This window comes from Bidens hawaiensis, unplaced genomic scaffold (genome assembly GCF_021521415.1).
Source record: "Bidens hawaiensis isolate Kalapana, Puna unplaced genomic scaffold, B.hawaiensis_p1.1 tig00025788_1, whole genome shotgun sequence".
NCBI classification, from domain to species: domain Eukaryota; kingdom Viridiplantae; phylum Streptophyta; class Magnoliopsida; order Asterales; family Asteraceae; genus Bidens; species Bidens hawaiensis.
In genome coordinates, this window is record NW_027494132.1 from 11,866 (window position 1) to 156,044 (window position 144,179).

The following is a 144,179-nucleotide window of genomic DNA, read 5'->3' on the forward strand; positions in this document are numbered from 1 at the left end:
ACAGGGAGAGAATATTCCACATGACGAGGCAACTGGAGTTGATGAGGAGATTGTGGATACAGGGGGTAAAAACAGTTGACACTGATGGTTTGGCATGTATCTTGAATGCATATGATGAGAGTGATGATCAGGAAAATGGTGCAAGGATGATATTTGAAGAAGATTATGAAGCTGATAGATCTGGGGTTGAAGAACAAGATTATGATGTGAATAATGAAGTATTAAACACTGTTGAAAGAGATGATGATGATGTGTTGAGAAAGGAGAAGGATGTGGAGGACTAAGTGGAGAATTTGAATAATAATAATGTAGCTACTGACATATAGACTGATGTCATGATAGATACAATGACAGCCACTGACATTCAAACTGATATTGCAATGGATGAGGGAGCTACTATTGAGGAACTTGTACTAACAGAACCAGAATCAGATCAAGTAATTCCAAGAGGGTAGAGAAGGATGCTGAGATGGCTGATTTAGAGAATGACATTGATGACTTTCCACCAGAAACAGAGGAAGAAATTAAAAGAAGATTGGACAAAGGTAAAGCTGTGGTTGACAGTGATGATAAGGAAGAAGAGCCTTAAGTATTAAAAGAAACAAGGGAGAGGGAGTACATTGCCTAAACCCTATTAGCTGAAGAACTGGCAAAGCAGGAAACTTAATTGAGCAGCCCAACATTTCTAAAGTCTTTGCTGAAGAAGAGGTTGATGATCAGGTGGTTATTGAGACCCTGATTAATTTGAAAATGGCTGAAGAAATTGATAATTCATTGGCTATGGTTGTAAGCATGTTCAGTCAAACACAAAAACAACCAGAAAAGGAAAATGAGAAAGTTGAACAACCTGCCGAAACCTCAAAGAAGGGAGAAACTAGAGAAACAATTGATGAAATGAAAGAAAAACTCTCCAAGATACATGAAGAATTTGCAGCAAAAGTGAATAGATTTGAAAAGATTTATACAAGAAAGAGGAAAGTAGAGGAACAAGCTGAAAAGGAAAAATCTGTAAAAATGGGTAAATGGGATGAGAAGAATGAATATAATGTTGAAGAGATGGAAAGCCCCTTAAAGCCTATTCCGCTTCAAACTCAAAGGCCTGAAGATGTACCAAATCTAAAAGAATCAAAATGGAATGATGAGTATGAATATTTTGTTGAAAGCCCTGAAGAACAGCTAAGTCCAATAAGGCCTGTTCCGATATAGACTGTTAGGCCAGAGGACTTACTCAATCCTGAGGAAGACAAAATTGAGGATGTCAATGAGTCAACAGAAAAGGATGATACATCTGAAGATGACAATGGTGATGATAACCAGGGTGATACAGCTGAAAATGTTAATATTGTGTCCCCACAAGTAGAAATGATAGAAGAACAAAGGACAAATATTCAACAAAGCTTGAATGAGGCTAAAAGGAAAAATCCTTTGGTAATAAAGCTAATCAGTCATGGATTCAAATTTGAGGATCTTGCCTCTTTAACTGATGATGAGTTACAAAGAAAACTGGACAGAGAGAGGGATACTATAAAGAGAATGATGGAGAAGAAGAGCAGGGACAGTCTAAAATTCAGATTATATCTAAGAAAACACAACTTTTCTGAAAAAGACCTAACCCATTTCAAATTTGAAGATCTTGAAAAAGCCTACAATGCAACAAGAGAAGCTGTTGAGAGAGAAGAAAAAGAAAAATTTGCAAAAGAAGCAGTTTTGGCTGAGAAGATTGAGGCTTTGAGAAATAAACTTGCTTGTAAATGTGGTTATCTGATGGATAGGGGCATGGAACCAGAAATGGTGAACAACTTGTCTAAAGCTGCTGTTGAATCTCACTATAAAAGACTACAAAAGAAAGATAAGTCAAAGAGAGATCAACCTGAACCATCTGTTAAACAAGCAAGGGAAGTTCAACCTGAACCTGAAACCCCTATCAAGAAAAGAAGGCTCATGACTCTGAGAGAGAAACAAAAGGCTGAAAATGAATCAAAGAGAGATCAAACTGAAGATACTTCTTTCCAAGTGGAAATTAAGTCAGAACAGGATGAACCCACTGATCCATAGGAGAATGAGGAAATGATTCAGATTTTGAAAAATGTGATGGTAAAGCAAAAAGGAATGAATGATAAAGTCTTTGACAATTTGGGTCAAGCACAGCTGAAACAATTATTCTTTGAGCAGAAAGCAGAATGGGAGAGTATTGTTGGAAGGTGTAAACCAAGAAGCTTTATTGGTGGAAGATTTGTACTAGCTGGAAGACTGGGTGATGAGAGAGTTTTAGAAATGATTGGAAGATTTCACAGAGATGTAGGAGAAAACCTAGCTGAGCTCGTTAAATTGCCTGCTGAGTTGATTGAAGGGATGTATAGAAAGACATATGCAGTAACAGGGCCTACCAAACCTATGAAGTCAATTCCAAATACGCCCTCTGCTTCAAGAAAACATACTTCAACTAGCTGGGGTGAGTCAAGAAGAGGAGGAATTCAAAGGGGAGAAAGAGTCCAAACTGGCATAGATCTACTAATGATACTATATTATGACTTAGTCTCTCAAAATTTAAAGGTAATTATGCAAAGCAGACAATTAAGGAAAATCATTTTCAAAGATGACTTTGCTGAATTCAAAAGAGAGCAGTTGGAGAAAATGGCTAGCCTTGAATTGTATGACTATCTGATGCCAGAAAGTTGGCTGGGAGACAACAAAATGAGTTGTCTAAATATTTGAAAAGTGAAGCTAAGCAGGGATTTCCTTTGTTGGATCAAAGAAAGAAGTGGAAACTGACAGAAAATGAAAAGACAAGGACAGAAAAGAGATTGAGCAACATAAGACATGTTGAGTTTGGCTATCCCTCCAAGGTAAAAAACAATAATCCACTCTCACACTTGAATACGAGCATTAGTATGAGAAGGCGAATGACAAGACCCAATTATGAGGTGCAGAAAAGTGGTAGAATCACTTAAGTGGACTACAACAGTAGAGAAGACCACTACATTATTCGCAACTCATATGGACATATTTTGGGGATTATAAGAAATGACGAAGACCTAACCTTTTTGCACAGAGAAGATCTGAGGGATGTAGTAGAGTTGACAATTCTTGAGAATCACACTCAGTATCAAATTCTATCCATATTTCAGCAAAGGGCTGGATCGGTAATAGTTGGAAGAAGACAAGCAGCCCACAATGCAAAAAGAAGATGATTATTAGAATAGGGTTTGCTTTGCAATGTCTACATGACAAATTTTCAACTATGTAATCTTTTGAGTTTGATATGTAAATTGGATTTTGATTTGATCTGTATTTTGACTAAGTGTAAGCAACATTAGAGATATTTTGGGACAGCTGAGGTATTCCAATCTAAGGGGAGATTGTTGAGTCAAGTATTTGACTTGAAATGACCTAAGAAAGTTTAAGGGAGATTGGAATCTTCTCAACACTCCTTTGAAACGGCTAAGTATGGAAACCGAGCACACTTGGACATCCGTGCAGGGTTTTACTTGTCCTATCAAGGTATTTTGCCTATTGGGCAAGGTTATCTTCTTGAAGTCTTCTTAAGTGTTAGTCCGAGCAGGGTTCACTTCCTCTAGAAAAGGTGTTCTTCAAGTCGAGCACAGTTTGCTTACTAGCAAACCCTTGACTAAACCAAGCTTCTGAAGCCAAGTATTTGGAAGATCTAGCAAGGATTGATTAATAAACAGTAGCCCGAGCATGCCTGTTGAAAGTGATCAAGAAATATTCTAAGTACTTTCTCCAGCAAGGTTCAACTCCGAGCAAGCTACAGTGCTACCAGCATATTTCAAACAGTGTTACCAGCACACTATGGTTTGCTTAATAAGTTATCGTCTAACAAAGGGTTAAAGGGATTCATGAAGAACAGTTTGCTCGTAGGACCATATCGAGCAAAGTTTGCTATGGTCAAGAAGATTGAAGTCTACTTGGTGAGTATTTTCTTAGGAAAATACTCTAAGTAAAGTCTACCCGGAGAACTGTTCTCTAGCACACTTCAAGGTTACCAGGTTTTCTCGGAACAGACAAAGGAGCAGAGCCTACTCGAAGAAAACAATTGGCATAAAGTCTACCCGGAAGACCTGTTTTTACACTTAGTAAATTTTTTAATATGTAATTTGATTATGTACCAATCATTAGGGTTTCTTGAAGGAATGACAGCTGTCAAGTGGTGGGAGGCCTTTAAATAGAATAATTTAGGTCACGCCTCCATAGACGAGAGACAAGAACAGACGTGCTACACTTTTTAGACCTAAAGGAATATTCCTGATTGAGTGTGACGGCTGTCATAGGATTGTGCAGACAATACATTCCTTACAAAAAACCCTAATCGATTAACATTTGTATGTATCTTTTCTATAAATGAAAATCTTTTGAGTGATTGTTTGTGTTTGTTACATTTATTAATCCTTAAGCAACAACTCTGTTTATTTCTGATTCCATCGTTAACAAACATTGTTCTTACCTAAAATAGCAACCTTCATTAACCCTCTTGTCGACACATTTATTGTGTGGGTTATGACTTTATTGTGAGTGTGAGCAATCAATATTCGGGACCAACAACGTTAGACAGTTATAACAACCTCAGCCACGTGGCACGAATCTGTTCAGCAAGAGGTAACGAACTAGGACACGTGTATGACGAATTAACTGTAACGAATTAGTATCATCTTCAAATCTTCATATCTTCAAATCTTCAAGTAATATTTCCAGATATCTGGAAAATTTCCAAATTCACAAACACACCAAAACAAACTCATATTCGTAATACTAACTCAAATCAAAACCAAATCGGCCAATTAATAGCCCAAAATACTCGTAAACCAATTGCGAACCCAACACTCACAAACCCGTAACCTTAATCGATCAAACAACCATCAATTACTCCAAATCGCATCCCCTGTTCCGTACACGATACAAATCAAACCAAAACCAGCCCAAACCAATACACATTCAGAATTCAATCTCCACACAATTACCTTAAACCAATCCGAACACAATACAACCAAAATCAGGCCATAATTATCATATTCACAATCGGAATTTAATGGAATTTCAATTAAATTTAATAGAAGCGAAAACTAATTGATTAACCTCCAATTACAGTCAATATTAATTAATCAAGAGCAATCGAACTACCGAAAGCTCTTATACCACTTGTTAAACATCGATCAGATCTAAACGATATCGAATACCGATTGTAGATCTAATACCTTAGAAGGATCTAGTTCATGATATACTCTTAATTGATTATCTATATATATAATATTAGTGATTATATATGTGTAGTAGTAATAGATTAGTGAAGAATTGAGAGAGAGAGAGAGAGAGAGGTTGGACAGAGGTTAGTTACTTTAATCTCCAAAACTTTAATTATCAGGGGTATGAACACCCCTATATTTAGACGATGGAACCAATTCATTACACATCCCGTAACGAATTGGTATCCAGTTCGTTAACTAATAGACTTAAAAGGAAAGCATAACGAATCTCTGATTCGTTATGCCCCCATTCGTCAACATCCCATGACAAATGGGAACATACATAACGAACTAATAGTCCATTCGGTCTGTATGCGGTTTTCCATCTAGGAATTCACAAATGTAAATATTATTTTGCTCAAAGACGAACTCGCAGTTTACTACCCATTATAAGTCATTAAAGTTGATCACAATTGTATTTTGTACAAATATTTACTACTGACTTAATACCAGTAAGAAACAGACCACAAGGGATACAGTGTATGTTAGCCATACATATTCATCCGTAGAAAAGGAACTAGAAGTATTGCTTGATAACGTTGGTATATCTTGTAGTGGAGATTATTTTCTAGATTTCTAAAACTATAAATCATATATTTTGATCAACGGGTTTAATGGCTTAAGTCAAGTTGGGATGCCATGGTAAAAATCAAATTAAGCCTGAATCAAGATTAGAGGCTGATAGTTTCTAATATCTTGTTCTCTAATTGAAAATTAATAATAAAACATAAATTCCTGAAACATTTCTAATAAGATATAAGTAGATAACAATATCAATTATCGACATAACACCAGTCATAATAAAGCCGAAAGATAAACATGTTATCGATGAATTTCTTGATCAATATGATTCCCTTCTCAACTAACAAAAAATGTATTGATTTCGTAGATTACATTTTATTTTTGTGTTTATTTTTTTATTTTTTATTTATGTTTTATTTTGAAAATATTAAAAATAATTAAAAGATTTTTTAGATTCTTTCAATTACCGAGATATGTGGATAAAAGATTCGAAAAGAAAAAAGATTTTCCCATGTTTTAAGTTAAGTTTGTTAGCGTAAGTGTTTTTAATGTAATATTTTTACCTTTTGGGTAAAATATTTAATGTATTTTTAAGGTAAAATTTATCAAAACATTGGTTTTGATAGTTAATTTATTGGTTTTAAATGGTAAAATTCCATTTTTTAGATAATTTCAACATTCGTTACGTTAATGAAAACAACGAATGAATGATCATTCGTTAAAGTATGACAACGAATGTATTGCATTTGTTACCCATGCAGATTCGCCTCCACTATCTGATAACGAATGGGTATTGACTCGTTCAAACAGTTTAACGAATAAGAAGCTATTCGTTATGGTTTAACGTATGTGTTTATTCATAACTAAGTTAACGAATGAGCATACACATGAACTGTCATTCGTTTCCTAGGGTTCTATACCAAGCGTACGACATATTTAAATACATGGTTAAACGAATGGATCTTCATTCCATCAAAAATTTTACCTAGAAAATCGAGAATACTAATGGACACTCTGACAAAATTTTCAAAAATCATAAACCGTGATTAATCGATCTTTGAGTGATATTAGTAGATTTTACGGGTAAAGACGGGTGCAATGAGTGCTTAATTTCATATATTGAACCATGTTTGCTTGGTTAATTGGTCAAATAATATATCAGATATAAAAGTGATCAATTAATAATCCAAATAATTCAGTTTAACAATAAAATTGATCCGGGTTTGTTAGTGATGGTCTAACGAGTCTATTGATATCAATTTCAATGTATAAATCTGATGTTTGAACTGAATTGTAATTTCAAATTGCATTGTTGACTATCCGTGTTCTTGATAATTTTGGCTTTGACCAATATCAGTCAATCTGATCATTCGTTTACTCTTATTCGTTATTTGTAATGAATGAGATGGTCATTCGTGATTTGGATAACGAATGTCAATTCATTCGTTATATAATGTAACGAATTCGCATCATTCGTTAATCATGTCTAGCGAATGAGAATTATTCTTAACGAATGTACTCATTTGTATAATCTGATTAAACGAATGTGTTCATTCATCAATTTTTAATTAACGAATGTGTAACGAATAAGGGAATGATTGATTTTGATCTGAATAAAAATTTTACCATGTGTTGGTAAAATTTATGATTTTTAAAGTATGAAACGAATATTAATTGTTCAAATTTTTACATATATGGTCGGGGAATTAAATATTGGTGCTCCAGCTTAAGAGCAACATGCTGTTCCAGTAGAGGATGTCCAGATCATTGACCTACCTTATGACAAGAAGCACAATATTTGTGCGTTTTTGGTCGAAAACTTCTTTGAAAGACCAATGTTTGGAGATGTTTTATCGTTCCTCAGGCGTTCGAGGATACACTATGCTATCTCTGCTGACACTCCTATTTATTTTTACATCATTCGAGGCTTCTGGAATACTGCAAAGTATGTCCAAGAAGAGAATCATATCGAGGCCACCGTGGAAAACAAGAAGATTATTATTGTTGTGCCATTAATTCGAAACGTGTTGCAGTTTCAGGACACTATAGATGATTAATGTGAGTTCAATAAGGAATTGGTACGTGGTTTGTTTGGGCGTCCCAAGTACAAAGGTGATCTTACCAAGTCCCAATAAAACAAGGCGTTTCTATGTGAGCATTATAAGTATCTTCTACATGTACTTATACATTGTCTCGGTGTATGAAAAGGCGGTTTTGACGAATGTCGTATCATGTTGCAGTCTGCATTCGTGGTGTTGGTTTTGAATAAGCTATTCAACTTCTTTGAACTCATGTTTTATTATTTAAAGGAGAATTACACAACACACCATGTGATAAACAAGTTCCTCATGTATCAGAGGTTCTTGCGGCTGATGATAAACCATCTTGAGCCGAATGTGGTGAAAGATCCATATATTCAGCTGATTTGTTGGTTTTGGAACACGTGAACGAAGATACAATGAGGCGTTTTCGAACTTATTGTAATCAGACTACTAAGAATAGGCCTAAGTTCAAAAGGCTTATTGGTCATCTTACTCGGGTTAATTATGAATGTCAACCTAATAATCGCTAGATTCATGACGATTCGGATTCTAAACATGAAGGTGAAGAATATGGGAATGATGGTGATGATGGTGGGAATGATGGATATGGGGGAGATGGTGGTGATGCAGTTAAATGTCGAACCCGTAGAGATTCTGGTGTGGAGATTGTTGATTGCATACCACCACAGACTGTTAATGTAGCTTCTCAGCAAACACCGGTGGCTACAACTCCTACTAGTACCCCGGTTGTTACATTATCCACAGTAGTTTTGTCTTATCTGAGGTTCGAATGGATTCCTCAAAGTGTATTATCTCTGATGCCGACTCCTCAACAAATAGTTGCTACTACTAGTCCCATTCAACTACCCATGCAACGACCAGACTTCTCATTTATGTCATTTAATCGTCCGACGGGTCCTATGTAGCTAACTCCTCCTTCTTTCCACAACATGCCAGTTCAACAACAGATGTTTCAGTTGTTGAATTTGATTAACTTGCAAGTAAACCAAATGGATGTTGATCGTCTTTTCAAGAGCGGTTACGTATAGATCAATGAAATATGGTAAGTCACATCTCGTACGTTCAACGTGAAAATCATGGAGTTACGTGTGTTGGTTACTGCTCAGGGGTAGAAGTTAAAGAAACAAGATGAGTTATTCTACAATTAACATGTAAAGACGATATGTTAAAGAAGCTAAAGGGAAATGATGATGAAAAAGACCCAGAGGCAGTTGCAAATGGTGGTCATCAGCAACCAAGTCTTGGTACATCTGGTGGTGGTAGTGTTAGTGGTGAAGGCTCGAATAAGGAATTAGTAGTGTACACTAATACTACTAATGTGCAGCCAATAGAGTCTGTAAAGGCGAACATGATCCTATTCATGTAAAATGAGAAGGAGATAGTTATGAGCATGGTGAATGCAAATGAAATCGAAGTAGGTGAGTTTGTTGATTGTTCATTATCGAAAGAACAATCGTCTTGCTTCTAGGTTTGAACGAGGAAGAAGTTGATGAATTGAAGAAAGAGGACGGTGTGGAGGTCATGGATGACGAGGTCGTACGTTTTGATACAAGTATTCCAACTGGCAATACGTCGTTTGATTATGAAGAAGTGGAGGTAGAAAACGTGACAAACGAGGAATACCCTGATCTGTATACTACACTAACACAGATGAGGGAATTCCAATCTTCACAACAGAGCATTATCAAGCGGCTGAAGAACATTTGGAAAAGAAGAAAAAAGACTAAAGTATGTGAAGCGGGTTCTGGATCGAAGGATTTGGAGGTTAATGTATTCAAAGGGATGTTTGGACACAATAAGGCTCGGATGAACAAGCTTATTGATGTTTTAAGGTATGCAGAATGATAATATGAAAAGCAGCTGAAAGCTCGTGCCATTGCTTATCAAATGAAGAAGTTCAAAGCCTCGAAGACAGTGAAGGGTGATGTGATCTCATGGTTATATGATTCTGAGCTGAAAGTCTATATCGTCAGAAGGGAGCACGACATCTAATACTTTCAACGTATTGGCTATGTTCTTACACTACCGAGGTGGGATGTGCGTACGCTGGCCAACAGAACTTTCATGAATCGTGGTGAAAACCAGATGGCGGATTGGTTCTACCGGCATCTATTACATGAGGTTAAACATGGTTTTAAGTTTTTCAAGCCAACGGTTCCAATGCGTAAGTACATCGATGAAATAGATCTGAGAACTGGCTGGAGGAAACTGATTCTTAAAGTAAAGTCGTCGCACACATTGAAGAAAGATCATGTTAAGACTTTTCCTCAATGTCTTTACAAGAAGTTTAATATGTGGTATTATGATAACCGTACTGGTGAAGCCGTGATCGTGCTGCGGGGCTGAAGATGGAGTCTATATGTGTTATTCATTATGTAAATCAAGCATTCGTTATATTAGTTTATAACGAATGTGCTCATTCGTATCTATTTTGGTAAATTCGTTAGGATTGTTAACAAATGAGGACAACGAATGGTTTATTCGTTAGTCTTAAAGTATTAGATTAACGTATGATGACGAATGAAGCTCATTTCTTATGCAATGTATAACGAATGACTTCATCGTCTACATATACCTATAAGGTATTTGAGAATTTAAGCAGTTGTTATTATTAATCGTAAACATCTCGTTATGCTGCCAAAATTGTCTCTCACATTATAGCCTAAAGTAATTCAAGTATACCTAACTATATAATCAAATCAAGAGACTCGTAATAGTAATCGTAATCAATTTGATATGTTTTCTCAAGTGGTATCAGAGCCACTGTCCAATTAGTTACTGATTAGATCATTCGTATGAACAGTGATAACCGTTTTGCCAGCTGTCATTATGTTACAACAACTCATTCTTCAACTCAATCGTATTAACAGTGCCACATTCGTTACCATTTAAACCACATTCGTGATATACTTCATTCGTGATCATTCGTCTGAACATTATCAGTAGTTATTCATCATTTGTGTATCCTAACCATTCGTTACCAAAACACAAGATCATTCGTTACCCAAACACAAGCCCATTTGTTACCAAAACACAAGCTCACTCGTTAAAGTATTTTCCTTATTCGTTACATAGAAACTTCATCTTTTGACAGTTTACACCCAAAACTTTACTATCAGTTTGAACCATGCAATTTTCAAAAATGGCTCATTTCTATGCATTGGCGTCTCTAAACATGATAATACCTCAGAAGTTACATTTGGATGCTAAAATGGGGTCTCATTCAAAATGTCCAAGTTTGATGAAACCGAGTGATTTTTCTAAATGGGAACCGAGGTTTAGAGCTCATTTAGGATCCGTACATCCTGACTGTACTCGTAGTCTCGATTATGTATATAGTCCTCCAATGCTTGGTGACCCCACTACGAACTATGAAGAGAAACCTTTTGATACTTATTCAGTGGAAGAGAATAAAGATTTCGAGATCGAGACAAGAGTTCGACCTTAACGATGGCATTACCCGATCACATATTTCATCAAGTTGTTAGTATCAAAAATTGTGCTTCTTTGTTTCAGCACTTGAGGAGAAGTATGGGTAATACTTAGGAGAGTAAGAAAGTGATGTTAAAGTTTCCGTTGAGAAACTTTTGTATATTAAAAGGGGAAACCGTCGAGGAAATGTTGACTAGATTTCTCATCCTATTGCTGAAATGACAAAGTTGAATATGGAACCTACTCAATTGACACTGTTATGAATTCGTTGCCAATTTCATATTCTACTTTCTTGTTGGTATTGAAAGAGAATAATTTCTTCTAGATAATAATCTTACTGCATTGGAGTTTATGCAGAAGTTTGAAAAGAGAGAGTATGACTTGAAGTGTCAGAATTCATCCAAAGATAATCAAGATCCAACTCTTTATGTTGGTTCTCTTCCTATGAAAAGCAATTCAGTTCCTATTTCTACTTTCTATTCAAAGAACAATCAAGAAGTTCCACAAACTAGTGATTCCATGCCTAATGTATGTTATATGGCTTCCGGTTCAATCTGCTGGTATAAGTATTCCTTTTGCTGGTTCAAGTAATTATTTTGTTTCTCAACCACCACAAGTTAATATGAAATAAGCAGAACAACATTTTGCTTTCTTAAGAGTTCATGAAGTCTTATGAACAATTGGTGGGTGGAAAGATTGCTACTAGTGAGTTACCTGATGAAGATTATGACCAGATTGACCTGGATGATTTGGAACTGATGGATTTAAAGTGGAATATGGCAATGATAGTGAGGAAAGTAAAGAAGTTTATACAGAAAACAGGGAAATATCTGTGTACTTTGAACAAAAGAGTTGGGTTTGATAAGCTAAAGGTTCGTTGTTATAACTGTCATGGATATGGTCACTTTGCTAAAGAATGTGACAAACCGAAGAAAGAGTATTTGCGACCCTACAATCAAGAGAAAAGTTCTTGTAAGAAGTATTCTAAATCAAATGAGAAGACTTTTGGGGTGAACCAGTGAAAACTAGTGGGTCACTAGCTTTGGTTACTAGTATTGGTATCAACTGGAATCAAAAACTATTAAAATGTTAATCATGTGAACCTGGCCATGTTTGAGATAGTTGAACAGTTTCAAGATGCAAGTGGGGATGGATTAACTGAAGAAAGCGATGATTCAGAAGCTGAGACTGATTCTGATGTTTCTTACCAAGAGACTCAAAATTCTTTCACTTGTATGGCTAAGATCGAGGAGGTTAATCCTAATCCTACTTTTGTTGAACCTGTTAATTTAAATCTTGATTTTATCGATGAAGTTGTGAAGTCACAATGCTCTTAGTGTGATGAGAACATGTCTAAACTTTAATTAATTCGTCATCACAATGAGACTTTGGTTAACGACTTAGCTATAGTTCGTGATAACTATAGGCAAGCCACTGACCTTGAAAATAGATCTAAAGTAAAAATTGAGGCTTTGTCGAACTTTCATTGTCTAAAAGCCGAGGTTTCAGGAAAATTATTAATCATTGATCGGTATATTCAATAAATATTGAAATCAAGAGCCAAGATTACTAAACTTGAAAATGAGATACTTGAGTTGTAAAACAAACTTGGAAAGTTTAGAAATATTTCATTTCTATTAAATTATATAATTGAAGTATATGGTAAATAGAAAAGATTTAAAAATGATCTAGGATGTGTTGAGGTTCCTCCACCGTTTCACAATGAATATTCAAACAATCCATTTTCGGGAGAAAGAGAAAAATTTGATATTGACTGTCCTTTGATTGTTGATCCTTCCAAAATGATTGAGCCTATAATCAAAATAAAGAAACCAAAACAAATGAAACAAGCAAAACCAGTTTCTCAAGTATCAACTCATGAAACTCATGTTCATAGTGACAAGGTTTTTGCTAAAACTGTTGACGGTGTGGTAATTGAAGATGTGTCTGAACCCTAGGTGGTACATAAAGAACTGCATCCCTCATTCTAACCACATTCTTTGTGAACCACATTAATATGAAGAAGTTGTGTACGAGTTAAACATGTTTAATGTAAGAAAAAAAGAAATTAGAAAAGCCAAGTATTTCTGATGAGGATTTAATGAAATTCATTAATCCAACTGTGAATAAAGTAAAACTGGAAGAGTTTTTAAGTTAAAAGGTGTTAATAAGGTTTTGATGAAAAATACATTACATTTCACTAATCCTGTGTCTAATCCTGAATCCACTCCTTTGTTTGATGATGATGGTGAGGCACATGAATATGTCATTGAATCACTTATTCAAGCAGCTACTCCGAGGTCTAGTGAAATGGATGTTGAAGAAAATGTTTCTAATCTTCAACTAGATGTGATTGTATCTACTGATGGTGTTCCTTGAACCGTGTCATACCATCCGGAAAACAATATAATTGGTGATTTGAACATTGGGGTTCAAACTAGAAGTCAAATTGATCAAAGCCTCAGGTGTTTCTATACAAAGGTTTCTTCGTTGCAAAATCGGTTCTCTTTTAAATGTTTTATATCTCAAATCGAGCCAAATGCTTACAAAAAGGCATTGACCGAGGGGAGTTGGGTCAATGCGATGCAAGAGAAATTGCAATTTGAGAATCTAGGAATTTGGAAGCTTGTTAATTTATCCGAAGACAAAGGCGTACCAACACAAAATTGGTATTCGAATGCAAGCGAGATGAGAATGGTATAATTGTCAAAAACAAAGCTCGGTTGGTCGTTCTTGGCTTTAACCAACGCTAGGTAAATGATTATAATGAGGTCTACGCACCGGTTTCTAGACTCGAAGCTATCTAAATCTTTCTAGGATTCGCTTCCTGGAAGGGCTTTAAAGTGTATCAGTTGGATGCCAAGTCTGCTTTTTTTAACAGGAAACTTGGTGAAGAAGTCTATGTGGGACAACCACCAGGGTTTGTCGATCCAATCCTCAAAGACAAAGTGTCCTTACTTGGTAAAGCCTTTTACGGACTTCATCAAGCCCCGAAAGCTTGGTATAAATCTTTTCCCAACATATGTTGGATAATGGCTTTATTAGAGGAATCGCCGATTGTACATTTTTCACCAAAGAAGTGGCTGGGCATTTGCTGATCGTTCAAGTATATGTGGATGATATTATATTTGGGTCTACAAACGATGATTTGTGCAAAGAGTTTGAAGCGGTCATGAAGTCAAAGTTCGAGACAGGTGCAATGGGGGAGATGATTTTTTTCCTAGGGTTTCAGGTCGATCAGTTATCTAATGGTGCCTCTATACATCAAACGAAGTATGTTAACGACATTCTAGCGAAGTTCAACATGGATAATTCAACGACAATCAAGACTCCGTTACCATTGAATCATGGAATCGGTCCTGATCTCGTGTGGGAGAAAGTTTGTTAGTGCATTGTTTCATGAAATTACCTGTATAAAGACACATGTGACGATCAAGTGAAAGAATAACTGAAAGCGACAAAGACTATAGCGTAACAAACTCCAACAATTGTCAAAGGGGAGTGTGTTAGTACATGAAATGTGACAAGTGCTGAGAGTTGAACCAACAAGTCGCTTATTGTTTGTAATTAGGTCTTGATATGTTGTTTAGATGATCATTCGTTAGTGTTTGCATGATGTGGCGAATGAGAGGTGATTGGAATGCATTGGTTAACGATTGGGATGCATTGGTTGACATATGTTAGCGAATGAAGATACAAAGCGAATGAACTAGAATAAGTATATATAGTTCACATAGTGTTTCTTCAATCACATATCAATCAATCAATCATACCCAGTGGAATCCCACCAATAGCTCAATCACATATGTACTAATATATTTAAATTTTGTGAACATATTATAGCAAACAATATTTTGTAAAACTAGCTACTACCTTTGCATCATGTACAAGTAACCGCTCATCGATGTTAACATGACAAATAGGGCATCTTCTACACTTTTCAGAACACTTACTACACAAATATAGGTAAAAAATAAATCATGATAGAGGTTTGAAAAAATATTAACAAAATTTAAATTTGATGAAATTTAGGAGTACCTGCAAAAGACCCAATGCCGACACGGAGGTAGCTGCTACGCTTAATTCTCTTTCAAAGCAAACCCGACACATGACGTTTTCCTGACATATTTTCTTTGAATCAAGCTCAAAATACAATAATATCAATATTTCAAAGATAATTATATCAATATGTTTTACATTTTGAAGTCTTTCATGTAACAACTCGGGTTTTCGAACTTATATTTTTACCCAACACGGTTCGATGTTTGGGTTATTTTATTAATTATATTGCGTTTATAGAGTTTAAATGGATTAATTATTAATATATTATCATTATTTAATTATTTGTAATAATATCTTTCTTGATTTGGCATTTTTTAACCCAAAACGTAAAGATTTGCCTCTTTCGTACCCTCCTTCTAAACTCTAAGGTTCTTCTTGTGACTTAGTTATAACCCATTTCCCAACATGGATACCCATGAACCAAACCCAAACCCGTTAACCTAATTCGCAAACCCATATGCATTTTGGTTGTCTTAGACCTAAATTCTCGTCATGCTTATGGAAATTGGACCTTTACTCGCGTCATACTTATCATTTGCGACCAAACCTACACTCCTATTATGTTAAACGAATCAATCAAGATCTGCAAATTCATAATATGCTTAACCGACCTATCGCGAACTTGTTTTACAAGTAAACGTGTATATAAATCAAACTAAGCTTGCAGTTTTGTTTAGGATACCATTGCCTTCCAAAGCCCCCTAATTGATTGTGTTATAGCAACTGTTTGTTTGTCTGATAGTTGTCCTCATCGTCGGCCCTGTTTGGATCAATTAATCTTCGTATATTGATCGTGTAAGGCCTTAGCATTCGCGTGTGATTTCCCGCATTCTTATTATCTCAATCACTTTGTTCGTCATTAAAGTGAGTACCACATTCCCCTATTTTACTCGTTTTCTCATGTTTTGGGGACATGTGCGTAAATGGTATTTCTCATATATATACTTATACACAAAACTGCAACTTGTCATATGTGTTAACAAATTATATTTTACTTGTTTATGTACTTATATGCATTCGGAGAGGTCCAACATAATTTCAGTCTAGTATGATCATACGACAGTCGTTATAGATTTGTGCTGCTCGACATCTCAGTTATACTTGCTCATCTGGTTAATTTTTTATTCTCATATGACTTGTTGCAAATACTTATTTTTTAATGAACATTTAAACTAGTGTGTTGCTCACGCAAACTTGTGTTGACAAAACTACTTTATTTTCAACGCATATGCAAGTTATCGTGTGATGTGGTTCTCAAACTTGTATTTGAAGAAAACTTAGGTTGCATGCTAGGGAAGAAGACACAAGAATTAGAATATTAAACTTTTATTTGATTTAATTTTTATATATGTACTTTGGTTAATTTGATGTAAATGATTACTTAATTTAATTAATAGATATTGTCATTTTAATAATTCATGATAGTGACCTTTGAAAAGCTGTGAGCAATCAGTTACGCCCCGGCATTTCCGCCGTAGGTTGGGATTGGTATCAGAGCCGAAGGTTTTAGATAGGTCGTTAGAAATTGCCTTAGACACATGTTTAGTAGCCCTATACGTGCCTATCTGTTTATCTTTATGTGTTCAATTTTAAATTGTTTACAGCTTTCTTATATAATTATTTATTTATTATCTATTGTATTGTTATGCACACACATACACAAACTCCGAGGCTATGCCTCAACATTCAAAGTAAACTTTTCTAAAATTAGATTGCTTTTATTTTCGATAAATTCCTTTAGAATTCCCACCTGTTGTTTTCACTCGTTCACCTTAGGGTCTGGTTATGTGGCATGTCCCTATCACAAATAAAAAGGGGAGAGAAACTGTGAGTTGGGCACTGGCAAAACGGTTCCAAGTACCAAAGGTAAGACGTTATTCCTTACATGGGTGACAACCTTACCACAGTACTCAACCCAATAGACCCGAGCGAGACCCAAAAATGCCATATGACCGACACCCTAAGCTGTCCACCGTGACCACATTAGTGGCTGCATCCTTATAATATTTTTAAACCGAATTCACGGTGGTTCATGGCTAAACTCGGTTTTGCCGATTATTGTGTTCCGTTATTTAAATGGTTAGTTGGATAAAAAATCCATGGAACCCATGGGAACTCCTACTTTCCATTTCGTAACTTGTTTTCGTATTTTTGTTAGAGTAATCAAACGTGGTGATTCACAAGATACTCCGACTACCAATATTTATTTAGATAGTTCATTATTTAATTTGGTCGGTTAAAACGCCGTGTAACGCTCATTGGGCCGACAAATTTCATTGCATTGTTAATTCGTTAATTAGTTGGGACAATCAAATTTCCATGTAACGCTCATGGGCTGTCCAACTCATTTGTTTTTCGTTAGTTCATTGGGCCATTCAAATTGCCATGGAAAGTTCATGGGAGGCCAACATCCACAATTTATATTTCGTTAGTTTATTGTAACTTAATAATCTAAATTTTAAACTGACTTAACTCCTCATGTAGTCATCACACATTAATCTTATCGAATACATCATTTAACAGCTATTTACGCAATGTACCCCCTCATCTTATAATCTTTTATATTTAGTCTTTGTGGTGAAAATCCCCTACTTCTTAAGACAACATTATTATTTCCACACAATTAAACATTTTTTTATTTTTATAATTTCCCCAATTTATCATTCATTTTATTAATCATCATTTTTTATCCCTATAGAATGTCGTCTCGAAAAAACCATCGTCATCATCAACGTTCCTCTGGTTATCATGATCGCCGCTTGGCTTGGCTGCTAGAATCACGAAGGACTTTGCTGCATCTATGCCCATAATCATCACTCAAATCCAAAGCCTCAACTCGAATGGATCTGCTACTTCGGCCGCACCGAACAATTCTGACTTCCGTGACTTTTTGAGCTCCAAACGTCCATCTTTCATTGGTGAGGAAAATGCCATAGCCTTGCTCATATGGTTTGAAGAAATGGAAAACATATTTATCCACTGTGAATGTCCGGATGCCAAACGGACCATGTTTGCTTCTAGCCGTTTTGTGGGTCGAGCTGTTATTTGGTGGAATGCCTTGAGGAACGACCAAGGGTCAGATTTGGTTGTGTCTATGCCTCGGGAGGAACTTAAGGAGATAATGAAGAAGGAATTTTGCCTGGAACATGAGCTGTAGAGACTTGAAGCCAAATTCTGGGAACTTAAGAAGATTGGTGGGGATAACTCCGCATACTCTAACCGGTTCCGCGAGCATAGCCGTATTAGTGCCCCATTTGGTAATCCCCGAGACTGGCGGTATTCAAAAGTACATTCGCGGTCTTCCGATCATTTTCCGTGGTGCCATAATGAGTCGTGACTCGTTAACCATTGGTCAGGCGATGGACCTAGCTGCCTCTCTCACCGATAGTCATGTTAAGGATGGAACCTTGTCTCGCAAGGATTCCAAGCCTACTCCCGACAAGACTAAGACCGACTCCTCTACTGATGCTGAAGTTGAGACTAAGCCTTCCTACAACAACAATCACCGCAACAACAACAACAACCACAACAACAAGCGTAAAGCCTATGTCGTTAACCAACCCCCTCCTAACCAAAACCAAACTGCCCCGAACAAAAAGACTTACCTTGGTCCTCATCCCATATGTGCCAAGTGTAACTTTCATCGCTCTCCCCAAACCCCTTGTCGACTATGCACCCAATGCAACCTTTATGGCCACCTTGCTAACACTTGTCGTATCCCGCCAAATGCACAAGCCACCTCACATGCTCAACACGGTACTCCTAGTATTCGTGCTTGCTATCATTGTGGAGACCCAAACCACATTCGTAATGTGTGCCCTCAACGTATCCATGCCCATCAAGCCCAAACCATGACTACACCCGGCTACTTGACCCATGCTCACCAAGTTCAAACTCAACCACCTCATGTCCTGCAAGCTCCTCCTATCAATTCAAGTCAACCTTACTTTAACCCAACTCTATCAAGCTCCGAACCCCCAAGCTCAAGTGTACCAAGCCTACTCCACTCAAGCCCCGATTATGCAATCTCAACCTATTCAAGATGTTCCAAGCCAGTCAACCTCAACTGCTCCTACTCATGCAACTCCTCTTGTTGCTTTAAGTCAAGTCAATTAAGCTACTCAACGACCGTGAAGACTTTTTCCGTTCTCTTTATCTATCTTGATTAATTTATCTTTTTTTGTTGTAACGCCGCTTTATGGCCTTGGATTATTTCTCATTTAAACTATTTATCTTTTATAATCTATCTCATGAATAAAGTTCCTTTTTGGTTCAATAGATTGTTTATTAGAGTTTACTCTTATTTTATTATTTACCTTCATAAGTGATGACTTCTTCAAATACTTATATTTTTTGCGATGTCTTCATAAAATCCTACTACAACTTTTGGAATCATTTTGTACATTGATGTTTTATAATTTAAAACTCCTTAAAAACTTTGTTCCCTTAAAAAAAATTCATGTTTTACTTAAACATTTTGTAACCTACACAATGGGACGAGTCATGTGGACCATCCGACGATCTAAGTAATTATGGATGCATACGTAATTACCAAAGTACTCGCCTGGAAATCATGATCCGAATAATTGTGTATCATAATCTAGAACTTTAAGTAGTTGAGATAACGGTACGAATGCAAAGATGATAAGGACATGGTGGATACGCCGCTGGTACATCCTATATATAGGTGCCCTTATCGGATTTTCATTTGGAGCATTACTTCAACTATCTAAAGTTCTGTATTATGTATTTTTATTTAATGGTGTTGTTATGGTATTCCTTAATTTCGAGACAAAATTTCCTAAAGTAGGGGAGACTGTAACAACTCGGGTTTTAAAACTTATATTTTTACCAGACTCGGTTCGATGTTCGGGTTATTTTATTAATTATATTGCGTTTATCGAGTTTAAATGGATTAATTATTAATATATTATCATTATTTAATTATTTATAATAATATCTTTCTTGTTTTGGCATTCTTTAACCCAAAACGTAAAGATTTGCCTCTTTCGTACCCTCCTTCTAATCTCTACGGTTCTTCTTGTGAATATAGTTATAACCCATTTCCCAACCTAGATACCCATGAACCAAACCCGAACCAGTTAACCCAATTCGCAAACCCATATGCATTTGGGTTGTCTTGGACCTAAATTCTAGTCATGTTTAAGGAAATTGGACCTTCACTCGCATCATACTTACCATTTGCGATCAAACCGACACTCCTATTATGTTAAACGAATCAATCAAGATCTGCAAATTCATAGTATGCTTAGCCGACCTATCGCGAACTTGTTCTACAAGTAAAAGTGTATATAAATCAAACTAATCTTGCAGCTTTGTTCAGGATATCATTGCCGTCCAAAGCCCTCTAATTGATCGTGTTATAGCAACTGTTTGTTTGGCTGATAGCCGTCCCCATCGCCAGCCCTGTTTGTATCAATTAATCTTCGTATATTGATCATGTAAGGCCTTAGCATTCGCGCGTGATTTCCCGCATTCTTATTATCTCAATCACTTTGTTCGTCATTAAGGTGAGTACCACATTCCCCTATTTTACTCATTTTCTCACGTTTTGGGGACATATGCATAAATGGTATTTCTCATATGTATACTTATACACAAAACTGCAACTTGTCTTATGTGTTAACAACTTATATTTTACTTGTTTATGTGCTTATATGCTTTCGCATTCAAAGAGGTCCAACATAATCTCAGTCTAGTATGATCATACAACAGTCGTTATAGCTTTGTGCTTCTCGACATCTCAGTTATACTTGCTCGTCTGGTTAATTTGTTATTCTCATATGACTTGTTGCAAATACTTATTTTTTTTATTAACATTTAAACTGATGTGTTGCTCACTCAAGCTTGTGTTGACAAAACTAATTTATTTTCAACGCGTATGCAGATTATCGTGTGATGTGGTTCTCAAGCTTGTATTTGAAGAAAACTTAGGTTGCATGCTAGGGAAGAAGACACAAGAATTAGAATATTAAACTTTTATTTGATTTAATTTTTATATATGTACTTTGGTTAATTTGATGTAAATGATTACTTAATTTAATTAATAGATATTGTCTTTTTAATAATACATGATAGTGACCTTTGAAAAGTTGTGAGAAATCAGTTACGCCCCGGCATTTTCGCCGTAGGTTGGGGTGTGACATTTCTTTCTCTTGTTGGCTGATGATTGTGACTTTCGTTTGCTCATAAAGTGCAGCCTGAAGTCTACAAACCTGAAACAATGATTCGAATTTGATCGGTATCAGTTAGGTTCAATACGTTAACGACACTCAACCCAAAAAATAAATTAGTAACTCGTAGAATGGTATTTATATTGTAACTTATGACACAAGATAAACATATTTATAACGTGTACTCGGTTGGTAAAACCCGCTCGTTACAGCTTTGAGTCTACGCAAATTCGGTTAGTATTGGTTAGATTAGTGACAGGTTTGGAAGTAAGTCCAAGAAATAAATTCATGAACCCCCTAATACCAAAAATTAAGATATGCAAAAAAAATATAATATCTTGATGATGTGGCATTGGTGAAACTCCCTCGTTTGCGACTGTGAGTTGACGCAGTTGGTATCGCTCAGATTCATGACGATACTGAAAACGAAACCAAAACTAAACCCAATAAATTTGGAAACGTCCAAATACCAAAAATTAACATAATTATAAAAATAAATATCTTGATGACATACCATTGGTATCGGTTAGGTTCGTGACTGTATTGAGAACTAAACCGAACTGTATATAATAAAAAGAACCAAATAAAAATTTTAAAAATATAAAAACCATATATAAAATAAGAAAATAAATCACATAACCAAATAAAAATTCAAAAAATAAAAAACAAAAAAAAAATCAAAACATAACTTGCACCGACCCTTCCTATATTATATATATATATATATGTATTGGATCATTTCAGAAGTTTTTTTTATAGTGAGAAGTGCGAGAAGTGAAGGTGTAACTCCATTAATCCCTAATTTTACTCCCTTTCTTATGTGTAGGTGCATATGTATGTGTGTAGGTACGTATGTTTGTATATGTGTACATATGTTTGCATGTGTGTATGTACATAGGTTTGAATGTGGTTCGGTACATTTATATGTTTGTAGGTAGGTTTGAATGTGTAATTAAGACATAAATACAACCAACCTACATATATGTATGTAACATTATATGAAAGGAGTGAAATTAGGGAATGAAGTTAAACCTTCACTTCGCAAGATCCATCTCATATATATATATACATATATATATATATAGTTGTAGTAAAATAATACTAAAAACTTGTGCAGATAAATAAAGAGAATAAAAATTGGTTCTTGCCTCTTCAGTGAGATCCTTTTTAGGCATTTTCTTGACTACTTCATCCGAATATCCACAGAAAGTGTTATAGCGGTTAAGATTAAAAATAAACAATAAAAATAATGCATCACAATATATATATATATATACTAGTTTAATGCTTCCGTGTTTCGAGGGTTTATTTAAGTTTTTGTTTTAATCGTTTTGATATTCTGATGATATATTTTATTTAACGTAGTTTTGTTTTAATTTAATACATATATATTAGTTTGTTATTATATTTTTTAGCGTTTAAGCTTTCTCAATTGAGATGTGTAGTTTTTTAGATTTATAACGAACAAACATAAACGGACACGAGCATGTTGATTTTTTTAAATGAACAAACATGAATACAAATATTTGTCTAATGAAAAAGGGGGCTTTAATGTTGTTGACAATGGTGGGTAGTATCGGAAGTTAGCCGGCGATGAAGATGAACAGCAACAGAGAACATGTAAAAGAGATAGATTAAATTAGGGTTTAATGATGAAAGTGTTTACCAATAAATGAGATCTTATAACCCATTTGAGGGTTATTAGGGTTTGGTAAGACCCATAACCCATGGAAATTATTCTTTAATGGTTAAGATGTTATTTCACAAATAAATGAGATGTTATAACCCGTTTTGGAGTTATCTGGGTTTGGTGAGACCCATGACCCGCAAAAATTATTGTTCGATTATGAAACAGTTTCATAAATATATGAGATGTTATAACCCATTTAAATATACTATCCGGGTTTGGTGAGACCCATACCCACGAATTCGGGTTAAATGCATGAGAAGACTCTATTTAGAAATCAAGCAATCTGGTGGCTTTAGATAATGGGGGGAACAACCTGAGAGTGACACGTAGGATTTTATGGTAGGCAATTATATAGATAGTTAGATATATATAGGGGAGGGTTATCCTAAAATAAGTAGTTTCCTAGGAAGACTAAGAATAAATCATAGTCATTGGATCATGTTAATCAATGGTTGAGATTTAAAATTACCAATAACCGACATAGTTTCCTAGAATTACTCTTTCATCATTATAACCGACATAGTTTCCTAGAATTGTTCTTTCACCGTCATTTGTAATGTCAAGTGTCAAAAATTTGTTGGTTCTTACTATTCATAGAAAACTCCTTATTCTTATTTAAACCATTTTCCATATAAATATATATATATATATATATATATATATATATATATATATATATATATGTCATAACTGTGATTGGTTTTATATCAACTTTTATTTCTATCGGTCCCAAGTCAAAAAAATTAGTTAAAAGGAGGAACGGATAAAAAAGGTCAACTAACCAAACATCCCAATTATTATTCCACACAAAACGGATAAAAATTTCAAAAGTGTCAAAAATCTGATTAATACTATTGAATCAATATTGTTTCGGTAATCATAAATTCATAATTAATGCACTAGTTCTTTCAAAAAAAATTACATCTAGAAAAAGCGTAGGCATGTGAACCCGACTCAGTACCACATTTTTTGTATTGATTCATCTCATAACAAAAGCCCGTTTTAACATGTTACCCAACCATTTGTGTTTTTTTTAATAAATTGTGCTAACCCTGATGCACCGTCATGGTAAAGTCCTGCTTGTTCTTCTCGGCTTTCTTCATCAATGGACCACCAACCAAGCAACCTGTGCATAAAATTTAATAAAAACAAACATTATAAATAATGGTCAACACTCGGATCAATTATTTTAATGGCACGCCGTTTACCTGGATCCACCAAACAAAAACCCAAAGCAAGTCATGAGTTCCAGCAGAAACATCTAAAGATCGTCTCGTGTGGGGCCCACTTTGTAGTAAAATATATTCTTCCACCAACTTAAATGCAGAAAATACAACTCTGTTTGATATGATCGTAAATATTAATCAAATATAATTTATTAATTAAGTTCACCTTTTATTTAGTTTTTTTATTATATTATAATTAGGTTTCTTTATTGTTTATCTTTTCTTATTTTATGTCTTTTTTTTCCTATAAATTGTAATCGTCTCAATAAGAAAAAAAATAATAAGAAAATTTGTCTCAAGTTTGGTTTTTCTTCTTATCTCTTGTTCTTGTAGCCTAACCCACTCTACGAGTCTATTGGGAGATTGACCGCTCTCAATGAAAGCACCAAATTGATAGAGACCGATTCGAGATGGTCAATCTCCCAATAGACCCGTAGAATGGGTTAGGCTCCAAGAACAAGAGAGAATAAGAGAAACCAAACTTGAGACAATTTTGCGTATTATTTTTCTTATTGAAACGATTACAATTTATAGGAAAAGAAAACACATATAATAGAAAAAGATAAACAATAAAAAAAACCTAATTATAATACAATAAGGAAACTAAATAAAAGATAAACTTAATTAATAAATTATATTTGAATATTATTTATGATTATATCACTTTTTGCTTGCAGTACAAGTATAGGAGAGAAGACAACGGGTAGAGGGATGAAACCAGCATCACCAGGTTTTGTCTGAAATTCAAAATGATCAGAAAAATAAAACATTTTCAAATCGTAACACGTGAAAACAAATAAAGGTGGCAAATTAAATAATCTGGTAGTGAACTTTGGTCACATTTCTGTTTTTGGTAACACAATTTATTTCTGAAACTTACTCAAAACATTTTGCATAATTCACATAATAAAGATTACCCTAAGGAAAACCTTTTTAAAGTTTAAGCCTACTTTTGGATGTGGATTAAACTAATTTTATCCAAAACAGAACTTAGACCAAAGTTTGTTACTTTTCTATTAAATTTAAAAATTAATACCCAAAATTTATGAACAAGTCCCACCAGCCTAAAGCGCCTATATCACCTGCTAAATAGAAGTTAATTAAATCAACATTACGTATAAGTGCTTATGCCATGCTCTATTTAATATTATTTTTATATTGAATGTGCCTTTTTACAGATTAGGGATAAATTAGTCATTTAAGAATATTACCACATAGCTTCAGAAGAGTAAACAAGGTAGCAGCAATGAAGAAGATCATGGAAATAGAAATCCAAAAGTGCTAGAAACAATATCAGAACGACAGTAAGTATTAGTAGGTAAAATTAAAATACAAAGTACAATAAAAATGAGAAGAATGAAAAGGAATTTAATCCATTGATCTTAAATTTGGATGGTGAGATTAATTTAACAATAAAAATTGATGAGAAGAGCATTAAGTGAATAACAAAAAATATACGACGTGCATGAACAGAGACGGTTTTCCTGGAATGCTTGGTAGTCTTGATTACACACATTGGGATTGGGAAGCATGCCCAGTTACTTGGCAACTTGGCAAGGTCAATATCATCGGGGGTGATCATGATGGACCAACAATTATCTTTGAGGCTGTTGTATCATTTGATATTTGCTTATGCCATGCTCTATTTAATATTATTTTTATATTGAATGTGCCTTTTTACAGATTAGGGATAAATTAGTCATTTAAGAATATTACCACATAGCTTCAGAAGAGTAAACAAGGTAGCAGCAATGAAGAAGATCATGGAAATAGAAATCCAAAAGTGCTAGAAACAATATCAGAACGACAGTAAGTATTAGTAGGTAAAATTAAAATACAAAGTACAATAAAAATGAGAAGAATGAAAAGGAATTTAATCCATTGATCTTAAATTTGGATGGTGAGATTAATTTAACAATAAAAATTGATGAGAAGAGCATTAAGTGAATAACAAAAAATATACGAGGTGCATGAACAGAGACGGTTTTCCTGGAATGCTTGGTAGTCTTGATTACAAACATTGGGATTGGGAAGCATGCCCAGTTACTTGGCAACATGGCAAGGTCAATATCATCGGGGGTGATCATGATGGACCAACAATTATCCTTGAGGCTGTTGTATCATTTGATATTTGGATATGGCATGCATTTTTTGGGATGCCCGGTGTAAACAATGATATAAATGTGATAAACGCGTCTCCTATTTTTAACCGTCTCGTAAACGGAGTTGGACCCGACACCTCAATTTATACGAATGGTGTCAACTACGAATACGGATATTATTTAGTCGACGACATTTATCCAGATTGGACCACGTTGGTTCATAGCTTTACGTGCCCGACTGATGATAAACGAAAATATTACAAGAAAAAATACGAGTCGGCCAGAAAGGACATCGAAAGGGCATTCGGGGTACTAAAGAAACGTTGGTCTATAGTTAGACATCCGGGTCGTATTCAACAAATGGTTAAGTTAAGAAATGTAATGACACTTGTATTATCTTGCATAATATGATACTGGAGGACTCGAGTAGAGCAATTTGTCAATACGAGTACAATAATGCGCCGGATCCGATGACAACACTAAACGAAGATGAGAAATTTGCTAATTTATTAAGAACACGGAAAAATGAAACGACTTTCAATCTTTGATCGGATTTGGTTGAACTTATTTGGAGAAACAAACAAGAAAACGGCGGCGGCGACGACGACTAAAAATAGTTGCTTTTTTTATGTATATGTTTTTTAGTTAAATTTAGTTTGTATTTTATTATTATTGTATTTAATAAATTTGTTGGTTTATTAAATTTATAAAAAAAAAAAATTAAAGTGGCTTCGAAGCCCCTCACCATAGAGATAGTCTTATGCCTTCACCTTGTTTCACACTTGATTTCCTCCCTAAATTAATCTCAACGATCCATGTCAAGAATCAATGAACTAAATTACTTTCTTATCTTTCCTACAAATACCATACTTCATATTATAACCTAGCCAATATTATCTTTACATACTATTAAAGCAAACAACAATTTCCACATGACATCATTCTAGGGTGTCCACATAGGATACCACCTCATTGCCATGTCACCCATTACCTGTAACACCCCGTAACCGCAGCGGAAACGTAAACGGGATGCAACAGACACGTCTGATATCAACAGCATTGCTTATAAAGAAAAAACACCACTACATTAATTCACATCATATTACAATGTTCCAAGTTTAGTTATCGTCTAGGCGATAGCACATAAGTTTTACCAACAGTACATTAACATAATTAATACAAAAAAAATCATTAAGCTTCCACAAAAGGCACGCATCATCAAGCATGTAGCAATTATTCCAGTTTGGGAGTACCTAGAAAGCATGTAAAGGAAAACGGGTCAACTACGAATAGTTGGTGAGTTTCACTAATTTAAATAACAGTGAAAAATCATTATAATAATCTTATATTAGCGATGTAATTATGCTGAGCCCACAAGTGAAACCTCTGACTATCCACATACAACCCCGTGGCATACTCAGCCCACGGACCTGCCCCAAACCGCTATGCCTAACATTACATAGCAAAAATATATAACAACAAAATAGACATGTGCAACTGGCTGGGAAACATCAGCAAATCCATGCCGGACCAGTTGGGTTTGTCAGACCAATAGTACTATTCACACTCTACCGGCTTTTAGCTAATCACTCGTGTTGCGGGGCCTTACAATGTTAGCAACTCAGACAATTACCATCTTAGTACATTTCCGTACGATTCCCGTACAATAAAATATATATAAATACACGCAAATCCATGCGTTCAGTATGTACTTAAACATTTCAATAGTAACATGCTTTCCGCCCCGGGAAAATATTTAAAAACAATTCAGAAAAAGGGGCTCGTGAAACTCACCTTAGCACATGCAAGCAGGTAACAACAGTCATTATCAGTTAACACGTCCAATCTGTAATATGATCCCTACGATCGTTACTATACAATCACTATTAATATAACTTTAACCGTGTTAACCGGTACATCTGGGGACACTGTTAACCCAGTACTGTACCCGTTTCGGGGGCAATGTTAACCCAGAAACACTTCTAGGGACATCTGGGGACACTGTTAACCCGGTACTGTACCCATTCCGAGGGCAATGTTAACCCAGAAACACTTCTCCGGACTAAGATTGTGATATCGTTTAGAGTTCAATAATCAAAATACTATTAGTTTGTTTTCCCCGTTTCGCGTGCCTAACACGGTTATCCGTTTTTACGTTTCAAAAATGAGTTTGGTCACACACGACCTGAAAATAGTTGTTGACTGATAATTTTATTAAAGTTGTGAAATTAGAGCTCGGTTTAAACGCCGCGATTGGCCGCGGGACCCGTTTCCGTCTTTAGCGTACCGGAAACTGTTAAAGCGGTTAAAATTACTCAAATCATCCGAATTATTTTCGGATGATTTACATTTAACTCAGTTATATGAAAATAGTTCATTTTTAGGGTTTTTATACACCAGTCAGCTCGTTTAGGCGAACTTTGCCGGTTTACACGTTTTAAGCCTTAAAAGTTTGTTTTTATTTTCTTTTTAGCACAAATAATTATCCGTTTAATCTCGGATCTTTAAATTTTGCACAAATCACTTTTTGACAGTGGGGAATTTATAAAAATATTTCCAGAATTAATTTTTATATTTAAAATTTATTTATCTATTTTTAAACACCATTTAAACACTAAATATGTCGTAAATACCAAACGACCTTAGAAAAATCCCAAACTTTTCCTGGAAGTCCCCTGCCATCTACATAGTCCCCTGTAATTTTTCCAGAACCAAAATCTCTTTTTACATGCCATTTTCACTAAAACCGAGCTAGAAAACTCTAGAACTCGTTTAACCGAAAAGCCTACTTTGACTTCTCCAACGGACCTAAAATTTTGTGTGTAACTTTTACATGTTATAAAAAGCTTATCTGGAATTTTCCTGAATTTTTCATGATATTTAACTATTTTTCACCATTTTTAGCCAAAACCGAGCATTAAATTCAACAAATATTCATCCTTTGTCCAAAAATTACCAAAATTTCACAGATCTCATATTTTCATGTGTAGATCATCTCTGTAAAATTTCATGACCTAACTCTAAACGTATCACAATCTGTCCAAAACACAAACATCATACAAAAACCGAACTACCTTGTGTTTCTAGCTTCAAATCGCAAGGATCTCGCTTCCTAGCCTTTGCTAACAACTAGATACAACACCTACAAGCACAATAACACCACACCAAGCAAGTTACCCCCACAATCAAGCCATTTCTTTCATGGTTTCGGTTATGATTTAAAAACAAAGATTTAACCGTAAAAATTCGTTTTTGGTTCGTTTAACTCCTTTCTTGGACCAAGATCCCTTGTATAACCCGTATACATCACTTGATCATGCAAGAATCGGTTTCATCTCGGGTTTTCACCCTTTTCACTTGAAACCTCATTTCCTTGCAAATAAACTCAAGAAACGAAAATGAACACGTAAATAACTCGATCTTTACCTCGGTTTTCTTGCCAAAATCTCGGGTTTTAGTTCATACTTTGGAGAGGAGATGAAGATTGTTGAATGTGTTTGTGTAAAAAAAGAATAACAAGATAAGGGGTGTTACCCCCTTATCCGATCGGCACAAAGAGAGGGGTGGGGTGGGACCCACTTCTCCATTTCTAGCCACACATTTGGATTGTGGCAATCTGGATAATGTTTTGGATAATCTGGTTTAGTTTGTTTTTCGGTTAAATGTTTAATTCGGCTTAAAACGAGGCTAAAACGGTCGTTTTCGGCAAAAAAATGAAATTTATTTAAAACCGATTTAAAAACTTTAAAAACTTAAACCATGACATTTATTATCTTAAAACATCATATCATTAATAATTGCGCATCTTTTTCGGCTTGATCGATCGTCTCTTGCTTGGTTTGGTATTAAAGGTTTCGTTTAACGTACCGACATACCATTAAATCGAAATTCTTTTTCTGTGCTTTAATTCACTTATCCCGAAGCTTTAACACTTCGTAAACATCACTAAATATTATATATCTCGTCTATAATGTAATCCTCGATTCGTTCGTGCTTCAATAACCTTTAATCGGTTAATCGTATTTCCAATACGATTAACTGTATAATCGAGTATAATCCGTAATGTGAATCATACATACTCGTATAAACGCATTATAATTCATATATTCATTATTAAATAACACATAAATAGTATATACCGGCTAGGGTATACCTGAAATTGCCGGAATAGTTACATTCTCCCCCCGTAACAAAAATTTCGTCCTCGAAATTTTACGCGTCGACTACTTCTTTTTGGGGAAATAGGTAGGGGTATTTATTCCGAAATTCGTCCTTTCGTTCCCATGTATATTCTGGGCCTCGTTGCGAATTCCATCTAACTTTGACCAACGAAATCTTATTGTGTCTAAGTTGCTTGATTTTCCCGTCTACTATTTCTATGGGTTCCTCTACGAAATTGAGCTTATCACTTATTTGGACACCCTCTAAAGGTAACACCGATGTCTCATCCGCCAGACATCTTTTCAAGTTCGATACGTGAAACACGTTGTGAACTGCACTTAGTTCATCGGGTAGTTCTAATCGGTATGCTACGGGACCGATTTTTGCAGTAATATTGAATGGTCCAATATATCTCGGGGCTAACTTCCCCGCCTTTCCAAATCTGACTACACCCTTCTAAGGTGATCATTTCAAATACACTTTATCATCTTTCTCAAATTTCAATGGTTTTCTACGGGTATCGGCATAACTCTTCTGCCGATCCCGCGCGGCCTTCAGATTGTTCCTAATTTCAAGGATTTTGCTGTTCGTTTCCTGGACCAGGTCTGATCTAATAAACTGAGTGTCGCCCACTTCAGTCCAGCAGAGTGGTGATCGGCACTTCCGACCATACAATGCTTCGTAAGGCGCTGCCTTTATACTGCTAAGGTAACTGTTATTAAAGGAAAATTCAACGAGTGGGAGATGTTGATCCCAATTTCCCTTAAAATCCAGTACGCATGCACGAAGCAAATCCTCCAGGGTTTGGATGGTCCTCTCAGACTGACCATCGGTCTGAGGGTGATAAGCTGTGCTTAGATCAATACGCGTTCCCAGCGCTTCTTGCACAGCTTGCCAAAGATTGGAGGTGAAATGGCTATCCCGATCGGAGATGATTGAGATGGGTATCCCATGACGAGACACAATTTCATTTATATAAATCTGCGCAAGTATCTTAGTGTTATAATTATTCCTGATCGGGATAAAATGTGCCGATTTGGTTAATCGATCCACGATTACCCAAATTGCATCATGTCCTCGGGACATCTTAGGGAGATGTGTCACAAAATCCATCGTGATTTGCTCCCACTTCCATTCGGGAATTTCCGGTTGTTGTAACATCCCCGAGGGTTTCTGGTGCTCCGCCTTAACTCTCGCACAAGTCGTACATTTACCGACATACGTTGCTATATCCTTTTTCATACCCGGCCACCAGTAGAACTCCTTCACATCCTTGTACATCTTATCCGATCCCGGATGTATGGAATATTTCGATCTATGCGCTTCGTCCATGATTAAATCACGAAGGTCATGGAGGGTCGGGATCCAAGCCCGATTTTTGAAATAGAGAATTTCGTCCACGCGCTGTTCGAATTCCTTCTCATTGCCGTAAAGTCCCTCCTTTTCCAATTGTTCCTCTTTCAAAGCCTCACGTTGAGCGACTCGAATTAGGTCCGAAAGGTTCGACTGGACTATCATCCCCAGCGCTCGCACTCGCAATGGCTTAACCCGATCTTTCCTACTCAAGGCATCGGCTACGACGTTAGCCTTGCCGGGGTGATAACGGATGTCACAGTCATAATCGCTTAACAACTCGACCCATCTTCGTTGCCTCATATTCAGTTCTTTCTGATCGAATATGTGCTGCAAACTTTTATGATCTGTGAAGATGGTGCACTTCGTACCGTAGAGATAATGTCACCAGATTTTAAGTGCGAAGATAACCGCTCCCAGTTCTAAGTCGTGAGTAGTGTAATTTTTCTCGTGTACTTTTAACTGTCGGGAAGCATAGGCTATAACCTTATTATTCTGCATCAACACGCATCCTAACCCTCTACGCGATGCGTCACAATACGCGACAAAACCATCGTCTCCATCGGGGAGACTTAAAATTGGCGCTTGGCACAATTTTTGCTTTAACGTTTGAAACGCCGTTTCTTGCTCTTCTCCCCATTCATACTTTCGATCCTTTTGAGTCAGGAGAGTTAAAGGTTGGGCGATGCTGGAAAAGTTCTCTATAAATTGACGATAATATCCAGCTAAGCCTAAGAATTGGCGGATTTCCTTTGGCGATTTATGCGCTTGCCAATTCTTAATTGCTACAACCTTACTCGGATCAACGTGTATTCCTTGATGGTTTACAACGTGACCGAGGAATTGCACTTCTTGTAACCAGAAGTTACACTTGGAGAATTTTGCATACAACTTCTCCTGATTCAGAAGCTCTAAAATTATTCTTAAGTGTTGCTCGTGCTCTTCTCTACTCTTCGAGTAGATCAAAATATCGTCAATAAACACAATGACGAATTTGTCGAGGTAAGGTTTACAGACTCGATTCATGAGGTCCATGAACACTGCCGGCGCATTTGTTAGCCCGAAAGGCATAACTAAGAACTCGTAATGGCCGTAGCGAGTCCGGAATGCGGTTTTTGGGATATCTTCTTCCTGAATTCTAACCTGATGGTATCCCGATCTAAGATCGATTTTTGAGAAATAGCTCGCACCTTGCAGCTGGTCAAACAGGTCATCAATTCGGGGAAGAGGGTACCTATTTTTGATTGTTAACTTGTTCAACTCCCTGTAATCAATGCACATTCTAAGGCTCCCATCCTTCTTTTTCACGAATAATACAGGTGCACCCCATGGGGAATGACTAGGACGTATAAATCCTTTATCCAACAGTTCTTGCAACTGATTGGATAATTCTTGCATCTCGGACGGTGCAAGTCGGTAGGGTGCTTTAGCAACGGGGCCAGCTTGAGGTATTAAATCGATTCTGAATTCGACCTGTCGGGTTGGCAGTAATCCAGGAAGTTCTTCTGGGAAAACTTGTGGAAATTCGCGTACCACCGGGATATCATCCACCCGTTTCTCCTCAGAATCTGTGGCCGTCAAGCTCGCTAGATACGCCACGCATCCCTGGCGTATATATTTTAACACCTTGAGGTGGGATATAAATGGTATCATTGTGCCCGACTTCTCTCCTTGCACTAACACCTCTTCGTCATCCGACACCCAGATCTTGACGATTTTCTTTTCACGGTTTATTTCCACTTTGTTACGTGCTAACCAATCCATTCCCACTATCACGTCAAAACTACCTAATTCTACCGGTAATAAGTCAATCAGGAAGGATTGATCGTTCAGAATAAAAGGGCAATTCCGAACTATCTGATTAACTATCATGGTTTTACCTTTAGCGAATTCTACGGTATAAGGTTCTATGGGTTCACTAATCGGTATCTTTCCAAATGGTACGAGGTTAATAGGAACTAGCTTCTATCGGCGACCGTAAAAATATCACTGAAGCATATTGATTTAAAACTACAACATACTTAATACCAACTTTGGATCATGACGTGCTTTATTCGAATTACTCACAAAAGCACGGCTCCTTGCTTGATCAGAGGTTGATGCTTGTCATGAGGTTCGTCTTCCAACGACACCTTAGTTCAACTTTGGGCAATTTCTCTTGAAACGTTCTGTACTGCCACATTCATAGCAAGTACAACTGTTTGGCATAATTTGATTTCTTTGGATGGATTGTTATTGAAGCTGTTGGGTTCGGAGTGGTTGTACACGAATGGGTTGGGGTCGCCGGTTCACACGGCTTCAATTGGTTCTACAATTGGGGCATTACGTCCATCTTTACCACACCTGTGGCCTACTATCACTCGACATTCTTCTTCCTGCCGATAACCATATTTTCCACATTTAGGGAAGGACCCTTCATGCGGTTCATGTTTTCACACCAAAAGTAGTCTTAGTATAATTCTGGGTTGTAGGACATACCTACTTATTCAAAAGCCTATCTTGCACTATACCTTTATCATTTCTCTTCTTTAACACTCGACGTCTTACCTAACGTCCTTCCAGTCCGCTTCCCATAGAGTCAAATATATCAATGCTGGCTTATGACACAACTCTTCCAAAGGTTGTATATTTTACAGGATTGACTATACTCCTTATCGATGGAGTTAGTCCCCAATATAGCGCTCACTTCGCTTAGTTTCAGGAGTAATTAGCCATGTTACCAGGCATGACAATTCCTTCAAACGATTAGCGTGTTCTAAGTGATCAGCACACAATATTTCTATCTTCCATAGCTCAGTTTCCAATCTCTGAACTTAATTACTCGAATAAAAGTGCTCTAGCACAAGAATTTTAAATTCTGACCATATCATCTGAGTAATAATTTTCTAACTATAATTTTGTACCATCGTGTTCCATCACGATACAACATAATCTACCAACATATTTGTAGCGTATTTCACTACACAATGTTCTAGGCTCTTACCAATATCCTTAACCATTTCGATCTTTTCTATCCACTCGCTAATCTATTCCTCCCTTTACCCTCAGTAAACTATTAATAATTTCCTTAACACAACCAACAAACATATCCTTCATATCGGATCTAATTCATTACGACTACTATTCATGTTTAGTTTATAACTAATACTTGTAGTCATAATAGTATTCGGTGGGACATTATCACTCTTAGTAATAACACTAAGAATTGAAATATTCATATTCATGTGATTGCTCGATCTATAATTCTGCGTTCACATTTGCATCAACACTAGCAGTGATCTGTGATACGACATTCGGTATCATCATCTGCTATCTTTGAGCAGTCAACTGAATCATATCAATCTCCATCATTGGAGTTACTCTTTTTATGTCATTCTGCCGTACTCATCCCGTACGCAGTAATCAATACTAATCTCACCGTATAACTCGTTACCAGTTCAATCATAACAGCAGGTACACTTACACACCAAATATTATCATACATATATTACACATACCAGTATCTAGTATATATGTCCCACAATTATAATAACGTATGGACTTAACCTGACGTCGGTTAACGTTTAAATATGTTTCGTAACCCTTGTCACCAACTGACATATAGATCTTTCTCAACAAAGATTAATGTTTAATATGCTTGATTTCAATATCCTTCCGCTTGTCAGCATAACCGATACATGCTCACCGTGAGCACCAAACGATTACGTACCACAGAGTTATAATATCCGTGTCTATTTGTATATCCGGCATACACGGTATACCACCTACGAACGAACAACCAACTATGCTATAATGATTCCAACACTTCTTTGTGTATGGGTAATCATTCTATTCGAGTATACATGGGTATAGGCATCTAACGGATGTAAGGATAACATAGGGAGTTGCAAGGTTCAAGGTAATCGCGCAACTCATGTTGCCCTCAAATATTATCAATTACTATTATGGGAAACTCTATCACTTGCTCAGTCATTGTCCTCAGGCGTTCTAGGTTCGCTAAAATCGGTAATTCTCGATCTGGAGGTGGTATGTCTCATATGTTTGAGAGTGAGAAATACACATATATATTTCTATATATTATTTTTATCTGCTCATTTATTATCAAATTTATTTTATTTATTTATTTTTTATTTTTTATTTTTTTTTAACCTTAACGGAATAAGAATGGGTTCAAGTACAGGTCCGTCCGTACGTGAGGGTCGGCGGTTCGGGTGAACATATGGGGTTATTAGGATATATGGTACCGGTGTTGGTAGGGTAAGGGATTTATCAATTTTGGTTGGGAGTGACGGTTACTAGATATTTCTGGTTAATGTCAAACGGGATATCTAACTTGGTACTATCATAACTATGGCCCGATAAGTCAGACTTATCATCAACCGATGCTCTAGAAATTTCAGCATCCTCGGTACTTTTATTATTTCATCCCCCGGTTCCTTATCCGGGTCCTATTTCTCAATACACGTACCCACAATATATGTACATATATATATATATACACATTAGCACGCATAAATAATATTATATACTTTACACATATGTTGCAATTTTTACCTATTAATGTACCCAGTGACTTCCCCTGAATTCCCTCGTGCAGACAAGTCTGTCATTATGTTCCGGACCATAATAACTCACTTGTCCGACCGAGTTCATCCCGATACTCGTCACCATATATTATTAGTTGATATTCAGTTTCAATAATACTTGAGCTACTGGTTATATTTTAGGTATCTTTTAAAGACATCCTAATTCTTTATAACCAATGGCTCTGATACCAAGTTCTGTAACACCCCGTAACCGCAGCGGAAATGTAAACGGGATGCAACAAACACGTCTGATATCAACAGCATTGCTTATAAAGAAAACACCACTACATTAATTCACATCATATTACAATGTTCCAAGTTTAGTTATCGTCTAGGCGATAGCACATAAGTTTTACCAACAGTACATTAACATAATTAATACAAAAAAAATCATTAAGCTTCCACAAAAGGCACGCATCATCAAGCATGTAGCAATTATTCCAGTTTGGGAGTACCTAGAAAGCATGTAAAGGAAAACGGGTCAACTACGAATAGTTGGTGAGTTTCACTAATTTAAATAACAGTGAAAAATCATTATAATAATCTTATATTAGCGATGTAATTATGCTGAGCCCACAAGTGAAACCTCTGACTATCCACATACAACCCCGTGGCATACTCCGCCCACGGACCTGCCCCAAACCGCTATGCCTAACATTACATAGCAAAAATATATAACAACAAAATAGACATGTGCAACTGGCTGGGAAACATCAGCAAATCCATGCCGGACCAGTTGGGTTTGTCAGACCAATAGTACTATTCACACTCTACCGGCTTTTAGCTAATCACTCGTGTTGCGGGGCCTTACAATGTTAGCAACTCAGACAATTACCATCTTAGTACATTTCCGTACGATTCCCGTACAATAAAATATATATAAATACACGCAAATCCATGCGTTCAGTATGTACTTAAACATTTCAATAGTAACATGCTTTCCGCCCCGGGAAAATATTTAAAAACAATTCAGAAAAAGGGGCTCGTGAAACTCACCTTAGCACATGCAAGCAGGTAACAACAGTCATTATCAGTTAACACGTCCAATCTGTAATATGATCCCTACGATCGTTACTATACAATCACTATTAATATAACTTTAACCGTGTTAACCGGTACATCTAGGGACACTGTTAACCCAGTACTGTACCCGTTCCGGGGGCAATGTTAACCCAGAAACACTTCTAGGGACATCTGGGGACACTGTTAACCCGGTACTGTACCCATTCCGGGGGCAATGTTAACCCAGAAACACTTCTCCGGACTCAGATTGTGATATCGTTTAGAGTTCAATAATCAAAATACTATTAGTTTGTTTTCCCCGTTTCGCGTGCCTAGCACGGTTATCCGTTTTTACGCTTCAAAAATGAGTTTGGTCACACACGACCCGAAAATAGTTGTTGACTGATAATTTTATTAAAGTTGTGAAATTAGAGCTCGGTTTAAACGGCCCGATTGGCCGCGGGACCCGTTTCCGTCTTTAGCGTACCGGAAACTGTTAAATCGGTTAAAATTACTCAAATCATCCGAATTGTTTTCGGATGATTTACATTTAACTCAGTTATATGAAAATAGTTCATTTTTAGGGTTTTTATACACCAGTCAGCTCGTTTAGGCGAACTTTACCGGTTTACACGTTTTAAGCCTTAAAAGTTTGTTTTTATTTTCTTTTTAGCACAAATAATTATCCGTTTAATCTCGGATCTTGAAATTTTGCACAAATCACTTTTTGACAGTGGGGAATTTTATAAAAATATTTCCAGAATTAATTTTTATATTTAAAATTTATTTATCTATTTTTAAACACCATTTAAACACTAAATATGTCGTAAATACCAAACGACCTTAGAAAAATCCCAAATTTTTCCTGGAAGTCCCCTGCCATCTACATAGTCCCCTGTAATTTTTCCAGAACCAAAATCTCTTTTTACATGCCATTTTCACTAAAACCGAGCTAGAAAACTCTAGAACTCGTTTAACCGAAAAGCCTACTTAGACTTCTCCAACGGACCTAAAATTTTGTGTGTGACTTTTACATGTTAAAAAAAGCTTATCTGGAATTTTCCTGAATTTGTCATGATATTTAACTATTTTTCACCATTTTTAGCCAAAACCGAGCATTAAATTCACCAAATATTCATCCTTTGTCCAAAAATTACCAAAATTTCACAGATCTCATATTTTCATGTGTAGATCATCTCTTTAAAATTTCATGACCTAACTCTAAACGTATCACAATCTGTCCAAAACACAAACATCATACAAAAACCGAACTACCTTGTGTTTCTAGCTTCAAATCGCAAGGATCTCGCTTCCTAGCCTTTGCTAACAACTAGATACAACACCTACAAGCACAATAACACTACACCAAGCAAGTTACCCCCACAATCAAGCCATTTCTTTCATGGTTTAGGTTATGATTTAAAAACAAAGATTTAACCGTAAAAATTCGTTTTTGGTTCGTTTAACTCCTTTCTTGAACCAAGATCCCTTGTATAACCCGTATACATCACTTGATCATGCAAGAATCGGTTTCATCTCGGGTTTTCACCCTTTTCACTTGAAACCTCATTTCCTTGCAAATAAACTCAAGAAACGAAGATGAACACGTAAATAACTCGATCTTTACCTCGGTTTTCTTGCCAAAATCTCAGGTTTTAGTTCATACTTTGGAGAGGAGATGAAGATTGTTGAATGTGTTTGTGTAAAAAAAGAATAACAAGATAAGGGGTGTTACCCCCTTATCCGATCGGCACAAAGAGAGGGGTGGGGTGGGACCCACTTCTCCATTTCTAGCCACACATTTGGATTGTGGCAATCTGGATAATGTTTTGGATAATCTGGTTCAGTTCGTTTTTTGGTTAAATGTTTAATTCGGCTTAAAACGAGGCTAAAACGGTCGTTTTCGGCCTAAAAAATGAAATTTATTTAAAACCGATTTAAAAACTATAAAAACTTAAGCCATGACATTTATTATCTTAAAACTTCATATCATTAATAATTGTGCATCTTTTTCGGCTTGATCGATCGTCTCTTGCTTGGTTTGGTATAGAAGGTTTCGTTTAACGTACCGACGTACCATTAAATCGAAATTCTTTTTCTGTGCTTTAATTCACTTATCCCGAAGCTTTAACACTTCGTAAACATCACTAAATATTATATATCTCGTCTATAATGTAATCCTCGATTTGTTCGGGCTTCAATAACCGTTAATCGGTTAATCGTATTTCCAATACGATTAACTGTATAATCGAGTATAATCCGTAATGTGAATCATACATACTCGTATAAACGCATTATAATTCATATATTCATTATTAAATAACACATAAATAGTATATACCGGCTAGGGTATACCTGAAATTGCCGGAATCGTTACATTACCTTTCTTAATCATGCCAACTCATCAACTAACCTATATTTAAACCAACCGACCCATTTAAGCTTATTTTCTCGTGGGTCTTGGATATCCATTTAACCCATTAACTTGAAACTTCAAATACTATAGTTTAGTTTTATTTCGTCTGCTGCCACTATTCAGAAACCCTAATTGCCACTCTAAGCCTATTATTTCCGGTTATTCTTTCAGATGCAAGGTAAACTTATATAAATTAATTTCCAACAACCTTATTATTTTTTCCGGTTATTCTTTCTTCTAAGATTTTTATGTTTATTTTCATTGTTAACTGATTTTATTAAAATCAGTTTAGGTTGTATATCATAGACGGGTATGAAGGTGATATGTGGACATTTTACATTTTTCAGGTAAGTATTTCCGGTAAGATTTTCCGTTAGTTTTCTTCCGGCTATGTGTTATACCTATAACAATTGTTGCTTTACATTATTTCAGGTTATTTACCCGTTTAATTTGCTGAAGATTTCATTTTAGTTTGTTAGTCAAATTCTTATATTCCATTATTACGTTTTTCCAGTAAGAATTTTGCATATATCAATATTAATGTTTTTTTTACTATTTCAGGTAACATTATTTGGTAACATTTTCCGGTAACATTTTCCAGTGAGTGTCACGGCTTATACAATCTTTTTTCCGGTAACATTTTTAAATTTCTTTTTTTCGTTAACACCTTTAAAATTGTCCGGTTATTAGTTATAATTAAAATAATCTATAATATCAATATTAATATTCCTTTTTATTATTTCAGGTATTTGCTGACTCATATATTATAATTTAACGGAATGATTATGAGTTTATAGTATGTATAGATTTTAATTTTAATGTTGATGTATATTTTATTTTGTTAATTGTAAATATTCATGTATATTCTTCTTCTTGTGTTTATAAAAAATAAAATACCATTGTATACCGGAGATCCGAGATAAGTTTGATGTATATTTATTTCCCAGCGTTGCGATATTCTATTTGATATGAATTATATCATTAATACCATTTATTTGGTTTGACTTTCCTTATTGTTTTAAATAACTTCATTAACATAAATATCCTAATTTAATTATCCCATTAAAACATTTTATATTCTTTGACTTTCCTTAATTTATAACGAAACCGATTTTAAAGTTAATTTGAATTATTTGAAATTAAATATTGTATAGTGATTTTATAGTCAACGTTAATATTAATTAATTATTTCTATAATGACAATAAATTAATTAAAATGTTAATCATTAGAGGATTTTAGATAATTCGTTTGAATATTAAAGTTAATTACAAAATAAGTATCCATATATTTTTGGTATATAACCAAACATATACTAAAATATTTTTGGTATACTATATATCATAAAAAAAGTATCTATATATTTTTGGTATATAACCATACTTCGTGGTAAAAATGTTATATCATTACTTCAAATATTAAACTTAATAAAACATTATTATTAAAGAAAATAAGTAAATTTAGATAAGTCGTTTGAAAATTTTTAAATATGTAAATAATTAAACAAAATAATGTAAGTCGTTTTAAAATATTAAATTTAATTAGAAAAATAAGTATCCATATATAACTATCCATATATTTTTGGTATATGTTGACTAAAATAATTTAAAAACAATTTACTTATTTACTTTAATTTATTTTAAAATAATTTATGTTTATGTTTGGTATAAGTTAATTTATATTCTTTCATCGTAAATTTAGGTAATAATAATATATCAAAAATTTCTTAAAAAGCGTATATTAAAAAACATATGATTTTAAACTTAAAATCAAATGATTTCTATTTATATTATAATATTTTTATTGGTTTTATTATGTCAAATAATAAATTTACATATTCATAGTTATTTTTGACTAAAAACCGACATGATTTCTATTTTTATTGTAATAAGTTTTATTTACAAACCGACATGATTTCTCAAAGCAACTATTTATTTACAATTATTTTTATCGACTTTCTATATTATAATTTACAATAATTGCAAATCCTTTCTGTTTATATTATCTTTACATATATAAGTAACTAAATTATAGTATATAATCGTTGTTTTCTTAATCCTTTTTTCATATCATTTGAATATTCCAACTCCATTGCTTTGATGTCTTCCAAGTTCATTTCAATTTTTCTTTTATTATTTATTTGTACACTATACGAAGTTATACATTTATTATAACTTATTTAATTTTGTGTTTGTTTCTTAAGGTCAATGGAGGTTCAGAAGTTTACTAAGTTAGACGAGATTGATGTACTTAGATATACTCCATCTACAATCAAAGTAAAAGTGTTGAAGGTTTGGAGTCTCAAGGATAACAATAATGCTAATCAGGATTTCCTGATTGAAATGGTTTTTATGGACGAATCGGTAATCATTTTTTGTACCATTTATGTTTAGTATTATATCCATTTATGTTTGACACTGTTTTCTTTTTAATTTCAAGGTAACCGAATGCAATCAACAGTTTTTAAACAACATATATTCCGTTTCAAACGTTTTTTAAACGACAATGCTACATTAACTATAGTAAACCCTAGCCTTGGATCTAATTCGTCTAATTACAAGGTTATCGACTGCCCGAATAAGTTAGTGCTGAATTCCAGTACCCATGTGAATCCTTGTGACAAGTTTGATGGTCCTACCTTCGGTTTTAAGTTTTACTCATTCAAGTCCGTGATTGATAAAGAAATCCCGTTGAAAGCTACTATAGGTTTTAATTTTATAGATTTTTGCTTTTATAAAATTTTAATCTGTTATGTTTTTCTTATTCTTTAAACGGAATTTTTTCAGATATAATTGGGCATGTTGTTCATGTTTTTAAAGATAACAATTCTAATCTGTGAGATGTGAAAAAAAGTACAAGATTAACTATGGAGTTTTCTGACTTGAGGTAAATGTTTATTCATAATTTTATACTACTTTATGTTAGATTCTTTATTAATATTTGATCACTATAAAATTTAGTTTTAATAATAGTTAATGTATTTTTTTTAGTGGTGCCTGTGTCTACATCACACTTTGGGGCGATTACGCATCATAGTTCTCTAAGTATGTTGTTGAGCATTTTGATGAATCATATATGATTATCCTCATGCAATTTGGTAGAGTTAAATATCATAAAGGTTAGTCTTAATATTTTGTATATTTAATTCGGTTTTTTTATAAGTCTTTATTTTTTTAATATCATAATGACTTTCTTTTATTATTTTATTAGAGAAACCATATGTGTCTAATTCCTATGGCTCTGATGTTACTCGTGCGTTCATCAATGATGCTATTTTTGAGATTGAAGATTATAAGGCACGGTAATATTATTATTAAATGTCCTAATTGTTTCTTCAATTATTATTTTCCTTACATTTCTCAACTTTTAAACGTTTAAATTTGTTTTGCAGTTTGTTTGACTTTTGGACTTCAACGTTGATGGTCCTGTTCGTAGGCCTATCCCTGTAAAATTGATGTCTACTCTTGATGAAGAGATTCTGAAGGCTACATCATTTTACAGCATTTGTGAAATTTGCACATTATTGCAGGTAATTATTAATAATTCCAGGTAATTATAATTTATCTGCCAGTATATGTTAATTATTTAATTCATTATTTTTAGCCAAAGAGTATTATAGTACTTGGCACCATTAAGGCGCTTTGTCCTGAATCTGAATGGTACTATCTCAGTTGCAATAATTGTAATCGTAAGTTGAGCGTGACTGTCGTAGAAGGCGATGATGTTTATGAATGCAAGAATCAGAGATGTAACACTTTGGGTGTTACACCTACTCCTAGGTATAGTGTATAAATAAATATTTTTACATTGACATGTTGTCAATTAAAAAAAATTACTTTAGGTATAAGATTAAGCTAAGAGTTCAAGACGTCACCGGTGTTGTTTCGTTAACACTTTTTGATCGTGATGCCAAACTTATTATCAACAAAACTGCATCTGAACTGCTTGATATTAAAGATCAGTTAATGTAATTATTTATTGTTATTCAAATTCATACTCTCTTATTTATATGAAACACTATTTATGTAACACAAGTTTTTCTAAACAATATTATAGGCTGAATATGCTGCTGATACTGGATTTTCCATTGAGTTGAACTGTTTGTTGGAAAAAAAGTCTGCTTTTAAAGTTGAGGTTACCGATTTCAATTTTAGGAATATTGTTGAGGTATACGGTATATCAAAGCTAACAGATGATCAACCAATTATTTCTGAGATTGAGAAAAGACTACTTCCTGCGTTTATTGTAAGGCCCCGTTCCCGGTAGGCCTACTTTAGCGTCGGATTTACTCATAAACACAGTTCTACAAATAAGAGTTTATTAAAACTTTACGCGGAATATAAAACATCAATCATTTATTACAAAACATTCAATCTTTCCTTTAAATCCATAACATAAAACCTCATATTTAAAACATCATTTTTCTATCTTCAGATGTTATCCGTTCAATCCATGACATGTGTCATCCTCATGCCATCTCAATAAACATATATACCTGCGTGCATACTAAAAGTCAGCTACGCTGAGTGAGTTCTAGTTAATCAGGTAGCATACAATACATACACATATCATACATACTTACGTATCCGAAGATACATATCCATACTTAACCAGTTACCATTCTGTCCTACAAACGTACTTACTACTATCTACCTCAATCCACCGAGAGTATGTTCATAGTCCGCCATTTATACCTATACTCAAGGTCGTGAATACGTAAAAGGTCCGCAGTCCTTACCTATGCTCACCATTTATGGTACGTGCAAGGTCCGCCGTCCTTCCCTATACCATCCTACATTAACAAGACGTACAAGGTCCACAGTCCTTCCCTATGTTGCAAACTAATTCATAGCACGTACGAGGTTCGCAGTCCTCACCTATGCCACCACAATACAATTACAGCACGTATAAGGTCCGCAGTCCTTTCCTATGCTGGCACCTATCTAAAGTACGTATAAGGTCCACAGTCCTTAACTACGCCATTACATGCCAAGTCTAAGTCCAACGGAAGTTAGAGGGATTTGTCATCCTAACTCACTATGTCAGACGTAGAACTCATTCACCATTCCTGACCTGCATACATTTACTTTGCGTATACAATAATTACATCGTAACATAAGAACACACTAGGCGTTCTTCACATCATTCATTTAACAATCATACTCCTTGTCGATACGTGCAATATCCGAAGATCGTTCACGCCCCGACAAGCATTCGTTCTTAACGCTCACACATCACCCATACATTACCTATAACATTCATATCTTTATTTATAACCTGACAGTACGCGCAATATCCAAAGATCGTTCGCGTACCGACAAGCAATCATTCTTACCTTTCACATATATCACATATGGCATACACTTATCACTTAGGATAAGTGTATTAACAATTCACATTGAGTATGCACACAACCCTGAAATCATAACAAGGAAGTGGGGCTAGAAACTCACCTGAACTCGGTTACTTGTTCTGCTAATGGTTATTCCTCTCTTGAGCTGTGTGCGACTAACTGTTTAATAGTTGAGATGTTAAACACTACTCTAGCCATTCTCATTGCTACTTAATTAATCTTACACGTCTAAGCCGATTTTACTTCATTGAATCATTGCCGGTTTGTTAATCGTTACTTGCTAACCTTTAAAGGTATCTTTCACCATTTATAAAAGTCCAAGGGCTATTATGTATTTATATCATTCTTTTCTAAGTCCAGGGACCACTTTTGTAATTCTGCCAATCTTCTAGTTCGTTATCCAGCCCTTAACGAATGGGTTCTTAACGAATGAACTCATTCATTATAACGAACTGACTATTATAACGAACTGGTCCTTGCACAAATTGGACCTTATAACGAACTGGTATTTAACGAACTGAACCCTTAACGAACTGGGGGTTCGTTCGTCATTTCTCCCTTAACGAACTGCTTAACGAACTGGTTTAGTTCGTCATTCATTCCTTAACGAATTAACATAACGAATTGAGATTAGTTCGTTAAGCTTCTGTTAACGAATCAATTTAACGAATTGCCTCTAGTTTGTTATCTCTGTTTAACGAAAGGTCATAACGAATTACTTGCTAATTCGTTATATCTCCGTTAACAAACTAAGGTTGGTTCGTTACGTTCCTGCTAACGAACTAGGGTTAGGTCAGAACATTCCCTGACAAGATCTAAACCTCATACCACATTCTCCGGCGCCGCCTTTCCGGCACCGACATTGCCGGGATAACGGGATCTCGCCGGAAAAGCGAGATCTCGCTTGTTTCACCATCATTTTCATCATTTTACATTCGTTATCAACCCATCATCAAGACTCAACCAATTTCTAGCATAAAGCTTGAACCTTTTATGGCTAAAACGTTCAAAACTAGATCTAGGGTTTATTTAAACAAGCCGTTCATAACCATGAGCTCGTTAAGTCCATTTTAATCTTCAAGTTTGCAACTTTACGATTTTTCTAGACCCGATCTATCATCCTACCAATTTTCATGTAAATCCGTTCATGAAAAGTAAGTTTTTTTAACAAAAACGTACCTTTGAGGTTTTTGTATGAAATCACTCGAGATGCTCAAAACCATATCAAACGAACTCCGATTTGAGTGATTCAAGTGGCCACTGAACCGTCTCTTCCCGATCTACAAACCCACCAGCTCACCTTCGCCAGAAACTGCCGCTACAGTCTCCGGAACACCTGAACAGTTGCTGGAATCTTCACTTTTGAGCTGCTATGGTTTTGCAGATAAAAATCAGACTTCCCAACCTCTGATCGAAGATCTAATCAGTGGAAATCTTCATTTATATACCATGAACACTCAGTTAAAATTTGAGAGCGACCCGACGGATAGATCTCCGGGAATCTTTGTGTCTTTGTGGGTGGTTTTCTCAAAAACGGGAATTGGGTTAAGTGTGTGTTTTGATGGTGTAGGCTATGGTGTGGAGATGTATGAAAATGGAAAGGATTAGGATTTTAAGGGGTATTTATACTCCCTTATGCCCATGGACCTAAGGTCCATCTTTCCTTCTTGGTCCATAATTCATTCCATCTAATTAGTCTACTTGAACCATCTTTGTTATTTAGTTATTTCTTTAACCACTTAAGTAAACTTTGTCTACTATACGAAATAATATATAAAATATTATTATTAAATTTTGGGATGTTACATTTATTGTGGTAAATTCTTCTGCATTTAAGTTGTAACAAATACATCATATCCCTGTATTCTATTTTTTTTTTATTTTTTATTATATCTGTAGCCTTCGGAATCCGGATCTTTAACATTTTTAAATTCTTTACCTGACTATCAATCTACAAGCTCTGCTTCTTTAAAGGTTTCTTACACTACTATATATTTCACATTATTTTATTTTTTTGATTTATTTTTATATATGTTTTTCAACTTTTTTGTTTATTACAGATTTCTGAAAATGGTGATAACAAAACTCCAATTTCTGATCGTTTGGGTGATGATGAAGTGAGTGAGATCAAGTTGTCAAGTAGTGATTCCGATGGCAAACTCAAGCGTAAACTTGTGGATGTTTTTTATGGTGATCGTCAATTTGGATTTTCTTCTACTAAGTCCAAGACAAGTGATCTCCAATATGGTTATGAGTTGGTTAGTGTGACACTCGTCAATTTCAGGTTAACTCCGTTAATTCAAACTCCGTTAATTCAAACTTAAGATCACACGAACCACAACGCATATCTCATTACATTTAAACTAGGGTTTAGATGACGCATGACAATCACTACACAAGTAGTCTTTCGGAATTTCACCGAAACACACGAGTCGACTCAAACCATTGGTGAACAAACGATGAATATTATAAACAAGTACTTGATATAATTATGTGTTACGTTTATATGTATAAATGTGTACTTGTATGCATGTCATTATGAGGTGATTTATGTTTTATGCTAGAATTATACAAAATAGAAGTTGAGGGTGCTAGTTGTAACTTGTCATTTATTTAATTAATATATAAACAACCTTAACCATAAACCCTAACCCTCTTCTCCCTCTCCCTCTACCACCTGCGACGGCAGCCCCCCTCCCCCTTGGATCGACTGATTACCACACACACACATACACATACAAGTTGTTTACAAGGTTGTTGAAGGATCCAAGGTGATAACAAGGTAAATAAGCTTCATATCTAATTTATTCTATCATTAATTGTATGATTAAACCTGTAAACATAAACACTAAGTGTTAACTATGTTGTTTGTTGATGATTTAGGGTTACATGCATGATTGTTAGTTCATAGGTTAATTGTTTATTGAGTTTTGATGAAAACTGATGATGGACAGATTATTGAATTCGTGTTTGGACGACTGTAACTCGATGTTAATGTAATGTTTTGATACGATTGTTGATTCTAAGGTATACTAGGTCGGGTCTAGTTTCTGAAAAGTCTGAGTTTGTAGTTTTTGGACGTATAAAGGTCTGTTTTTATTATTTTACAAAACTGTTGTGCAAGGCTGATTTGGGAGACCTGCTGTTAGGCTGTTTTGCGACTAAGATATCTCATAAACTACAAGACCAAATGGGTTGGTTCCACTTCTGGAAGAAAATACATTGAGTTAGGAACCTAACCCAATTGGTCTTGCATTAATTGGATTCTTCATTTAACAGGAATAACAAATAACATTCTGTTGCGCATGATTTTCACTGCTGTGAGTTTATTGTAATGTTTTGATCATTGTGAGAAAACTATGTTGAATAAAAATACAATAGTTCTGGAAACCTAACTCATGTGTGCTTTTGTGACGATTTTTGGTGAATTAATTGATATGTTATGATCTGTTGAATAGAGTAATCTTTCAAGTAGAAATCTGTCTTGATAGAACTAGCTGCTGAACTATATGAAAATACATGAAACGTGCTTGTTGTTAGATAATTGCTATGTTTTTGACCAAATTGCCCCTGTGGGGAATAATTGCTAGTAATGTACAATACTAATACTTGACACGTAAATAGTTGTTCATACATGTAACGTATCACCAATGTGTTTGTTGAGTCACACACAATTCACAAACGAAACACGAAACGTATCTTATGCATAGGTATTATGTGCCGAGTCTAGAGACTCAATAATAGTTCCAACACTTAGAAAATCTCATTCTTGTTTTAGAACGCTAATGAGGATTTTCTGTGACGCGCATCTCTTGGTTGACTTGTTTTTGAGTTCTTCGCAAACAGTGAGTTTCACGTTCCCCTTTTAACTCTTTTAAACGCTTTTCACTTGGGGGAGAATACATACTCCGAAACGCTTTAGATTTTGTTATTAGATTATATATCACTTGTAAAGGCTAAGTGGCAAACGAAACAACTGAAGTCCTTCACACTTCGATCCGTTTAGTATCGGATAATAGCGAGTCACTGTTGAGTAGTACTACTGGGTTTGACAAACCCCACCCAACGCTAAGCTCGACTGGAGGTCGAGTGGGTGTAATTTTGGCTAACACATTACCATGGTCGGGATAGACCTGGTGGCAAGGCATATGATAAACAGTCAGCTTCGGTGTCGAACACTTAGTAATACTTGCTTTATAGGCTAGCTACCTATAGATATATAATTGATTTAACACTATCTGGTAACGCAAAACGCAAAACGCAAACGTAAACGCTTTATTGATATAAACTTGCGAACTCACCAACCCCGTGTTGACACTTTTAGTATGTTATTCTCAGGTAGCCTAGGCGGGCGCGCGGTATAGGATCATGCATTACCTTGAACTCTATCGTTTTTGCAAACTTGTTTTTAAACTGTTACCAATTGGGTTTTAAGTCGTCCTGCGTGACGCAACACTTGGTTTATGATTTTACACTTCCGCACTTATTTACACTTAAATGTTTTCGTGGTTTGAAAACTTTACTTATGATGTTTGATTATAACTAATGATTCCGATCCTGTTAGTTCACACCCTCTGACGGTAAAACTCCGTTAGTGGATTTTGAGGGTGTGACAGATTGGTATCAGAGCCATTTGTTATAGCGAACTAGAAATTGCATGCATACTAGACAATAACCGCAACGACCCATTAGTTATGATCTTACGCATTGCATATAAGTATATAGATATGATATATATTTAGTTACTCATTTTCTTTATCTCTTAACCTCATTCACTCGTACGCGCGTAACCCATACACGACTTATCCTGTAAGGATGTCGACGCCATCGTCATCATCATCCGACCCGATGTCTCACGCCCTTGGAATGGAACCGCAGCTACCTACCTCATCGCCACCCCGAGTAGTCCCGGAACTAGAAGCCCCTGCACCGAAGAGGTATCGTCTGTCTGGAGGCATGTAGGACGACGACGTTACCTGGGATTGGTACCCGAGTCTGATTAGGCATATGGTTTACCGTGAGCAAGTTCCCCCATTACCTCACCCGGGCTGTCCTATGTCCTTCAACAAACTACCACCCATAACCGAACCAATGGAGCGTGCTTTCGCAGCTCTCGCCTCATGTTTAGAGCGTGAAGTTGACATTATGTACTCGACGAGAGTGAATGTTACTAGATTGATATGGGATGGAGCAAAGGCTAGGAAGAGAATTTCCCACCTGACTGAAGCCATGAAGGAAGTTCAGGATGCTCATGTACAGCAAATGGAGATACTGAACAAAATGCAAGCAGAGATGATAGATTTGCGTGACCAAATTTTTAGTGCAAGAGCCCTTGCAGCGACAACCCTAGCCCGCTGCGACACACTAGGGGCGCAGATTGCCCCGGATACAGAAGAACCTGAGGAAGAACCCGAGGAAGATACTGAGGAGGATAAACACTCGGACGTGTTCTCAGGCGACGACATCTCAGGATGATAACACCTAGATGTCTAGAAGAAACGCTGGTCATGGTCGCGGTAACATCAACCTAACCGCAGCAGAACTCCAAACCCTATTGAATGACCATGCGGCGGCAGCTCTAGCCGCACATGTTCAGAATCAAGCCGGAGGTCCAATTGGAGCGTGTACTTTCAAGAACTACCTGGATTGCAAGCCCAATTCGTTTAAGGGCACTGAGGGAGCCATAGGTTTCCTGCGTTGGGCTGAGACGGCCGAATCAGCTTTCGAGATGTATAACTGTCTACCCGCCAGTAGGGTCAAATTTGCTGCTGGAACACTAGAAGATTCTGCTCTCACTTGGTGGAACTCCAATGTGCAAATTCTTGGATTGGAATTGGCGAACGCTATGAACTGGGAACAGTTCAAGAATATGATGCGGGAAGAGTATTGTCCTAGAGAGGAAATCGCGAAGTTGGAATCTGAGTTTTGGTCGTTGAAAATGTTGGTTCCGAGATTGAAGCCTACACCACCCGTTCCCACGAGCTAGCAGTAATGTGTCCACGGATGGTAGACCCGTCGAGTAAGAGAATCAAGATGTATATCGATGGGTTGGTACCACAAATTCAGGGTATGGTGACGTCTTCCAAACCGGCTACAATTCAACAAGCGATCTGGTTAGCTCACAAACTGACGGATTAGGCAGTGACACAAGGTGCGTTACCACCTAGAGGTTCAACCTCTAAAACCGGTGACAACCCAGCACTAACAACAGCAACAACAACCCGAGTAATGGAAAGAGGAAATTTGACAACGCTAGGTCCTCATCATCGAACCCCCCACAGCAACAACACTACCGTAAGCCCGAACTCGTTCTGAACTTCAACAATCAGGGTTCCAACAATATCAACAACGGTGGCGGACAGGGTTCGAGTGGCTATGCTGGGAAACACCCGAAATGCAACAAATGCAACTATCACCATGCGGGGCCATGCGACCGTATCAAGTGTCTGAGATGCGGAAAAATGGGTCATCAGGCCAAGGAATGTAGGGGAGACCTAGCGGAAAAGGGTGCTCCTAAACAGCCTACGACGACTAAAGGGTGTTTCGAGTGTGGTCAAGAGGGTCATTTCAAGAAGGATTGCCCCAAACTAAAGTAGAATGAGAACAATGGAGGCAGCAGCGGTGGCGGAAGCAGTGGTAATGGTAGAGCTTTCGTCATTGGGTCGAGCCAGGCCCGCAACGATCCAAATATGGTTACTGGTAATTTTCCTGTGAATGACTGTTTTGCTTCTGTTTTGTTTGACACTGGAGCTGATAGGAGTTTTGTATCGAAAGCCTTTAGTAAACTCTAAGACTTAACTCCAACCCCGTTAGATGCTAAGTTTCCTGTTGAATTAGCTGACGGTAAGTCTATAGAAACAACTCATGTACTTGCGGGATGTAAGTTGAAACTGTCGGGTCATACTTTTGATATCGACCTCATACCTTTTACACTTGGTAGTTTCGATGTCGTTATCGGCATGGACCGGCTATCCGAGAACCGAGCGGAGATTATATGTCACGACAAGATAGTCCACATCACTACCCCTTCCGGCGAGATCATTTCGATCCAAGGCGAGAAGAGCGGCATGACCACCAGCGTCATCACCCTCATGAAGGCGCAGAAATATCTATGAAAGGGTCATCCAGCAATTTTAGCCCATATTGTCGAGAAACCCGCGGAGGAGAAGCGAATCGAAGACATACCGATTGTGCGAGATTTTCCGGAAGTCTTTCCGGAGGATTTGCCTAGACTCCCACCTATTCGGCAAGTCGAATTCCAAATCGAATTGACCCCCGGTGCAGCACCCATAGCACGAGCCCCGTATCTGCTCGCGCCGGCAGAGCTTCAGGAGTTGTCTACTCAATTGCAAGATTTGTTGGATAAAGGTTTTATCCGACCTAACTCATCACCATGGGGAGCCCCTGTCTTATTTTTCCGAAAGAAGGACGGGACTTTCCGCATGTGCATCGACTACCGAGAGCTGAACAAGGTGACAATCAAGAACCGTTATCCCTTACCCCGAATTGATGATCTGTTCGACCAACTCCAAGGATCGAGTTACTACTCGAAGATCGATCTGAGATCTGGTTACCATCAATTAAGAGTGTGCGGAGAAGATATTTCAAAGACAGCCTTCAGAACTCGGTACGGTCATTACGAGTTTTCGGTTATGCCTTTTGGCTTAACCAACGCACCAGCCGTGTTTATGGATCTTATGAATCGAGTATGCAAGGCGTACCTAGACAAGTTTGTGATTGTTTTTATTGTTGATATCCTAGTCTACTCCAAGAACAAGACCGACCACGAAGAACACCTGGAGTTGATCCTAGAATTGCTGAAGAAGGAACAACTGTACGCTAAACTCTCAAAATGCGAATTTTGGCTTCGCGAGATTCACTTCTTAGGACATGTGATCAATGAGAATGGTATCCATGTCGATCCCGGCAAGGTAGAGGCCATCAAAAACTGGGAAGCACCTAAGACTCCGACTGAGGTGTGACAATTCCTAGGACTGGCTGGCTACTACCGACGTTTCATCGAAGGATTTTCAAAGATTGCTCAACCCCTCACCGCTTTGACTCACAAGGGTACTAAGTACAATTGGGGTGACGCGCATGAATCCGCTTTCCAACTGTTGAAAACCAAACTCTGTAGCGCCCTATCCTAGCCCTTCCCGAGGAACAGAAAATTTTGAGGTACATTTTGACGCATCGATACAAGGTCTCGGTTGCGTGCTAATGCAACTCAAAAAAGTTATAGCCTATGCCTCTCGACAACTACGGATTCACGAGAAAAACTACACGACCCATGACTTGGAGCTCGGAGCTGTGGTGTTTGCTCTTAAGATATGGATGCATTACTTGTACGGTACCAAGTTTACCATTTACACCGACCACAAGAGTCTCCAACATATCTACGATCATAAGGAGCTGAACATGCGACAGCGTCGTTGGGTCGAGCTGCTTAAGGATTATGATTGTGCCATCAAGTACCACCCTGGCAAGGCCAATGTAGTGGCCGATGCTCTCAGCAGAAAAGAAACCGATAAACCTAGGCGAGTGCGAGCATTACAACTCACGATTCACGCCAACTTACCCGATCAGATCCGCGATGCGCAACTCGAAGCATTGAAAGACGATAATCTCCCATCAGAACTCATGCGAGGCATGAACAAGCAACTTGAAACCAAATCGGACGGGGTCCGATATTTCGAAAACCGGATTTGGGTCCCTCGATACGGAGAGCTGAGAACTCTAGTAATGGACGAAGCACACAAGTCCCAATATTCCATCCACCCTGGCTCAGATAAAATGTGCCATGACCTAAAGGCACTTTACTGGTGGCCAAACATGAAAGCCGACATTGCCACCTACGTGAGTAAATGCTTGACTTGTGCAAGAGTCAAAATAGAATATCAGAAACCATCTGGTCTGCTACAGCAACCGGAACTTCCAACGTGGAAATGGGAACACATTTCAATGGATTTCATCACGGGATTACCCAAAACACCGACGGGATGCGATACCATCTGGGTGATCGTTGACCGATTGACTAAGTCTGCACACTTCTTAGCAATCAAAGAATCGGACAAAATGGAAAGACTGACTCGCGTCTACATGAAAGAAGTAGTATCTAGACACGGAGTGCCTGTCTTAATCATATCTGATCGAGATTCCCGTTTCACTTCGCACTTCTGGAAGTCACTACAGAGCGCACTAGGCACCCGCCTTGATATGAGCACAGCATACCATCCTCAGACGGATGGGCAAAGTGAGCGCACCATTCAGACCTTGGAAGACATGTTGCGTGCATACGTGTTGGATTTCGGAAAAAGTTGGGAACCTCACTTACCTTTGGTAGAGTTTTCGTATAATAACAGCTACCACGCAAGCATTAAAGCAGCGCCGTTTGAAGCGTCGTATGGACGGAAGTGTCGATCACCTCTCTGCTCGGCAGAGGTGGGTGATAGCCAAATCACTGGTTGATGTGTAGTGAAACACACTTACTTTCCTTAAGATTTTATTATGGTTTTTATGTTTATTTGTTTATTTTATGAAAGTATTGGGGGCTAAGTGCAATAATTTACAAAGTTTAAATGTTATTTGATAGTTTATGAAAGATGGTGAAAAAAGAGTCAATTTGGAAGATTCTAGAGGACTTGTTGGTCAAGTTTTGAAGATATAACTCAAGGCCCAACCCAAGCCCACAAGTTAGAAGCCTTTTATAATATTATATGAAGATAATTAATAGAGTTTTCAGTCATAATTAAGCCAAGAACCCGAAAATAACATAAACCCTAACTCCATTCCAAGTTCCTATCGGAACTCAGCAGCCAAAAGGGAAAGAAAAAAAGGAAGAAAGGCGGCGGCTGAGGTGTTTGTGACGGCTGGAGAGGAAGAGGAACATCAAGGAGGATCTTGTGCAGCTACTAGGAGTCTTATACGTCCATTAATTCAGCCATAAACCCTAAGTAATCATCTCTAATCTTTGGTTATTGTTCAAGAACCCTAACTTTGTTGAATTAGTCTTTTACTTTGGATTGTTTTGCAAGTGATTAATAGTTTGACTTGCTATTGATTGTGATTGAATCTTGAATAAGTTTGATTATGTTTATGATGATGTTTATGATGTTTTTCTTAAGTATACATGGCTGTCCAAAAGTTATGTTAAGCTAAGCTTGCTTGTTCTACCTAGGATAGATGATTGTTGAATAGTTTAGACTTGTATAATGGATTGTTAATGTTCAAGACTTGAATTATTGATGTAAAGTTTAACTAAACCATAAATTAGATTGTGTGTGACGGCTGTGTTTTATGTTTTATTACTTATAATCCTCTTGCATTAGTTAATTGAATTGGTTTTGATTAATTGATTGCTTGTTAGACTCTTGACTTGGTGTTTAGGGTTTATTTGCGGGGTGTACAACCGTAGGGATAAGTGGGTGTTATAAATCATCTAAAATCAGTTAAAATACACCTTCTTTGAGACCGAGAGGTGATAAGAAGTAATATTGTCTCGTTGCTTTTACTTGTTAGAATTAAGACCGTGCGAGAGCGAGTTTTTGTCTTGTCAAGTTTGAGTGTTTATGTGCAATTAATTGGTTTAATTTGGGTTAAGTTAAATTGTTCCTCTATCCTTGGTGACATAGTATTTGTCTCCATTAGGATAGTGTGTCGATGAGACCGAGAGGTGATTCGACATTTGAACACGTTAATAATTGTTTTTGCGGTTTATTCTTTAAAATCAACTAAGATAAGTTAGAGATTGTTAGAGAGACTGAGAGGTAATTTGACTTTCTTAAACAAGTTTTAGTTGTGTCATCTTTTATAACCGGCGTCATGAATATTTTCAATCCGTTGTCTTGTTATTTCTATCAACATGATTCATTCCTAGGTAGACGTCTTTATTCATTGAATTTAAACCAAAGTTTTCAAAGTTTTGTCAAAAGTTTTCATTTAGTTAAGTTAAGTAGTTAAATAAATTCTAAAATAGATTAATTAAATATTTTGGTGAGTCTTGGTTAGAGTTTCGTAATTATGAACGTTTTCACATGTCTTCGAGTTCGATATCCGGACTTTCTTCATCTGTGCTATACGCGACCGGTACACTTGCCGTTTGTGTGAACTAGGATAGATTTTTTGGTTTTTAAAGCTTAGTTGCGACTTGTGTTTTATTTATTTATATATATATTTTCGCACATCATGTTTTTGGCGCCGTTGCTGGGGACACGGTTTGAGGCGTATTAAGAACGGCTCGAGTTAGGACTTGCCTTGTTTTCTACTTGTCTTTCTTATTTGTTTTGTTTGTTAGTTTAAAATAGTTTAGCTAATTATAATTTCTTTTATTTATTTTAATAGTTGTATGCGACGTACTCGATCTCTAGGACCACCAGAAGTTGAAGGATTTCCCGAACCAGAGAGAGCTTCTTGAGAGACGTCGTACAAAACCGTCTTCCAGTTCATCTACATCCGTCGGTAATACGTTCTCTTCTCCTACTTTTTCTGAACCCGTCATTAGGGATAGGATTATGGGCGACGCGAATCCACCACAGAGGAGGACAGTTGCAGACCGGGCCCGTCCGGTCGATGCTGGCGTGAGATCCAGCATTGCTCCACCAGCTATAGGAGTTCAAACGACTTGGCAGATCCCATCTAATGTTCTGAACACGATTGCTCATTCTGCTCAATTTCACGGGTTGCTCCACGAGAACCCGCATTCTCATCTCACTCGTATTGCACGTATCTGTGACACGTTTCATCTTGCCGGCGTATCCGAAGACGCCATCAAACTCCGAATCTTTCCGTTCTCACTCGTTGATCATGCGAGTCTGTGGCTTGAGTCCCTCCCACAGGGATCCATTGCTACTTGGGCTGCCATGCAGACCCAATTTCTTGAAAAATACGATCCTCCGGCTAAGGCCGCTCGTTTGCGTAACCAAATTCATTCTTTCCAGATGGAGGACACCGAGAGCTTCTACGAGGCGTGGGAAAGGTTCAAAAATCTACTTGCTTTATGTCCGAACCACGGCCTACAAGACTGGGCAGTTGTCGAGAAGTTCTACAATGGAGTGACGTACGCAACTCAGAGTATGCTCGAAACAGCTGCAGGAGGTAACCTACTAAAGACGAAAGATACGGATGAGTACATTGCCTTGTTTAACGGTTTAGCCATGAGTGGATACCAGCGACCACCAGTTAAGAGCACCAAAACCGTCGATTCCCTATCACGCGGCATGCATTCGGTTGACACGAGCACCGCACTTGCGGCACAAGTTGAAGCGTTAGCAAAGATCATGAAGGACTTGCAGGTGAAAAGTAAGTTATGCGAGATCTATAGAGGGGGACATGATACTGTTCAGTGCCCCGTAGGTTTCTAGGAGGAGGCAGTCGACTTCGTTAATAATCCAAACCGAAATCAACATTCTTTCAATTCTTATAATTCGGGGTGGAGAGGTAACCAAAACTCAAACTGGAGGAACGGAAATCAGTCCGGCTTCCAGCAACGTCAGAGCCTATTCCAGGATTCCGGTGAGGGACCGAGTAGTGGGGAGAAGAAGCCCACGTTAGAGGAGATGATGGCACAGCAGACACAGATGCTGTCGCAACTCATGACTCGAGAGGACTCCCGTCACAAAGAAACTCAAGAGAAATTCCGGGAGCACAGGTCATTCATGAGAAATCAAGGAGCTTCAATTCAAAATCTTGAGCGTCAGATGGGAGAGATAGCAAGTCGTCTAAATGAGAGGTCGCCAGGTACACTTCCAAGTAACACTGAACAAAATCCGAAGGCGTTCGCGAAGGCTGTGACGACAAGGAGCGGTGCGGGGGCACGTAGCGAGCCCGTGATTCAAGAGGCGACGAGAGGAGTCGTTAACAAGCCTGCAGAAGATGTAGAGGAGCAGGTAGACGAGGAGATTCAGTTGGAATCTCTATCGGCCAAGGTGCATCAGAGGCACATTCCCGGAAGTTCAGCACAGGCCGAGAACCAACCACTACCCAGCACACCACCGAGAGTCTACAAACCTAGACTCCCATTTCCCGGGAGAGTCCGTAGGGATAGAGACGAGGAGTAGAACTCCAAATTTCTTGATCTTCTGAAGCAACTTCATCTTAATATTCCTTTCCTTGAGGCACTTACACAAATGCCCAAATACGCAAAGTTTCTTAAGGATATTCTTTCGAACAAAGAGAAGTTAGCCGAAGTCTCTTCCATTCCTCTGAGTGCTGGTTGCTCTGCAGTCTTTTTTTTTTGGGTAAAGGGTTTTACCCGGTTAAATTCATTCCCACAACCAACAAAGAACAAGTAATATGACAAAGTGCCATATTAGTTCTCATGTATGACATGCCATACAGGACTAAACAAAACCAAAACCACCAAACAAAGGTAAACACTGCTAAAGCCTACACAAGAACCAAAGAAACAAACATAACAAAAACAGATCAACCATTATCATCAATTTGGTGTGAAACTCCCCTCGGAAAGTGCCAATCTTCGAGAACCCGATTGACCCGATCAGAATTCTTGAACTTTAGAGTCATAAGCTTTAGGCGAGTACCCTTAATGATTTCATCAGCAACAATCTTTGGAGTCTTCAAAGAGTTCCTGAAAAGCCGGTTATTTCGTTCCTTCCAAATTACGTAAACCGATGCCCCAAGTAACAGCCGATTAATAACATTATCAATAGAGTTGGACATTCCAAATTGAGACACATATTGAAGAATATTCGCCCAACCATTCATGCACCCCTGAAACTTACCTTTCAATTTGACAATACTCCAAACCTCAGAAGAGAACTTACACTTAAAGAAGAGATGATTACGAGAATCCGGCTCTCCATTACATAAAAGGCAGCAATACAGGTTATGATTTGGATACCCACCAATATTCCACCCCATTATACGATTCTGCGTGCTCAATCTATCATGAAGCACAATCCACAACATAAAGAGTGTTTTGCTCTGCAGTCTTGCAAAGAAAGTTACCAGAAAAGATGTCCGATCCTGGGAGTTTCACAATTCCCTGCATCTTGAGTGATAATACGGTCGTCCATGCGCTGGCAGATCTTGGTGCCAGTATTAATCTCATGCCGTATTCCGTGTATCGCAAGTTGGGACTAAGCGAACCAAGGCCTACCCGGATGAGTATCCAGCTTGCTGATCGTTCTGTGAAATACCCCCGAGGGGTGGTCGAGAACATGCTTGTTCGTGTCGACAAGTTCATCTTCCCGGTGGACTTTGTCATCCTGGACATGAACGATGACGATAGTGTCCCACTCATCTTGGGCCGACCATTACTAGCCATTGCACAGGCATTGATCGATGTCTGCGAGGGTAAATTAATCTTAAGAGTTGGGGATGAGAACGTCACCTTTGACTTTCGACAGTCACTGAAACACCCCAAGTCTGCTGATGACTCCTTATACTTCATTGATACCATCATGGAGCATGTCGGGGAGTTCTTCAGCGAAATTTGTGGAGGATCTGCCTCCGATACCCAGATTCTCGATAGGGAGATTCCGGAGATTGAAATGGTTGCCGTAACCAATCAGTCCTTAAATGACGACACCGAGTCGCATACCCCTGAATGTGGCATGTCTGCTGAGATCGTACAAGACGATCCGATGGACCGACCTTCGGTCGAGAGTCCTCCTCTTTCCTTAGAGCTTAAGGATTTACCTTCCCACCTTGAGTATGCTTTTTTAGATGAAGAGAGGAAGCTTCCGGTTATCATTGCATCTGCGTTGACCGAGGTCGAGAAGGAGAAGTTATTGAGGGTGCTACGAGAGCACAAGGAGGCTATTGCTTGGAAGATTATCGACATCAAGGGTATCAACCCTTCGTTCTGCACTCATAAAATCCTCATGGAGGAAAATTTCAAAACTGTCGTCCAGCCGCAACGGCGGCTTAATCCGAAAATGCAAGAGGTCATAAAGAAGGAGATCATTAAACTCCTTGATACGGGGATCATTTTCCCCATTTCTGATAGTGCTGGGTGAGTCCAGTCCAAGTGGTTCCTAAAAAGGGTGGCATGACTGTCGTCACCAACGAGAGGAACGAGCTTATTCCCACGAGGACTGTGACGGGATGGCGAGTCTGCATCGACTATCGCCGAATGAATGATGCCACCAGGAAAGACCACTTTCCTCTCCCATTCATTGATCAGATGTTAGAGCGATTAGCAGGTCAGCAGTACTACTGCTTCCTAGATGTTTTCTCCGGGTACTTCCAGGTTCCGATAGCTCCCGACGACCAGGAGAAAACCACTTTCACCTGCCCTTACGGAACGTTAGCTTACAAACGTATGCCGTTCGGATTTTGTAACGCTCCGGCCACATTCTAGAGGTGTATGGTGGCCATTTTCCATGATATGATCGAGGACTCCATGGAGGTGTTCATGGACGATTTTTCCGTATTTGGGAGTTCCTTCGATCATTGTTTATCAAATCTCGAGAGGATGATGTCCCGCTGCGTTGACACCAACCTAGTCCTTAACTGGGAAAAATGTCATTTCATGGTTCGCGAGGGTATTGTTCTAGGTCATCGAATCTCAAGTGCGGGGATAGAGGTTGACCGGGCAAAGGTCGAGAACATTTCTAATCTTCCCCCGCCTACTTCTGCGAGATCAATTCGTAGCTTTTTAGGTCATGCTGGGTTCTACCGCCGGTTCATCAAAGATTTTTCTAAAATCGCGAGACCCATGACCAAACTTTTGGAGAAGGATGCCCCATTTGTTTTTTCTGAGCAGTGTATCGAGGCGTTTGATCTTCTAAAAGACAAACTAGTTAACGTCCCAATCATGGTTGCTCCCGACTGGTCGTTACCATTCGAGTTGATGTGTGACGCGAGCGACTTCGCAGTCGGAGCGGTTCTTGGACAACGGAAGGATAAACATTTCCATCCGATCTATTATGCAAGCCGGACCTTAAATGGAACACAGGAAAGCTATACCACCACCGAAAAAGAGCTTTTTGCTGTGGTGTTCGCTTTTGACAAATTTAGGTCCTATCTGGTTTTGTCCAAAACGATTGTTTATACGGATCATGCCGCTATTAGATATCTTTTCAGCAAGCAGGATGCTAAGCCTCGTCTTATCCGATGGATCCTGTTGCTTCAAGAGTTCGATATAGAGATCCGTGATAAAAAGGGGGCCGAGAATGTGGCGGCTGATCATCGTTCACGACTAGAGGGAGTTGATTCAGGAGATTCGGGAGTTAGGATCGACGATCGTTTTCCAACGGAGAGTCTGATGTTCGTTACTGCACAAGAGGAAGGTTTTCCATGGTTTGCTGATTTCGCGAATTATCTCGCTGACGGATACCTCCCAAAGATGCCTTACCAGCAAAAGAAGAAATTCTTTGCTGACATCAAATTTTACCTTTGGGACGATCCATATCTTTTCCGCATTGGTGCTGATCAGCTTATTAGAAGGTGTGTAGATGTCAAGGAAGGATGGCAAATTTTGAGCCATTGTCATGTGGGACCGACTGGAGGTCACCACGGTGTGAATTCTACGGCAAAGAAAGTCTTTGATTCTGGTTTTTACTGGCCGTCTATCTTTAAGGATGCTCATCTGTTCGTTAAGAGTTGTGATCGTTGCCAGCATGTGGGCAACATTTCTTCGCGAAACGAAATGCCCCAGAATGCCATTCAAGTTTGTGAGGTTTTTGATATTTGGGGTATTGATTTCATGGGACCGTTTCCATCTTCGCGTGGAAACAAATACATACTCGTGGCCGTCGATTACGTATCTAAGTGGGTTGAGGCCAAAGCTCTACCCACCAATGATGCCCGAGTGGTAGTCCGTTTTCTGAAAAGTTTATTTGCTCGTTTTGGAGTCCCGAAAGCCTTGATCAGTGATCGAGGTACTCACTCTTGCAACTCGCAGATGGATAAGGCGTTGAAGCGTTATGGGGTCACCCATCGGCTTGCGACCGCCTACCACCCACAGACTAGTGGGCAAGTGGAAGTGAGTAATCGGGGAATCAAACGTATTCTCGAGAAAACGGTTGGTTCAAATCGTCGGGATTGGTCCGACAAATTAGATGACGCTCTGTGGGCCTTCCGTACAGCCTACAAGACTCCGACTGGTTCCACACCATTTCGAATTATTTATGGGAAGGCATGTCATCTTCCTGTTGAATTGGAACACCGCGCTTCATGGGCCCTTCAAAGGGTTAATCTTGATTTACCCTCCGCAGAGGGTAATCGTTTCCATCAATTACATGAATTAGAGGAGCTCCGGGATCGCGCATATGCACAATCATTTCGGTATAAGGAGCATACGAAGGAACTGCATGACAGGAAATTGAAGGGTAATAAGCAGTTCAAGTGTGGGGATAAGGTTTTATTGTATAACTCACGATTGAGGTTATTCCCGGGAAAGTTGAAATCCCGATGGTCGGGACCGTTCACAGTCACTGAGGTTTTCCCGTATGGCACGATTGAGATACAAGATCGAAGCGGGAAGTTTAAGGTGAACGGCCATAGATTGAAGCACTACATTGGAGAGCCGATAACTGATCAGACAGTCGAGGTGTTCTACCTTGACTCATTCACCGAGGAATAGTCATGATGGATGCATCTCTCGGGAGACAGCCCGAGTTGTAGAGTTTGTATTATGCTTCTCTTTATTATCTGTTTTTGTTTGTTTTATTTTTATTTATATTTATAAAAACATAAAAATACAAAAAAATAAATATTTAATAAAAATCAAAATAAAAATTAAAAAATTCAAAAACACAAAAATATGTTTATTTCTTATGTTTTTGTTTTCTGTTTCGTACGCCGCAACATGCAAGCGAGTTTGAGTTGTTACAGGTATTATTATGCGCATGGTAGCTCTGATGGCATTTTGGAACTGGTTCACCCGAGGTTGCGGCCGCGAATGAAATGCTATACGGTCGTTCGTTCGAATCATACACGGCTGATGAAGAATCTGCATCTAAACCAGGGGAGTAACCCGTTCTCTATTTTAATTTTTGTTCTTTCAAGTTTTAGTTTTATGCTTTACGTTTTATTTTTATTTTATTTCTTTTCCTTGTTCTCATCGAGGACGATTTCGTTCTAAGTGTGGGGATGAGAATTTATTTTAATTAGTTGTAGAAAAAATTTAAAAAAATAAAAATTAAAAAAATAAAAAATAAAAAGTTTTCACTTGTTTTTCGTTTTCGTACGTTGTTCAAGTTTGATAAAAAAAATTAAAATTAAAAAAAAATGTCCCTTGTTTTTTAGCTTCTGTTGCATTAAAGTGGGAGATGATGATATTTATCGGAAATCGGTTTTTCAAACTACTAATAATATGAGATAAATAAAAGAAAACGCACTTAACTTGGGATGTGTCGGTAGGCTCAACCTTGAAAATGAAAGGGCAAATTTGATAAAACGGTTAAACGGAAATCTTTTGTGGGTAAAGCGTTTTGTCCGTGGAAAATAAGCAATGAAAGGTCGGGCCATACTCAAGCCTCAAATTTTGGTATGAAAAAGTGGAAGTATCATGAGTTTTTACAAAATTTGAATACGTTATCATATGATGCTTGGGTAGGTTTAACGTTAGAGTATGCCGTGTAGCCTGTGATATAAATCTTAAAATGCTAGTTTAGTGTTTTACACCTCATTGGCGTATGGTTTTATAACCTTAAATCCTGTATTGATGGGATGCTTCGGGTCCGGAGACCATGGGTCTGTATGCAATCTATTTAGCTGGGTATTCACAATTCCTAAGTGGGGTTGTGTATATTTAAAATAAAGCCAAAGAGCAAACCCTTATAAGTCTATAAACATGATCACAAAAAGTACAAAAGTACAAATACACTACAGACTTGATCATCCACGCTGTTAGCCATGTGGGGTCCCCTTGCTCGCGTCTCATTACCATTAAGAAACGTATCACAAGGGACACGCTACATGTAAGCCCTACAGATGAAATTTTGCATACTCACCTATGGTTATGGATTTGGGGTATTGCTTGATAACGGGGGTATGTCCTGTTGTAGGGAGCACTAGCTATAAATTAATTGAACCTTAATCATATCTAATGGCTGCTTGGTAGACTTTGATGCTTAAGATTAAGTGGATAAACAATACCCTTGATCGTCTTAACTATTCATAAATATTGAGCAACAAAGTTTTAATTCTGCTAATTTTGAGGTTTAAGTCAAGTTGGGGTGGTCTGGTCCGGTAAAAGCAGAAAATAAGCGGGTCTTAATTGTGTAAACCACTAAGTAATATTATTGTTGGATCTTATTTGTCCCGGTAAAGATCAAGGCATGGGTTTAGGTGGACAACAATATCGATGATCGCGGTTTTTGCGTTTTTCTGAGCTTTAAAATATAACCTATATGTTTGATTTAACTTTGATTTTCCGATTCTGATCCAACTGCAGTCAAATCTTTTTCAGGGACGAAAAAGTCTTTAGTGTGGGGATGTTTGATGTGTAGTGAAACACACTTACTTTCCTTATGATTTTATTATGGTTTTTATGTTTATTTGTTTATTTTATGAAAGTATTGGGGGCTAAGTGCAATAATTTACAAAGTTTAAATGTTATTTGATAGTTTATGAAAGATGGTGAAAAAAGAGTCAATTTGGAAGATTCTAGAGGACTTGTTGGTCAAGTTTTGAAGATATAACTCAAGGCCCAACCCAAGCCCACAAGTTAGAAGCCTTTTAAAATATTATATGAAGATAATTAATTGAGTTTTCAGCCATAATTAAGCCAAGAACCCGAAAATAACATAAACCCTAACTCCATTCCAAGTTCCTATCGGAACTCAGCAGCCAAAAGGGAAAGAAAAAAAGGAAGAAAGGCGGCGGCTGAGGTGTTTGTGACGGCTGGAGAGGAAGAGGAACATCAAGGAGGATCTTGTGCAGCTACTAGGAGTCTTATACGTCCATTAATTCAGCCATAAACCCTAAGTAATCATCTCTAATCTTTGGTTATTGTTCAAGAACCCTAACTTTGTTGAATTAGTCTTTTACTTTGGATTGTTTTGCAAGTGATTAATAGTTTGACTTGTTATTGATTGTGTTTGAATCTTGAATGAGTTTGATTATGTTTATGATGATGTTTATGATGTTTTTCATAAGTATACATGGCTGTCCAAAAGTTATGTTAAGCTAAACTTGCTTGTTCTACCTAGGATAGATGATTGTTGAATAGTTTAGACTTGTATAATGGATTGTTAATGTTCAAGACTTGAATTATTGATGTAAAGTTTAACTAAACCATAAATTAGATTGTGTGTGATGGCTGTGTTTTATGTTTTATTACTTATAATCCTCTTGCATTAGTTAATTAAATTGGTTTTGATTAATTGATTGCTTGTTAGACTCTTGACTTGGTGTTTAGGGTTTATTTGCGGGGTATACAACCGTTGGGATAAGTGGGTAATATAAATCATCTAAAATCAGTTAAAATACACCTTCTTTGAGACCGAGAGGTAATAAGAAGTAATATTGTCTCGTTGCTTTTACTTGTTAGAATTAAGACCGCGCGAGATCGGGTTTTTGTCTTGTCAAGTTTGAGTGTTTATGTGCAATTAGTTGGTTTAATTTGGGTTAAGTTAAATTGTTCCTCTATCCTTGGTGACATAGTATTTGTCTCCATTAGGATAGTGTTTCGATGAGACCGAGAGGTGAGTCGACATTTGAACACGTTAATAATTGTTTTTGCGGTTTATTCTTTAAAATCAACTAAGATAAGTTAGAGATTGTTAGAGAGACTGAGAGGTAATTTGACTTTCTTAAACAAGTTTTAGTTGTGTCATCTTTTATAACCGGCATCATGAATATTTTCAATCCGTTGTCTTGTTATTTCTATCAACATGATTCATTCATAGGTAGACGTCTTTATTCATTGAATTTAAACCAAAGTTTTCAAAGTTTTGTCAAAAGTTTTCATTTAGTTAAGTTAAGTTAAATAAATTCTAAAATAGATTAATTAAATATTTTGGTGAGTCTTTGTTAGAGTTTCGTAATTATAAACGTTTTCACGTGTCTTCGAGTTCGATATCCGGACTTTCTTCATCTGTGCTATACGCGACCGGTACACTTGCCGTTTGTGTGAACTAGGATAGATTGTTTGGTTTTGAAAGCTTAGTTGCCACTTGTGTTTTATTTATTTATATATATTTTTTCGCACATCACTGGTCCAGAACTAGTACTTGAAACCTCTGAAAAGTTTGTCCAAATCTGAAACCGTATGGCAGCAGCACGAGATCGCCAAAAGAGTTACGCTGACAAGCGCCGAAAGCCTCTTGAATTTCAAGTGAACGACCAAGTATTACTCAAAGTCTCACCTTGGAAAGGTGTGGTTCGCTTCGGAAAGCGAAACAAACTCAATCCACGATACGTTGGCCCCTACCGGATAACTGAGCGCATTGGTCCGGTAGCGTACCGACTGGATCTACCAACGGAACTCAGTGGCGTACACAATGTATTCCATGCATCCAATTTGAAGAAATGCCTTTCCGATGAAACCCAAACAGTCCCTTTGGACAAGTTGCAAGTTGATGAACAGCTATGCTTCATTGAACAACCAGTCGAAGTTTTGGATTGAGAAACCAAAACACTCAAGCACAGCAAAATTTCAATCGTTAAAGTTCGTTGGAACTCGAGACGTGGACCGGAGTTCACGTGGGAACGCGAGGACCAAATGATGAAAAAGTATCCTCACCTTTTTGAAGGGTTGACTAAACACCGAAAACCGCGAAAGCCGTCAAACCGTCAGAAATCACCGGAGGTATGAATTAAATTTCGGGACGAAATTTCTTTCTACTAGGGGATGATATGACAAACTGAAAATTTTTCTTGCTTTTTCAGACTCCCATCGCGACTTAACTCAAATTTTCGGGACGAAAATTCTTTCAACATGGGAATGATGTGACACTCGTCAATTTCAGGTTAACTCCGTTAATTCGAACTCCGTTAATTCAAACTTAAGATCACACGAACCAAAACGCATATCTCATTAAATTTAAACTAGGGTTTAGATGACGCATGACAATCACTACACAAGTAGTCTTTCGGAATTTCACCGAAACACACGAGTTGACTCAAACCATTGGTGAACAAACGATGAATATTATAAACAAGTACTTGATATATTTATGTGTTACGTTTATATGTATAAATGTGTACTTGTATGCATGTCATTATATTATGGAGGTGATTTATGTTTTATGCTAGAATTATACAAAATAGAAGTTGAGGGTGCGAGTTGTAACTTTTCATTTATTTAATTAATATATAAACAACCTTAACTATAAACCCTAACCCTCTTCTCCCTCTCCCTCTACCACCTGCGACGGCAGCCCCACTCCCCCTTGGATCGACCGATTACCAAACACACACATACACATACAAGTTGTTTACAAGGTTGTTGAAGGATCCAAGGTGATAACTAGGTAAATAAGCTTCATATCTAATTTATTCTATCATTTAATTATATGATTAAACCTGTAAACATAAACACTAAGTGTTAAATATGTTGTTTGTTGATGATTTAGGGTTACATGCATGATTGTTAGTTCATAGGTTAATTGTTTATTGAGTTTTGATGAAAACTGATACTGGACAGATTATTGAATTCGTGTTTGGACGACTGTAACTCGATGTTAATGTTATGTTTTGATACGATTGTTGATTCTAAGGTATACTAGGTCGGGTCTAGTTTCTGAAAAGTCCGAGTTTGTAGTTTTTGGACGTATAAAAGTCTGTTTTTATTATTTTACAAAACTGTTGTGCAAGGCTGATTTGGGAGACCTGCTGTTAGGCTGTTTTGCGACTAAGATATCTCATAAACTACAAGACCAAATGGGTTGGTTCCACTTCTGGAAGAAAATACATTGAGTTAGGAACCTAACCCAATTGGTCTTGCATTAATTGGATTTTTCATTTAACGGGAATAACAAATAACATTCTGTTGCGCATGATTTTCACTGCTGTGAGTTTACTGTAATGTTTTGATCATTGTGAGAAAACTATGTTGAATAAAAATACAATAGTTCTGGAAACCTAACTCATGTGTGCTTTTGTGACGATTTTTGGTGAATTAATTGATATGTTATGATCTGTTGAATAGAGTAATCTTTCAAGTAGAAATCTGTCTTGATAGAACTAGCTGCTGAACTATATGAAAATACATGAAACGTGCTTGTTGTTAGATAATTGCTATGTTTTTGACCAAATTGCCCTTGTGGGGAATAATTGCTAGTAATGTACAATACTAATACTTGACACGTAAATAGTTGTTCATACATGTAACGTATCACCAATGTGTTTGTTGAGTCACACACAATTCACAAACGAAACACGAAACGTATCTTATGCATAGGTATTATGTGCCGAGTCTAGAGACTCAATAATAGTTCCAACACTTAGAAAATCTCATTCTTGTTTTAGAACGCTAGTGAGGATTTTCTGTGACGCGCATCTCTTGGTTGACTTGTTTTTGAGTTCTTCGCAAACAGTGAGTTTCACGTTCCCCTTTTAACTCTTTTAAACGCTTTTCACTTGGGGGAGAATACATACTCCGAAACGCTTTAGATTTTGTTATTAGATTATATATCACTTGTAAAGGCTAAGTGGCAAACGAAACAACTGAAGTCCTTCACACTTCAAACCGTTTAGTATTGGATAATAGCGAGTCACTGTTGAGTAGTACTACTGGGTTTGACAAACCCCACCCAACGCTAAGCTCGACTCTAGGTCGAGTGGGTGTAATTTTGGCTAACACATTACCATGGTCGGGATAGACCTGGTGGCAAGGCATATGATAAACAGTCAGCTTCGGTGTCGAACACTTTGTAATACTTGCTTTATAGGCTAGCTACCTATAGATATATAATTGATTTAACACTATCTGGTAACGCAAAACGCAAACGTAAACGCTTTATTGATATAAACTTGCGAACTCACCAACCTGTGTTGACACTTTTAGTATGTTATTCTCAGGTAGCCTAGGCGGGCGCGCGGTATAGGATCATGCATTACCTTGAACTCTATCGTTTTTGCAAACTTGTTTTTAAACTGTTACCAATTGGGTTTTAAGTCGTCCTGCGTGACGCAACACTTGGTTTATGATTTTACGCTTCCGCACTTATTTACACTTAAATGTTTTCGTAGTTCGAAAACTTTACTTATGATGTTTGATTATAACTAATAATTCCGATCCGTTAGTTCACACCCTCTGACGGTAAAACTCCGTTAGTGGATTTTGAGGGTGTAACAGTTAGCTTTGTTGGAACAAGCTAGGATGGTGTTAAACTTCTTACTCCTAAGGTCGAGAAGTGATTTCTATATTTCTTTCAAACTTTAATAATAAAGACACCTGAGAATGTTCGGTGTCATTTTTATTTCAAGACATAATTTTTGTGGTTTTTTTGTTGACATGATGTTTGGTTTTTTATTTTCTTCGGATACATTTCTTTTTGATAATGATAGTTTTTAATTTCTTTATATTATAAATAGCCTTGGTTGTTTCTATTATTATTTAGTTTATTTTTTAAATTTTAGTTTTATTCGTTTATGTTATCTTTTTTAGAATGTGATCATAAAAAAAGTTTTTACCGTAATTAAATATTATGTGTAAAAATTTGTTTTACCTTCTGCCAATTATGTAAAAATAACACCATCATTATCATAGCATAGATATGCTATTTAGGTTCTATTATTTTAGATTATATTTGATTAAAATAATATCTTGGTTATATTATCAAGATGCCCATTTACCACATCATGACCCGGGTAAAAACCGACTCTTTGTATCATTTATATCCAATTATAATTTTTTTAATCTATTTCTACCATCCGATCAAAATCATCTTCAGTCTTCCATTCTTCTTCAACGTTTTGAAGGTAAGTTATTCTTTTAAACCCTAATTAGTGCTTGATTAAATAACAATCAATCCATATTGTTAGATTTATGTTCATTATTCCCCTTATTTTATACGATTAATGTTAATTTTATATTTGTTTTCGTTACCAAAAACTTAATTCCCCATTTATATTTGCTAATCAGATGTATTATCCTGCTTTAGCCGTGTTTAACCAACCATCACTGGAAGATATGATGAGTATCTGCCAGTTATAAGTAGGCATTATTCTAATTAAGTGCTATTATTTTAATTAAAATATTCTAATAAACTTGTGTTATTTTTATAGAAAATTACTAGAGATTATTTTCATCTTCTTTTTCCACACCAGTCTCTCCATGAGACTGTTACCATTAGGCATTCAAATCAAGATTGGCATGTTGATATTGATTTTAATGTTGATAAGTATATATTTGGCTCTGGATGGTCCCAATTTGTAATAGCCAATAGTTTTGTATTTGGTGATGTTTTCGTTTTCTTTCCAACTCAGCCACATGAGTGGAGATTGTTGTTTGTACCAGATCATCCAGATCGGCAACATAAGGTTTTTGATGTTTATGTCTCTTATCCAACAATGAATAAGTTGGTATGTTAAGCATTTTAATAATTCTTACGTTTATATAACTTATTTATTTCAATTTTAACATTTTCCGTTTGTATTACACTTATATATCAGCTTTTAAGGGATGATCAGCTTGTATGTTACCTTTCATTTCTCCTTCGTGGAAGATCATCTGCCAACTGGATCGTTTCTTTAGTTGATGGAAGTAGATGGACCCTTGTGTTTAAAAGTTTGAGGAGCACTACTCCAGGTCATGCATCTGTGGGTGAATGGCCAAATATAGCCAAGTATGTATTTATAGCGTATACTTGTTCAATTTGCTCGTGACAACGGATTGGATGTTGAGACTGACTTGGTTTTAATAAACCCAAATGGTGAAGATTTGATGACTGAAATCCGCATTGAACGCAATTATTAGAAAAAACTCTTTAGAGTTCATCACTGGCCGGAGTTTGTTCATTTAAATGCACTCAATATTGGTAAAAAACGTGTTCTTGAGTATAACCATAGTACTCATTCTCTAATTATGTCCGAAGTATTTGACTAGATTTAAGTAAACTCCAGTTTATCAATGTTGGATGATAAACTTCAGTACTCATTCTCTTATGTTTTGGTTGTTTAAGCTTTTTTAGTATTTACATTTAAGACACTTATGTTTAATATCTTTTTAATTAATATGATTTTTTGTAAATTTTATACATGTTATAAAGCTTGTGTTTATCATATGTTAATATTTGTTATACATGTTGTGATGTTAAAGTTGTTACTATACATGTTAAATTATGTTATGACAACTTAATTATCTTTTTGATGTTTTCTATTTTGGAAGTATATTTTGTACATAATTTATATTAACTATGAATCAATTCTGTATGAATTTATAATTGGTCATAATTAATCTCGAATCAACCTCTAAATATCCACTATGTTCCATATATGTTTTTCAATATTAAAATTATAATCCCTCAAATTTGATATTATGTCAATCTGTATCTCATTCGACAATTTAGACTATTAATTTATATACTACGGAGTATTATCTAACTTTTCCTTATCATCTTATTTTTTTCAATATTTAAATACTCAGCAGTCTAATTTCATATTATTTCAATACGTATATCATTATTTTTTATTTAAAATCTTGTGTTTTAATTGTCCACTATTACCTAAGTTAGATTGTTAATTTAAAATTTAAAAAGTCTTACAAATACCTAAACATCTTTTAGGTTTATCATCTTCTATTTCCTTCTGCCGTCATTCATGTATGTCTCCATCTCTTATTTTTTGTCATCATCATTCTAATGTATAATAACCTTTTTTCGATTCTTTAAACTTATATTTCTTAGATTAATCCAAAAAATAACTAATATATTATTTTTATATTATGATTTTTCATGTAAAAAGATTAGTCTGTATTTTATAATGTCAACTTCTGTTCTCATACTTATTGAAGATCCGAAACTTCCTATTCAGGTATTGCTTTTATTTGAATAATAAATTTTTTACCTAAACATTCAATATCTTATTCGTGTAAATCTTAATTTTGTTATTAGGAAATTCCAAAAGAATTTATCCTGCAAAATTCTTTGATGTTTAAAGGGTTGCCTCAAACCATTGAAATTGAACATTACAAAGGTTCATCGATAGTGGAGTTAAAAACACAAGAAAAATCCGTTTGTTTGGCTGATGGAGTTACTGATCTAATGTGTTCTTTAAAGATTCGTCCTTATCAGAGGATTATTTTTGTTTTATGTGAAGATGAAAGAAAATGGTTACTTAGAACTCCTTCTAATAAGGTGGTTTCTACTGGTCATCGACAGACATTTGTTTATACAACCATAAAAAATGAATGATAAATTGGTAAAATTCATCTTCTATGTTTTTACTTAATTGTCAGTGTTACATATATATATATTAAAACTGTGTTCAAATATTCTCCATATTTATCTATTTTCCTAACAGGTTGTTTCAAAGAAGAATATTGAATCCCAGTTTCAAGACGCGCTTCAAATCGGAGGAATTAAGTTCATTTTTTATCATAACCATTCATGGGATATAAGTTTTAAATTCTATAAAAAACACTATTTATTTGGTGACGGTTGGAAACAGTTGGTTCAAGATTTGTCTTTCAGAGATGGTGACGTTCTTTGGTTAAAGTATGTCAACACGTCTACTGTTGATTTAAGAGTGTATGACAAGAACGATATTCCTTTATTGTTTCCACATTTACCACCAATTATTTTTCATCAATTATCAAATTTCAATACACATGGTGAATATACCGTGGAGTCTCCATATTGTCAATCAGTAGTTGGTTATTCACACAATCCCGTTATAGATCATGGTGATAAAAATAAGGCTGAAAACTCTAATTGTTATTTAGAGTTCCATAAGAATAATGAATATCGTATGGTAATAAATATTATATGTTTGAAAACTCTTTTGTTATCTGTTTGTTACTTTAATTTTAAATTAACCATATTAAGTTTCTAATTTATTTTGTTTTTAATATGTAAGCGACTACCTGCTAAAGTCGGCAGACTGACAAATCTGAAAAGAAGGCGCTTAATTAAGTTCAGGAGTTTGGCAGGCAATGAAACAATCTTTAAAGCTAAAAACGGAGGAGAAAACGAGAAGGGTCGCTTTACATTAATTGGATGGAAGGATTACGTAATCAAGAATCGATTATGTTTTGGCAAGAGTTTAGTTATTTGTTATTATAAGAATGATGTTACTTTGGTTGTCCTTAAAGTTCTTTAGTGCTGATGTTTTGTTTTCGTTTATTTTTATTAATTTCGTCTTTATTAAAACTTTAATGTAAGAACCGTTCTATCTTTATTTATTTTGTTTTCTTTAGAAATAATATGATTATGTATTGTTATTTTTCTCATTCATTTATGTTTATACCAAATATTTATCAACATAATCATAATCATGATAACCAAAATCTTTGTATAACCATAACCTATCTAAATGTAAAATTTATATTATTCATACTTTTTTTTAAACCTGGTCAAAATATATTAATATTAAACGATTGACTTACATTAATATTTGTATTAAACTTAATTACGATTTCCTAAAGATATTCATAATTGAAATTTAAATCGTATTCCCTAATTTAAGATTCTTTCCATTTTGTTACATTAATGACATTTTAATTAAGTTTTAATATTACAAATTCCTTAAATATTATTTCATAATTTTTTCCCATATTTACCATTTCTTTATGATTTGTCAAGATATCTTCCACCATTTTTTTTCATTATTCGTATAATCATGTCTTCATCTTCAAAGAAACGTAAAACTGTTCTCTCCACCTCAAAGAGCAAGAACTACGATCCAACTAGTATTTCAGTCTTTGCTCTATTTGTATTAACTCAATCGATTGTTTCCATGTATAATTTTTTCATTTAAATGGAACTTTTTATGTTTTATGTAGGTAATCTTCCAAGAGACCCATTGTCTGATATTTCCAACACAACACAGTCAAATAATGTTCAAAATGTTTATTCTAATCCACCTAGCACATGTTTCTTTAACGGATACTCATATCCAGTCTATCATTACAATCAATACGGTAAAATCTCGAGCCGTCAACATTTTAATATTAATTTTAACAATGTTTAATTTGGTTGTTTTGTAATATTAACGTTTTCATTTACTTTGAATTAATCAATTTTCGTATCCTATGTTTGTTGAAATAAAGGTCAACCTCAAATCGGGCAGTTAGGTAACGTTTTAAGCAATACACCAGTTATTATATCTCAAAATTACACATCAAATAATTATTCATCGAAAAACGGTTCAAGTAAGTTATATGTATTATGTTTATATTATATTTGTAAATTTATTGTTAATACTTTATTGGACTTATGTTAAAATTATAAACGCAGATTCTAACATTAGAATCGGTATTCCCTATGAAGTTCAAAGGAGTTGTGTTTCTACAATTCACGAAGGGAAGGAAAACTTATTTCCGTCAACTCTACCAAGCGTAAACAATAATTCCTTATATAACCAACGTTCATTTTTCTTTTTGTCATTCATATGTATTCTAATTCTCTAGTTACTGTTATTTTCATTATTCATTTTTCATTATATATATATATATATATTATTAATATATTTCCAGATGATACTTCTACGCAACTTGGTAGTTGTTATTCTTCAAATCGAAAACAAAGAAAGCAAATTGTAGATAGTAAACGTGAGAAATTAAAATACTCCTTAAACAAAGCTTCTCAAACAAGGTCGTCTTCTTCAAGTACAACCTTTTTCCTTTGAATCATACATTTGTAATATTTAATCTATTTGTTGTTTTATTAGTTTTATAATAATGTTTTTAATAGGTTGTGTTATTTCCTGTAACATCATTCCTAATCCAACATCAAATGTTAGCGGTTCTGTTTCTAACTACATAAATTCTGGAAGTACGTCATCAAAAAGGCGTGTTGGAAGACCAAGGAGAACAACCAATACTACTCCTATACCTATGCAGCAGTTAAACGATTTTGAGTTTGTTGTTGATGTTATTAAAGGCATATCAACAGGTTATTAGTTAATACATTATATAATTTTACATAGTATATTATAAATCTTGGTCATAAACTTATATGTCTCATTTATTGTATAGATTACGTTGATCATGGTGATCAAAGTTTCAAATGTGAGTCTTGCAACGCGTGCTTGTGGGAACTTGAATCTAGGAGAGGAAAAAGAAGTAGTGCCGATACAACCTTCTATTTATGTTGTCGCAATGGAAATGTTAAACTTCCTGATTATAAGCAACCTCATGAAACTTATGTAAAGTTATTTCGTGGCGAAGATCCTATAAGCAAGTATTTTTTGAAAAATATTAGACGATTCAATAATATGTTCTCCTTTACATCAATGGGTGGAAAAAATGCCAATTCCATTAATAGAGGAAACGTTCCTTACACGTATAGACTTGGCGGAGAAAACTACCATTCTATAGGAAGTCTTCTTCCATTAGATGGTAACAAACCTCAGTTTTCTCAACTCTACATTTATGATACGGAGAACGAAATATCAAACCAACAAGGAGTTTTTGGGTAAGACTTACTTTTAAACATTATATGTTTTTCATATTTAAAACAATTACTGTTTTATCATATATTTCCTTTATATTAATGTAAAGTTTGTTTGTTTGTCTTAAAGTCAAACATCTTCAGATGCCGACATTTATGAAAATTATGTTATTAATTATCTCAAGGAAATGTTAGACTCACAAAATCCATTGATTCAGGCATATCGTATGGTACGTGATTCTTTTAAAGAAAATCCATAGATTTATTTTAAGCTCCGCATTGTTGGAACAAGGAAATACGATGCTAAGACGTATAACTTACCAACCGCCTCTGAGGTTGCCGCTCTTATTGTTGGAGATATTGGTGATGCCATGGACAAGAGAGATATAATAGTTAACTCCAGGTCTGGTGGTCTTCGACGAATTAGTCAACTTTATCCTTGTTATACTCCTCTACAATTTCCGTTGCTTTTTCCTTTTGGTGAGGATGGTTATAAGGTAGACATTCCTAATAGGAATGTCGATCCTTCATCTATGGCTACCTGTAAGAAGTGCATGATGCGAGAGTTCTTTGCATATAGGTTACAAGATAGGCCGAACCAATTCTCACTACTCTTAAATGGAAGAAGGCTTTTTCAGCAGCTTTTGGTTGACAAATATACCATGGTTGAGAGTCAAAGGTTGCATTATATACGTGGAAAACAAAGTGAACTTAGGTCTGACACCTACAAAAGCCTTCAAAACCTTAAGACGGCTGGAAATTCAGATGTTTCAACATCTGGGCAGCGTGTAATTCTTCCGTCATCTTTTACTGGTGGAAGTAGATATATGATGCAAAATTACTTGGATGCTATGTGTCTTTGTAGATGGTATGGTTATCCAGATTATTTCTTAACCATTACGTGCAATCCCAGTTGGCCAGAAGTCAAACGTTTTTTAAAGGATACCAATTTAAATTCGGAAGACAGGCCAGATAGACTATGTCGGATTTTTAAAATGAAGCTTGATTCAATGATTAAGTTGTTGAAGGATAAGTCGTTGTTTGGAAAAATTAAAGCAGGTTCGGTTCGCTATTTAATATTTTTTTTTCATATTTTGTTTACTTTTTTTCAAGATATTTATTTAATTTTATTTATGCTAATTTATTTGTTTGATTCCAAATGCAGCCGTTTACACAATTGAGTTTCAGAAACGTGGTCTGCCTTATGCCCATATTTGCCTATTCATTGATCCAGAGAACAAAATTCACAATCCATCACAAATAGATAATTTTATTTTAAGTGAAATTCCTGACAATGTCACTGAACTAGACCTATACCAGCTTGTGTCAGATCATATGCTTCATGGTCCTTGTGGTGAGGCTAATTCGAGCTGTAGCTGCATGATTGATAGAGAATGTCCAAAGACTTTTCCAAAAAGATTTCAAAGTGAGACAAGTATAGATTCCAAAGGTTTTCCGATTTATAAAAGAAGAGACAATGGACGTTACGTCATTAAGAAAGGTATAAATTTAGATAATGTCGAGTGGTGCAATCAAGAAGGATCAATCAAGTATTTGTTTAAATATATAAAGCTTTTTACGATTGTAGATATCTTTCTGCATGTGAGGCTGCTTGGAGAGTATTTGCTTTTGATGTTCATTACAGGGTCCCGACTGTTACAAAACTTCCTTTTCATTTGTCTGGTCAACAACAAGTAATTTATGGTCCTGAGGAAGATATTGAAGATGTTCTTACCAAGACTTCCAATTCAGTTTCAATGTTTACTGATTGGATGGAAGCAAATAGAAACTATGAGCATGCAAAGAAGCTATCATATGCTGAGTTTCCAACAAAGTTTGTATGGAAAAAACATCACCATCGAAATGGGTACAAAGGCAAAATGGATTTTCTATTCATAGAATTCATGCCGTTCCTCCATCATTTGACGAGGCCTACTACTTAAGAATACTTTTAAACAAGGTTAAAGGACCGAAATGTTTTGAAGATATTCGAACAGTAGATGGTTTTGTTTGTGATTCTTTTAGAGATGCATGTTATAGAAGAGGGCTTTTAGATGATGATAAGGAGTACATAGAAGCTATAGAGGAAGCAAGCCATACCACGAACGAATATTATATAAGAAATTTGTTTGCAACAATGCTTATAACATCCTCCTTATCAACACCTGATTACGTTTGGGATAATACATGGCATTTCTTAGTCGACGGGATTCTTTATTATCAACAAAAGAAACACAAGAATCCAGGTTAGTTTTGTTATATGTGTGAACTTGTGTTTTTGTAGTTTAGTTTAAGGTAAATTATTATTTATTTTCCAGGTTTGTCTCTTAGTGACGAGCAACTAAAGAACTTGGCATTCCTTGAGATTGAAGAGTTTTTAGTATCAAACAATTCATCTCTACGTAGGTTTTCACACATGCCGTTTCTAGATCAGGAATCTGCGTCTACGTTAATGAATCCTCTTATGATGGAAGAATTATCTTATGATAAGGATTCTTTGTCAAATGATTTTAAACTTTTGTACACATCACTAACTGATGAACAAAAAAGCGTTTACAACGAAATATTCAACTCTTTGAAACGTAAAAAAGGTGGTGTTTTTTTCGTGTATGGTTACGGCGGTACTGGCAAAACATACTTATTGAAAACTTTATCGGCCTCAATTCGGTCTAAGGGAGAAATTGTTCTTAATGTTGCTTCAAGTGGAATAGCATCTTTATTATTAGAAGGCGGTAGAACGGCTCATTCAAAATTCCTTATTCCAATCAATCTGACCGAGGACTCCCAATGTTAGGTAACTATTATAAATTTCATTAAGTAGTGATTATTTCACATTTAAATTTATGTTTTTTAATTATATTATTGAAAATAGTGTTTACATATTCAACAATTTCAGGTTAAGGGAAATACTGATGTTTCTGACTTATTGAAAAAAACATCATTAATAATTTGGGATGAAGCTCCCATGATTCATAAACATGCATTTGAAGCGTTGGACAGAACCCTAAAAGATGTTATGAACGTTGATTTGGGAAACACTTCTGAATCATTGTTTGGAGGTCAGGTAGTTGTTCTTGGTGGTGATTTCAGACAGATTTTACCTATTGTACAGAATGGAACAAGAAACGATTGTGTGAACGCCACAATTAGTTCTTCTTACATATGGTCAAAGTGTAAGGTTTTGAAACTAACTAAGAACGTGAGGTTGATTGTTGGTTCTCAAATGTCAAATACTTTAGAGATTAAACAATTTGTTGATTGGTTGTTGGATATTGGTGAAGGTAATCTTGGTGGTCCTAATGATGGTGAAGAAACTATATCAATTCCAGACGATCTTCTAATAAAACATTCCCTTGATCCTATGTCTGATTTAATAGACTTTGTTTATCCTTCTATGTTAGAAAGGTTTAATGATCTTACTTACTTTCAAGAAGGGGCGTTTCTTGCTTCCTTAAATGATGTGGTTCAAGAGATTAAAGATCGTATGTTAGCGTATTTTCCTGGTCAAGAAATTGAGTACTTAAGTTCAGATAGCATCGGCGAGGTTGAAAGTGTATCTGAGGATTTTGATCCCACGTTGTACTCTCCTGATTTTCTTAATGGTGTAAAGATTTCTGGAATGCCAGACCATCGTTTGTTACTTAAGGTTGGAGTTCCTATTATGTTACTACGAAATATTAATCAGAAAAAAGGGTTGTGCAATGGCACTCGAATACAAGTTGTTAGTTTGGGTAAACACGTCATTGAAGCTAAGGTTATTTAATTAGCATAATAAGTCTTACACCGTCTGATAAGAAGCTTCCATTCAAGTTAAAGAGGAGACATTTTCCTATATCGGTTTGTTTTCAATGACTATAAATAAAAGTCAAGGACAATTGTTAGCGCGTGTTGGATTATATTTAAAAGACCCGGTTTTTACACATGGCCAGCTTTATGTTGCTTTGTCTAGAGTTAAGACTCGTGAAGGTATTAAGATTATTTTATTAGATAAGGAATCAAAATTTATTAGTGAAAACAAAAATGTTATGTATAAGGAAATATTTGGAAACCTTCAATGACTTTTTTTACAATACTTTTTTGTTTATGTTTGTATGTTTTTAATTATTTTTAATGTTTTTTAATAAAAGGACTGTATCATTTTATTTTGTCTAACTATAGGTATATGTTTGTATGTTCAATTTCCATTCATTAGTTTAGTTTTTTATGTTTCTTGTAGTATATCTTTTATGTTTTTGAAATTTAATTTAATAGACTTTTATTTATAGCCTGATATTATACTGGTTTATATATATATATATATATATATATATATATATATATAACCAAAATATATTTTATATATATTTATATCTTATCAATTTACTGCATTAAAAAAATAGATGAATTGGTTAAATGTTCATAAATAGTTTAATAAATATAGGGTTAATCATGAGTTTTATTGACTGAATAAACCATCATTTTTAATAATAATTAAAAAAAACTCTTTTGAAGATAAACACAATAATCATAACTTCTACAAAATCAATCTCTTCCATCATCTTCAACAATGGCGAAAATTGTTTCTTGGAAATTTTCATCCGAAACAAATAATTATCAGCTTAGCGATCTGTCTACAATCCATAAGCCTTCTATTGAATCGGTTATGTCTTTTAACATTCTATTGAAGTACCAAATAATAGGATTCGGAAATCGCAAACAAGTTATTACCAAGGAAGAGAGAGCACTATTGAATGTTATAAATGAAGATATTTTACAACATGAACAACTACTTCCTTTGGTCAATGTTAGGGAGTGGTTTTATTATCCTTTGCAAAATAATATGGTTATTAAATATGTCAATGGGCAACAAAAAAGTGTTAATCCTAAGTCCATATTGCAATCCAATGATCTTTATCTTTTAAGAGATTTAGATTTCTTGAAGCTTTCTTAAGTTTTTAAAGCAAGAGCACATTTAGATTTGGAGAATGAGGTGGCTGAGAAGGTTAAATAGCTGTTAGATTGTCAAAACTATGAATCCGATTTTGATGATCTTCAAAGCTCTTTTGGTTCTGATTCAGAGGTTTAAGGTAAATCAGATGAAATATGTTAGTTATATTTTTGATAACTAGGCTTCTAAAAAGTAGAATACACACTTATAATCGTTTGTTTTTGTTTTGTCACGTTGTTATGACAGTTTGCTGTTTTTTGTGGATTGTGATCGAAGGTCATTTTTGGTAAACTTAACTTCCACATGTTTATATTTTCTTTTAGAATATACCTTTTATGTTTATATTAAGTTTGTGTTAGCATTAATATTGTATTAACGGTATTAGAATTTTAATTATTTGGTATTAGTGATTACTTTTAATATGTCTCTGTCTCTAATATTATAGTTTCAATATACTTTGATTTGTGATTACCAAGTTGATTCATTTGTTATGTTTTTGGTTATAAACGTAGGTTGTAATTTACGAAGTATTATTTTTGATAGGTTTTGTTTTTAAAGGTTACGATTATTTATATTTAATTGTTATTTGTTACATTTTCTCATTTTCTTTTTACCTCAACATAACTAGCTACATATTTTAATATCACCCATTCATTATGATATACATTAACTTTTTGGTTTAATACTTAATTACGTTCCATGGTTTGTTTATATTTTTCAGGTGGTTAAGGCGGATGATTTTCTTTTTGGACGGAAATTTTCAAGGTCATCCTGGTCAAGTCATGTTTATATCTAATGGTTTAATGTGTTTGATAAGACAATGAAGTATTTGTATCTATTAGGTTATTACGTAGACAATGTTATTTCCTGTTTTTTTTTATGTTTTTGAATGTTTATATATGGTTATATATTATGATATTTTATGGTAGTTTATATACATTTTGTTACATATCTAATGTCAACCCGTGTGTAACACGGGTACTATCCTAGTTATTCCATTAATGCATGAGGGTATTATTATTCAGATAGGCGATAATTGTAGTTATTCATTATTTGTAGAGTAAATTACATAGGTTGTACTTTTATGTATTACCAAATTATGAAATGTGCCCTTTAAGCGTGAAAATTACACATAGTAGCCGGGGATCTCATCAGAAGCAGCCTCACTATTTCTAAAAGAAAAAGGTAAGGCTGTCTACATCTTACACTATTCAGACCTTACCATAACTTTGCTATTAGTAGGATATACTGAGTATGATGATAATGGTCTCCTTTGTTTTTAAATTTTATTACGCTTTATATCATTTCCACTAATAACAGCTAACTTTTGATGTTAGTTTAACGAAAATGACCATTTTATTTAATTTACTTTTTTTTTGTGTTTTTTTATTCCCGCACTTTTATATTATAAACTTATCTTAAATATTATTAACTAAATAAATTGATTTTTTATATGAGTTTTTAAGTTATTAAAATTATGAAATCATTTATTTTATAACTTAACTTCACTATTATGCATTTCATTACATGAGCGCATCATATTTTTAAAATGACTTTTACTTCAATTTTTCTTATACATAAAAATTTAAAGTTATAATATGAATTTTCGGCTGATAACATCTCAAAACTGAGGACACTAAAGTGTAATTTCTACACTTAAAGGGCATGTTTCGTTACTTGGGTAATACATACATAAAAGACAAGGTTCGTAATATTTGGTAATCAAAGGCACAAAACTGTATTAAATGGATTAAACTATTACACTTTTACAAGTCACTTTAGCCACCTATTTATACTAAAATATTACAACATATAATCAGCATAATCTAAAACAACTTGCATAACTAGGTGCAAGTTACAACCTTATTTTCCTAGATATGCCAATCTTCATTATTTTAACTTATCTAATACTCCCTCCGTCCCATTATAAGTGTCATAGTTTGACTTTTCAAGTCTTTCTTTTGCAACCTTAACCGTAAATATTTTTGTTGTGTCATATAATATTTGATGAAAATTATATCAATTTAAAATACATTTAAAACCCAATCCATTCATATATTTTACATCAAGTATTATATAACACAAACAAAAATATTGTCGGTCAAAGTTAAACAAGAAAGAATTAAAAAATCAAACTAGGACACTTATAATGGGACGGAGGGAGTATAAGAACTTGACACACCAGCTGTTTACCTTACCTATTACAAAATTACCCAAGGTTTAAAAGCTTTAACAACAGTAAAATACCAAGGGTTTCAGCTGACCCGTTTTATAACATGTGAACATAACGATTAATACTAACAATCACCACCTAATCGTTTAATGTTCACAGTAGCGTAGCTTCATCATCTTCTTGGACTAGATTGGCCTCTTCCTTGTTTGGCCTTGCCTTTGGGCTGTCATATGCATATTGACCAAATTCTTCACATCCATACACACATGACCCGTGACTTGTCACGTCTTCCTTTTGGCTTTCGTCTATCGCCTCTCGAACCAGACAACCTTTCATGGCCTCTTTCCACTTCGCGAATCCGGCTTCTTCCATGACAACATTCATAGTTGTCACATCTTCCTTAAATCCGTTCTCTATCACGAGTGAGCAACAACTTTTCACAAACACTTTTAGTTGACTCTTTAGTTTTTACACGCTCCTCATAAGCCTTCAAACGTCCCACCACCTCTTCAAATGCCATATTCTCAATGTCTGAGTATTGCTCAATCGAGGCAACAACTGGCAAGTATTTCTTTGGCATGGAATTCATAAACTTTCTCACTACAAGCTCTTCATCAAGTGAAGACCCGAGACTTTTGTAATTTGACTGCACCCCGCTTAACTTTCCCGCGAACTCATCAATCTTCTCTGTCTCAGTCATCTTCATTGCTTCAAACTCACTTCTAAGTGTCTGCAAGCGAGCCTTTTGAACCCTCTCGACTCCCAAAAATCTGACCCGTAGTGCTTCCCACACATCATTCGGATCCTTGTGCTTTGATACTTGAAAAAGAACATCTTCAGGTATCGACTGATATATTATGGCCTTTTCCATAAAATTCCTTCTCTCCTCTACCGCACCTCCTATCTCAGGATGTATAGCCTCTCGTAAACCGTGTGCTGCCAAGATTGTCTCCATCATAATTGACCATGCAGTATAGTTTATTGTGGTTAGTTTTGGGCATTACAAACTCACTTTGCTCGGCTCACGGGTTGGTACAACAGAACATACACCTTCTGCCATCTTCATATCAGCTGCTGCCATTTACAACCAAACTACCTAATCACCCGCTGGTCACAAATCTGCTTCGTGTAGAGTGCTCGTTGTTGCCTACTTACACTCGACTACAACCTCGCTCAGATTCTGATCACTCTCTGAACAAAAACTATAACCTGAATCACTCAGGCCTTCTCCTTCGGCAGTTGTTCCACACAACCAGTCCAACTCAGTCATTTCACACAACTAAACTGTCTCACACACATCTTCTGGAAGCTGTTCACAGCCCCTCTGATTTTTCCAGTAGCTTTCACAGTTCGATCTATCACATATCAATTTCAGCAGCTTCAATCGACCACAACAAGGTTTGCTGATAACAGTCTTCTTCACAAACGATCTATCACAGATCGCTTCTTCAACAGCCTTGAACCAGCCAAAAGTTCTGGGTTGGGTGGTAGTCAGCTTTTTTTCCCCCTCTTCTCGTACAGCCTTCGATCTTGCAGATTTGATACCAATTGTTGGTAATCAAAGGCACAAAACTGTTTTTGTATTAAAGGGATTAAACCATCACATTTTTACAAGTCACTTTAGCCACCTATTTATACTAAAACATTACAACATAAAATATGCATAATCTAAAACAACTTGCACAACTAGTTGCAAGTTACAACCGTATTTTCCTAGATATACTAACCTTCATTATCTTAACTTATCTAATATAACAACTTGACATATCAGCTGTTTACCTTACATATTACAAAATTACCTAAGGTTTAAAAGCTTTAACAACAGTAAAATACCAAGGGTTGCAGCTGACCCGTTTTATAACATGTGAACATAACGATAAATACTAATAGTAATTTACTCATTATTTTTATTACTTTTTCATTAGCACATTATATGAAATTTTTGAAGGTGGTAGTAAAAGCCTTGTGACTTAAAGGAAGTGTCTCCCATATCGCATCATCGGTCAAATGTTCTTCATTTACAAGTAATAAATCCTTGAACAAGCTGCACATATTACAAATCATGTTTTCAGATTATTATTTATGTCATCATTAATTTATAATTTAGATAATCACCCACAAATTATACTATAACTATACAATAATCCAAAAATAAAGCACCTCACATTGTCGACAAGAATTATTATTTCAAATGCCAACAAAGGAAGAAACACGATCTTCAAGCTTGCAATAAGAACTCTCATAACTGCAAGTGTGAAACTGATAAGCTCTCGGAATGTTAGCCAACACAATATAAACCAGTGGTGTGCATAAAACAGAGATACATAACTAACTGATCTGTAACCGAATTAACTGATAAAACCGAACCTAACTAAAAACCATAAAACATTCTCTAGAATTACTTAAGCAAATGTATTGAACATAATACCATGAACGCTTTTTAAAGATACGCAAAGAAGCAGTTCGAATGCAACAAGCAAAGCCATGCCTACAACTGCATGGCACGGTTCCCACTACAAAAACAGACCAAGATAATATTATATGCTAAAATATTTATTAAAAAATAACATAAAGTAGAAGAAAATATCATACCCTACGGTTTTGTGGATTTGATGGTGCGGGTAAAGAAAATCTTCCTCGGGCAATAACTAAATGAAATATATATGCAGTGGCGGTTCTTAGCTTGGGCTAGGTCGGGCCTCGGCCCACCCAGCTTTTTCGCTTAATAATGCATTTTTTTCTAAAATTAAAAATTATATGTATTGAATCCAGGTCGTCCTAATTATTTGTTCAAGATCCTCTGGCCGACCATTTGTTCAAGATCTGCCACTCATGTATATATGTAAATAGTTATAAAAATATATAAATAAAATAATTAAAAAGTTTATAAATATTAAACAAGCCAAGCTTGAACTCAAGTCCTTTTGGCCTTCTAAGTTAAAACAAGCTGTAACGAGGTTGGGCTTGAGTTAAATCAAGAATCAAATATCTTTCGTTTAATTTTAAAACTAAGTAAATAATAACCAAGTTTTGTAAGTTAAAATAAAGACAAATAAGAAAAAAGTAATCACTAAATAGTTACGATGAAACACCTGGGAACTGTTGTCAAAGTTACCCTTTATTATTATTATTATTATTATTATTATTATTATTATTATGATCTGAAATCAAGTATAAATTGCAAAGTCAAAATGAAACTAACCACCAAGAGGAGAAGATATAATGATCCAACTTGAGAATGAGTAAGAGGGTGAAGAAGAGAAGTGAAGTATGAGCAGCAAAAGCCTTTAAATATATTGCTAATTTGCGCCACCTCTTTCTTCTCCTCTCGTAGAATTAGGGGTGTTTGGGTGAGCTTTTAAAATTTGCTTATTTGCTATTTGTTTGTTGAAAAACAAAAAGTGTTTAAAATTTAAAATTTGCTTATTTGCTATTTGTTTGTTCAAAAGGGGATAGCGGCGCAGCTTGTTGCTCGCTTACCCATTATCCAGATGTAGTTCGGTTTGTGTTATATATAAAAGGATCAATATTTTCTCAAAAAAAAATATGTATATAATATACTTTAAGAGTTAGACATGACAATATTGCATCATGAAGAACTTAAAAGTGTTTGGTAAAACAAATCAAAAAGCTTCAAAATTGAGTTTTTTAAAAGTTGCTTTTGCTTTTCAAAAATCAAATAAACAAAAAAGCAAAAATATAAGCTCCTCCAAACACCCCCTTAATTGCACGAGGAGGAAGACGATGATTGATTGTATCAAGAAAAATAATAATATCTTGGTTTATAAAAGTGTTTTTCATTTAATAAGGAAAATTGTTAAACAAAATTAAGGCTTTTTTAACTCAACGGCAAAAGACTATCGCAAGCTGGCTCAACCCAATCATATGGAGCCCTTAAGCGTCTCCAGTTGTCTCTTATTTATGGGAAAACCCATCTGCCCGTGAAACCCGGCCGCCCTTAGGATCGAACCGAAGATCACAAAAATCTCAATCTTTCTTCGTTTTGAAAGATGTTAAATGAAAAGAAAGATGCTGATTTTTTTATTATTTTTATATATTTTAACAAAAAAGGCTCCGACAATCATGAGTACCTTAAAAACCACCGTTTCATTCAAAGAATAAAACGTGATGATTTGGTCCACCCAGAGAAGAGAAGAGAAAATCTATAAATGTGAAAATTTATTCGACCCACAATCTCCCATTTAAAAAATCATGAATTACCATGGACTGATTGACCTTTGGTGTCCACAAAATGCTCTAATTGCAATACATATAGAAGGGAATAAGATCGAGTATGACATGAAAGTAGGTAGCTTTTACCCTGTTTATTATTTAATTTATCAAACTAAATATTTTGTTCTTGGATTATGTTTATTATGTCGAATTGTGACAGTTTCATAGATCGTAGGACGAACGTTTGAAATAGATAAGTATTATTTTAACTATACTATGTTATAAATATAAAATTACATTAATAATTGCAATTGTAAACAAGATTTAGTTTATTTTTTTATATGGACTTAATTGCAAATACGGTTACTATGGTGAAACTCAAAACATAGTTTTCAACCCGTGGTGGCATTTTCGTAGATAAGCTCTCTGTGATGGTCTTTTTTTGAAATTTTTTTTGGTTAAATCTCTGTTAAACTGAAGGGTAAATCGGTCTTTTCACACATAAACCTAATATGATAATAATAATAATAATAATAAATTCTTGAACTTCTCCGATCACTTCCACCTTAAACCATGTTCGTCGTTGCCGGCCAGATTTCTTCGTCACTCCCCAATTTCAACACCCTTCGTCCGCTACCACCGCCACCATCTGCCATCTCCGCCGCCACAAACCAACCAACACCACCCTCCAACGCTCCTTCCTCAGCCCCTTTTACATGTTCCCTCTCAAACCCCTGACCAACCTACGACCCACCATCATCCGTTCCTCCATGGAAACTGGCGTGGGCTTAAGATTAGAAATGGATTTGAAGATTTGTTCAGATTAGGGACAAGTTCATTTCAAATCTGTCACCAAAACTTGCAATTTTGACTTTTAAAAGTCAAACTAGGTTTAATAACCCGCGGGTTTGTGTTTATAATACAGTTGAGGGTAGCATAAATTTTGAAGACAGTACAGGTTCGTTAATATTAAGGCCGTTGTTCATATGAAGTCGGGCTCATCATAATCAATGTTCTTCAGATTAATTCCAATATGATATTATCAAGATCTGTTGATCATTTTAATCACTGCCGTAAAATATTTCTCATATATATGAGAATCTTTAAAAACTATGATCGCTCATCATGAAATCACATTAGAAAGAGTTCCAGTATCTGCTATGTTACATATTATGCTTTACAGTAAACAAAAAGAAAAAGAAAAAAACTATCCAACCAAATTTCATACCCAAGTGAACAATCAAATTTATAGTGCAAACAACTCTTTGAAAGTGAAAACCACCATTCTAGTATTTGCCGAAATCCGCACCGTCTCACAGTTTGTTTGGAGTTAATGCTAGTTGTTTGCCCGCATCTGTTAAGTGATAGAAATAAAATATTTTTGTAAGCCAAAATAAAAATCCAAGTAGACATATAACTATATCATACGGCTAAATAGAAAAGGTCTATTAACTAAACATGACACATCAATATTAAGACAAATAAATCATACGAAGATAATTTATCTTGATTACCTTGGGATGCCAAGTTGACTTTTGGAGTAGAGATGGTTTACTACGAATTGAAATGTGCTTGCTGTGGCTGACCTTTGAACAGTAATTTGAAGATTTTGGTGCAATCTTTGATATCACTGAGTGGTTCTGGAATAGTATTTGAGTCGTCATATTCTTGTTGAATTACCATGCAAGTGCATTGTGTGTAGCAAGTTGTGATCATGTTATCTAATAGGCTGACGGAGGCTGTCTCTGTTTCGTGGACTATGGTTTAACATTTTTTTGAAAAAATAAATTGACTACTTACATATAAACGCAAATTAAAGAAAACAAAATATACCAAGTCCAAGACTTACCACAGTTAGCTAAGGCAAGACCGTTTAGCCACAAACTGTTTGGAATCTTCAGTAATACTATTGTCGCGCGTTTATGGTATTGATAAATTAAACAAACGATCAACATCACATTGTAAAATGTTGTTGATTAAAAGGAACGAAAAATCTAGCAGTCCTCAAATAAGCCTAAAATTTGTCAAACTATTTGTAAACTGACTGTTATGTTTATGCAAACCACAAAAAATCAAATGTGATCATAATTATATTAAACTCCATGGCATACGCATCCAAAATGCTAACCACATAAGCAATAAAGTTGTAAGTTTTTTGAAAATAAATGTGTAAGGCCTCGATCCCGGTGCCCTACTTTGACGTTGGATTTACTTATAAACATAGCTGTAAATATCAGAGTGAATTAAAACTTTCGCGGAATAAATAAAACTTCAAACATTCATTACAATTATTCGATACTTGTCTTAAAACAAAACGTAAATAGTTTATTTGGATCATTATGACAAAACTTCTTTGAATGCCAGTCCCTTCAATCCTGTCATGTGTCCTTCTCTCAAGCCAACTGTTTCAATCTATTCATCTGTGTGCATTCTAGAAGTCAGCTACGCTTAATGAGTTCTAGTTAATACATGTAACATATAATACATTCACATACTTACATATGTCACACCCCAACCTATGGCGGAAATGCCGGGGCGTGAGCTGATTGTCACAGCTCTAAAGGTTACTATCTTGCATTATTAAAAGTTACAATATCTATTAATTAAATTACATATAAAACAAAATCCATAAAATATTCAAACAAAACAATAATGTATCAAACAATCATAAATAATATTGTCTCGTTAATATAGCATACATCTTTAAGTGATCTTCTAATTACTTCACATCACACGAATACCTGCATACACGTTGAAAATAAAGTAGTTTTGTCAACACAAGGTTGAGTGAGCAATACACCAGTTTAGATGTACATATAGTATATATAAAAATAAGTAATTGCAACAAGTCATATGAGAATAACAAATCAACCAAATGAGCAAGTATAACTGAGATGTCGAGAAGCACAAAGGCTATAACGACTGGCGTATGATCATACTAGACTGAGATTATGTTGGACCTCTCTGAATGCGGTAGCATATAAAGCAATAAGCACATAAATAAGTAAGGTATAAGTTGTTAAAACATAAGACAATAGTTGCATTTCTGAGTATAAGTATATACGAGAAATACATTTACGCATATGTCCCCAAAACGTGGAAAACGAGTAAAAAGAGGGGAATGTGTTACTCACCTGGTCGAGAAAGCAAACGATATAAACAAATATACGAAACGTCACTTCTTTCGAGATTGTCCAACGGAAAATTCTAAGTAACAATAGTTGAGGAAATAAATAGGAATTCAACGACGTATCTAAAAATAGATAGAGAGTCGGGATTTGATGATCGAACGAGTTCTTGCGAAAGTTATTTAGTACTTTAATTTATCAAGTTTAAGTATATTTTTAATAATCTAAACTTATATTTATGAAATACTTAAGTAAATAAATATCGATAAATTGTATAAAGAGATTCAAGATTGAACGGGTGTTCATGAAATAGTTATTATTTAAAGTTTATAAATAATAATTACCTATCAATTAATATTGCAAATAATAATTTATATAAAATAGAATCATTTATAAAAGTCTTTTATTTATAAGTTTTATTTTTAGTTAAGGTTATAATAAATAGTATATATAAATATTTATATAAAAAAATATATTTGGTTTATAAAATACTTAGCCAAATAATTATGTAAAATATATGGTATATTATATAATTTCAATATGGATTTAAAATAAACAAAACCTTTTTAAATTTCTTTTTTTTAAAACAAAATAAAATTTATATTATATATTTAATAAGAAACATAGATATTACATCAACATAGCAGGTAGGCGGGAAACAAGCTGCGCCGCTACCCCTTTCTGAATTGCAAACCCTAACCTGCTAAAGACATACCCCTGCCCCTTTGGAGTCGACACATTGCTATGCACAACCCGTTGGACCCTGGTTAAGAAACGGATAGCTTCCGGTGCCAAGGAGCCAAAGGTATCAAAAGCCAGAGGGACAAAAACATGTTGGTTCTCTTCGCATGCTTTAGCATGTTTCTCCACCTTCTTCGTTTTAGCCCTTTTCATTGCTTGCCCAGCTACAAACCCATTATCCCTCAAACCAGCTAAAGGAGATACCCCTGTGAGGTCAACACAAGCGTGTTTTCCCCCGGTCCAACCAAAGACGAGCAAATCTGCCGGTCGTAGAGTGGATCTCCCTTCCGTGGGGTCTGTAAGGAAGTTTACGGGGGCTTCCTTTTTAACTGATATCCCAGATCGCCTTAAGATGTCCCAAAGAACGTCCCGCAACCAATCATGTCGGTATTTGAACCCAGGCATCTCCTTGCAATGAACCGCATGCTCTCCGAATTTATCCAGGCAAGCCATACGGCAGATCGGACATGTTTCTTCTTCTGGGTACATTGGGACCATCAAATGGTACTTAAGAATGGCCCTATACTTGATCGCAGACATGCTTTGGCCCAAGCCATCAATCGGGATAACGGTCAGAAAATCTTGGGCATGAGGACCTTGTAAGCATTCTATAACCGCCTTCTGTCGGGGGGACAATCCAAAAACTTCTCCCAGGCTCTGAGCGATTTTGCTAAAAAGGGCATTCGCCAAAGTTTTTTGAGGCTTTGGTGGGGCGGTGTCCTTATTAGAAAAACCGCCAATGTCAAAGTCTGGGAGAGCGCCATTTAGGCGTTCCAGGGCCTACACATAGTCTGAGTCCAGGTCGACAACTCCGCTATTCCTTAAGATGTGATTCTGCAGCTTCCAAGACTGAGCCCTCGATGCTACAAAAGCGTAAACCCAACATCATGAGCCGAAAGAAGGCCTAAACCCCCCAAGCGCATCGGTAAAGATGCAAGTCGCCACTGAAGATCACCAAAGAACGAGCCTCCACATACAACTATGTCTTCGATGGCTTCTTGAAGCCCCTTACCAAAACAGGATACCGCATCATCCATCATATGGGGGTGGCATGTTCGTAACCTAAAAAGCAACTTAGCAACCCCATGCAAGACCTAAGTAGGAGGAGTTTGATCTGGGGATCCCTAAGGCAAGGTAAGAGTTTCATAAGATCAACCGCACGAGCTGCTCTCCGCCTCGCCAACTCCTTAATAAAGTAGGGATCTCGACTAACAGCCCCTCCAAGGATCTTTACCCCTCTCTCTGGTCTACCAATCCCACTAGGGAAAAGCCCATCTTTAACTTTCACTCCATTACACGCTGGCCAAAAAACCTCGGTTTTCTTAATATTAAGTTGAAGCCCCAATGATGGCCCTTCCGAGCTGATAATGTCTAGGGCTTTAGCTACTTCGTTGGCACCACCAATAATAGTCCCATCATCCAAGTACCAAGCATGAAATGGGAGGTTACAGTCATTTTGTACCCGGAGAACATGACGGTGTAATGCTAAGGCAAAGAGGAGGGGCCCAAGGGCGTCACCCTGCTGAACCCCAGTAGTAGCCCCTATACAGTCATCACCAACGTACAACCTAGCCGGCTGGGCATAAAGGAACTGGACCCATAGATAGATAGACGGGCAATGATGATGAACCTCCCGGAGAAGGGCTGTGCGGTCGACCATATTGAAGGCGTTGGAGAAGTCAACGGTAAGCATAGCTAAAGAACCGTCCGTGTGAAAGGAGTTAAGAAACCGGTTCGCGCTGTGAAGCACCGCCTCTGCCCCATTAGGGGTCCCTACCACAAACTGGAAGTCCCCTAAATACTAAGTCATTTCCTTGCCAACCATCTTCATAGCCACTTTAGAAACCAACCTACGCCAGATAGCCCCCACAGCAATGGGCCGAATTCCATTATCCGGCTTTAATAAAGGGGTAAGGGGGGCCGAAGCAATAAACTCAGTGAACACCTTGGGGCACAGACCCCCTAGCCATAAGTTGACGACTTCAATGATGACTGAGAGCAGACCCATGGAAGTCACTGATCCCTCACCACTAAGAGCGTCCAACAAGTGTTGCGCCCGCATCCCGTCTCTCCCGCATGAGGTCCCTTTAGGAAATGATCGGATACATCTAAGCACACAGTCCCCATCCACAGAGAGAGTAGGCAGGGCGACAGAGCTAGAAGGCAAGGACGGAGGCAGTACCACTGGGTGTTTATCAATGAGGGCTTTCATGGTTGAATCTCCTAGAAGGGCAACCCAACTTGAGCATAATACCTTGACTGCAGCTGTGAAATGACCATCCCTGACTTTCCTGAGACATTGTTTAATATTGAGGCTGTTTTCAGAACCCTCCTCCCCTCCCACCTCTCTTTTAGAAAAAGTGCTTCCCCCCACGTTATCAAAGAGAGAAAGAACCAAGTCAGCTAAACCAGATCCATCTTTCCACACCGCAAGTGCTTGCTGAATGCTACTACATTGCAAAGACTTTCGATTCCCTGACCTGCGTTCTTGCCTAGTGGAAGGTTTCACCACCCTAAAAGTACAACACGGAAACAATAGTAATTTGACCCAATTTTCAATCGAGCCTGGTGAATCCACTACCTTGCGTAAAGCGCATGCCAAAGTCTGAGCAAACGCCAAACGAAAACTTGGGGGGATGCTCTTAACCGTTTGAATGGGAAGGGAGAAAACCCGTTCCAAAAGGGATACATCCCCAACCACTCCTACAGATGGAACTGGGTCCCTATCCACAGACACACGATTAGGTTTCTGGATCCCAACGATGAATTCTCCAGCATCTCCAGAATCCACCGAAAAAGAATAGACACCATCAACATGCTTGCACCCCCTGCTAAGGGCATGCAACGTCATGCACCTCCCACATAACCATTTATCCCCCGCCTGAAGGGCTTCCCCAACATCTATAAAAAGGTCCAAATCCTTGGAGATAGCATCTTTTAAAAGGTTCTTCCGAGTATCTGTTTTGAAATGGGTACTTTGCATGTGCTCAAGTAGGCGGAAAAACCCCGAGGACCCAGGTTTGCCATCCTTACACTCGTGGAAATGCTTAAAGGGGCATGGCCTTAAACCGTTAGTGGAGCTAGGGCCAAGCCCTCCTTTATTTACGTTCCGAATTCTTTTTATGGTAGCCATGTACACACGAGAACAGAAAACAAACAAATCACAAAAGACAACGGACCCCTAAAGACCCCGACTCGAGATGAGTTAGAGCAAGAATCAAAGACCAAACCCCTCACACTCGAAGGAGGGGAGCAACCACGGGTTGCTCACCCCCCATCTAGCACCCCACAACAACCGCTAAGGCATAAGAGGAGGAAGGTATAACTCCAAATAAAGCAAATTGTGTAGAACTCCAACTCAAAATACCCCCTTAAGCACCCAAATGCAAGTAAACAACCTTTAACTTATCCGAACGTAAGTCGTAATTTCGTTGAACACCTGGCGTGCAACACGAATTAACCACCAAAAAGATAATTTTTTGCAACCAAGTTTATGGGGATCAAGTCTCCATTGCCGTATGCGTTCAGAAAATAATGATTTTTAAAATCATTATTATAAAGACCTTTATCAAATTAATACTTATTATATATATTCATATACATATATGCATCTAAATATATGGTTTTTAACAAAGTTCGGAATACAACTAGTTTATGTGTCGGTTTTTATAAAACAAAACTGATTAATTATTATGTCAAAACATAATTCAATGATTAGAGATAATGAATGAACTATATGAAAATTAATTAAAAAAAATAGTGGCGGGGGGGTCGAACCTGCGCCCCCCCCAGCGGTTCACATATTAACGGAAACCACCCTAGCCACCTTGGCTAGGGTATTAGTTTGATTATAACACGATTCAAATATCAGTTAAATGCAAATATGCTAACCAGAAACATAAAGAAACCCTAGAAAATCCAGTCGTTTAATCTGTTAAGATGTTGATTAAATATGTTTAGGGTTTTTAGAAGGCAGATTACGACGAGCAAGTACATGTAATCAATTACCTCAAATGATGATTATACGATGAACAATTGACACAAACAGTAGCCGGCCGTATAAGGTGATGAACGGACAAGCAACGCTGATGATAATCCAATTAAGTGAGTGGGTTATGACGGCTAGGGTTAGAAGAAGGTGTATGGAGGTTTAATTGCTTTATTATGATCGTTTGTATGTATAACGAAATTGTTTTAAGGTTGGCATGTGTAAATCAAAAAAACGAATCCTTCTCGATCCTATTAACTAAATTATATTGTTAGTTAGTCCGAAATTGGTAGGTACAACGTGATTATGATCAAATTTCCATATACACAACGAAAATTGAGGTCCAAGAAGTCAAATATTGAATTCCGGTACAAGAAAACGAATGTGGATTCGGGTTTGCATCGTGGATATCCGTTTGGTGAAAAGGGTTATAGAAATATTTGCAGTTTAGTCCTTGTTGTATGAAGTTGGAAACATATAGGGTTAAAATTATTGTTTAGGGTCATTTTTATATATACTTGAAAGTTATTATCGTTAAATTAAATATATATATATATATATATATAATAAATAATAAGAATAAAATAATACTAACTCGATAAAGGTGACGTTGATTAATTAAAATTTTCCGAAAATGAAAACGGGTCGGGTAGTTTAGATTTGGAAAACCCAAGTTGTTACCGTCTCCCCTACTTTAGCGAATTTCGTTTTAAGTCAAGAATTTGACATAAAATGACTTAAGGAATATTAAGAGATATTGGAATCTTCTCAACATTCCTTTGAATCGGCTAAGTATGGAAACCGAGCACACTTGGACATCCGAGCAGGGTTTTACTTGTCCTAGCAAGGTATTTTGCCTATAGGGCAAGGTTATCTTCTTGAAGTCTTCTCAAGTGATGATCCGAGCATGGTTCACTTTGTCTAGCAAAGGTGTTCTTCAAGTCGATCACTGTTTGATTACTAGCAAACCCTTGACTAAACCAAGCTTTTGAAGCCAAGTATTTGGAAGATCTAGCAATGTTTGATTAATAAACAGTAGTCCGAGCATGCTTGTTGAAAGTGATCAAGAAATATCCTAAGTACTTTCTCCAGCAAGGTTCAACTCCGAGCAAGCTACAGTGCTACCAGAACAGTTCAAACAGTGTTACCAGCACACTTTAGTTTGCTTAATAAGTTATTTATTAACAAAGAGTTGAAGAGATTCATGAATAACAGTTTGCTCGTAGGACCATATCGAGCAAAGTATGCTATGGTCAAGAAGATTGATGTCTGCTAGGTGAGTATTTTCTTGGAAAATACTCTAACTAAAGTCTACCCGGAGAACTGATCACCAGCACACTTCAAGGTTACCAGGTCTGCTCGTAGAAGACAAATGGCACGAAGTGTGCCCGAAGACCTGTTTTTACACTTAGAATGTTTTTGAATATGTAATATGATTATGTACCAATCATTAGGGTTTCTAGAAGGAATGACAGCTGTCAGGTGGTGGCAGACCTATAAATAGAATAATTTAGGGCACGCCTACCACGGATTTGCCGCTTTAAACTTTCCATACCTAATCGAATATTCTTGATTGTGTGTGACAGCTGTCCTAAGATTAGTACGGATAAACATTCCTTACAAGAAACCCTAATCGATTTACATTTGTATGAAATATTTCTATAAATGGAAATCTTTTGAGTTATTGTTTGTGTTTGTTACATTTATTAGTCTTTAAGCAACACTTCTGTTTGTTTCTGATTCCGCCGTTAACAAACATTTGTATTTACCCTAAATAGCACAGTCACCAATCTTACTGTCGACACGGTTTTCCGTGTGGGTTGTGACATTTATTGTGAGTTTGAGCGATCGATATTCGGGACCGATAAGTGGTATCATAGCTTGGTTTTTGCTTATTGTTGATTGATTGAAGATGAAGAATGACGTGAGCTGAGTACTGTTCCATTGATTTCTGACGTCAACAACTCTGTTTTCCTTCATTCTTCCAGATCTGCAAATATCCGGTGTCTTCTTTATCTTATCTTAGTTAAAGTTTGTATTTTTATTATAAAATCTTGCTCCAATTGAACCATATACATCAGATCTGAATATTTGATTTTCAGATCTGATTGTTTTTGAAACTTTATTTTTAAATATGTTTTTAGTATTTCTCTGTTTCTGTTTAAAGTCATTTTACAAAAATACCAAAAATATGTATGGCTTTGAAGAGCAAGAAGTTTCCAATAACAAAATTCCTAGGTTGTACGAACAGCAAAACTTCACCAAATGGAAGGTATTGTTCGAGGCTGCTGTGTTCTATAATGATGTTGATATGTGGAACTCAATCAAGAATGGTCCACATGTAGTTGATGGTGCAAATCCTAACCGTGCTGTGCGTGATAGAATGAGGATGGTGAATGACAGGGATCTAGCTATGATCAAGTTGGGTCTGTCTTGAGAAATTTTGCCCAAGGTTGCACATCATACAACAGCCAAAGCTATATATGATGCAATACTTGAGATGTTTGAAGGGAACACTGAGTTGAAAAATATCAAGAAACAAAGACTCAAGCAACAACTTGAGAGATTCAAGTACAAGGATGGAGAAAGATTGAAATCAATTCTTGATAGGTTCCTAGCCATTGTGAATGACCTGAGAACCACTGATTGTGTAAGGACAAACTTTGATTTGAACACCAAGTTGTTGACCTGAATGCCAAAGGAATGGTATACAGCTAGCAAATTCATCCTTTAGAAAGCCAAATTTTGAACAACTTAAGGTGGATGATGTAATTTGCTTTCTACAAGCTGCTGAGATAGAGATGATTGAGAAAGAAATGATAAAAGAAGAGAAACCATGTTTCCAGGTGTCCAATGCTCTTATTGGACCTATGGGAAACTTATCCACCAAAAACCAACAACAGATTCCTATCATAGAAGAACCTACTGAACATGGTGTTGATACACCTAAAGCATTTGTTGGTGGTAGTTCAAGTCACCAAGGAAACCAGTCAAGGTTTAATGTCCAACTCATAGATGACAATGATTCTGCTTCCATGGAAAGTGGACATTTGCCTTACTCTGGTGGAAACAATGGTCAAGGAAATGAAACTCAAGCATTGTTCTCTATGTTTACAGAGTCTTACAATGCTTTTGTAGCCAAAAACATGATCCACACAAGTGTCATTAAAGATGATTTAAAATAGATTGATGCTAATGATCTTGAAGACATGGACTTGAAGTGGCAGGCTGCAATGCTTGCACTCAGAAGCAAGAGGCTGTTTAACGGGACTGGAAGATCTCTAGTGTCTGGTCCAAATGAAAGGATTGGATTTGATAAGTCCAAGGCAATCTATTACAATTGCCAACAACCAGGAAACTTTGCTAGAGAATGCAACCAACCTAGAAACTTCCAAATGAATCAGTACCAGAACCAACAGCCAAGAAATCAGTTGCAATATCAGCAGAACCAGCCAAGAAACAATAATTACAACAACAATCCAAATTTCAACAAATACCAACAGCCACAAAGGTAGAGAATACCTAGGGGCGCGAGACAACTCTCTCTAAGGAACTCGGCAAAATAGCCCCATAACTTCGGGAGAAGGGGTGCCTCCTCACAAAGGGGGTCGCAGTGACTAGGCCAATGAATAATCAACAAGTTGTACCTCAGAACCAAAACTACCAAAGAAACCAACACCCTCAAACTGCTCCAAATAACTCCAAAAGAAACAATCAAAATCAACCCAGAAACCAAGGGAATGTAGCACTTGCTGCACAACAAGAAGGGAATTTTGATTGGAGTGATCATGCTGATGACATCTCAAAGGAAATGTTGCGTTGATGGCAAAGATTGAAAATGAGGCTGAATCTTCTTCTTTACATGTACCTTCAATCTCTACAACGGATTTACTTGAAACAATTGATGCATTGAATGTGAAGGTAGGGAAGTTGGAGAGTGAATGCTTTAGAAATCAAATCATAATAAATGGGTATCAAGCAAGTGATATAATCAATAAAGAAAAGATAAGAAGCCTTGAAGATGATTGTGTGAGCAGTTATAGAACTCAGTCAAGATATGTGACTGAGATTGATGGTTTGAAGAAAATGATTGTTTAAGAAAATGTGAAGAATACCAAGTTACAAGTTGAAAATGAATTTTTAAAGAACTTGGTATCTACAGGAAACATCTGTGGTATCTTGAACCAAGTAAAAGAGAAAGATAAATAAAAATCTGTTTCACCACCATTCAATAACAATTATCTATCCAAGGTTGACAAAGAAAAGAGAGATGGATATCTTCAACAATTCAGAGATGTTTTTAATGACAAAGAATAGTTCATTGATCTTTACAAGATGGTTGGAGTAAGGATGGAGAGTTTGTAGTAAAAGAGGAAGTAATAGATGATAAGCCAATTGGTGTGCAAGTCCCTGAGGATGACTTTGATGATGATGATCTGAATGTGTATGACTTAAGTGACTTAAGTGATCAGATCACAGATGAAGAGAGTCAAGTTGCAGAGAGAAAAAGAAATTAGACGAAACCAGACTCAATTAACAAACTTCCTTTGTTGCCACCTATGACACCAAAAATTAAGAAACAAAATGAAAGAATGAAAAGAGAACATGTGTCTTTTGACATATGTGAGAGGTCAAAGGTAAGCTAAAATGTAGTAAGACCACCTAGCAAGGCTGTTTTAAAAAGGATAAGTGACAACAACAAGAAAAAAGGTCACTAAAATAGTTGTTGGTGATAACTTCATTCCAGTTTACCTAGTATTCTCTAGTCATGGAAGAGTATGAGAAGAGGTAGTCAAGACACAAAGGAAACTTAGAAGAAGAGCCTCTAATATGAAGAAAATTGTTTTTGTGAAGAGCAAGACTGAAAGACAAGATATCAAGATTGAAGAGTTTGTTCCTTTCTCAATTGATTTTAATGGATTGAAAACTCAGAAAACACTTGGGATTAAACCACCTAAACCAAGTGAGAGATTCAAGAAAGGGGATTCTCATGAAAGTTTCAAAGGAAAAGTGCAGTGTAAAAAGTGTGATGAATATGGTCACCATACTGATTCTTGCACTAAAGGGTTCAACTTCAAACCTTTTTATGTTCCCAACGAGACAAAGTTTGGTAAAAATTTTGAGCTTTACAAACAGAAGTATGATGAATACTTAGGAAAAGGAAAGGTGTGTGAAAAGGAGACTGAGAGCAAAACTGATAAGAAAGCTGATAACAGGGTTAAGAAGGAAGGATAGATGAAAAGAAACCAAAGAAAATTGTGGCTGAACAAGTCAAAAGAAGCATATCTCCCAAGAAATCTGAAACTGTTGCTAAAAAGAACTTTCAACCTTTGATAATTATGCCCAATCAAGACTCAAAATCTGTTAAGTCTGAGGATTCTCAAGATTCACCAAACAATGAGATGAAAAGAAACAAAGGTGTCTTTTTAAGAAAGAAACCAACTAAATTAACTGGTGATGAAAAGTTTCTTCTGAAGCATGGGTTTGAGCCTCATGGATTTCTTTGGAAACCGAGGGGTGAAGTTCAGGAGAAGAATGATTTTGATGTGAAAGATTACTCAAGCACAAAGGATTATGTAGTCCAAGACTATCAAAGCATAATACCTTATGTGCAAAGTCCAGCAGAAAGTGGTTATGAAACAGACAAATCTAAAGACTGTGAAGTTATACATGAAGATCCTAAGCCCATTACTCTCACGACCAATGCATCTATTGTACTTGAAATTGGTGATTTGCATGTTGAATCAGCTTGCAGTTCATCATCTAACTAATTACTCTCTTTGATATGCGCAGGAACAGTCTACTCCACTGAATGAAGTATGGTATATGGATAGTGGATGTTCTAGACACATGATTTGTGACAAAAGGTCACTTGTTAACTTTGAAGAGAAGTTTGAGGGTCCAGTAGCATTTGGTAGTGATGAAAATGGTGGAAAAATAGTTGGAAAAGGGATCTTGACAAATGGAAAGGTCATTTTTGACAATGTTTTCTATGTGGAGGGACTACAATATAACCTCTTGAGCATATCACAGATGTGTGATAAGGGTTATAAGGTTGGTTTTGATGACTCCCACTGTTTCATCTTAAGACCTGAATTTTTTATCCCACCAGATATGATTATGATGATGGCTCCAAGGAATGGAAATTTATATGAATTGAATATGAAAGATGCTGTTTCAAGGGGGGGTACATGTTTCGTCTCTAAAGCCACTGAAAATGAGTCAAAATTGTGGCATAGAAAGCTGTGTCATGTCAATCTGAAGAATATGAATAAACTAGTCAAGGGTGAGCATGTCATTGGTTTACCTACTAGGGAGTTCAAGTTGGATGAAAAATGTGTCTCATGTCAATAGGGAAAACAGCACAAGTCTTCACACAAGACTAAACTCATCAACACAATTGATCAAGTGCTTGAGATGCTTCACATGGATCTCTTTGGTCCTGTAAGTGTACCAAGCATTGGGAAGAAAAAATATTGTCTTGTGATCATTGATGATTTCTCAAGATACACTTGGGTTTATTTCCTAAGTTCAAAAGATGAGACTGCTGAGTTGATTATAAATTGTCTAACTAGGATTGAGAATCAACTAGATGCAAGGGTTAAAGTGATGAGAAGTGACAATGTTACTGAGTTCAAAAATGGAGTTATGGAAGAATTCTACAATACAAAAGGAATACTTCAACAATTCTCAGCTCCTAGAACTCCTGAACAAAATGGTGTTGCAGAAAGAAGAAACAAAACACTCATTGAAGCTGCAAGGACCATGCTAGGAGATGCTTATATGCTATGTTCAGAACAGGGTACTGTCAAAAAAAGTAAAGACAAGACTCCTTATGAAATCTTGTTTAAAATAAAGCCCTACATCAAGTTTCTCAAGCCATTTGGAAGCAAATGTTCACTTTTGAACACAAAGGATTATTTAAACAAGTTTCAAGCAAAATCCTTGGATTGCTTCTTTGTTGGATACTCTACACATTCAAGGGTCTACAGAGTATATGTGAAAGATCATTTGAGTGTGACTGAATCCTCTGATGCAATCTTTAATGAAAATCAGTTTAACACAGTTGATGGTGCAGCATGGCTGTTTGACCTTGAGAAATTGATCAAGACTTTCAAGATTTATCCAGAAGACTTTGATGAATCATTTTACAAGACCAATATCATTGAAGAGACAAATCAGAAAACATTGGATTTGGAAAGGTTATGGAACAAATTTGAAAGTAAAGAAAGTGAATATACATTCATAAAGGATCCCTCAAGTGCTAATGAAGACCAAGTTAAAGACAATGATCAAGACCCAATCAGAGTCCAGAACAAGATCAGGCAAATAATAATCAAGACAATCAAGTAATACAATATGATCAAGGTCTGAATGTAGAAGATCCAAGCAACCAAAGCAATGAAGAAGAAGCTGCCACAAGTGTAAGATATCAAGATTTATTTGATAGGTTGGATTTAGGAAACACTGGTGCATCTTCCTTAAGACAGGACAATGAGGAAGCACCTGAAGTTGATATGCATCAACTGATTTGATCATTGATGAACCAGATCTCAATGAATCAAATCTTGACACTACTGTATCTACTGATATGATAGTTAAAACCTCTTATGTTGAAAAGAATCATCCTTCTGAAAACATCATTGGAGACATTAATGAAAGAGTTACAAGAAGTCATTCTGAATCTGCAAACATTTGTTTGTACTCCTGCTTTCTATCCCAAATAGAACCTAAGAACATTGTTCAAGCATTAAAAGACAACAATTGGGTAGAGGCAATGCAAGAGCAGTTGGCTCAATTCAGAGATCTGCAAGTGTGGGAACTTGTAGATAGGCCAAGAAATATATATGCAATTGGAATCAAATGGGTCTTCAGAAATAAAAGGGATGAAAGATGTATTGTGATTAAGAACAAAGCTATACTTGTTGCATTGGGATGCCTACAAGAAGAAGAGATTGACTTTGTGGAAGTCTTTGCACCAGTTGCAAGACTTGAAGCAATAAGAATTTTCCTAGCTTATGCTGCCTCAAAGAATATAAGGGTATTCCAACTTGATGTCAAATCTGCTTTCCTAAATGGAAAAATAGAATAAGAGGTGTATGTAGCTCAACCACCAGGATTTGAGGATCCTGTATATCCGAAGAGGGTGTATAAGCTAAACAAAGCCTTGTATGGATTGCATCAAGCTCCAAGTGTTTGGTATTGTCACACCCCAACCGAAGGCGGAAATGCCGGGGCGCGAACTGATTGTCAACAGCTCTCAAGGTACTATCATGCAATATTTAAATGACAATATCTATTAATTAAATTCAATTATCAAATAAATTAAATACAAATGAGAGATTTGAGGTCCATAAGTTATTATCTATTCTCTCCGTAATGTAATATTCATTATTTATCAATAAAATCGTATTTAAAGTATTCATGTTCGTATTTTATAATCGATGTATCGACGCGGCTAGATCCTTGGTAGGTCTTCTCATAAAGGTAAACAGATAGGCACGTATGGGGATCCTAAACATGTGCCTAAGGAAATATCTAACGACCTATCTTAAACCTTCGGCTCTGATACCAATCTGTCACACCCCTACCTACAGCGGAAATGTCGGGGCGCGAACTGATTGTCAACAGCTCTCAAGGTACTATCATGCAATATTTAAATGACGATATCTATTAATTAAATTCAATTATCAGATTAATTAAATACAAATAAGTACATAATTCATACAACTATACAAATTTTATATTTCTTGATTAAAATATTCTTCTAACTAATTTCTTCACTAGGTCTTCACCAACCTGCATTAAATTTCTACGATAAGCTGCATATGCGTATAAAATAGAATATTTGTCAACAACACATGTTGAGGGAGTAAAACACCTGTTTAAGACACAAGAATAATAATATATAGTAAATAAAGAAAGATGCAAACTGTTCCTGTGAGAATAAACAGTTAAGCCATAGCACATACACAAATAATCAATCACAAAGAAAGGGCTCAACCAATCCATATAAATGGACATTAGTTACCAAGCAAGGACTAAACCGGGCCATAAAAATGGGCATCGGTTGCCGAAATAAACAAATAGCGTTCAAATAAAGCAAGTAAGCAAATAGCAAGTTAAGCATAAACTGATATACACACAAGGATTAACGGTTGCGGTTTTGAATACTAGATAGTAGATAAATATATAAGATACGCACATGTCCCCAAAACGATTAAAATAAGTAAAATAGGGGAGTGATTACTCACCTTAGCAATAAAGCAAGAGAAAATGATTAGGTTAGGAAGCTGTAAACGAAGCTCTTTAGGAATGATACGACGAGAAATCCTAAGTAACAATAATAGCGGGAAAATAAATATGGATTGAATAACGTAACTAAGATTAGATAAAGGTTCGGGATTCAATAATCGAGTACATTCTAACGAAAGTTTAATATCTTAAATTTATTATTAACTTTATTATCGAAGTCTATCGTAAATAATATGATTTAGTTATAATAAATACTTAAAAATAGTTAAATGAATATTTATAAAACTTTATAGTTCATATAAAAATATTTGCTTTAAATGAGTGTTTTAAACTAAAAATACGTTTTATGTATTTATATGTATAAAGATTTCTTTTATATTAGTATTGAAGGTAATAAATAATTGATAATAAATAATAAAATAAAATCTTTTATAAAACACTAAATCTTGTATTTCAATATATTAATTAACATGATTATATTATGTATTTTAATTCAAAACCTTATAAAAATCCTTTTTAAAAATTAATACTTTTATTATAAAAACTTTAATATATATATGTATATATATATATATGTATCTGGTCTTAAGAAAGTTTCGAAAACGTGATTATTTAACATATTGGTTTTTAATAAAATATTAATTAATTATTATATATATAATTTTCATAATATAGATTAAATAACAAAATGGATTAAAAAAAACAACTAAAAATACGGGCTGGCCGGGGTTCGAACCCCCGTCCTTGGCCGGCATCAACAATAAACACACACAAACCTACCCTAGCCAACTGGACTAGGGTGTTATTTTGTTAAAAATTGAAACTGTTAATTTAAAACATTAATCAGACGCGAAACATAAGATCTTATGAAACCTAGAATCAAAATGTGATACCGATCCTTAATTGTTCAATTATCGTTAGGGCTTTTGAAGTTACATTAAAACGAGCAGAACCATATATTTAAATACCCCAAACAAATATGAACAAGGTGTTAATTTAGCCGAGGCAGCGACAGCAGACTGTTGATCAAGAACACAACCAGAACAGCAAAGATAACACAATTAATTATGTGGGTTTTATTGGCGATGGGTGTGAGATGAATTCTGCAAGATTAATTGAGTTATGGTGTACATTATAAGGTATATTGATAAACGGGTTTAGACGGCTTCGTTAATATAGTTAATACATATTATAAACGATCTTGTTTCCTTAATCACGATAGTCGGTTAGGACGTTAATGGTATGAAGAATCATAATCATAGATCAATTACTATAATAAACGAAAATTAGGCTACAAGAAACGTAAACGGGTTGCGGGTTTGGGTTTGGACACGGGTAAAAGGATCCGGGTTTGGTTTGGGTTATAATATAATATTTAAACTTTATTCTAGTTTACAAATTGGTCCATATGGTTTAAGTGTGGGTGCATAAAAGGTTAACACTATAATCTTGAAAGTGGTTTATATATATTACATATATAATGAAATAATAATATTAAAATAACTAATTAACTCGATAGACGTTATATATATATTTTTTAATTGGATAAATTTCCTCAATATAAAACGGGTCGGGTTATGTTTAATAAATATTAATTTATAAAATCCGGGTTGTTACAGTCTCCCCTACTTTAGGGAATTTCGTCCCGAAATTAAAGGATACTATAACAAACCATTATATTTTGAGGAAAGGAAGATTTTAAAATAAAATTTAAAAATTTATCATAGCACAAAACTTTGAATAGTTAAAATAACGCTTCAAATGCAAATTCGATAAGGGCACTTATATATAGGATGTACCAATGGCGTATCCACCATGTCCTTATCATTTTTACATTTGTACCGTTATCCCAACTACTTTCAATTCTATATTATGACACACAATCTTACGCATCATGATTTTCATGCGAGGACTTCGATAATTATGTTCCGGACCATAATTATTTCATCGTCGGATGGTCCACATGGTTCGTCCCATCTTGTGGATTACAAAACGTTTGAAAATATTATTTTAAGAATAGAAATCCTTTAGGGAAAGGAGTTTTAAGTGAGATGTCTTTGAATAGACAAAAGTTTATAGTTTGGTTATTTAAAATGAGGAATTTTTATAAAACAACCCTTCGATAATTTTTAAATTCCACTCGAGAGACATAACAATAGGAAAACTTAATTTAGTACTTCAATAATTCATAAAAACGTTAAATTTAAATCTTCAGTTGCGCATGACTTGGAACTTTGAAACTTGAGTGTCTTAGGTGATTTGATCCATGAGGGCTTGAGCAGTCGTGGTAGATTGTTTCAGCATAACTTAAGCGTGAACGGTCTGCAAGAGTGTTGATTGGTTAGAGTCGGCTTGGTAAACTTGAGCTTGCGGCTGCGGAATCTGGTAAGTTTGGGATAGATATGAATGATCTTGCTTGACGTGAGGAGATTGAAGGACGTGGGGTTGATAGGTTTGGACTTGGTGGGTAATGTGGTAGGGTGTAACTATAGTTTGAACTTGATTAGCATGGATAATCTGAGGGCACATATCACGAGGAGGATTTTGGTATCCTGTATGGTAGTAAGCATGGATAGTAGGGGCATCAGGTTGAACATGAGGGGTAGGTTGTTGCTGGACAACTTGTGATTACGCAGTGTAGGTCAAGTATATGCAATGATGATCGAAACGATTACATTGGGTGAAAAAAAAAAACGACACGAGGATTGAGTCGAATGATGAAGGTTACTAGTGGGGAAAATGAGTGAATACCGATGGAGATTTTCTTGATCGGGATACTTTGATTTTGTCGAGGTTGATGATTGATTTGATTAACAGCATGGTTTTTTTTATAATTAGACTTACGCTTGTTGTTGTCACGAGGATGAGTAGGAGTAAATGAATTAAAATTTCAATCAAGGAAGTTAATGAACAAGTTTGAATTGGTTGTATTAATGTTTCGAATTTGAGTTTATATTTTAGAGGTTGCAGTTGTTAACTCATTGGGTATACACGCGTTGGTCATGAGAACTCGACGATTGATGTCGAGGACGACAGTGGTTTCTTAGGTGAGACATTCTATGAGGACCAAAAATAAAAATTTATAAGAATAAGGTGAGGAAATCTTTTACTAATAAAACGTTAATTACTTAGATAACTTATAAAACTTTTCTTTTAGAAGTGGGGAATTTTTGTCGTATCATGAGGAATAAATGTGAATGTTTACAAGATAAAGGTACATTGCGTAAATAGTTATTAGATGATGTAGTCAATATGATTAATGTGTGATGACTACAAGAGGAGATGAGGTCAGTTTAAAAACTTAGATTTTTATTTAATTACATTTATAATAAACTAACGAAATATAAATTATGGATGTTGGCCTCCAATAAGCTTTCCATGGCAATTTGAATGGCTCACTGAATTAACGAAAAACAACTGAGTTGGACAGCCCATGAGCGTTACATGGCAATTTATTGTCCCAACTAATTAACGAATTAACAATGCAATGAAGTTTGTCGGTCCAATGAGCGTTGCACGGCGTTTTAACCGACTAAACTAATGTAAGGCCCCGTTACCGGTGCCTCACATTTGGGCGTTGGATTTACTCATCAACATAGTTCTAGTAATCAGAGTTAATAAAAACATTCGCGGAATATAAAAACTTAAACCATTCATTACAAACATCCATATTTTTGTCTTTGAAAACCTTACTTAAAATAAAACATCATAGCAAAACCCTCAGATGCCAGCTTCGTCCAACTCTGCCATGGGTCCTCCTCAAGCTACCTGCCTCATGCTACTCACCTGCGTGCATACTAAAAGTCAGCTACGCTGAGTGAGTTCTAGTTAATAAAACATAATACAATACATACACTTACCTCCAATCATGTATCCGAAGATACATAATTATTACTTTGCTACTTACTTTCATTACATAATTTCATACGTATATTCATACTTTATTACTTTCATACTATATAGATACTGTTCATTCTATCTCAAATATTATTAGGGCCTGGTCTCTCTTTCCTTTGTCTATCTCAGATATTTTAGGGTCTGGTCCCTCTCTTGTCTATCTCAGATATTATAAGGGTTTGGTCCCTTTTTACTTCTCTATCTCAGATATTATTAAGGGTCTGGTCCCTCCGTCTCTATCTCAGATATTATTAGGGTCTGGTCCCACTTTCTTCATCTTCGTACATACTGTCTTTACATACCCATAACATACATACTTTCTTTCATCATTCATACATATTCATATATTGTACGTATATCTATCATACACATTCATCTATCATAAACATACCTCCCTTGTTGGCACGTGCAATATCCGGAGATCGTTCACGTATCGACAAGCTTTCATTCACATTTAAGGTATACATACATAACACATAAATAATATAAGGCATACACTTACCAGTTAAGGTAAGTGTATTAACTATCACATCGAGTATGCACACAGCCCCGAAAACATAACAAGGAAATGGGGCTAGAAACTCACCTGAATGCGGTTACGTTCACCGTTAATCGTAATCCCTTTCTTGAGTTGTGCACGGCTAACTGTATAATATGTACATGTATCAATTATTTATTGGTACTCATATCGTAGTCCTACCTTTATATAACCCACAACGAACGGGGGTTGGGGGGCAGTGCCCCTGGCAGTGGGGTTCTAGGGGCGGCAGCCCCTAGTAGGGTCCAAGGGGCAGAGCCCCTGGCTGGGGTCGAGCTGCCAGGTCAGCTTGGAAAAATTTTACTTTCTTAAACCGTCTTAACACATTTTTCTTTAGGATTTTAATTTATTTTCTAAATTGGGCTTAGCATCTCTTGGGCTTAATTGAGTCCGTCCAACTAATCATCTTGGCCAACAGGGTCCAGGCCCAAACCAACCAGAACCTGGGTGGCCGAGAACCTTGTTCTTGACCGAGAACTAATGTTTCTGGCCGAGAACATACTGGCCGAGAACCTTTGGTGACCGAAAACCTTGGTTGACCGAAAACCCAAGTTTGACCTAAATCCCATTTTTGGCCGAAATCTATCCTTGGCTGAAAACACAGGTTGGCCGAGAACCCTTAGTTCTGCTCATTATTCCATTTTCATGGTTTCTATTTGCCCAGTTACAGATCTAAAGTTCAAATCATGAACTTTTAAACCTCCTAACATCATCGTTCATAATCATTTTACACCCACTATTATCACGGCTTCAAGATCTATCCCATTATAGACATAAAGCTTGGACCTTTACACATTTAAAATGTTCTAGGCTAGATCTAGGGTTTATATATGAGTCGAATACTATCATAAGACCATTAGGTTCATTTTAATCATCAAGTTTGTATTTTTATGATGTATCTAGATCCAATCTACTCTAGGGTCAAGTTTCATGGAAAGATGTTCATAAAAATGTGACCTTTAAACGTAAAGTACGTACCTTTGTATGGTTAATAGGTCACGGCTAGCTTGTATGAGTTATTGATCTTGTATCTAGCTTGTATTCCCAAAGATCTATCAATAAAGGTTTGATCTTGATCTTGGTTCCTTGATTTAGGTGGCGGCCGAAATAGGAAAAATTGTAGGTGTGTTTTGGTGTTTATAGAGAATAAGATGGATAACTTGGATGGAAATGGAAAGATTTAGGGTTTAAGGGGTATTTATACTCCCTTAAGCCCATGGACCTAAGGCCCATCTTTCTTTTTTAGTCCATGATTAATCCATATAATTAGCCTATTTATCTTTCCATATTTATTATTATTTTATTATTTACTAGCCCAAGTAAACTTTTTTCGACATAAAAATTATATTAAATGTTATTATTTAAAACTTGGGATGTTACAACTAAATAACGAACTATCGAAATAAATCTGGGTAGTCGAAGTATCTTGTGAACCACCACGTTTGATTACTCCAACAAAATACGAAAACAAGTTAAGAAATGGATAGTAGGAGTGCCCATGGGTTCCATGGATTGTTCACCCAACTAAGCATTTAACTAACGAAACACTATAATCGGGAAAACCGAGTTTAGCCACTAACCACTGTGAATTCGGTTTAAAAATATTATGGGGATGCAACCACTAATGTGGTCATGGTTGACACCCTAGGGTGTCGGTCATATGGCATTTGTGGGTCTCGCTCGGGTCCATAGGGTTGAGTACTGTCGTCAGGTTATCACCCAGGTAAGGAATATCGTCTTACCTTTGGTTCTTGGAACCGTTTTTCCAGTGCCCAACTCACAGTTTCTCTTCCCCTTTCATCTATCACAGGGAATGCCACGTAACTTAGCCCTAAGGTGTACGAGCGAAAAAAACAGGTGGGAATTCTTAAGGAATTTCCTGAAAATAAAAGCAATCTACTTTTCGAAAAGTTTTCTTTGAATGTTGAGGCATAGCCTTGGAGTTTGTGTGTGTGTGCATAACAATACAACAGATAATAAATAAATAATTATCTAAGAAAGCTGAAAACAATTTAATTTGAACACATAAAGTGTTAGTGCACGGATTTGTTGTCCGTAGCGATCGAAAAACTTATAGGTTGTCTAGTCTTTGTATTTAATGTATATTTAATGTAAATGGCCCATTCGCTATGGATTGTATAGCGAATGAGGTCCATTCGTTATAGAATAGGCTAGTTCGTTAAGATTATTACCATTCTGTCACATCCCTACCTACAGCGGAAATGTCGGGGCGCGAACTGATTGTCAACAGCTCTCAAGGTACTATCATGCAATATTTAAATGACGATATCTATTAAATAAATTCAATTATCAGATTAATTAAATACAAATAAGTACATAATTCATACAACTATACAAATTTTATATTTCTTGATTAAAATATTCTTCTAACTAATTTATTCACTAGGTCTTTACCAACCTACATTAAATTTCTACGATAAGTTGCATATACGTATAAAATAGAATATTTGTCAACAACACACGTTGAGTGAGTAAAATACCAGTTTAAGCCACAAGAATAATAATATATAGTAAATAAAGAAAGATGCAAACTGTTCCTGTGAGAATAAACAGCTAAGCCATAGCACATACACAAATAATCAACCACAAAGAAAGGGCTCAACCAATCCATATAAATGGACATTAGTTACCAAGAAAGGACTAAACCGAGCCATAAAAATGGGCATCGATTGCCGAAGTAAGCAAATAGAGTTCAAATAAAGCAAGTAAGCAAATAGCAAGTTAAGCATAAACTGATATACACACAAGGATTAACAGTTGCGGTTTTGAATACTAGATAATAGATAAATTTATAAGATATGCACATGTCCCCAAAACGATTAAAATAAGTAAAATAGGGGAGTGATTACTCACCTTAGCAACAAAAAGAAGAGAAAATGATTAGGTAAGGAAGCTGTAAACGAAGCTCTTCGGGAATGATACCGACGAGAAATCCTAAGTAACAATAATAGCGGGAAAATAAATATGGATTGAATAACGTAACTAAGATTAGATAAAGGTTCGGGATTCGATAATCGAGTACATTCTTACGAAAGTTTAATATTACTTAAATTTATTATTAATTTTATTATCGAAGTCTATCGTAAATAATATGATTTAGTTATAATAAATAATTAAAAATAGTTAAATGACTATTTATAAAACTTTATAGTTCATATAAAAATATTTGCTTTAAATGGGTGTTTTATACTAAAAATACGTCTTATGTATTTATATGTATAAAGATTTCTTTTATTTTAATATTGAATGTAATAAGTAATTGATAATAAATAACAAAATAAAATCTTTTATAAAACACTAAATCTTATATTTCAATATATTACATAACATGATTATATTATGTATTTTAATTTAAAAACTTATAATTATCCTTTTTAAAAATTAATACTTTTATTATAAAAACTTTAATATATAATCTCATATATGCAGTCAAGAGGATCTTTAGATATTTGAAGGGAAGACCTGATCTGGGAATTTGGTACCCAAAGAACTAGTCCTTTGATCTAACTTGTGACACTCGTCAATTTCAGGTTAACTCCGTTAATCTAAACTCCGTCAATTCAAACTTAAGATCACTTGATCTATAACGCACATCTCATTACATTTAAACTAGGGTTTTAAATGACGCTTGACAATCACTACACATGTAGTCTTTCGGGATTGCACCGAAACGCAAACGAGTTGACTCAAACCATTGGTGAACAAACGACAAACATCAAAACAATAAGTATTTGATAATTATGTGATAGGTTTATGTGTTATTTGATATTTATATGTAGAACATTAACTCAAGATGCAAAAGTCTATTTTATGCTAGAAATTTAATAACTAGAAGTAGAGGGGCCATTGTTAACATATTATTATTAAATAATAACAAAAACCCTAACCTCCTTCCTCCCCCCTCCCAAACCCGATCGCCCCCCCCCCCCTCCCTCTCTTCTTGGCTGCCGTAACATCATACACACATACATACAATCTTTTCAAGCTTCTTGAAGGAATTAGAGTGCTAAATAAGTAATTAACAACTCCTTTATGAGTTCTATATGTTTAATTTTGATATTGAATGGGTTAATCCAAAACCCTAATTCACGAAATTTATGATTAAGATGAGTTAGGGTTTGATTATATGCTTGATGATGATTTGCTAGTGAAATGATAACTAGTTGTGTTATTGTTGCATGTTAATCACTTGTTCTTTGATTTAAACTTTCAATAAAAACCCTAACTATGTGTGTAATGTGAGATTGATATGCATGGTTGGTAAATATTGTGTCTAGAGTGTTATATGCATGGATTATGGTTCATAGATTGTTGTTATATTGAGTTTTGATGTAAACTGGTACTGGACAGATTGTTAAGTTTATGTTTAGACGACTGTAACTGAATTTAATTTGGTAATTGGTCGAAATTCTTAACACTACGGTGTACTAGGTTGAGTCTAGTTTCTATAAAGTCCAAGTTTGTAATTTTTGGAAGTGTAAAAGTTAACTTTTATTATTTTACAAAACTGAAGTGCAAGTCTGAATTGTAAGGTCTGCTGTTAGGCTGTTTTATAATTATCATATCTCATAAACTATAAGACCAAATGGGTTAGTTCTACTTTTGGAAGTTAACATATTGAGTTAAGAATCTAACCCAATTGGTCTTGCATTAATTGAAAATACCATTCAACGGGAATAACAAATATCATTATGTTGCGCATGATTTTGACTGCTGTGAGTTTACTGTAATGTTTTGGTCTTTGTGAGAAAACTATGTGGAATAAAAATACAATAAAATTATTTCTGGAAACCTAACTCATGTGTGCTTTTGTGACGATTTTTGGTGAATTAATTGATATGTTATGATCTGTTGGATAGAGTAATCTTTCAAGTAGAAATCTGTCTTGATAAAACTAGCTGCTGAACTATATGAAAATACATGAAACGTGCTTGTTGTTAGATAATTGCCATGTTTTTGACTAAATTGCTCTTGTGGGGAATGATTGCTAGTAATGTACAATGTTAGTACTTGATACTTAAGTAGTTGTATACACATGTAACGTGTCACCAATGTGTTTGTCGAGTCACACATATTTCACAAACGAAACACGAAACGTATCTCATGCATAGGTATTATGTGCCGAGTCTAGAGACTCAATAGTAGTTTAAACACTTAGAAAATCTCATTCTTGTTTTAGAACGCTAGTGAGGATTTTCTTTGACGCGCATCTCTCGGATTTGTTTTGAATTTTCGCAAACAGTGAGTTTCACTTTCCCTTTTTACTCTTTTAAACGCTTTTTACTTGGGGGAGATAACATACTCCAAAACGCTTTAGATTTTGTTGTTAGTTATATATCACTTGTAAGGCTAAGTGGCAAACGAACCAATTAAAGTCCTTCATAACATCGAACCGGTTAATATTTGTATAATAGCGAGTCACTGTTGAGTAGTACTACTGGGTTTGACAAACCCCACCCAACTCTAAACTCGACTGAAGGTCGAGTGGGTGTAATCTTGGATAACACATTTTCCATGGTCGTGGTAGACATGGTGGCAAGGCAATTGATAAACAGTCAGATTCGGTGTCGAACACTTAGTAATACTTGTTTTATAGGCTAGCTACCTATTGATATATAATTGACATAACATTATGTGGTAACGCAAACGCAAACACAAAATGTCACACCCTCAAAATCCACTAACGGAGTTTTACCGTCAGAGGGTGTGAACTAACAGGATCGGAATCATCAGTTATAATCAAACCATAAAAACGTTTAAATGAAAATAAGTGCGGAAGCGTAAAACCATAGAAACAATGTTACGTCACGCAGGACGATTTAAAACCAATGATAACAGTTAAAAGTAAGTTTGCATGGTTAAAAGTTTTTCAAGCAATGCATGTTCCTAAACCGCGCGCCCGCCTCGGCTACCTGAGAATAACATACTAAAAGTGTCAACACAAGGTTGGTGAGTTCACAAGTTTAAATAAAAATAAAGCGATTAGCGTTTGCGTTCAGCGTGTTGCGTTAAGCGTTTTGCATTACAGCGTTTTGCGTTACAGCGTTTTGCGTTACAGCGTTTTGCGTTACCAGATAGTGTTATGTCAATTATATATCGATAGGTAGCTAGTCTATACAACAAGTATTACTAAGTGTTCGACACCGAAGCTGACTCGTTTATTAAGTGCCTTGTCACCAGGTCCTCCAGACCATGGTACGTGTTAGCCAAAATTACACCCGCTCGACCTCCAGTCGAGTTTAGCGTTGGGTGGGGTTTGTCAAACCCAGTAGTACTACTCAACAGTGACTCGCTATTCAAAATATTAACCGGTTCGATGTGTAGGACTTCAATTGTTTCGTTTGCCACTTAGCCTTTACAAGTGATATATAATTTACTAACAAAATCTTAAAATGCGTTGTGGAGTATGTTATCTCCCCCAAAAGAAAAGCGTTTAAAACAGTTTAAAACGGGGAAAGTGAAACTCACTGTTTGCGAAGAATTTCCCAAATTAAATCACCAAGATGCGCGTCACCGGAAAACTCTCTCTAGCGTTCTAAAACAATAAAGAGATTTTTCTAAGTGTCGGAATATTATCGAGTCTCTAGACCCAGCACATAATACCTATGCACATAACATGTTTCGTGTTTCGTTTGTGAATCGTGTGTGACTTTAACAAGTGTTTTTGTGACACATTACATGTGTAAGCAATCATATACGTGTCATGTATTCATAACGTACATTACTAGCAATTATTCCCCGTAAGGGCATTTTGGTCAAATCATGACAATTAATTAGCCATTATTCCCCATAAGGGAAATTTGGTCAAATTATGACAATCAATTAGCAGTTATTCCCCGCAAGGGCATTTTAGTCAAAACATGACAATTATCTTGCAATCATTCCCCTCAAGGGCAATTTGGTCAAAACACGATAATAAATTAGCAAGTATCATATTTCATGCATTTTCACAAAACTCAGCAGCTAGTTTCACCGAGACAGAAATTCTACTTAAAAGATTGTACTATTCCACCGATCATAGCATCTCAATTAATTTACCAAAAATCATCACAGAAGCATATATGGCTTAGGTTTCCAGAACATATTTTATTATATTTTTATTCCACATAGTTTTCTCACAATCATCAAATCATTACAGCAAACTCATAACAGTCAAATTCATGCGCAACAGAATGTTATTTGCAATTACCGTTAAACGAAAAATCCAATAAATGCAAGACCACTTCGGTTAGGTTCCTAACTCAATAAGTCAACTTCCAGAAGTGGAACCAACCCAATTGGTCTCGTAGTTCATGAGATATAACATTTACAACACAACCTAACAGCAGGTCTAACAGCTCAGCTTTGCACAACGTTTTTGTAAAATCATAAAAGTTAACTTCTACTTGTCCAAAAATTACAAGTTTATACTTTATAGAAACTAGACTCAATCTAGTTTACTGTAGTACCAATAATCTCAACCAATTTTCAGGTTTACACTTCGTTATAGTCACTTAAACATCATATACACATTCTGTCCAGAAACTGTTTGCATCCAAACTCAATATATTAACAACCTATGAACTATCATGCATTCATATAACACTCTAGACTCCATAAACACCATCCATGCACATCAATTACCCATTACATACATGATTAGGGTTTTTGTTTGAACTCAAATCATAGACACAACCATCAACATGTAACAACATCCAAACTAGTTATCAAATCATCAATTAATCAACAACAATCATATTAACTACATATACATATAGAATCGGCAGCTAGGGTTTACAATTAACCCAACAAACATCAAAATCAAGTAATAAGAATGTATAGGATAATCAATTATACCTTCCTAGCACCTAATTCTTCAATCAAAGCTTGAAATTGATGGTGTATTTGTGTGTGTATGTCGACAGCAGCCAAGGGAGCAAAGGGAATGGGGGCTGATCGGTTTTGAGTGGGGAAAGAAAAGAATTGATAGGGTTTAGTTAATGATGTATTTATAAACATAACATGTTGCATTCAAGTCCCTCCACTTCTAAGTATTACTTTTCTAGCCTAACTAACTTGTTTACATCTTGAGTTAACGTTTATAATCATGTTATCACATAACACATAAGTCTAACACATAATTATCACATAATTACTGTTTTGACGTTTTTCGTTTATTCATCAATCGTTTGCGTCAACTCGTTTGCGTTTCGGTGCAAATCCCGAAAGACTACACATGTAGTAAGTGTTAAGCGTCATTTAAACCCTAGTTTAAATGTAATGAAGTGTGTGTTATAGATTCAGTGATCTTAAGTTTGAATTGACGGAATTGAGTTAACGGAGTTAACCTGAAATTGACGATTGTCACACAAAACGTAAACGCAAACGCAAACACGTTATTTATATAAACCTGTGAACTCACCAACCCTGTGTTGACACTTTTAGTATGTTATTCTCAGGTAGCCGAGGCGGGCGCGTGGTATAGAATCATGCATTCGTTGAACACCATCATTTTAAAAACTTGTTATGAACTTTTATTTATTTGGTTTTAAGTCATCCTGTGTGACGCAACACTTGGTTATGATTTACGCTTCCGCACTTATTTAAACTTAAGGTTTTGTGATTTGAAAACTTTGAACATCATGTTTGATTATAACTAATGATTCCGATCCTGTTAGTTCACACCCTCTGACGGTAAAACTCCGTTAGTGGATCTTGAGGGTGTGACAAACTGCCTTCACAGATAGTGACTATGATGGATGCAATATGAGCAGGATGTCTACATCTAGAGGTTGTCAATTTTTGGGTGACAGATTGGTGTCATGGCAATGCAAGAAGCAGACCACAGTGTCAATCTCAACTGCAAAAGCTGAGTATATTGCTGCATCTGCTTACTGTGTACAAGTCCTCTGGATTCAGAATCAGATGTTGGATTATGGTATGAATTTCTTAAACACCCTTATTTATGTTGATAACACTGCTGCATCATTTATTGTTAAGAATCCTATGCAACGTTCAAAGACTAAGCACATTGAAATCAGACATAATTTTATAAGGGATTGTATTGAAAAAGGATTAATTGAGGTGAAAAGAGTTGATACAAGTGATAATTTGGTTGATCTATTCACAAAACCACTTGATAGAAACAGGTTCAACTTTCTCTTGAAAGCTCTGGGAATTATCAACTCTAATGAGGTATGATTGATGATGTGTGCTTGTTGTGCAAACTGACTATTTTTTAAAGTCTTGATTAATGCTTGTTTGATATGTGCTCTATGTGCTAATTGACTATTTTGATAGAGGACATATGTGATTGTGTATGTGTTTGTATATGATACTTTTGATGATTAACTGGTATGTGCTTAACTAATTATCTGTGCAAATTAGGTATTTTTGATGCTTATATTTGTTTATCTGTTGACTTGCAGGATATCATGATAAGTGTTTTGAATTGACATGTTTAATTATGTGCTTATCTGATATCATGAATGAATGTTTGATTATGTGACTAATATGATCTAATGATGTTTCTAGAATTTGTAAGACAATGCTGAATGTGAAGTCTGCTTGTTTTTGATAATGTCATTGATGATCATGGTTTGATTATGTTACTTTTCTTTGTGTCAAAATGTTATGCTCAAATGAAATTTGTTAAGAAATGTTTTGATCAAAATAATTTTAGATAAAACAGAGCAAGTTGTTTACGGTGTAGAGACATGAAAATACTATTCAGTTCAAAGCTTTAAAGAAGCTTAAAAGAAAAGTCTCAAAAGAGTTACTTTTGCTTAAAATTATATCGTTTGCTCAAGTCAGAGGAGCATATACTTGTATATGTTTGGTCCTGACATCTATTTATAGATTTAAAAGGATAGCCATTAATCCAAAGATTGAAAGCATTCGGGGCAATTGTAATCTGTTCTTTCACTTAAAATTATGTCATTGACTCTAAGCCAAAGGGACATGTATTTATTTATGTGTTTGGTCCTGCTGACTACTTGTAGACAGCCAGGATAGCCATTAACCTGGAAGCTAAGAGTAATTGGGGTGACTGTATATTTAAATGGGAAATGATAGTATATTGACTACTTAGCCAATCATATGGATTTAATAAGCTAAAAGGACACTTAGTACAGTAATTAACATATATGGTTGCTTTCCCGCGATGTGTAAAATCTAACGTGATATAAACATAAAGAATCTGCTAAGTCTTATGTGGAGTTACATTATTGTCTATGAATGTTCAAAAATAAATCTTTCTGAATGATAGGCAGAAAAGTGATTATCCAGTCATACATGAGCCCGTTGGTATTTGGTCCCCAAAAGTAAAGTATTTATTCTAAGAATGACGAAGAACAAAAGTGAACAAAATGTTGATCAAACAACACAATGTTGTTATATGTTCACACACACACACACACATATATAACCATAAGTTCTGTCATTAAAAACATTAACCAAATTCAGGGGGTCAAAGTCAAATTAGGGTGATTTGGAGAAAGCCAAATAAGCCTTAAGAATAGATATAGATATCAGACAAGAATATGTGTTATCCATTGAGTTTTATGCATCTTAATTGAACCTTAATCATATAACTAAAGAAATGAAATTCATGTTATGTCTAGACCTGCTGTTAACCTGTCTCTATTGTCATAATAATGCTGAGAATGAAGTATTGAGAAAGCTACTTAGTCAATATGATCCCATTCTTGAGATCTTTTTAGAAAAGGTAGAAAATGTTTTGAAATGAAAAATAACTGAAATTTGATCTCTTAATGCACCATTTGCTCTTAAACAATGCTCTTTAATGACAAATATGTTTGATAGTTGGTTTAAGTCAAAAAGAGTTGTATTTTACCTCAAAAGGTATGAATATGTATTTTAGAGTAAGGTTTGATGTTTTATAACCTTTTCGAGCAGACTTAGACATTTTGGTCTAAGTTTATCCTTTCGAGCATGCTTTGAAGTTTTTACACTTTTCGGGTAGAGTTTACTATTTTACTTGAAACTTAACTTTCCGAGCAGGCTTGATGTTTGATTGTGTCTGAATATGATGTTACTAGCAAGATTTTATAATATTTTACACTTTCTAGCATACTTTGTTGCTTTAGTTGAAAGTACAACTGTTTTCTAGCAAGTTACTTGATATGAGTGACTACACTGTTTACTAGCAAACTTTGTTGATGGCTAAAATTTCTAGCAAGCTTAACTGCTTTATAAGTCGTTTAGGTCATTCCAACAAGCTTTGTGTTTGAATATGTTACTTCTAGCAAGTTTTAATGTTTTTTAGACTATCTAGCACACTTATATGATTGTTTAACTGTTTGAATCCATTCAGCAGGTTTTGTGATTTTCAGTGTGTCCTTGAAATTGTCTTATTATGTTTCAAGCACACTTCATGATTATGTAAATTCGAATATGTTTCTTTGAAATTACAAGTGTTTTCGGGCAAACCTAGTTTCCCGGCAACACTTTATGTTTCGAGCAAACTTTGAAATTCTCAAGTGTACTCTCAACATACTTGGTAATTACTCAATTTTTTGCTTTTCGAGTACACTCTGTGTCTAGAACTCAACTCTAGCACACTTTGATTATTCAACATTGTCTCGAGCACACTATGTATAACAGTTTATTTGAATGATTATTTGCTAATTGTTTATACATTTTTGGGTAAGGTATGAGCTAGTAAGACAGTCGAGCAAGGTTGACAATTAGGAACGTGTCTAAGATATTATTTTGGGATTCTTAACTGATTCCTAGCAAGGTTGCCTATTTGATATGTTATTGTTAGTGCACGGTTTTGCGTCTCGAGTCTTTGTATCTATCTAGTATGTATTTGTCGTTTGATTTATGTAGTAAAGAATTAAGTTATTAAGTTAGTTCGTTAAGTTATAGTCTAGTTCGCTAAGTATGTTAGCGAACTAGATACTAAGTATTTATCCCTCCTGATTCGTTAATGATGTTTAACGAATCGGGGGTAGATTCGTTAAGTTTATTCTGTTTAATATGTATGTAACGAAGTGGACTCTAGTTCGTTAGGGGATGTTAACAAACTAGATCCATATTCTTATATACAGTGAACACTGTTCACTTTTATTTAAGTTTTGGAGTTTAATTATCGAACCTCTGTCCAATTCTCTCTCAAGCTTCAGATTCATACTAATATTATTATCATTATTCACATACATACAATTAATATATACATACATATAACATATAATCAAGAGCGATTACGAATTATATCCTAATGTTAATCATAGTTATAGATCTGTGATATGTGTATTAGTTATAGGATTAACTGAGTACAAACAAGTGGTATCTGAGCATTCGGTGCTCTTTTGCTCTTGATTTGAGTATTAAGTGTTATTAATTGACTGTTTAATTGGTATAAGTGTGTCTCGGTTTGATTTTGATCGAATTAAGTGTGATTTGGATTGATTATGGATTGTTTAGAATGCATTTGTGTTTGGTATGGTATTGGTGAGTTGTGATTGACTGGAATTGGATTTTGGATTGTGTTTGGATCGTATTTGGTTGGATCTGAATTTAACCGAGAACAGGGGATATGTTTTTTATTATATTGGATATGAGTTAATCGGTTATTGGTTACAAGTTGATTTGTGTTGGTTTCGCGTTGTCATGAAAAGTAATTTGATAGTTTACTTGTGCGATGGCTGAGAATTGAGTTAGTATTACAAATTGTGTTTTTGGGTTTGTGTTCTTCAAATTCCAGAAATCTGGAAATCTTCGTTTGATGATTTGAAGATTCAAGTCTGATTCGTTAATTTCAGCTTGATTCGTTAAATCATTTGACTCGATTCGTTACTATATTTAACTAATTCGTTATGAGTTTTGGTTGATTCGTTAACCTATTCGTTATACTTTCTGATTCGTGTGACACGTGTCATACCTTGGAAACTGTTTTCTAACAACTTTTGCCACGTGGCATTCGTTGTCAGAGGTTTGTTACAAACAGTTGTAACAACCTGATTCGCTATAAGTTGATTCGCTATCAACTGTAGCTGATTCGTTATCCAATTCGCTAAGCCTGCTCTTAGTGATTCGTTAGTTGACCATCTGATTTGTTAAACATTCCTGATTCGTTACTTGATCAATCTTAACTTCGTTAAGGTGTGATTCGTTAAATACTTTTCACAGTTCATTACAACTATTCACAGTTCGTTATTTAACTTTTCAAGTTTAACCCCTGATGTTTGAGAAAATTGATTATTTAGCAAACATGGCTGGTATGTTTGCACTAGCTTCTCAAAACATGTTGATGAAACAAATGTTTCAACTTGATACTGAGATTGATTCACATTCGAAATGTCCACGTTTAATGAAATTTAGCGATGTTGCTAAATGGGAACCCCGTTTTCGTGCTCATCTAGGATCAGTTCATGCTGATTGCTCGTACTATTTGGATGAGGTTTACACTGTTCCTCTGATTGGAGATGAGACTATTGGTTTTACACCTAAAGCTATCTCACAATACTCGGTTGAAGAGAAGAAAGCATTGGAAATTGAGACTAAGGCTTATTCTACTCTTACTATGGCTTTACCTGAAAACATTTTTCACCAAGTAGGGAGTATAAAGATTTGTGCCTCTTTATTCCAACATATCCGTATGAGAAGTATAGGAAACACCGCTGAAAGCAAAAAGGTTATGCTTAAGTTTCAATTCAGAAACTTTAATCTGCTAAAGGGTGAGACGGTTGAAGAAATGACTACAAGGTTTAATCATCTAATAGCCGAGATGAATAAAATGAAGTTGGAAATATCTGAAGTAGATAAGATTGACACTATTAAAAGTGTTTTGCCAAGTTCTTATTAAACATTCTTGATGGTTTTGAAAGAGAATAGTTATTTTTCTAATGAAGATTTGACTGCATCATAATTTATGCAAAAGTTCGAAGCACGAGAATACAATCTTAAGTGTCAAAAGTCTTCCAAGGAAAATCAAGATCCTGCATTTTATGGGGGAAGTATGTCATTAAGTTCAACAATTTCTCCTATCACTACATTTCTTACTCAACATGCAAGTGATAATGCAACAACTATGTATAGCGATCCAAGTGCTTGTTTCTATACAGCTGGAAATACTGGTTTCTATGGTTTTTCTGGTTCATCTGGAGGATCTGGAACTTCATCATCCACAAACAAATTCTCATCTCAAACAAATGTAAACATGAGGGAGGCTGAATAAAATTTTGCGTTTTTGTCTGCCTTCATGACTTCATATGAGAATTTGGTTAGTAGCAAGATTGCAACTAGTGACCTGACTGATGAATATTATGATCAGATTGATCCTGATGATTTAGAACTAATGGACTTAAAGTGGAACATGGCTATGATAGTCAGGAAAGTGAAAACTTTTATGATAGAACCGTGCCCCGGTGCGGAAGCGTGAATAATCGGTGTTATTAACAGTGGAGCTCGGGTCTAGGGTTAGGATCGAATCTCACTCATAGTCATTCTTGAATGATATCTGGACGGATGAGGTGTATTGGGAGAGAGCCTGATTTGATTAACAATCAACAACAAAGTAGGATGAACAATTGTAATCAAAACACAAAAGATAGAAATGGTAGTATGATATTATAATCTGAATGATTCTCGTAACCGAATGATTTTCATGAAGAACACTCATACATACATACATACATACATACAATCGATTAAGAAATATCAGCCACCACCAGGAGAACTCATCCTAGAGATGGAGACTCTCTCAAAGGGATAAAACCCTAAATCTCACATATACACAATACAGTCACTCATACTAGACAAATAATAAAAAACATCTATTTATACTAGTCTAGCATGACTTGGTATTCAAGCCATCCACCCTTGGTTGAGACCAAATAATATATTTTTCACCCACAAATTAATTCGATGCGTCGGTCTAAAACATAAGTTCCAACAATCTCTCCCTTAGACCGATGCCATCGAATTTCTTCCATGATCACCTAATAACTCAATGTCTTTCGTTGAAATTCTCCCCCTCACGTTAAGCTTCTCCCATTGTTCATTTCAAATTATCACTCTTATACCACTTTTGGATATAATTGTATGGGCATATGAACGAGGCTTTTAACTTCAAAGATCAACTTCAAGTAACAAGGTCATCACAAAAAGAAATAAACTCAATGTGATCATCAAATAATCTTCAATTCTTCAAATTTGTCTCTTCCCTTGTAAATCATCTTCAAACCATTCCAAATGATAAAACATCTTTGAAAAACCTTGGATTATTGATCTTGATCAAGTTTTCCTTAACTTGAGTCTTTTACTTGATTTGAAGCTAACCATTTGCAATGAAATTCAAAGATTTTTACTCCCCAAATTTCGTTGCAATTGTCTTTAATAAATGTGTCTTCAAATAAAGTGTGGGTGAACCAATCTTGACCATCCTTATCAAGATTGTAGAAATCTGAAAAATAAACATATTCATATGTTGGTTGACTAAAAGTGATTAAATCCTTAAGCTTGGTCAACACTTATTCTTGTAAAGCTTTTGATGAAGTCGTGAAATTGGATGTGGTTGAATTCCATAAGCTTGTTGATGATTGGAGAAAAATTACCAAAATACCCCTGGTATATATCTTCCGTAGGGAACAGCTTGGTCAAACGGTTAATGATACCAAAAATCTGAAAGGTTTCTTCAAAACTTTGAAATATTTCACAAACTCTGTTTCCTAGCACATAGTGTGGTTGGGATCACTCTCCTAGCATAAAGTGTGCTTGGCAGCACTTCACTAGCATAGAGCGTGCTTAGGAGCACTTTCCTAGCACAAAGTGTGCCCGGAAAGCAAAACACTTGTGATTTTTTTATTTTTCGACTATCACAAAGTGTGCTCGGAAGCACTTGTGATTTTTCATTTTCTTCACTTAGCACCAAGCATGCTCGGGAGCAAAAGTTTGCTCGGGAGCAAGGGTGTGCTCGACACAAAATTGAGTTTTCTCTTCACAAGCATAATTGTTCAATGACAAAACAAAGTATGCTCGAAAAAGAGTCTGCTCGAATAAATGGAAAAGTGTGCTCGAGACTTAATAATATAGTTTTCTTGAGAAGACAAAGGATATACTCTGGGTTTCACCAAAGTGTGCTCGAATTTGAGGTGCTCGATATAAGACTTGGTCGAAATAACCTGTGCTCGAGCCACACAAAGATGTGCTTGGGCAAAACGCCTCCTATGATCGAGACACCACTTAGTCATTTTCCATACTCGAGTCCAGTCTTATAAGATCATAGTGTGATCGAGACACCAAAACTTCATTTCTGCATAATCAGTTATTGATTTGTCCTTGCAGAACCTGCTTGAATATTCATTTTGCATATGTTGCAACAAACCATAATTATATTGCCTCTAGTACATGTTCATTCTTGACTTGTACATTATCCATACCAGGTTTTACCAGTGGCAATGATTGTCTACCAAATCATGTAAAGTTCGAGCAGCACAAATAACATAAACAACAACGAGCACACAAACCCTAATATTTCAGATCCAGAAACAAGTTTCGTAATCTGAAATTAATCACTGTAGCAATATCCACGCTATCTCGAAATCAAATAAACCTATCTTCACATCATAATCAACCTTTTCAGATCTGGAAATCATCAAATGAACAGAGTTGCCCCAAAACGAGCCAAATAACACTGTTACATCAGATCTGGACCATTCTGACCACTTAAACATGAAATTGATGTTGGATCTCCAAACGAGTCATCAACCCAAACATCAATCCATATACTTTTCTCCAAATTATCAAATAATTTCAAAACCCCAAAAAAAATAATTTCAACGAACTTCATCATTTAACGTCCATGGTGGATTCAAGAGCGAAATTAATCAGTTCAGCGGTTAGTCTGAACGATTCGGTAACCCAGCTCTGATACCAATTGATAGAACGAACTTCATCATTTAACGTCCATGGTGGATTCAAGAGCGAAATGAATCAGTTCAGCGGTTAGTCTGAACGATTCGGTAACCCAGCTCTGATACCAATTGATAGAACCGTGCCTCGGTGCGGAAGCGTGAATAATCGGTGTTATTAACAGTGGAGCTCGGGTCTAGGGTTAGGATCGAATCTCACTCATAGTCACTCTTGAATGATATCTGGACGGATGAGGTGTATTGGGAGAGAGCCTGATTTGATTAACAATCAACAATAAAGTAGGATGAACAATTGTAATCAAAAGACAAAAGATAGAAATGGTAGTATGATATTATAATCCGAATGATTCTCATAACCGAATGATTGCCATGAAGAACACTCATACATACATACATACATACATACATACATACATACATACATACATACATACAATCGATTAAGACATATCAGCCGCCACCAGGAGAGCTCATCCTAGAGGCGGAGACTCTCTCAAAGGGATAAAACCCTAAATCTCACATATACACAATACAGTCACTCATACTAGACAAATAATAAAAAACATCTGTTTATACTAGTCTAGCATGACTTGGTCTTCAAGCCATCCACCCTTGGTTGAGACCAAAAAATATATTTTTCACCCATAAATTAATTCGATGCGTCGGTCTAAAACATAAGTTCCAACAGTTTATGCAGAGAACGGGTAAAGATCTTCCATCTTTGAACAAGAAACTGGGTTTTGATAAGTTAAAGGTCAAGTGCTACAATTGTCAAGAACTTGGGCATTTGGCAAAAGAATGTGATAAGCCTAAAAAGGAGTATACCGGTCCCAGAAAGCAAGATCAGTCTTCTTGAGGTAAACCGTCGTCCTCTGGATCTCAAGCAATGTTATCCAACGTAGATGGAGATGACTGGTCACAAAGGCTACTATGTGGCAACAATCAAGCAAATCTGGCAATGTTTGGATTTTATGAGAATTTTCAAGAAGCAAGTGGAAGTGAATTATCTTCGGATACTGATACAGAGTCTGAGTCTGATGATTCGAGTGACAAGCTTCCAACTACCTTTGCGTGTATGGCTAAAATCAGTGATTCAACTACTTCTGCATACACGGCTAAGCAAAATGAGGTTAGTAATTCTTCTTCTAACATAGGTATTAACATTTCATGTGTTGATTGTGAAACCATTAAACCTAAGTTAGATGCATTGAAAGCCCATAATGATAGTTTAGTTAAGAAGATCGCTTCTTTGAAAGATACATATATGCAATATTTAAGCATTTACTATAAGTAACCATGATCTTATGGCTGAGTTATCGGTTAAAATGACTATCAATGATCAAAAATTTCAAGAAATCTTGAAACATAGATCAAAGATAACCGATCTTGAGAATGAGGTTCTTGAGTTAAAGAACGGATTGGGAAAATTTAGAAACTCTTACTTTTTGCTAAATGAGATAATTGAAGTATCTGGTAAGCAAAAAGATTAAAAGAAAGGTATAGGGTTGTTGAAATTCCACCACCTTTTCAACATGATTATAAACCAAATCCTTTTGTTAGACAAGAAGAGGATATGATTGTTAAAGAATCAGTGAATTCTGAAAAAGTAACACCAGTTAAAATTGAGACTGTTAAAGTACAATCTTCAATTCAGAAACCTCATGCTCAAAGCAACAAAGTCTTTGTTGAAAATATTGACAAAGTTATCATTGAGGAAGTGTTCGAACCTGAAATCATACACAAGAACAAGAACATTCCAAGTTGTAATCACATACTGTGTAAACCTCATGAATTTGAGGAGGTTGTGTATGGTTCGCACACAACTCAAGTGAAACAAGATAATCATGTAAAAGTCAAACTAGTGAGGGCTAAGAAACCAGAAAAACCCAAAATTTCTGATGAGGATTTTTTGCGCTTCATAAATCCAACTGTCTCCAAGCCATCTACTTGTAGAGTGTTTAAATTGAAGGGGATAGACACAATGTTCACTGAGAAAGATCTTCCAATAAGTATCATTAAACCTGAACTAATTGAGAGTGTGTTTCATAATGAAACTTCCAAGATTCAAGATCTTGAACGTCGGTATGCTCAAGCTAAAACATCAGCTTCATCTGATCCATTGACTAAAGCAAAGCAAGTTTTAAAACAAGCTAAGAACATATACTTTTCAAAGTTTCTCAAATTGTTCTAATTTGGATTTTTATCTGAAAAAGAAATCTGAGTTATCTAATGTGTTTGCTAAGAGCATGACCAAGAACGCGAGTCATCATCCTTCTGTGTCATATGTTACTGCTAAACCTCAACATAATCATGTGGACATGCGAAGCTGTTTCCTTTGCGGTCAACAAGGTCATGTGGTGAGAAACTGTGGACAACAGAATATTCAGAATCTTCATCCATTTGTCAAGAACCAATCTAAACCGGTTCCTTTGATGAAGGAGATTTTAAAACGACCTGTGTCGTATGATGATGATACTCACATCAAGTTCTCAAATGTTGCATCCTCGAGTTGATGTTCCCAGGTTTTTTGGATACAACAACGTCTTCGCGACTACGGTTTGAAGTTTCTTACTACTCCCATCTTAATTGATAATTCCACTGCTATTAGCATCACCAAAAATCCCGTACAACATTCTAAAACGAAACATATCAAAATTCGATATGATTTCATACGGGATTGTGATGAAAAGAAATTAATTGACGTTGAGAAAGTACATATAGATTTTCAAAGGCTGACTTCTTTACCAATGTATTTGATAAACCACGTTTTAAATTTTTGCTTGGCTTAAATGACCTAAAGACCCTTGCTGATATCCTGAAACTAGGATAACTATCTTTATTTTTAGTACATTTTTCTTTTAAATTTTATTTTGGTTTTGGGTTTTAGGGGGTGAAATAGAAAATACAAAAAGAATGGGTTTTTTCGTCTGTATAGATAAAATCCAAAAACATTTAAAAATGTTGAAAAAGACAAAAAGATTGTGAAATTCTTTATTTTCTACTTATAAGTAAATTCTGAAAATTCAAAAAGATTGTGAATTTCTAGTTTGTACATAAAAATCCGAAAAGTCAAAAAGATTGTGTTTTATGTTTGTAAAGAGAAAAACCAAAAAGATTTTTGCTGTCATTCACTGAAAAATATGTCAATTATTTCTGTTTGAAGAACATATACTTGTATATGGTTGGTCCTGATAATTTCTTGGAAATATTCAGATTAGCTATTTATCTGATAATAGAAAGTAGTTGGGGTGTGTGTCATGCTTTTTACCTTATTTTCTCGCTGAAAATTATGTCGGTTATTTAAGTTTGTGGAGCATGCTTGCATGTTTTGGTCCTGTTATCTAATTGTAGATTGATAGGATAGCCATTAATCTATAGACTGAAAGTAACTGGGGCGATTAAATTCATTTTATTTTCTGCTCCTCAAAATTTTGAGTTTTTGAAGCAAAAAGAGAAAATGATAGTACATTAATTATTTGACCCCAAATCCAGCAAGCAATATATGTGATATAAACATAAAGAAAAGCCAAATTGAAAGAGGTGTTAGTGTCTAGCAAAAATCTCGGTGAGGATGGCAGAAATGTAATAACCAGTCATACTCAAGCCTTATAGACGTTGATCACCCAAATATACAATAAAGCAAATAACAAGCGTTAGGCTTCTGGACACTGTGAGTCTTTATGCGGCTTAATCATCTGGGTATTCATATGCATGAATATTTCACTCGCTTTTAGAGCAAACCCAAAGTCATTAAACTTGATCACTGCTGTACTTCGTACTATCTAAATTACTGACTTGATCAAAATCCGCTGTTAGTCATACAATTGTTCCTCCCTTGCGCGCGTCTTATTACCAATAAGAAACGGACCCCAGGGAATACAATGTATGTAAGCCGACAAATGGAATCGTGCATACTCACTCATAGTAAAAGAAACTTGATGCATTGCTCAAAGTTATAAAATTCTCAAAAAAAATTTATCAACACTATAACGGTTTAAGTCAAGTTGGGGTGATTTGGCAAAAATCAAATAAAGCTTGAACCGAGATTAGAGGCTGATGGTTTCTGATATTCTGTGAGCAAATTGAACCATTAATCATATCACAAAAATGCTTGAAGATTTGTTATAAGATTTAAGTGGACAACAATATCAATGACCGACTTAACGCCAGTCATAATAACGCTGAAATATAAAACTGTGATGGAAGGGCATTTTAGTCAATATGATTATCTGCTCAAACTCAACAAAAATACAAAAAATATGTACTGCATTTTAAAAACTTATAAAACACAAAAAGATTTTCTTAGTTCGGATATTTTTCATGTAAATACATTCTTTAAAAAAATTACATAATACCAAAAATATTTTTCTTTTTCCTTTTACACATTATTTAATTGATTTAAGTTATGTTTCAAAAACATGAAACGTTTTTTAGTCATTTGATGATCGAGATATGAGATCTCGATAATTCATTAAATTAAGTGTATACTTATTCAATTTTTTTAATTATTTAATTTTTTTATTAAATTCTTTAATTATTTAACTCATTTAATTATTATTTAGTTAAATAAATTAATTATTTGAAATTCGTTAAGTTATGGCTAACGAATTAGGCCATTTTAACGAACTACTTTCTAGTTCGTCACTCTAATTCGCTTCCGCACTCTCTAACGAATAGCTTCAATTCGCTAACGTATAATCTAACGAATTAGAAACGACTTGTATCTGATTCGTTATGACAAGTGTTAACGAATCAACTGATTCATTAATTCAAATTTCAAAGGAATCAGCTGATTCGCTACCTTGGGAATCGTGCAATGTCAGTGTATATAGGACGGCGTGCATACGAACCGTCCTATACTATTCACTCTTCTTCCTTACACATAAAGTTACTCTGCCAAAATTTTTCAGATTATTCGTTCTTCAAAGTTTAGACTTTTGAGTATATCATTGTGTTTATAAGGTAGAGACGATCACATCTTTGTTATTTTCGTCAAAAATGGCAAAGATTTGCTATGTTAATTATGGGAATTTGATATCGGGGTTTTAAAGTTTATAAAACCTTCATCATCTGATTCAATACCCGATTATAATATTGTATTTTGATATACTGCACTCGGAATGGATTTCCGAGACCCGTGGTGATCTTTAATCATAGTTTGGTTGATTGATTGCCGGGTTAATGTTTGATTGTTGTTTTCGGGTTTTTACGCTCTGATCAAATCCTTAAATAACCTAACTTATTTCATGTTTTAGAACCTCAAATTGATACCATTTACTTCGTAATGGGTTTCAGAGACCTGTATAGGTGTTTGTTCGGCTACTCATCTATAATTATGGAGTAATCGTTCCCCGATTTGCAATTTTGACTTTCTGTGTTCTTGTCAATTTTGACCTTGACCAAGATAGTCAAAGATTAAGCCATTAGTGGCCATTCGTTATACTTAGTGAATTGGAAATTATTTGTGTCCAATTCGTTAAGAAATTAACACGAACTAGACTTGCGAATCATTCATTTAACGAATCAAATGTGGATTCATCAAATTATAACGAATTAGAGGTTAGTTTGTTATTTTTAAATAGTAAATTCGCTAGTTCTTCTTCGTTACAAATTTACTTGATAGAGAATCAGTTGATTCAATAACGAATCAGATTGTGGTTTTAACGAATGACATTTTAAAATTAATTATTTCAATAATGTAAATTAATAAAATATTCCAAGGGTCTAACCGCGTCGATACATCGATTATACACACAGAATCAAAATTTTATAAGTGCTTAAATGTATAAAACTTGTGTGATTTCTAATCTTTCATATTACTGATATTCGTCATTATTTATTCAGTATTATGGCTTATCAAATGGATCAAGACCCACCTGCTGACCAACAACAACAACAACAACAAGGACAAGAAGAAGTGCCCCTGTTACCGTATGATAATAAACACAACATTTGTGCTTATATTGATCCAAATGTTGCTGACATAGCATTATTTGGGGATATGCTTGCATTCTTACGACGTTCAGTGATACACTATGCTATAACTGCTCGGCCCACTGTTTATCTGAGCATTATTAGACAATTCTGGAACACAGCAGAGTACGTTGACGTAGAGAACCACATTCGAGCCACAATCAACCGCACTCCAATCTCCGTAGATTTAGACGTAATCAGACAGGTTCGACGTTTTGAGGACAATATAGATAATCCGTGCGAGTTTGATAAACTATTGCTCAAGGGTTTGTTTCGGCGTGTATTTTATGGTGGTGACATTGAGGATTCAATGTACAACAAGAATGGACTGTGTCCTCCGTACTAATATCTCCTCTATGTATTGATCCACTGCTTGGGTGGACGCAAAGGCGGATTTGATGAATGTCGTACGATGTTGAAGTCAGCTTTTGTGGCACTTGTTCTGAATAAACCATTTAATTTCTCTGAAATGATTTTCTATCATTTTAAGGAGCAATGTCAGCAAACGGTCCAAAAGAAGAAGGTCTTAATGTATCCAAGATTTCTATAGTTAATTATTCAAGACTTGATTCCTAACTTGGTTATCGATAAATCATTGGTGGACGATATACTTCCTTTGGAACATATGAAGGCTGATACTGTACGAAGAATGATGATCTATCGGAAGGATAAGCCGAGGACCAAATGTCTGATTGGTCATATTTTTAATCCTGATTATATATGTCCTCCTGAGGATCGTTGGATCCATGATGACTCGGATTCCGAGCGTGAGGGAGGAGAAGGTGGGAACGATGAAGGTGATGATGGTGATAATGGTGGAAATGGTGGTGATGGTGATGCAGCTCTTCGAGAACAACAAGCTGTAGTCGAAGCTGCGTTAGCTGCTTCCATTGCAGCTCAACGAGAACGGAAGAGAAAGGGTAAAGAGCCGGCCACTGAAGGTTCAGCAAAGAGACGTGTGTCAGCTGGGGCTAGAATATCTATTGGTGTTCCACCGTCTCATACTACTATTTCTCAACGCCCGACAGTGCCGCTTACTACTAGCACTCTAGCGCTTACTTTGACGACGACGATGGTTCCTCACGACAGGCTTGGTATGATCCCTCACATGACGTTAGCTGAGATACCAATGCCTTCTGCTACTCACTTTAATGTTCCTCCAACACCATCCATAAGGCCTCCTCCACCTAGTGATGTCTCATTTCTGAGAATTACACGGCCTCAGGGACCAATCCAGCCAGTTCATCCATCTCTCTACAACATGCCACCACACCGTCAAACAGACATGCTCCTGAATCTTCTTCATTTGTACGAAAATCAAATGTCGGCTGACCGGCTTAACCAAGAACGCCTCATGGAAAACCAAAGTAAGTTGATGGGGTATGTGTCGTTCTGTCAAAAAGAAACTAAGGAGCTTCGTGCGATTGTTGAGTCTCAGGGGGTGAAGCTCAAAGAACAAGAGTATCTCATCTTAAAATTAACCTGTAAGGATGATGCTATAGAGAAGCTCAAGAATAACGAGGACGATCCTGATGAATCCGGTGCAGGTGGTGAGCCTAAGCAAACGCACGGGTCATCATCTGGTGTTGCTGGTACAAGTGCTACAAATGATTCTAACAAGCAGATCATTGTGTATAGTGATCCTACTGCTGCCAAACCAATTGAGATGATCAAAGCTGACACGGTAATTTTTGTTGATGGTTCGGGGGTGGTCAGAAGTGTGGTGAATGGGGATGAGATTCAGGCAGGTCAGTTTGTTGAGCGATCATTAACACGAGAGCAGATTTCACTACTGCTTGGCTTGAACGACGAACAGTTGACCGTGTTAGAAGCTGAACATGACATTGAGGTTTTGAATGATGAAGTCATCTTAAATGATCCAACTGTTGAGATGAACACAGATTATATTTATGAAGATGAGGAATTCGAGGTTGAAGACGTCACTACTGAGGAGTATCCTGACTTGTTTCAAGACACAAATGTTGATCAAGGTGCTCCAGTATTCAATAAGCAGACGTTTAAAGCCGCTGAAGATAATCTGGAGAAGGCATCTAAGGGAAAAGGGTGGTTGATACCAAGGTTAGTTCACTTGAAAATATGACTGATGCAGATATTGTGAGATGGGTTGGGTATCGAAGCAAGAGAACCCGTTAGATTTTAGATGCGTACTGGTATGTGGATAAAGAGCAGAAGGAAGAAGCTGCTGCTCGTGCCAAGGCCAACCAAATGACTTCATTTAAAACTGTGTCAAAGATTCAAGGTAACATTATTTCTTGGTTATATGATTATGATCTTAAGGTTTTCATTGTGAAATGGGAAAAAGGGGGTTTAGTATTATGAGAAGATAATGGACGTTCTTACTTTACCATGTTGGGATGTTCGTACCCTCGCGTGTCGTCCATTTATCAACCGTGGGGGTGATCGTATAGCAGATTGGTTCCATCAACATCTGTTATTTGAAGTCAACCATGGATTTAAATTCCTCAAGCCCCAGGTTCCAACCCGAAAACGTATAGATGAAATTTATCCAAGAACGGGTTGAAAGAAGTTAATTCTCAAGGTCAAGCCGCCAAAGACCATGAAGCGGGTACCATTGAAGACTTTGAACCAACACATGCATTTATCCTTTAACCGATGGTATTACGACAACCGAACCGGCGAGGCCGTCATTGTTCTGGGCAAAGGGTTGAAGACCGAGTTGATCAAGATTATTGATCCGATGTGGCTGGTAAATTTAACCGAGACTGACAATGACGTGCTGCACAAGAACAAGATTCTGTTCGAGCGCAATGAAGACTACGATCTGGCTATGCAGTTCCAACGCATTGTGCGTGTATATTATGAGAACGGAATTCATAGTTGCAGAGACTCGCAGTCCAAGCTCTTCAAGTAAAGAAAAGACAAAGAGCTCAAGATGAGGGGGTGTCTGTTAGTGCACGGTTTTGCATCTCGAGCCTTTGTATCTATCTAGTATGTATTTGTTATTTGATTTATGTAATAAAGAATTAAGTTATTAAGTTAGTTCGTTAAGTTATAGTCTAGTTCGCTAAGGATGTTTAGCGAACTAGATACTAAGTATTTATCCCGCCTAATTCGTTACGGATGTTTAACGAATCAGGGGTTGATTCGTTAAGTTTATTCTGTTTAATATGTATCTAACGAAGTGGACTCTAGTTCGTGAGGGGATGTTAACGAACTAGATCCATCTTCTTTTATATAATGAACACTGTTCACTGTTAATTTAAGTTTGGGAGTTTAATTATCGAACCTCTGTCCAATTCTCTCTCAAGCTTCAGATTCATACTAATATTATTATCATCATTCACATACATACAATTAATATATACATACATATAACAGATAATCAAGAGCGATTACGAACTAGATCCTAATGTTAATCATAGTTACAGATCTGTGATCTGTGTATTAGTTATAGGATTAACTGAGTACAAACAGTTATACTTGATTATTAGTCTTGTGATTTATTTCTCGAGCAATCTTGTACTTTGAGTAAGCTTCCTTCATTTTACTTAGATATATTTCTAAAATACTTTATGTTCTGAAATAACTCTGAAAGGAGCAAGCTTTGAGAAAGTGGAATATACCTAGCACACTTTATAAAAACTGACTTTTCCGAGCAAGGTTTGCTAAATTAACTTTATCGACCAGGGTTTTAAATGTGAATATATTTAATGGATAATGTTACTGTTTAACAGCTATTAACTCACTAAATGACAAAATGCATTTAAAACCCACTTTCAAAAAGATATAAAAGAGGGAGTTAGTGAAATTTTCATCACTCTCACTTCTCTCTCCTTCCACACTTGCTTTCGTTTCAGACACCCAACCGACTTATCGCATTCATCAAAATTCCTAACCCTAGTTTATTAGCCCACAAAATCCGACTCGGTTATTAATTTGTCGAAGACCCGGTTCAAAACGCATTTCTTTACCCTTTCTTCAAATTATAACCTAACTGATTCAAAAATTATGAATTTTATGACTAATGTCTACTTTGAATATGTTGTTTTTGTTTTTGTATTCAGATATGGCTAACGATGATGAACCGAGATATCCATTTGAGCACAAGCACAACATGTGTGCTTTGTTACAAATTACTCCTGACAATGAAGATGTGGCTTTGATGATAAGCTGGCTACGAAGGTCAAATATAAGCTTTTCCTTAACAGAGTGCCTGGTGATATATCGAAATCATATGTTGGATTTATGGCGCTCTGCCCGATTACACGACGATGTTAATGGTAGGCGATTGGAAGCTACCGTTGCAAGGCAGGCCATTCGCGTAACTGAACAACTGATCAGGACCTGCCTGCAACTACAAGATGATGATCACAATCTGATTCACTTTACAACTGATCATCTACTAAGGAAATTTGTGCAAACAATGGGCTATCAAGGGAACGTGAAAGAAGGACAATTCCAAAAGGGAATGTTTCCAAACCTCTATAGGTTTCTTATACATCACATTATTCAGGGGTTTGCCCCTTGAAAAGGATCATGGACTCTTATGAGTCGGGATTTGGCCAATGTCACAGTTGTAGTTATCTATGATCTACCATTCAATTTTTCAAGAATGATTTTTGAAGGGATGGTAAGTATACTGAGGAAGACAAACAGAGATAAATTTTTAGCCTATCCCAGGTTTCTGCAAATTATCTTCAATTATGAGCTACAAGATTTACCTACAATAGGTACATCACATGTACTGCAGAACCCAAATACATACAAGAGGATTGTTAATCTGGCTAGCATAAGCAGATTCAATCCAGAAGCTGAATTTGTGGTATTGCCATTATTAGTTAACCACAATATGGAGATTATGCATGTTCCTGAGTTAACCTCAGAAGAAGAGGAGATTGATGAGGATTCTGAGGAATCAAGTGATGATGAGAATGGAGATGGAGGAGATGGAGATGGAGGAGCTGTTGTGGAAAATGTACTCGATCAGGGGGAGTCTCAACCCATACCAACACCACCAACCACACCCTTAGACACACCACATCAAACACCACCTTACCCACCGTTACCAAATGAACAAATACACCAATCCCCACCTCAAACACCACCTTCCCTAACCCAAATCCCACATGAAAACTTAAACCTAAGCCCATCCCACACCATCACCCAACCATTAACCCAAACCCATGACCATGAACCTTACATTCCAGAAACTATCCCTATACACTTATAAAACTTTCCACCAACACCACCTCATTCAACAACAACAACGCAAGACCCATCCATAGACCAAACCTTAAACCAACCCATAACCCAAACCACATCCCAACCCATCCAACCCACCAAACCTAACCAATTCACACTTGATCCATTACCACAAACCCATACCACAGACAAACCCACCAATCCTATACCTGAATCTTTCTCTACTTCACCACCAATAACCCCTCCCTCTGGTTCTTACCTATTTGACAGGAATTTGGACCTCGTGTTTGAAAATACCACTTTGAAGAAGAGAAATGAACAGGTGTTGAAGGAGAATGAAGAATTGAAAGCTCAGTTGTCGCAAGCACTCTTAAAAATTCAAACCCTAGAGCAGGAGGTTGAGAAGACCACAGCTGCCCAAAACCGGGGGAGAATAATCCATCTGATAAGGCAACTGAAGCTGATGAGGAGAAAGTGGAAGATGAAGCTGTAGTTGATGATGATTTGAAAAGTATATTGAGTGCTTATACTAACAGTGAAGATGAGGATAGTGGTGAAAGGATGATTTTTTATGAAGATTATGAAGGTGACAGATCTAAGGATGATGAACAGAATATTATGTGAACAATGAAGTATTGAATACTGTTGAAAGGGATGTTAATAATGATTTATTAAGGAAGGAGAAGGACATGAATGATGAAATGGAGAACTTGAATACTGATAAAGTGGCTACAACAGATGTTGCTACTGATGTACAAATTGATGTCATGACATATGTTATGACTGCCACTGATATACAAACTGACCTTTTGATGGATGAAGGAGCTGCTATTGAGGAACTTGTACTTACCGAACAAGAAACAAATGAAGTAGGTTTCAAGAGAGTAGAGCAGGATAAGGAGATGGATGACTTAGTGGAGGATATTGATAACTTTCCCCCATAAACAGTAGAGGAAAAGAAAAGAAGATTTGAAAAGGGGAAGAAATTGCATATGAGGAGGAAGAGCATGTTATTACTGAAAAGGCAAACATTGAGAATGAGGAGGAGGAAGAATTTGAAAATGTTGTTGCTACCAGAAGGCTAGAACAAGTGTTGAAAGAAACAAGGGAGAGGGAATTCATTGCCCAAACCCTAACAACTGAAGAGCTGGCAGAGCAAGAAACTATGATTGATCAAGATAAAATTGCAAAAGTTCTTGATGAAGCAGTTGTGGAAGAACAAGAGGTGATTGAAATATTGATCAAAATGAAAAGGGCTGAAGAGGTTGATAATTCCTTAGCCATGGTTATCAGTATGTTTAGTCAATCTCAAAATCAACCTGGCAAGGAACCTGAAAAGGAGACTGAAAAAGAAACTGAACATGAAGAACCTTCAAATCAGGGGAAAACTGAAGAAACAATAGAAAAAATTAAGGAAAAGCTCTCCAAGTTGCATGAAGAGTTTGCAGCTAAGGTGAATAGATTTGCAAAGATATATACAAGAAAAAGGAAAGCTGATGAACAAGCTGAAAAAGAAAAATCAGCTAAAAGGGGTAAATGGGATGAAAAGAATGAATATTTTGTTGAAGAGAAGGAAAGCCCTTTGAGGACTGATTCGATAAAGATAATTAGGCCTGATGATGTTCCAAATTTAAAGGAGGCAAAATGGAATGATAAATATGAGTACTTTGCTGAGAGCCCAAAAGATCAGCCAAGTCCTTTAAGGCCTACACCAATTCAGATTATTAGGCCTGAGGACTTAATCCTGAAGAAGAAAAGATTGCTGCTGTGAATGAATCCACTGAAAAGGAAGATACATTTGAAGAAGATCATGATAACAATGAACAAGGTGATAAGCTCAAAGGAATATTATGTCCCCTCATATTGAGTGACAAATGAACAAATGGCTAATATTCAACACAGTCTAGATAAAGCTCAAAGGAATACTCAATTGATTATGAAACTGACCACATTCGGACACAAGTTTGAAAATCTGGCTCCACTTTCTGATGAGGAGTTGCAGAAGTTGATTGAAAAAGAAAACGATGAGATTAAGAGGAGAATGCAAAAGAAAAACCGTGATTCTTTGAGATACAGGGAATATTTGAGAGGTTGTGTACTCTCTGAAAAAGACTTAACCAAGATGACCTTCAAAGTTCTTGAAGAAACTTTTAATGCAAATAGAGAAAGAAGGGAAAGAGAAGCAAATGAAAGATTGAAAGAAAAATTTGAAGAATTGAAGAAAAGATTTGCAGAAAAATGTGGTTTTGATTGAAAGAGGCATGGCACCTGAGATGGTGGATAGTCTGTCAAAGGATGCAGTTGAGTCTCACTACATCAGATTTTTAAAGAAAGGAAAATCAAAGAAAGACCAGCCTGGGCCACCTGCCAAGAAACGTAGGATTATGACATTGAGAGAAACAGAAGGCTGAAAATGAGTTGAAAACAGCTGAAACACAAGATATTCCCATCCTAGTGGAAGTAAAACCAGAACCAGATGAACCCACAGATCCATGGGAAAATGAGGAAATGATCAAAATTTTGAAAGATGTGATGGTAAAGCAGAAAGGAATGAATGAAAATGTCTTTGATATGTTGGGTAAAACACAACTAAAACAATTGTTTTATGAACAAAAAGCAGAATGGGAAAAAGTGTTGTTAGAAGGTGTAAATCCCAGAAGCTTTGTAGGTGGAAGATTTGTACTAGCTGGGCAGCTCAGAGATGACAGAATAATGGAGATGATTGGGAGATTATTCAGGGAAGGAGGTGAGAATTTGGTTAACCTGATGATGATGCCTGCTGAGCTGATTGTGGAAATGTACAAGAAGAAATTTGGAGTAATGGGGGTCACAAAACCAATGAAATCAATTCCCACAAGGCCTTCTGCTTCAAGAAGACATACTTCAACAAACAGGGGTGAGTCAAGTAGTGGTGGAAGTCAAAGGGTAGAAAGGCCTCAAACTGACATAGACTTACCTATGACACTCTACTATGACCCTGTCTCTCAAACTTTAAACGTGATCATGCAAAGCAGATAGTTAAGAGAGATCACTTTTAAAGATGACTTTGCTGAATATAAAATAAAGCAGTTGGAAATAATGGCCAATCTTAACTTATAAGACTATCATAATAGAAACAAGATGGCTGGGAGACAATAGAATGAGTTGTCAAAATATTAAAAGAATGAAGCTGAAAAGGGATTTCCTCTGCTGAATCAAAGAAAGAAATGGGAGCTGTCAAAACATGAGAAGGACAGACGAGCAAAACGTATAAGGAGCATAAGGGATGCTGAATATGACTTTGTTTCAAAAGTCAGAAACAAAAATCCCTTGTCCAATACGAACACTTGCATATGTACGAGGAGGAGAATGACTCATCCAAATCATGAAGTCTAGAAGAATGGCCGAATTGCTGAGATAGACTACAAAGAAAATGAAGGCCATTACATTCCTCGTAACTTAATGGACTTATATTGGGAATTATAAGAAATGATGAAGATCTGACCTTTGTGCACAATGAAGATCTGAGGGACATAGTGGAAATGACAATTTCTGAGACTCACCCTCATTATCGAATTTTGTCCATTTTTCAGCAAAGGGCAGAAGCAATGATAGTTGGAAGAAGACAAGCAACCCACAATGCAAGAAAATTAAGATTTTTATTGTAGGGTTTGCTTTGTAATGTCCACTGGACAAACTTTCAACTATGTAATCTTTTGATTTTAATATGTAATCTGATTTTGATTTGATGTGTATTTTGACTAAGTTTAAGTAACCTTAGAGGTGTTTTGGGACAGCTGAGGTGTTCCAATCTAGGGGGAGATTGTTGAGTCAAGAATTTGACATAAAATGACTTACGGAAGATTAAAGGAGATTGGAATCTTCTCAACACTCCTTTGAATCGGCTAAGTATGGAAACCGAGCACACTTGGACATCCGAGCAGGGTTTTACTTGTCCTAGCAAGGTATTTTGCATATCGGGCAAGGTTATCTTCTTGAAGTCTTCCTAAGTGATGATCTGAGCAGGGTTCACTTTGTCTAGCAAAGGTGTTATTCAAGTCGAGCACAGTTTGCTTACTAGCAAACCCTTGACTAAACCAAGCTTTTCTAGCCAAGTATTTGGAAGATCTGGCAAGGTTTGATTAATAAACAGTAGTCCGAGCATGCTTGTTGAAAATGATCAAGAAATATTCTAAGTACTTTCTCCAGCAAGGTTCAAGTCCGAGCAAGCTACAGTGCTACCAGCACAGTTCAAACAGTGTTACCAGCACACTTTGGTTTGCTTAATAAGTTAATTATTAACAAAGAGTTGAAGGGATTCATGAAGAACAATTTGCTCGTAGGACCATATCGAGAAAAGTTTGCTATGGTTAAGAAGATTGAAGTCTACTAGGTGAGTATTTTCCTTGAAAAATACTCTAAGTAAAGTCTACCCGGAGAACTATTCACCAGCACACTTCAAGGTTACCAGGTCTGCTCGTAGAAGACAAATGGCACAAAGTGTGCCCGAAAACGTGTTTTTACACTTAGAATGTTTATGCATATGTAATATGATTATGCACCAATCATTAGGTTTTCTAGAAGAAATAACAGCTGTCAGGTGGTGGCAGGCCTATAGATAGATTAATTTAGGGCACGCCTACCACGGATTTGTCACTTTACACTTTTCATACCTAAGGGAATATTCCTGATTGAGTGTGACGATTGTCCTATGATTAGTATGGATAAACATTCCTTACAAGAAACCCTAATCGATTTACATTTGTATGAAATCTTTCTATAAATGGAAATCTTTTGAGTTATTGTTTGTGTTTGTTACATTTATTAGTCTTTAAGCAACACTTCTGTTTGTTTCTGATTCCGCCGTTAACAAACATTTGTTCTTATCCTAAATAGCACAGTCACCAACCTTCTTTTCTACACGGTTTTCCGTGTGGGTTGTGACATTTATTGTGAGTTTGAGCGATCGATATTCGGGACCGACATTTCGTCCCAAAATTAAAGGATACTATAACAAAACCATTAGATTTTGGAAGATGGAAATTTTGAAAATTCTTCATGACACAGAACTTTCAATAGTTAAAACAACGCTCCAAATGCAAATCCGATAAGGGCGTACAAACGGTGTATCTACCATGTCCTTATCATCTTTACATTTAAACCGTTATTCTAACTACCTTCAATTCTGTATTATGTCACACAATCTTACGCATCATGATTTCAATGCGAGGACTTCGATAATTATGTTCCGGACCATAATTATTTTCATCGTCAGATGGTACACATGATTCGTCCCATCGTGTGGATTTACAAAACGTTGATTAAAACATGACTTTGAGGTAACACAAGTTTTAAGGAGTTTTAATTTAGAACACTAGAAAGTCACAAATGTATAAAATAATTTCAAAAGTTGCAGTGAATTTTAGTAAAGCAAAGAAATTTTAAGATGACTTTTAAACATAAAGATATAAATATTTAAAGTTTAAGGAGGGGTAACTTATAAATAGTTAAGGTTATGAAGGTAAAGAAATAAGATAGAAGTAGGCTTCAATAAACAATCTATTTAATCAAGAGAAACTTTACTAGATAGAATAGTCCAAATACGGAAATAATTCAAGGCTATAAAGAGGCGTTACAATACGTAATTAAGAAAAAGACAAAATAAGGTAAGATAGATAAAGGGAACGGCAAAGGTCTTCATTGTAACACCCCGTAACCGCAGCGGAAACGTACACGGGATGCAACAGACACATCTGATATCAACAGCATTGCTTATAAAGAAAATACCACTACATTAATTTATAACATATTACATTGTTGCGAGTTTCGTTACTGTCTAAGTGTTACACACATATTTTACCGATAAGACATTAATATATTCATTCCAAAATATAGAGCAGCAAGCTTCCAACAGGTAGCACAGATAGTTAAGCACATATCAATCATTCCAACTTGGGCATACCTAGAAAACATGTAAAGAAAACGGGTCAACTACGAATAGTTGGTGAGTTTCACTAATTTAAATAAACACTGACAAATCATTTTAATAATCATTTATTAGCAATATAATCATGCTGGGAACTATGTTACCCCAGAACATTTCCATTAACTTTCTGGGAACTATGTTACCCCAGAACAATAATAACCTCTGGGAACTACGTTACCCCAGAACAATAATAATCTCTGGGAACTATGTTACCCCAGAACAATAATAACCTCTGGGAACTACGTTACCCCAGAACAATAATAACCCCTGGGAACTATGTTACCCCAGAACAATAAATACCCCTGGGAACTATGTTACCCCAGAACAATAATAACCCCTGGGAACTATGTTACCCCAGAACAATAAATACCCCTGGGAACTATGTTACCCCAGAACAATAATAACCCCTGGGAACTATGTTACCCCAGAACAATAATAACCCCTGGGAACTATGTTACCCCAGAACAATAACACATGATAAACAATTTATATATTCTGTGCATCAAACCATATATATATAAATATACAAGTATTTCCATACGATCGGTATGTACTTAAATACTTTAAATAAGACATGTTTTCCGCCCCGGGAAAATATATTTAAAAACAGTTCATTAAAAGGGGCTCGTGAAAACTCACCTCGCGAGTTTTGATCAATGAGCGTTGGACAATACACAGTCTCAATGAACTAGCGACCTAGATATAACCTAGCATGTAGTAGATTGCTTTAATATCGAGTGGGTATTATTATTGGACAAGTCGGTTTATGCAACGTGTTCACCCAACACATTAGATTTGTGATTATTGTGTTACAACCCGTTAATGATTTTCTTTAGTTTCATTAACCTCATATTCGCAAGAAATTCATGATTCCATTATATGTCTCATGAAACTTGATTGACTAAATTAATATTATTGCTTTATTTATTTATATATACCATGTTATTACGTTTAACGAATATATTTCCTCCGAAAATATACTTAACATATAATTTCAAACCGTTGTTCGTTAAAAATATATGCGCAACATATGTTTTCATAAAACCTTTGTAAATAGTCAAATAGATATACTACCACACACACACCCATATATGTGTGTGTATATATAATCAAAATGTGTCGGTTTTTCATGAAAGCTTTTGTAACGAAAATTCCTTATAAGTTGTCATTTTTCTGACACAGTCGTTTATCCGATAAAGTTCTTACTCGTCACAAGATGATCCATATTTTGTATAAAATGTCTAACCAACTTTTGCCAACCATTTTCACATACAAACCATTTATGAAATTAGCTTTTAATGTAATAAATATATCTATACACACTGGTAAATCACCTTTTCGCCAGTATAAATCATACTTTATAGCACCGAACAATATATTTATAATACCCGTTTAACAATAACTTGTAGTTAGTGCATTTAGCCATACATTAGTCCACTAACAAACCATTTAGT

The 144,179-nt window shown here is 35.8% G+C and overlaps 1 pseudogene; it reads right to left on the minus strand.

Annotated features, from left to right (window-relative positions):
- Positions 1–18,702: 18,702 nt before the first annotated feature.
- LOC143572278 (uncharacterized) lies at positions 18,703–94,010 on the minus strand (annotated as a pseudogene).
- Between the last annotated feature and the right edge of the window lie 50,169 nt (positions 94,011–144,179).